We start from the raw sequence: 130,624 nt of genomic DNA, 5'->3' as shown, positions 1-130,624 counted from the left end.
TCGTTTACCTGTTGTAGAAGATGTGTTGCGCACAGTAGTACATCCTAGAACTCCTTATACTATTATTAAATCAATTCCTCTTTGTGATGATTCTGTTCGAAGAAGAATTGATGAAATGGCTAACATATTGAAGAAAGTTTGTGTGCCATTCTCAAAAAACAAAGGTTTGGCTTGTAGCTAGATGAATCTAGGTTACCAGGCAATGAAGCACTGCTCTTAGGGTATAGTCGTTTTATTAAAAACAAGAAAGTAACGCAATAATTACTGTTTACTAAGGAATTGGATACATACACTCGAGGGGTATCTATTATAGTTGTTCCACAATTCTTTAAAGATAATTACATACCTATGATAATAATCATTGCGTGTGCTACATATGGTGCTCCATCATTAACAGGAAAACATAAAGGGTTTCTTTTGTATTTAAAAAAGATAGTAGCTCACATTTTTACTATGGATTGTGTAATTCATCGGTAGCATTTGGTTGCCAAAAACTTGAGTTGTCGTCTTTATAATTCTCTCAGTATTGTTGTTATATTTGGTAAATAAGATCAAGAGCCAATCCCTCAATTGTGGAATATTTCGTCAATTCTGTAGCGATAGTCACGAAGAATTTGGACGTCTTCTTCTGCGTACTGAAGTCAGATAGTTATCCAAAGGAAACTGTTTAAAAAGGTTTTTTTCTCTTTTCAACACAGTCGGCAAATTTTGACATGAGTAACGGGAGAATTAAATGATTAGCACTTTTTACATTCAAAGCGCTGTCGTATTTGTTTATTTTTTGTTTCTCTTAATATATATGATATTGGTAAAAGGTATTATATGCGTTTAAAATAATTTTGCCATTTTTTTCACTGAAACACTTTTCTTTTTTTTCCATTGCAATTTTTTCTACTGCCATTTTTTCCTGACGCCTACGTTCTATATCAGACATTGCGGTTCAAGCCTTTATTGCTTCTTGAACATAGGGGGAAAAAATTAATTATGTAACAATAAAAAAAAAAAAATTATAAAGATAATGAAGCCAGAACGAATTTTCGAAAAAATAAGTTTTTTTATGAGTGAACTAAAAAATTGGCAATAAATTATCATAAATTTCAAAATTCTTAGGAACAATTTGGAAAAAAAATCATGTTTTTACAAGAGTGTAGTGGAAATATAGTAAAATTATTTTATACTTTGAATACAAATATTGCAAGCACATCTATATTAAGACATGCCAACTAAGTATAGAGTAATAACTAGTGTTTGTGCTTATAAAAAATGAAAAGGAACTATGAAAGTTTGCTCAGGAGTTAAAAGTATAAATCTTTGTCGGACTTGGAGTAGTTTTGAGGATCGACATTGGAGTAATTCTAGCTTATATGTCCTTGTTATAAAGGAAGTGGTATTTGTATTTACTTCCTTCCTCATACGCCAGTTTGCAGCTGATCTAATAAAACGTTATGACTCCTAAGCTGCCCTCTTCCCAAACATTCCTTAATTGAAGTAATTACCATATTCAAAATCAAATATGCTTGACAAAACCCCTCTTCCTCTCAATTGTGACGGACTGGCTAATGGGCGTAGACGGTTATTGGAGATACCCAACTGCTTGGAGTGCGTGAATGAGAGTTCATCCAATTTTTTTTTTGTAACTAATTGTTTATGCTTTAATATATCGAAATATGAATTCATTTTGATTACTCATTAAATATTGTTAATTTTATTTTTGATAAAAATTTTTATAAAGTAATAATTGTTTTAAACGAATTTTATGTGCCAAAAATTTACTTATTAATTTTGATGGAGTAAAATACGATATATAGAATAATAGCTAAACTAATTTAGTAATAATACCTGAAATTGAAAAAAATCACCAAACATTTGTTAAAAATTGCCAAATTTACGAGTATTTCCAAGGAAAAACATTTTTACAACGGGGAAAAATTCACATATATGTTTCACAAAAGTTCCGGCCATAAAATTTTATTTTGAACAGATTTGAAACAATCATATAAAATTTAGACTACCAAAAATTCTAGTTCACTTAAGGAAAGTAAATAAATGTTTATTCTGGTCTTCCTTTTTAATTTAGAAATACATTGTGAATGTACATATTTTAGAATCTAATGTTAGAGTCAAAAAATGAAATAATAATCCCTCCAATAAGGTTAAAATCAACGTCATCTTCATCCATGAGGTTTTTGCTTATATTCATTTTTACCCTGAACATTATATGATAAGTACCATGGCTCATACATACATATTCTCGTAAAGCTGCAATTTCCTGTTTATACTTCATTCTTTACAAAACATTAACTTATATTGCCAAAGTGATTGGAAGTGTTGATCATACATAAATACATATAGAAGGCTGGAAGATTAAATCCGTACGGTCTTTGGGTAGTCTTCATATAATTTTTTTAAATCCTATGTAATATACCTACAGATAGAACACATTCCTTCAGCCTTATTTTCTCACAATGAAAAAACTAGGTATATTTGGATCTTCCAGAGATTCAGTTCAGAGAGGAAGAATGGAGATGCGTGTAGTTTGTTAGTTAGTTAAATATTTATTACTGCTTGCCATACATATATAAATAAAATTTTACAAATATAAGGCAACGAACACCACCACACAACGGGGTAATTGTGCTACTACAGCAGATTCTAAAACCTAGTTTAGATTAGAATTTGGTTCAATAATATTTTTTATGTATTTACATTTTATAAATTTTTAAAAAACGAATGTCTTCGTTTTCCTCAATCATTGCTTCATGTCTCTGGGAAGATAGAGCGGGGCACTTTGCAATTCTTCTATACATACATCACACGTTGAGTTTGTGTCCTTCACCTTGCTTAAGTGGGCTAGAAAAGGGCCATACCCAGTGTAGGCTTTTACAATGAGTCTCAATTTTTCTCTTCCGAGCTTGATACACTTCGACTTTGGCTTATTATGCATAGTATGTGTATATTTCATACCATGATCTTTTTTATATCAGTCACACCAATATTGAAAGAAGAAGTCATAAATTACCTTCTTTATGTAGTTTGGGGGCGTCCCAATAGAAAACTGGGGTTGGCTCTTTGTAACCCTCTTCGCAGGATGGTCTGCAAATTCATTTCCTGTAATATCAGAATGTCCTTTACACCATTCTAGATGTATATTTTTCTCCCTCATTGCTATAATGATGGTTTCTTAACATTTTAAAACTTCTTTACTAGTAGTAAGTGGATTAAAGATTGCAGCTTGGGATTCTGATGTGATTTTTACATTGTTCACTGTTTTTTCGTACTTGAGAAAAGCTTCCACGCCTTGTGTTATGGCGGAAGTCTCTGCTTGAAACACAGAAACCTCGTTATTCAATGAAGCCATTGAATGACAAATTGATGAATCACCTTAGGTGATGGCCCATCCAGACCCAGTATTTCCGTCTTCCTCCTTAGACCCGTCCGCGTAGATGATTGTGTCAGGATTCTTAATCTGGTTATTATTTATCCAAATACGATTACTTTTTATGTAGTCACTTGGTTGATCCATTCCGACTTGTATAACTATTTTATCAATATGGAGCCGATGCCCATGACGTCTTGGAAGATTACCTATTCTATCTCAGGTATCACATAAGAAATACTTCGTTCTCCATCTTGATTTCGTTGCCTGTTCCTTCATGTATATGTTCAGAGGATCAATACCCTAAACTGCCTCCATTACTGCAGTTGCGGGCGATTGAAATGTATGAGTCATTCCCAAGAGTGCTTTCCTTTGAATGGTGTTTAATATTTTCCTTGCACATTTCTTTATAGTGATTGCATGTTCCCAGACTAGACACCCATAGGGGACAACAGGTCTGATCCTAGCTTCATACAACCAGATAACCTTGTCTGAGGTAATTCCCCATTTTTGTCCTTTGATTGCCTTGGCCATATTCCATATCCGAGAACACTTGGAGGCATTATTTTTCAAATGCTCTGTCTAGGTGAGTCCGTGATCAAAAGTCACACCTAGGTACTTCATATGTGTGGAATATTCCATCACTTTGCCATCGATTTCTAATTGTGTTAAGTATTTTGATCTAAGTTTATAACCTTTCGAAAAGACTATAGTGCTTGATTTTGATGACTTACAGGTAAGACCATTTTCTTTTCGATAACAGTATTGATTGCCCTGTGCATTGCATTGACAAGGTTGTGGTGATGTTCTCCACTAATTAAAAGAAGGATGTCGTCTGCGTAGCCAAAGACCTTGATTGCTCCTTTTTTAAATTTATTAAGTAAGCTATCCATAATCATATTCCAAACGAACGGCGATAGAATGCCTCCTTGTGGGCTCCCACGGGTTTGATGGACACAAACTTTTTCACCTTTAAGCTTGGCTGTCATCGTACGGATACTTAATACATTTTTATACCAGGATTTGATACACTCTGGAATACTGAGTCTTTCAATTGCTTCATCAGCTGAATGAAATCGTATAAAATCAAATGCACCTGTTCAATCAAAACTGACAACAAGTGTGTATATTTGTTGATAAATATATTTTTCTATGGTATCGGTCACTTGTGAAAGGCCCGTCTCAGTTAATAAGCCCGTTGTATAGGCCTGTTGTGAGTGGAGTGTTGGAATGACTTCTGCAACTTCCCAGTGTAAAATCTGCTAAGTTCTTAAAGCAAAGGCTGTAAACTTTTTTAGCTGGTTTTGGCAGGAAACTTACTTTCATTTCTCTCCAGCATCTTAGTATATAACCAGTGATGAGGATGGCTTTATAAGGTTATGAGATATAGGCGATGATGCTATCTCCAAGTTGTTGCAGTACGACTGGTTTCAGTTTATCAGGTCCCGAGCTTTTGTATGAGCCAAAGGAGTTATAGGATTTCCTGACCTTGTTGATATCCAAGAAGTATATATTAAAATCATTTATTTGCATGGATGTTCAAGAAGACGTACTGAGTCTACATTGTGGGAAATGAGTTTCCATGAGTATTTTTAGTGATTCAGCAGGTGATTACGCGTAGACTTGATCACTTTTAAGAAGACCAATAGAGTTGTACGTCGTTTTTTGAAATCTTATAAGTTGAGGAATATCTTTTGGACCTTCTGCTTTGCTGCAGAAGCTCCTCTATGATTCTCTTTCCTCTTTTCTAAACGATGAACGATAAGTATTCTTTGTGAAAAGAAATTCATCTCTGTGGGAGCTACGATGACGCTTTGGTTTGAGTTTGCTGAGTTTTACATTTGGCTGGCAAGATGTTTTGGTGTACCAGGAAATTGATTTTGCTCTGATAGTTTTTCTTTTTGGACACCCAATCTATAATGCCATGTCGATACCCTTGTTAAGCGATTCAGTGTAATCATCAATAATATTTGGGGTTGAACCCATAACTGGTAATGATGCTGATTCTGTGTGATGCCCCAAGATGTCCCAGTTAGTTTTTCTAAAATTTCTTGATTGCTCCGCGATTGCCATGTATTTGCCGAATCCAAAAACTATATATCTATGATCAAACATTGATGGTCTATGATCTACATGCCACCCTATTATCTCTACCTTGTTGACGGCATATTGATTCACAACTGTGATGTCGATGGTTGAACTGGCTCCTAGGGTGATGAAAGTTGGCTCGTTCCCCTAGTTTATAACAGTCAGGTTGTTTTCATCAATGATGTTTTCCAGAGACTCTCCTCTTGTGTCAGTTTCTCTACTAGTTGATTGTGGGAATTTGAGTCCATAGCTAAGAGCAGTGGCTTTTGTTCTTGTTCACAATATTTAATGAGATGTAACAATGCTTTATTTCCAATGCGTGATAATTAGTTAAGGTAAGCAACAGAGATTTACGTTACTATCCCATCTATTTTCATACATATCGTGTAGAGGTCTCTATATGAAAATTCTGGAACTGACCATGCTTGCAAATGGTTAGCAGTGTGAGGGTCGCTTTGGAAGCTCTTAAGCAGTAGGATTGTATTTTTAGTCAGAAATAAGCCAATTAAACCATCCCTGACTCCTACATATTTGGGCACTTTTAAAGTCCTGTCTAGGTCAGACAGATAACCTTTAGTCTGACAATGGGGCATCAAACTGACTTCGTGTCAATCGACCACTTAAAACCGAGTTCGGAGTTAGGGATATTCTTCCCACACAAGGACAACTCTCAGTGATAAGTTCTGCATCTAAAATTATACGCTTTTATTTCATCCATATTTGGTTTATCTTATTAATACATTCGATTTAACTCATTTTATTATTTTACACAGAAATTAATGGGTCATAATTGAAGCAGACTCTCGGGGAACATTACAGGAATTTTAAGACAAGACATGTTGAAAACCCTTTTATATGAGAACATTGTTGAAATATATCCATTTTAAGTTAGGTATACTACGTTGCCTGTTCATCATATTTACTTTAAACTATTAAGTTATATTATCTATATTGTAAATACGTTCCAAATAATAATATACATTAAAAATATAAGATCTACCCATATAATCGATCTGGTAAATTAAATAATTATTTATGGGAGTATATTAAATAGGAATGTAGATGATTAGAGAATTAGATAAAAGAGACGGTAATGATAATTAAATATCAAGATTCATGAAAATAATAATATTCCCAAAGAAAGAGTCACTAAAGAAATAGTTCAATGCGCCATCTACCATCGGAATACATCAGCTTATCCCCTTTCTTTCTTCAACCCTTTATTTTCTCTCCAATTCGTTGCATTTATGCTACATAAGCATGACACGTGTCTTAAATTGTCCTTAAAAATGAATGGAAGCTACTTTGAGTAAATTGAACACTTTTAAAAATACCATAATTATATCAATCCCACTATAAAAAACGAATTATAATAAAAAAAAATTATATTTTTTACCATAATGTCTGTTTGTGAGTCGCATTTATTGCTTTTCTCTTTGAAATTAATAAAAAATACACACCGAATATTTTACTTGAAAATTTAAATGTTTTTTATCTACAGTCTAAAATTCCGCTGATACTGTTGATGATGCATAGATTAGTCTTCTAATCGTGGATAGCTATAATAAGATATGTGAAAAAGAGCCATGTCTGGTATGTGTGTAAAACCGTTCTTGAAATGACGTTATAAAACATGGTAACCTTCAGAGATAGCACACCAGAAGTATCTTTGAGTAAATACATACAAATAAAAAAACAAATGGATACAGTCAAATCCAGATATAATAAAAATATGCTTATAATCACCGTTTTCGCATTTACTGATTTTTTTATACATAAAATACTTCGAATAGAAGAAACATGAAGTCAAAAATTCGGAAAAAGTCCACTTTTTCTTTCTTTTTTGGTGTTAACTTCATAGGAATTCATAAGAATGAAGAATTCTTGTAAGGATTTTTCCTCTTTTGTATCCACAAATCGTAAGCTGCCGGATTTTTAAACAAATGTATGCTTCTTTAATTTCACAATGTTTTTCAATACCTAGGTATACATATTATGAGTAACTCCCGAAAAACACTTTAGCTAAGAGATAAGCTTAAAAAAGCCGGATCTAATCAAACATTGGTAGACTCGAAACAAAGAGTTTCAAAATTACTTTTTTAATATCTAAAAATTGTGAATTTTTTATATACTTTGGATAAAGTCAACTTTTTATCTAAAAAATAAAAGTTTTCTTTATCCAAATTTGTTTTTATTAAAAAATTATGCATCTGATTTTTTTATTTTAATAATTATCAATTTGTAGATTGATTAATTTCTATGAAATGTATGACAGTACACCATTTGCAAATCACTGGATATGTATATAAAAAGATATTCCATGCGTCTCATCAGGGTACCTAAGCAATTATATCTCATGCGTTATCATGTGTGTTTTGGCCATGAATTACAAACACCATTAGGCGTACGAGGGCCTTATGTAAGTCATGGAAATTTATTTCTCCAGAGAGCGTAGATGTTCACCTATACTTTCCAATGTCTTAGGTACGCCATTCGAAGCCATTGTTATTGACTTTTGTGACATCTAAGGTTACAGGTACCTTGTAATCACAGATAGATTGTCGGGATGGACAGAGATGTTCGATTCATCTGATTCTAAATGAGTCAAGGGATTGTCGTCAAGCTTGATAATTTTTTTCGCAACGTTTGGAGTTCCTGAAGAAACCTCAAGCGAAACGTGCCCGGAATTTGCATTCTATGGAACGGCAAATTTTTTAAGAAAATGGAGGATCACCCACCGCACGTCCTCTACTTATTTTCCACCGTCTAATGGAATATTAGAGGTAGCAATTTATGAAGTCAAAAGAATGCTGCAAGACAACATTGGGTTGAATGGAATATTGAACAATGATGAAGTTCTAACGCTATCTTAACTGTGAGAAATACACCAGATCTTGAAATAAGAATTTATCACGCCAAAATAATTTTTGGTGCACATATGACAGACTGTTTTCCTCGGTTGAACAAGAAAAAACGCATTTAAAAAAAATGCAAAGTTGACCCCATATTGTGATAAGCGTGGAACAAAAGAAAAAAGCAATGAAAACGAGGGAAATAAGGGCTATGAAGACTAAATGGCTGGATCTAAGAGAAGGGAACTCTTGAGAATACATGACCGTGTGATTACCCAGAATCAGCAAGAATAACTAAATTTGTAGGAAATAATATAGTGTAATATTTTTGTTCTAATATTAGTAGTCTACTAATATTATATATTTTTTAGTGTTTCAATTCCACATAATTTTTTTAAACTATCTCAAGTTTAAAATATGGTGTAGAAACAATTATAACTTTTTTTTTTAAATATAACAAAACAAACATAAAAAATAAATCTAACTTTTCACGAAGATGCTCATACTTCACGTAGGTGATGGATTATGATTAGTCATGTTTCACGAACATAACTTGTAAATTGGTACTTGAGCTTTATTAAATTTAATATAAATACAAGATTAGAACATCATATAATCAGGCTTTCTAGATTTTCAATTCTATGTATCGTATGGAAGGCTTAGTCAGACAGATAGATTTTGACAAATCACCCCACCAATCATATTTCATGACGTCACCATTGAAAAGCGTAATGGAAATCAAACATCAGTCGTAGACGCGTAATGGTATAACCTTGTATTTTCATAAACCCTGAGCTTTATGATGTAAAGAAACAAGTACAGCAATAACTCAGCTTGTGTATCTAAAATGCAAGTATTTACTCGCAAATCGTCAGAAGCTATGTTTCTACCCTTTTTCTTTTTTTAGAATATTGAAAGCATGTAAATCCTCAAAAACATAATTTTTTGCATCCACAAAAGGAAGAGAACTGCGTCCTTCGGGCCGATTAAGAATGTGAATTTTATTATTACTAATTTGAGAGGGGAAAACCCATTTTTAAATAACAAAGAGCCCATTAAGTGAATCTGGGAATGAAAGGAATTTGGAATTACAAAATGATCCAACAAACAGTGTGACAACAACGATGATAGCACAGGGAATACCTAGGAGTTTGTCGAAAAATAGAAGAAAAAAAAAATATTATGAACAGGACCAGGGTGAAAGCATGTGATATTTACATTTACAAAAAAAAAATGAGGTTTTTATTGTTTAAAGATATCAGGGAGGGGGGTGAAGAATTATATAACTTTAACTGGGAGCCTTACAGGTTATTTGATTGAGGTTAAATCCTGAAGGAAGTTGTGTTCTGTATTAAAAGAGACTCCATGTGTAGGCTTTGTTCGCATAACTATACATTTTATTATTACTAAGTGTATTTATTATTTAATTAATGACAAGTAATATTTAATTGTAAATTTCTTTGAGCATATTATCATCTTGAAATATGTTGGTTGCTCAAGAGTATTTTTATTCAATGGAAAAGGTCAATGTTTCGTCTTATTATGTATTAACATGAACTTTCGTCAGAGGACACTTTTTTGTGCATTTATAACCGATATTCCACTGAAAACTCATGGGTAATCAATGTTAACAATAGGACTGCTTTTGTATTTAAAAAAACTCGCAATCGTGATTGATGGTTTCAGATGTCTATTCTCTCATTTGATATATAAATTGTTTTTCTCCATCCGTTCCTGACACTTTTTGAAAGGTTCTAGGGTAATATTTATGAATAAATTTCCAGTAATAGTTACACTTGGGAGTTTTGGCAATCTCTCTTTCAATAATAAAACGGTTACCTCGATTCGATTCAAATTTTGTTGAATAACATTATTTTTGACAAAAGTGAACCATTCTGGAACCTGACTGTATCGAAGTGCTTTGCGTAATAGTTAATTCTTTTAGATCACCTAAATCCTTAAAAAAAGAATTTTAGAAGTAATCAGGACAGAGTATTGCTATTTTGTTCAGACCATGAGCTAGACAAGAGACATGCAGCATAATTGGAAAATGATTTCCAGCTCTTTAATGTAATACCCTGCTCCATTGGCAATGAAAATATTCACTATTTCGTCTCTGAAATTGGAGCTAAGAACATTGCTTATACTTATTACAGAAACACTTGTAATCTTTGTATACTTTCCAAATTAATGATATAAGGACGACCCAAAAAATGACAATTTAAAGGACTAACCAAGACTACAGTCATGGATTGCCGTTGAGTCTGGATGTATCCATATTCTCAAATGTTTAATGGATTGTGTATTATACTTCTTTACTTTGAGACTCAGTTGACTTGGTAATGGAAAAGCAAGCGTAAATGACTTTTTCAGTTTTAAGTTGTAATTCAATAAAATATAATGACAGCTAAGCTGCTCTCCTCCCAAACCTTCTTCAATCTGTCAGATTGAGCACGTTAATGTTCTTTGTTTTTTTTTTTACACACCGGCAACTCATTTTTTTTTTAATCTCTACATTCTTGGTTCTTTTAGAGTAGGGATCCTTTACCTTTTTTATTAAATTCCCCACACTTTAGTAAGACAACATTACCCACCACAGCATTGGTCTTTGACAAATTCTATTTAACCCATGCAGTGTTACGCTTTACTTTTTTGTGCCCTTTTAAGGTCTTAATTTTTGTTGACATATATTATATTTTTTACGAATAGTTAGCACATGGAAATAAAATACAACTGAAGAGACTAGTTATGTTTTTTTTTTCCATTTATTTGGTTCAAAAAAATACATACAAAAAATGCACGCATATAGATAATGAGACTTATGCATTTGCTTTGTCTTGATGAGTGTATCCATACTACTTCCTCTTTTGAAATGTCGCAGTACAAACAATTTCAAAGTCAATCAGGCAATATTGCATTTGGTTTTGATCTCAACCATCCTCGAAAACACAGTGACTTTTATCCAAACATGACTTACAATACCTCATATATTGATTGTTTTTGGTATTATAACAGTATGTAAATAGTTGTGATTTAAAATTTTGTGGAAAATTGGACAAAATAGGTTTAAATTTTGAAGCAGTGTTTCAAAATTTTAGACTAATCATTCCCCACAGGTTAAGAATCATTGTTTCAGAGTATTCATATTAGGTACATTTTATTAGTGGACAGATTAGCAACCACCATTTCAGCAGAATGGTATTGTATACAACAATCCTAAGATCAGGGGTGGCCGCAGGGGGTGGGCTGGAGGTACTTTAGCCTTCCCCAAAACCTTAAGGAATTTTTGCTCTTTACAAGAAAATTTAAAATTAAATTATATATTACTTCTTCGAAAAATTGGAGTAATTGTAGATTTTTAAATTATTTTTTCAAAAAAATCATATATGAAACTTAAGGTTTGAAATTTTAAAACAAAAAAAAAAAAAATTGATACTTACTTTTTGAAATTTTCTCGAAAAAAATTAATTTTTTGTAAAATCTCTTTTTTTCTTGAGTAACTACTCCATCTATACACTTTACTATTTATTCTAGAATAACTCTGTATAACATGCAGGGGCGACCGCAGAATTATGTATATAAATATATTATAGATTTTTTTTTTGGGGGGGGCAGCTAGGGTTTGGAACTTTTTCGAAAAAAAATTCAAAATCCACAGTTATTTACATAAAATTACATTTTTGGAAAAAAACTTAAATTATAAAATTTTTAGAGAAAAATTTCAAAAATCTATAGCTTTTCATAGAAAATTAATTTGGGTGTGGGGCTACATCCCCTCCAGGGCCCCCTATAAACACCCCTGACATCTAATAAAAATAGCATCGTCTTTCAGCCATATTGCATTCAAGCTAATTATGCCATCCATGTGAAGAAGGTATACATTAAGGTGCTGCTTATTTTTCATTTTGTTGAAATGTATGGGTAACTGGGTCAAAATCCGTTCATATTGATAAAAAAATATACAATTGGCACAGTTTTAGTAAACTGAAAAATATTTATGGGTGGCTCAACGGCCTCAAAGTTTTGAAAATTGCCAATTCTTTCAAAAAAAGTAACTTATTCTTCAATTATCATGAAAACGGTTTAAGATAAAGCTTTTTATATTGTTGTAATTTTTTAAAAACGACTAAATTTACTATGAGATCTACATATTAATGCTTTATAGGAGTAAAATTTTGTTAAATATGAATAATAATGAAAAATATTTGGAGAAAAAAATTATATTGCATACAACTTTCATCACATATTTTCATTTACTTGAACTGTTAGATTTTTAGAGTGAACAATTAACATAAAAAATAACCTAAAATAATTTATATCATAAAAATAATAGGTTCTACTCTATGAAGCATTATTATACAATTTGCATTTTAACAAATGGTTATCTTTTTTACTAAGTAAAATATCAAATATAGGTAAATCTGTTACTAGGATACCTTAGAATTAAGGTATCCTAGTAACATATTTTTTTTTTTCGAGTACGGAAATATCTATCGATGTTCTTCAACAACTTGTAATAGGAAATGAAGCTGCAGTTCGTCAGTATTTAACAAGACACTGTATTCAAGAAGAATGGCTCTCCTCGATTTGCTTGGTAATTGACAACTTGAAGAGCATCAAGTATTTCAAGGAGTTTCTTATAATCATCTTTACTTGACCCCAATTTTGGAACAACTTTAAAAAAAATCTTTTGGGAGTTTCAGTATCTTAATTTTTTTCGTTAAATTTTGATCTTGTTTTTTATATTTTTCATTCACAATAATATTTCTTTTTTTGTAGACAAAATCACTCGACAATCAATTAGAACCAAACCAACTAGCTCTTCAGATAAATATCATAAATGGTTTGAAAATTTTTGAGATACCGTTTTAGAAATTAGAATATTGATTCTGAAATAATTATTTTTTAGTGCCATCAAATTCAAATAATTAAAGGGAGCATCTGAGGCTGTAGAAACTGTGAAATATCCCGTAATCTTTGTTCTTCTTTGAAAGTTAATTTAAATTGCAACTTAAATCAACAAATTTTTATACAATATATTGTAATACTTTAGACTATCTACGAGCATGGTGTATTAGACTGGGAGACATAAATTTCATTCCACGTTTTGAGTATCACCAAGGAATATTATTGCGAGTTCAATTATCTCTTGGAAGACTCTGTGGAAGATGATCTTTGGTAAAATTAATAATTTCTTATTGTATTAAAAACTGAGCTAATTATTAATTCTGCCATGTAATGTCTACATGCAAAAGGTCATAACTTTTTATCAATCATTTTCTCTAATAAAGCACCAGTTCCAGCTTTTATTCCTTTGTTTGAGCTGGTTGTATACAAACACATAACTTTAATTTTTCTACTACTTCCCAATCTTGAAAGGCTTTAAAAATTTTAGTAGCTTGCGCTTCACCTGTACCAAATTGAACCTTTGGAACACAAAGTAATTTAAAAATTCATTCCTGAAATTATTATTGGAAAACGATCGACCATGTCTTTTCCAAATAGGTTGAACATCATTTTACCATCCCAATGGATTACCAGAGGAATGTTACATCGGAAATTTTTCATAATATTTTTTGATTTTTCTTATCAATATTCAATTCTCTTAGTACGAATTGTACTTTGGTTAAGAGTAAACTCATTAATGTTTTTGCCCATACGTATGACTGATTCTGTTAATAAAAAAACATATTTTAGATTAAACACCTGTGTGTGATCAAGAGCTCATGCAATTTCTGGTGTAATTAAAGTTTGTCGTTTTTTTAAAATAGTTCCATTCCCTTCATATTATTTTCGTTGTATAAATATATTACGATTAGAGTTCCATGGCAAATGGATTTAAATTGTAACCCAAATTACTTCAGATCTGCATATCAGAAATCATGCTTCTTGATGGGTACTTTGATATTTAAGACACCTTTGTAGGTTCAATCAATGGGACTATTTTAGTATCCCAAATTAAGGACCAATACAATTAAAACAAAGAATAATGCATTGCAGAAGGAAAATAGTAAAAATCTAAAAAATTGTATGCTACAAGTTATATTTCTATGAGTTATCTTTTCAACTATTTAACATTGTAATTCATATTATGAATATCTTTCTCTGAAAATAGTATTAATATAGTTTAGATTAAATTACGTCATCTTTAAAATATTAAAAATTATAAAAAAGTCTTATTGTGAAATGCTTTCACGATAAATTTAAAAAAAAATTGTTAATTTTCAAAACTTTGTGGCCGTTGAGCAACCTTTTAATATTTTTCAATTTTGCTTTAACTTTGTCTATTGTATTTTTTTATTTATAGGACTGGATTTTGAACCGGGTTTCCGGCCATTTCAACAAAATGAAAAATAAGAAAAATAAGTGGATTAAATTTGTCATGCAAAGAATGATAAAATAGTAAACATAAAATACAATGTGGATTATTATATGGTAATAAGCATTAGTTTCTAAGATGATTATTTTATAGTATCATAATATAATATTTATAAAGGCTTTGTGGGGGTAGTATTAGACAAATATTACTTGCAGTAATATTACCCCAATCGTTAATACCTAACAACAGTTGCTAATATATACAAACATAACATGATTTAATTTAATTCTAGGATTAGCATTATCCTTTAAACATCATGCTAGGCAGTACAAGAGAAAAACTGACTCCTTGAATTTCATGAAAAAAGCTTCAAATTGGGATATTTCTTTGCTCAAACGCCTTTATAGATCCTCAAAGGAAGATGATTAAAATATGAATTTCTAGCATAAAAGAGGCATTAAAGTATGTAATAGAGAAGGGTCTACCTCTTAGGCAAGAAAGAGATTTTCAGGTGCTTATAGCTGCACTACATCGGTATGTTAAAGCAGCTAAATATAATCTGGTTACTGGTGGTACCATTAGCTACAACAAATGTTCAATTTTGAAAAGAATCAAATGGAAGAAGAGCTCCTGAAGTATTTGTTGGATGCATCAAAACACTTGCATGGTCTTACTAATTATAATCTTCAAAATATGGCCTATGAGGATGTCAAACGAAACAAATATCATTTCCCTAAGTGATAGGATAAGAATTAGAAGGCTAAAACAGTCTGGGCAAACGGATTCATATAACTTCATACTCAACTTTCAATTATAAATCCACAAGCTGCAAGTGTAAGTAGGACTACTTGTTTCAATAAACATAATTTGGACCTTTTTACAACAGCATAGAAGAGGTGTACAAATAATAAAAGTTTGAAGCGAACACTATCTGGAATATGGATAAAACGGCTATCATCGACCACATAAGGTTACAGCTGACAAGTCTTCGAAACAGGTTGGACAAACCACCACAGCAGAACGAGGAATTATGCTTAAATTGATTGGGGCCTTCAGTGATAAAGGTACCTTTATTCCTCCTATGATAATCTTTCCAAGAGTTCATTTCAAGGATTTCATACTAACAAGTGCTCTTGTTGGAATTGTTGGTGCAGCTAAACCTAGTGGATGGATAACCAGACATATTTTTGTCACTTGGTTGTTGCACTTTATAAGCCATACTCGAACATAAATAAAGTCCTGTATTACTATTACTTGACAATCACGATACATATGTTTTTATTGAATCTATTTCACTGGCCAAAAAGGGAACAGTGTCAGTTTTCTACTTCATTGTACCCATAAACTTCAACCACTAGATGTTGCTTTATACTCACATTATCAACAAGTATTTTTTGATGCTTGTAACAGTTGGTAGATGTCTAATCCTAGTAGAACGCGTGGTAACTTAATATGAGACCTTTTAAGATTACCCTCCACATTTGTTTGAATCTTGTTATGTCAACTTCGCTATCTTGTAAATTTTATTTTATTTTACTCGAAACTAAATAGATAATATTTCTACTAAGTATATATTTTACAAGTCCTGTAAGATGATCTACTTCAGACACAGGGTCTGATATTTTAGTGTCACTAAATGATAGTTCTGGTGATGTTGTTGATGTAGAAAGGGAAGATGGTAAGGAGACTGCTGAAAAGAAAAGCGTGAAAACTGGTGACTAGGGTCTAGTTAAGTTTGAAACAGAAATAAGAGTAAACCCCTTTGTATTCTCAATTTTAACAATGAGGGAAGATGAGATGCAGGAATCTTTTTTTAAGAAAAAAGGCCACTACTGCAAATCACTGGAGCAGAAAAACGTAAGCTTTTTGGATGTTTTTAACATTTTGATGAGGCTTCCAAATCCTCAATTTGAAGGAGGTCAATCCAAAGCTGCCACAATTTTGAATTTTGCCAAACTTTGTACGTTAGGAGGTGTATAATATAATACTGTTTGTGTATTATAATATAATTACTAAATAAAAAAATAAACCAGTTTAGTTTCATTTATGTATACTAATATACAGTTTTGTTGGCCATATCACCTTAAGCATGGGGCAATATGGGCCAATTGCAGGGTTAACTAAATTGGCTTTGATTTCAAATATTTTTATTTATTTGAGATAAGTGCTAAAAATGTTTAAATCACAACATTAAAGTGCATCTACTGTAAAAAAAGTCCTTGTTACACGAATATAATAAATTGAAAAATATAGGTGATTTGGAAATATAATATCATACTACACTGATTACCCCCATACTTTGTTACTAATTATTGAATATAAAGTTATTCATAGATAAAATAACATAACAAAAAAGATATTTCAATATTTTTAACAGGACTATTAGCAACCAAATTTTTAGCATTTTAGATGAAGATAATATTGAAAATTTATTAAATGACTGTGATGATCCATTTATAGCTGATGAAGAAGTTACACCAGAAATGAATGCATCATTGACTCCTAAAGCAAAAATTCATTTTTTATACCTAGTTGATATAAAAACACAAAGAACAAAATTCAGAATTGAAATACCATGGAGATGGTAATTTAATCAAAGATACTATTGTATAATCGATCCAAAGTTTTAGGTAGAACAAAGTGTAAATGTATATCTAATGAATATTTTTTTGTCAAATAATGGAACTAGAAGAGTCAATAAAATTATTAATTGATCAGTCTAACCTCTCTGCTAAAAAAATGGACAATATTTTCCAGATAATAATGAAAAAATGAATGCTTTTCGGGGCATCAACATTGTAATGTCAATTCTTAAGCTACAAACTAATGCAGGGTATTGGCGAGTTGAAGATTTTCTCGGGAATAAGGGCATTCAAAGCACCATGACAAAAATGTAGTTTTACTTAGATATTTCCAAATCTTCCCTTTGCTTATAATTATAACGATGATAAGAATGACAAATCATACATTTTAAGATCACTGATGGTCCATCTGAAAAAAAAAATTCAAACTATAATGAAAATAGTCTAGATTGGCATATATTTAACTTGTAAGCGTGATCATCTATAAAGTAGTATATTAAATTGAAGCCCGTTAAATGGGGCTTCAAATTTTGATTTTGTTGCTTCAACAGTACAGGGTTCTCTATCAAATGGATATGTAGCATAGAAAGAAAACATACATAAGAATTTAATAGGTAAAGAAGTTGTTCTCCAAACGACAGTGAGCATAAATGAACCGTTTGACAACTGTTTCCGTAGTCCTTCTTTGATTGAAGAAATGTATTGAATAAAAATTTATGCAATTGGAACGTTTCAATCATTTAAAAACATGTGACTGATAATAAGGAAATAAGCCAAGGTAATAACGAGTTTTTTTAGATAAATACTATTAAATATAGATTAAGGTTTTAAAAAATGTCACAGACTTCAAGATAACAAACCATTTATTTTTTTTTTTTTTTTTTGAAACCTTAATCTATATATAATAATAACTATACATTTCAATGGATATGACTAATTCTATTGATTATATATTTTTGACTGACCTATACTTTCATTCCGATACAAATAAAAATCAATATTTTACTTTATTGTGTTTTGAACTAATTTTTCTCTTATAAGTTAGGTTCATTTTTTTAATTTAGGGTTTTTTCTTAATAAATATATCATTTTGAGTTATTTATTTCAACTTTAAAGTATATTATGGCTAAAGTTAAGACTTCTACTATAGCGTGTACAAAATTTATTATTTAGGTCAACTTATTTCTGTGATGGAATCATCAGCCTTACCAACTGTTGGTCAAGTTTTGAAATATTTTCATCATCCAAAACATCAGGCAAGGGAAGATTGTATATGAAACAAGCTGGTTTCGTTATCGATGAAGTCAAATTGTTTTGGAAAAGGTATAAATTAACAACAATTACAATTGAGCCAAAAACCAACTTATCATGTAACCAAGGAATGGGTAGCAAAAACCACAAAAAAAGGAACACAGAAGATCATCTACAAAATGTTGAAAATTTGTGAAAAAGAAAAATAGCGTCTATGATAATGTAAACAATAATGATAATTGATTAAACCAGGAAGTTCAGTTCAAAATGATTTAGAATTTGTAACCAAAAAGAGCAAGCTTAGAAAAATTTGTCCGATTCACAATTATTGTTTATGGGCCTTATTAGTTTAAACCACCTTTATTTACTGAAGCTTCACATACTGATTTAAAATTTTGCATGCAGTTATTAAACTATCAAAAATTGAATCAGGAAGTTACTATTGTTGAAGCCGATGCATTTGTAAGACACAAATGGTAGTTCACAGAAGAGCTGGTTATGTTAGCTTTATTCAGCGATGAAGATGACAATGGTACCAATAAATCAATGGCTTTCTCTTGAAATTCCAAAAAGGTTTCCATATGGTATACCCAACTTTCCCAAACTGAAAGAAATTGTTGAATTGCCCAATTCGACTGTCGTGAAATTATTTAAAATATTGGGCAAGGAGCATAGCTGTTTAAAAATATCAGTGAAAAAATCGACTGATGACTCTAATTTTAATCCTATTAAAGAAATTATAAGAAATCTCCATGTTACTAGTAACAGTGCCGAAAGAGCAATTAAATTAAAAAATGACTAAACTCCTACTTTTCCCAATAAAAACCAGTTTTTAGGGAAATTTATTGTCAAAAGTAAAGAGTTCCTGTTCAAAGGCCTTACTTTTCCGACAATTAATGTCTTTTCAATACCTTATTTAAGTCAAACATATTAAAATATTGATTAAAACAAACCAAGTAAGAAAAACATTGAAAAAAATACACATATATACAAAAAAAAGTTTCAAAAAAAATGTCCAAAAAATAAATATATAGTTATATTTACATACACACAAAAAAACAGGAAATTACCTTCGAGAAGCAATCAAACTTCACGTGTTTCTCGAGCATATATAAATATTTGTTCCTCTCTATATACTTAAATACATTTTTCTCAAAAAATGTGAGAAAATTGACTGATTATAGGTATTAAATTTCATAGGCTGACTGAATTTTATATGTGTTAATATAAATTTTAGATTTAAATATAGGTGTAGGTAAGCATCACAATAAAAAGACCACAGTTTTCATAACACAATTTTTACATCCTAATATAGATAGATTGACAACAGATCAGTGATTCAAGTATTATCTGCAATTAAACGTTCAAAAAAGAGAAACACTAATGATCCGTTCTAAATCATCGGTATCTTGCCCTATTATAGTACAGCTCTACAACAAAGGCATGCAAAGGTTTCTGACTAATGGATCAAATAACTGCTTGATACCACTTAGATGGTAAATCATCTACACAATTTTATCTAAGAATCTTCTTTGATCTTCTGGATAGAGCATTTGTATGTAGGTACATCCGTTATAACATTTAATATCCAACTAAATTATTGGTTCTTAACTCCAAAGTTATAATTTACAAGAGTTTGATTCAATATTATGATGTGGTTCAAATGGCAACTCCATGTCCAAACCAACAAAAAGACCAAATGTATCTACTACAATTGAAAACTATGGTTGACCTTTATCAAAGTTTGAACACAAAAAAAAATGCAAAAATATAGAAAATCGAACTTCCGGAATTAATATGGCTTGTAATAAGCACATATAAAACATTTATTATATTAAAAAGTGGTAGTACATGGTATTGCTTGGAGTTATTAGGAGTCTGCTAAAAAACAAATTTTGCTTTTAAAATATTCAACATATTCTCCCCAAGAAATCCTCAATGTTACAGTGTCAGATTCTGTAATGGAAATATAATATGTTGGGATGACTGATGAGTACTTTAGATTTTAGAACACTCACTAACAAATAAATGACATTCATTTCAAAACAACAACATTCATAGAGTTAACAACGCCGAATGAATTCTCCCTAATGGTGAATTTAAAGTTTCTGAGTGTGATTTCTCCTCTTCCCTATATCTTACAGATGGAGATGATAAGTGTATATTCTATAGTGCATGACTTTAGTTTTTATAATAAAAGTATACTGACTTGCTAAGTCACATTATTATTGAAACATGTGTCATATAGTCAGAACACATTTTATTTTAAACTTCAATATATCTGGAATAAATAGTTTTTTACTTTATAGAAAAAATAATAAGATAATATATTCGGATCTACTTTTAGTGAAGTTATACTGTATTCTAGTTTTAATTACTCTTGACATTTCCTTGCAAAAGATAAATGATAGAGAACGGATGAATTGGTCTATCTTGAGAGGTTTAATTTTAAACTAAAATGTTTATTTATATTATTATAATGCAATTCCTCTAGGTATCTTATTTAATTATTAATTATAGTAAAAATTTAATAGTTAAGGGTTAGATTTATAAAATTATAAATCTTAAACTACTAGAAAATATATGTATACAATTTCCAGATTTTTTTTTAAGTATGATGATGGAATTAAAGTTTAATCACTCTTTAGGAAAAAAACTAAATTAAATACTCAATAAGCATGAATTATTTACATCTTTATATCGGTATATTCTTTGATTAAAAACAATTACGAATAATTTTAAAATCGAGACAAAAGTAAACAACTGCAAATAAATTATGTCTGGTTTATTATTAATAACAAATAAATATAATATTTTATATGATAAACAAGATAAATATGCATTAAAACTTTTGTATTATTGCCATCACAACTAAAAATAACAATAGAAAAATATATTACAGAATTTGTCTTACACATTTTAATTCTTTCATCTAAAATAAAATATCCTGAATAGATTTACTTAAAATTAATATCTTCAAATATTTACTCTGCAAATCACACACTTCACATTTAAAGCACATTTGTTTCTTTTTTGCGTGATTTAAACACATCTGTTACAGATTCATTTGCTGAGTCTGATATAAAAAAAGTGTTGGATTACAAATTAGTAAAATTAAACAACATAATGCTGAGTGATACCTTGTAATACATTAGACGGTAATGTTGAAGGAGTATCTTCTCCCAAATAATTATTAGGTGTGAAGATACAAATGATGAAGAAAATTTGGATAAATTGACCGATATAGTAGAGGAAGTAAACGTAGGCAAGATATCGTTATGTTGAGGAAAATGAATATTTATTAATTTGTGTTAGGTTAATAAGATTTTAGCGTTCAGTTCCAATAGTACTTCAAAAAAATTCAAAAACATCAAAGTTAATTTTTTTTTACTTTTTTAAATATGATTGAAAGGGATGATAAAGACTAACGCTTGGGATACCTATTTTGTGGTAGTGACATGAGGGGGGGGGGCTGAGGGGGTACCTTTTGAAGGTTCTAATCGAACATGAAAGTTTCTATTACTCTACATTAACTCGAACATATAAACTTAACCAGTTCTGTCCTATGAAAGTGAGTTGTGCCTCTTTCGAGGTGATATGTGGCCCCTCACTTCTGGTTATACTATGAGCAGGGTTGTACCTATAGCAGTATAAGAGATTCTAATTCTTAAACCGTTGGAATCGGATCCAATGCATTTAGAGCCAAGACGCCGCTTCCTTTTTTTGTCAGCCTAAGTACACTCTAATTTAAACTATGAATTAACTGTAAGGATATACTTTTTTTTTCAGTCTCATGGGAAAAATAATTTATTTCATTCGCACAGATAATCACTTCTTGTTGCCTTTCATTAATAACGACCAAAAAAAAAAAATAAAGATATTAAATGTAAGGGCCTATTGAGCAACAGGTTTGTTCTGAAAAAAATGAATAAATCTTGATATTCATGAAGATACAAAGAAGAGCAAAAAATCATGAGGTATTAGAAGATAGTAGTTACAATTGTGTTTGTAAGACCTTCTTTCGCTAATAGTACTAGAATATTTCTCGAACGCTCGTAATATGACTTGCACTCGATAGATTAAATATCAGTGTAGTCGTACATGGTACCTACTCGGACACTTAACAAATTTTGTTCTATTTTTAACCCTTAGTCCCCCGTGCCCCTCCAAAAAAATAATAGCACCATGAGTGACTCACAAGAGTTGTTTTTAAGTGAGGATAACAATAAGGCCACCCCTAGGTCTAGCAATTTGAACAGTCAAGACTTAATGCCCGAGTTTTGTCCCAACTCAAGAACTTCAGATAAAGCTGAGCCAAATATTCCAAATCCGTAGCCCTATGTTAAGGAATATTTTATTTTCAAGTCAGCCAATATTACGTGAAACGTCGGGGAAGGGTATGTGTTGTGTTCTACGAATACCACCAACAGACGGAAGTAACGGACCGGAGTAAAGCCAAGAAGAAGACCTTTTTATTGGGGGTACAATCATACACTAAATATATATTCTATAAGGGATTACACTTAAAAGAATGTACATAGACATAACTATTAAAATATATCAACTCGTAAAACAAAAGATACATTATTATCTATTTAAAACAAATCCCTACGTCATGAGGTAAAAGTATATAAAAGACAATACATAACGGTATGCTAACGATCTGTTTCAATGCATCCTCTGTAACGGTAATGCGGCATTGGTTAAGGCTCTCAACTCTTCCAGGTGTAATCTAAGTCGACATATTCGCAGGCACCATTTTTCGAGCATGACAGCCTTCGAGAAACTTCTTATTCTTAATAGTAAGAAGAGAAAGAATATAAGTGATGTGTACAAGGAATCCCAACCTTCCGTTTTGTCTTTTATGTCCAGTCCAAGCAAGACTCATTGGGTGACACAAATAAGTGCATATAATGTCATTTACTAGGTTTGTGGTAGAGACTGGGTAGGCCTTCCAAGTTGACGAACATCCTAGTTTCGTTGATCTAATCAAAACTTTTCAACCTGGAAAGGAAGCTCCATCTCGCTACAAGATCGTGGAAAAAATGTCGATGAAGTTTACACCCATGAAGACAAAGATTTGCAAGGAAATAGAAGTGGTGGATTATGTCTCCAACACTGCAGATATCTGGTCCAATGTTCACAAATCTTTCATCGGTGTTACAGCCCATACTATTTCACCGAAGCTGGGACGCAAAACTTTGCCATCGCTTGTAGGGTATGGAGGGAGTCAGACTTTGGACAAGGTGACCAAAGTTCTAAAATGTATGCTTCAAGACTTGGGAATCTAATGGAAGACGGTGGGCATGGTAACAGATAATGACAAGAATGTTGGCTAAGCCCTCAATGCCCATGACAGGCAGTCCAAAGTACTAGTTTACTAATTGATATACATAAATTTTAAAAGAAGATAATACTATTCTCCATTGTATCCGAATGCATCCTTTAAGTTTTTATTTTTTTTCATTTTTGAAGTCTATCGATGAGGCATCGGTCGAAGGGAATGAACCACTCAGTTTTCAATTAGAGCATGAAGTAGAGGATGAATATAGATATGTTAATCTCGGGGATACCCTGGAGTCAGGTGATGACGAACTCTCTGGACCTTCCGATGTATTTTAGGTAAGTAGAGTTTTCTCAATGAATTGTCGTTAATAACTTTTTTTGAAAATGTAAATCTGAGTCATAAGTAATATCAGTCAAATAATTGAGAATATTTCTGTTCCAGATGCGCTTCCCATAATTTAAATTTATACTTTTTTCAAAATTTCTTTTTCCATTATACGAGTGTATTATTTTTAAAACCATCCAATGCATGTGTTGGTATTTCCAGAAGGGACGCAACCCCTTCTTTCTTATTTCCGGTTCTCTTTTATATACAGTGTGTGACAGCAAACGCGACCTTTTAGTAGATATGTCACAAGATGTCGATTTAAGGAGGGGGAAAATCTTGCATGAGGCATACAAAGAAGTCTAAAAGTGTTTTGGGGATCCCCATAGAAATACTGGATTTTCATTACTTAGAAATCTATTTAACGTCATTTATGTATAAGGTAGATAAATTATTAATCTTCCACCAAGTCTAATTTTTTTTTTCAACACGTTGCTTCGTTTAATCGCCCCATTCGCTAGAAAATAAGTCATCTCAAGCTAGTATTCAAAATCACAAATAGGGTGTCATGGATCAAATAAAAGGTACATATAATGGATGTTAAAACTTTTATATATCTAGTATCTTGTATCCAATCAATTCATGCAAAGTTCATAAATTTCAACCCGACCTTAGCACCTTCAATCTTTATTACTGCGCAACATGAAAGTACTTTGTCTTATTTTTTAACCTCTTTTTTTTCTATAATAATTATTGATTGTCTGGAGAACGTTGGAAGATATTCATATAGTCGAAATTCATATTATACAATTCAGTTAGGTATTGAAAAGTATTATACAACTTCTGTACAATACTGTACTCTGTAATTCTTGAAAAGTTAACTTCAATTCTCTTGATGTTTAAGAAAGTTGTGTTCTTTTATTGAAATAACATATTTTCTTAGATGACAGATTTTGGTGTAGGTTATAACATAAACAGTACAAAAAAGGCGTGAAATGTCAATGATAAATTGGCCATAACTATAACTTAATATTGAAGTCATAGAAATGATTTTGATATGAAAGGACAAAATTTTTTATCATTATCTATTACGTAAACAGGTTTAAAAGAAAAAAATTGAATGAGATTTTTCTTTTGTAAAATACATACTTTATGCGTAGTATACGAAAAATCGACTTTACCAAAGCAACATAATGTTGAGGGGGCTATATATTATTCAAAAGAACAATAATTACAAAGTTATTTCTCGAAATGGACGCCCTCTGCAGCTACATTGACTTCAGTCTGAGCCTGAAAGCTGCACACACCTTGACGACTCGGACATGGACACCCACTGCCTCTAGGTGAAGGTCTTTAGCCCGTCATAGTTGGGATGGGGACGGCACAGGACCTATTTTCGACATAACTCTAGATACCATAGACGAAAGGATTCATGTCGGGTTGGAAGGGAGGGCAGAAATCGGAAAAATCCTCCTTGAGACATTGCTGCGTTGTCCTGGCCGTGTGCCCCGGGCGGAGTCCTGCTAACACACATAGTTTCCCTCCAGGTAGTTGAACTTCACCCAGGGCAAGACCACCTCCGATTTTCAGACCTTTTGGAAACCAATACAGGGCGATCCTCTTCCCGTCTGAGGCTCTGATTTCAATCAGTTGTAGCTCATTTGAATGCTAATATTCATCTATTATTATGTTAAAAAATCTTGAAACATAGTTGTCAAATGAGGTATCCCTGGTCAAAGCAAAGGTAATGAGAGTCACTCAATATTCATCAGGAAACTCTTTCCGAAGAAATAAGAAAACTGAGACTAGGATATGAATAGATGGATTCTTCTGGGAAAACAAACGTTCCTCATAAATATATGAGAAAGATTCCCAAATATGATGTAGTTTGACTTAATAATCAATCAAATCCCTACCATAATCTGATAAAATCTATGAGTTTTTTTTTTTAAATATTAAAGAGGATTGTTAATCTCAACCCACGTATTTCCATAAAATACGTGAGCTCTCCATGTATATAGTGTTCACTGGATGGATGTAACGATGAGTGATGAAAAACCTCTCTAAAGTCACGCCGAAGAATCATAATTAAATTTGTATTGATCGGAGTAATCAGTAATGAATATGTTTTTCTATGACGTAACGGTGGTTATAGCCTTTTAACGATATGTTTCGAACTTGAGAGTAAATCATACTAATTTTATCATTAAACCGATGAAACTGTTTTAATTTCATCCTTATTTTCTTTTTCATTTAATTTCCTTACGTTTTTCTTTTTTTTTTCTTGAAGAAGAAGAAATCATGAGGAAATATTTAGATTGACAAGAAGAAATCATAATAATAGATTTGAACTTTTTTAAAAAGGAGAGGTTTTGTCAAAACGTCCTAAAAAAAATAGGGAGCTATTGCAAAATTTGCATATGCAAAAACGGAGTGAATGATTATACTAATAAAAAGGAAGAATAAATGCGTACTAAATTATAGCAAGGTTAATAGAAATACAAGGTTATACCATAACGTGTTTACGACTAATGTTTTACTTCCACCACGTTTTTAACAGTGACGTCATAGTGTATAAGTGGTTGCGTGTTTGTTTACATTTTCCATCGTATAAAAAAATAAACATTCTACATTCTTGATTCTAAAATTTGACGAGGTCTTCATTTGAATAAAAGACATTCAAACCTACTGACGATCTTCGATGTCGTAGTGAAACATATGAAGGTAAGTCTCAGTTTCTACAGAGGATCACTTTGCCATAGTGGACTACAGCGAGGAACGAAAAAGATTGTCGGATTTCACTTAAATCCATTAGGAAAATTAAATTGAAGGCTTATTAGTTATTACTAATTCGGTGTTAACTCTTCAGCCTTGTTATCATCAATTCTATCATTCAATCCAAGAACAACATATTCAATCCATATATATTGTAATTACTTATAAGTTATTTGTATTGACCGTCATTTGTTATTATTGCTATAAATTATAATAAGTATTCTTCATCAAATAGAAGATACTAGATGAAGACTCCTCGGTGTATCTTATGTGTGGAGTTCAATCCAACAAAAGATGGTGTTTTTTCATCACTCCTGGTATTAAAGAATAGGTCATTGTGATAAAGGGCAACATAATTACATATACTAGGGATCATGACTTCAGAAGAAATCATAATGTGCATTGTTATGAAATGATTTAATCAAACTTAAGTATCTTAAAACGAATACTTTATTGAAATAGAACTGATGAATCCACAGTCAAACAACTCCCATATTGACTATTTGAGTATTTGACACAAGAAGAAAACTTCACTCCCAATAGCATAACAGTTGTGTTGAAGGAGAACTTTTAGAAAATATCATTTTGTATTTTCAAATTTACTCCATATGCATATCGAATGTCCTTTTTTGATATTGGTCGGAGCTTCATCTCATCAAAGTACAAGACAGCCGAGTTTCCATTTGAATTTTGGTTGGATTTGATTTTTTGAGCGATAATTTTGACAATATTTGATTGCATTACAGGAGCTGTTCTAAAATTTCGGATCCACTGTTTGAGGGTTGTTACACTAGGAACCGGAAGTAGACCAATGGATTGAATGTAACAGTATGCTTTTGTGGAAAAAGACTACACTATCAGCCCTTTTACAAAATCCTCCACGTTCCATTTTCCAAACCTGTTCCCACTGATAATGAGGTTAAATTGAGACTTAGTAAATCTTTTTCCAGTTCTCCGTTTCATCGCTTCCTTAAAATTAGATTCGGATTTTAATAATCTTTTTTCCCATTGAAGTATTTCCACTTTTCTGTGTAAATCTGTATTTTATTTCCTTATCACTTTCCAGTGACTCGAGTTCTAGAGTTAGTTAATCTTTTAAGGTATTAGAAGCCCTACTAATTTTATGTAATCCAGGATACACATGGTTGATTAGATGCGTTAAACTTTTCTAACACAAGTGTTTTTGTTGATTTTACGTTGGTTTGGGATGATTTGTCTAATATCTCCAAATATATTTCATTAGAATCTTCTTCAAAATGGTCCACTATCTTAATTCATTTCGTTTTCCTTAAAGCTTGCTCAAATCCTTCTCCAGGTATGATACCTTTGAAAGGGGTGGCATCTTTTATAAACATTTTCCTCAAAATGATTCTCACAAATTCTATGGTATTTTCCTAAATGATCCTTTCGATGACAAGCACTTTCCCATTTTTTCCTCCTTGAGGGATCTTTAGGAAAATGATGATAAATTATCTCGTTAGGAGAATCACAAATGGCAACTGCACAACTGACAGTTTCATTGCGCGAATACATTATACTTTTTCGGAATGGCGAATAGGTATTATCGTAATATCGTAATAATAATAATCAGTTAGTAATAATAAATATATTTTAAAATGTAAATAAGATATAATATCATACTTCATGGATACCAAAGTTCTCTCTTTCGGCCCATAACGTAGTCCCAGTTCTTAATTTTGGTCTTTTGTGAATTTGTATTTGGTACCTTTCTATTCTCTATGACGTCAAATTGGAAATTCTAGCAAGTCCGATTACATGATGGTCTAACATTGAATGGTAGTATGATTTTCAGTGAATGCACCTTTAGCCAACCCCTAGAAAGCACGTTTTCTAGTCTGTTGTGCAGGTACTCGAGACGTCCATTACTATGAATTAATTAAAAATAAGACATTGTATTTCGCAAGATTTCGAACATACAATCACCCAACCTTTTGTTCATTATTCAACTATAAAAAATACGGCATTGTTTCAAAAACGTTACCGCGTTGACAGATACTCAGATTTTCGTCAAATTTATTCATAAGAATATCATCAAAAAAAAATTCATCAATCTTCAACTTTGAACAGACACAAATACTTCTTTATGATATTTTAAATTTTTTTATTCTCTTGAATATACCTCAACATCAAAAAAGTTATTAAATTCTAAATTTTGTAATATTTCATTTTTGCCTGGATAGACGGTTGTACAAAGTCTAACGAGTAATTTTGATAAAGTTATTATAAACAATACTTTATTAAATAAAAAAATAAACATATAAATCCAAATGAATATTGATAGATATTCTTGCACAAACTAAGTCAAGAACTTATAGTCCCCTCTCCTCTTCTCCAGTTCTTCTAAACTAAATATGAACATTTTATGCAGACATAGAGCAGCACAAGATTGCAGTATATTTCAAAATAAAAACATGTATGAAATAATTTCAAGATATGAAAAATTTTATACCAAAAAATGAAGACATGTTTTATTGATGAGAAAGTACATGAATAAGTAGTTATTGAGATTACATTTGATTTCATAGTTAGCATCTCGAAAGTTACCTTTATGACAAATTACATTCATAAGTAACTTGATAAAATCTTAATAATTAACTAATTTTTAGATCAGCAATTTGACGAGAATGAATCTGAAGAAATTTATATAAGTCAAAGAATACACTTTTTGAGACGAAGATTAAGCTTTGCTTCCTTAAAGTTATAAATCACCCTCATTGACACTAATTCAAGACATAATGAGTGTCAACACAAAGGTCAGCAATTTACATATTATATTTATGAATATCCTTTCAACGTTTTTTTTATTCAACACTCCTAACATTGAAAATAACAAATTTTGGAGGATGTGGTGGATATTGTAGTGGCTTGACGAGGTTTGGAAGACACAGTCTATAACAACAGCGAGTCCAGTACGACCGAGAGAAAGAGGAGTAATGTTGAGGAATAAGGCAAAGATAGATTTAGAAGGAACACGTATATATTATCCTCAGATACATAATATTGACTACTCTGACATCAACAATACTGACAAGGGATTTATAATAAAAAGTAATAAAGTAAGCACCTTAAATATGGTTCTATAATTGAATAATGAAAAATGTGACACTTTTAGAATATAAAAATATAAATATGCTTAAATAAAACAAATCAAACCTAGAAATTAGGGGAGCATAAATAAAATGTCATATTTTTAAGAGTTCAATAAACAGTTTTCATAGTCCAAAATTATAAATTGTTTTATTTTGCATAAATGAAACCTGAAAGTATATTTGATAATAATATATTTGACACTTTGTATCAAAAAACGAGATTTGAGTTGTAAAAATGAATAAAAACATCAAAATAAATGCGCGTAATAAGCGGTCCCAAAAGGCAATATTGATTTATTATCAGTTTGTTTGGGACTAAAATAGTCATATAATGAGGCAAGTTAGAGAAAAGTTGTTAAATTATTGTTGAAAAATATATGTTTTATCTATAATACTTAAAAAAACTAAAATCCTGTAACTTGATTCAAATCGATCATTTTAAAGAAAAAACATTAAAATTTCCTTTTTCTCGATATTTTACAGATTTTTAAATCAAAATGCGTCCAGCGACCATGAAGGACCATTTTTTCGGACGTTTAATGACTATTCTAGAGGGGAAAAATGCAAAATAAAAAATATCAGGCAATACCAAGTTCCCAACATTTGTCATTTCGCTCCAGTCTAATATATATATATATATATATTGCGTTCCTGACGACCACCATGAGTCAAGACTATAGCAGACACAAGCCTTTTGACTATTGTATCACCAATATTTTACTCCTGTTTTAAACAATAAATAATGAATTAATTTATTTGAATTTGAACAGAATTTGATGTGGGGGTTTACACTTGTGCTATTATTATGTTACCTTTTCTCAAAATATAGGCGTAACCCAATAAGTTTTGCCAGCATGCTCATTTGAGGGAATCAATTTTCTCTTAATTGATCAAATAGTGACATGTTTCATTAGAAATTTTTTCGACATAATCTTTCGTACGATTTGCAGCATCAACAAATGTTTGATACAATAAATGAATTTGCTAAAATATAATAACTCTATCTTGATTTGAAAATATAAATCCTTGCTACATTTCTCAGCATCTTGCCTTTTAGTTAATACAAACAGAATAGTAAAAGTAATTGCTCTTCTCGAACTAACCAAATGTTTTCATCGACAGAGGACATATGTCTTAGGATTTGGATATTTTGATATGATCTGAAGATTGATCATATCTAACCAAAATATGTTTCTTAGATGAATTAATTTGATCATTAAATACGTTTTCCAAAGTCTTTGATGTTGATTGTCATACGAAGGTAAAACTATTATGAAATGACAACTTTTTTTACACTATTACCTTTCTACTGGATATCCAAAGTTGAATATAAATAATCTGAAACAAACCCTTTCGAATCATCACTAAAAGTGCTATATTTTATCAAATGGTTAATATTGAACGATTTACATCCAATGGTAAATATGGCTTCTTTTAAAATAAGAATATAGGCTAAATAATTCAAAATTCATTGTATTATAATATGGAAGGGGGTTTCTTACAGCATATCTATTTACATTGTACACCTTTAATCTTAATTAATCTGGATGCCATCTGGGAAATAAATTTATATATACCTACATCAATCCAAAATATACATTTCGAATATTAAAAATATTAGTTATAGTATTTACATGGAAGTTAAATAATATTCAGTAATATTTAATTATTTTTCTATCAAATTTATTTTTATTTATTATCTTACTTCATAAATAGTTTTTCCTCATTATCTGTTTTCCAACTATGTGTATATTTGATATTGACACTCTACATAACAGTAATTTCTATTACTTTAGAAACTTTCACAAAATTTAGGCTTGATACTTTTTTATTCGTGTTGGAAGTCAATACAGTGTTTTTGATCGTTTTAGCATACAAAGTAGTTCGTTAGGCTACAATTTTTTATTCTCTTCAGAATGGAAAATATATATATTATATTCCTATGCATCATTTTAGAAAAGAAACTTTAAAGAAACTTTTGAAATTCAACAAAATAATCTTAAAATTGAAATTTCTGAATCCCTTTATAAATAGAGAAAGTTGCTAAAAATAAAGTAAATTCCCAGTCGCTATAGAGGTAAAAAACACTCTTTGAATATTTACTCATATTACTTTTTCATCAAAATACAACAGGAAAGAGAATTAACAGGTCACCCTAAAAATGGTACACCCTCGTACCCGCGTTAAAACAAAAAATTAGAAGAAGTTTACTTTTTCTATGATGTTTGATCTTAAAACTATCCTTTATTAACTTAAAATATTATATGACTATTGCTTAAAGTATTAAATGACTTTCATGATAACGATGTTTACGAATTTCTTTTTATTGTATTATTATGAAAATTGATTAAACAACGCATTCTTGGTTAGAAAGTAATTTTTGGGGTAGAAGGTTTGTTTTAGCGCCGTTTTTTTAAATAAACGTAGTCACTAGAAATGTTTTATTAAAATTAAATCTGCTCATTTTAATTAATTAACACCCCCCTCCCATACTTTAAATATTTGATTATAAATAAAAGATCTTTAAATATTAACCAATATCAAAATAAAAATTTATTTCCAGTTATTATTGGATATTCAACAGTCATAATTTCTTAAACAATGAAATCTAAACTCTATAAAATCGTTTTGACTATATAATTGTAAGTAAATAACTTAACATGAGAAATCAAATAGAAAAATATTGAATATTTATTGAGGCCCTTATAAGTGTGAGTATTAGAATAGTCTAGTAAAATCATAAATAATTGCAAAAAAATTACATTTTAAAATTGCCCATTATTCAGGCATAAACGTCATAATTCAATTTTTCGTAAGTAATATTGTCATGTTTTATTTAATAATAATTAGCACAAAATACCAAAAACTTTACAGTTCGTACTCTTTCGAACTCTCCTTATTCTAATCAATATTCAGTACGTATCAAGGAGTAGTTCATGAATGAACTTCATACTCATTCATTTGAAAAATCATTTAAAATGATAAAATGAAAGTATCTTCACTTTCTTCATTAATTGTTCCTTAGTCACTAAGTAAACCTTTCCAAAGGTTTGTACTTCTTTACATTAGGATCAAAGTGAAGATGATTAGAGTCACTCAAAACTGATGTGGAAACTCTTTCCGAAGAAATAGGAAAACTGAGACTTGGAAACAAATAGATGGATTCTTCTTGGCAAACGAATGTTCTTCATGAATACATGAGATAAATTCCCAAATATTATGTCGTTTGGTCGAATAATTAATAAAATCACTACCCATGGTCATAATCGGATAAAATCAACGAGTTTTTTTAGAAATATAAAAGAGGATTGTTAATCTCAACCCACGTATTTCCAGAAAATACGTGAGCTCTCCATGTATATAGTGTTCACTGGATGGATGTAACGAAGAGCGATGAGAAGACTCCTTATAGTCACGGCGAAGAATTATATTTAAATTTCCATCAATTGGAGTAATCAGTAATGTATTTATTTTTCTATGACGTAACGATGGTTATAACCTTATAACGATATGGTTCGAGCTTGTGAGTAAAGCACACTTATTCGAACATTAAACCGATGAAACCGTTCTAATTTCATCGGTATCTTCTCTTTTATCTAATTTCCTTATGTTTTTCTTGAAGAAGAATAAAATTCTTGAAATTATTTGAAAAAGAGATGTTTTGTCAAAAGGTCATCAAAATATAGAAGAAGCTATTGCAGTAAACATGGACTCAAGTATGATAATAAGAAGAAGGGATAAATTATGTGTTTTAATTGAGTGTGTAAACACATCAATGAACCTACCTTTAGAAGAAGTTCATGAATATATTATTTTTTTTATAAAAGTATATAAATTAGATTTTTCAAAAAAAAAAGATTGTATAAGTTAAAATCTATAAATATTTATTCATAAAAGGACAATTAATAAAAATTAAAGACTAAATAAGCTGTTGCGGTGTTCTTACCTAAAGATAAATCAATATATTAATATTCAGTCTTGTCACCAATCCAACGGGTAAAAGGAATATAAAAGAGGTGACTTCGAACAAGGTATAGTTTAAAATTAAGTATATTATATGGATGCACTTTAATACACGGACTAAAATACATAAGATCTAAAAAACAGGGAAGTGACCAGACCAATGCGTAAAAAGGGAGTGACCCTGTAAAAATATATAAACTTGAATACATAAAATATTAGAAGGTACACAATGACAACTAATATATAAAAAGGATTCACAAAATACTACAGCTGCAATATATCACCAATATAATTTATATTAATTATTTCAAAAATAGATGCAACCACCAGAAAAATTAATTTTCATTAATAAAACATTATCAGATTGAAGGATAACGACCTTTCTAGATTTGAGCTTGTTTTTTGATGATCTTTTTCTGCCTTCCTGTTGGATGTTTCGTTGAGCAGGGAAACAAAATTTTTGCCCACAACGTTGAAAAGGAATTGTGAAATCTTGCCAAGAATGTTTTCCCATTTGTGACGTTGATCACACACATTATCAACTATTGTAGTTTATAAGCTCTTTCTTGACTCTTTATGGTGGATTTCTTTGATATGAACAAAGTTAGGGTGTAATGATGGTTTAACTCCTAAAAAGTTAAGAGGAATGCAGAAGTATTCTTGCCTTTGGAAACAGTTATAAATATTTTAATAATTGTGTACAGGTCTAAGATGAAATGAAAGTTTCTATTGATATAGTGTAGATGAGTAATTAAAGTCTGGAGCTCACCACCACAAAGAAAATGAGTTAAGAACTTTCTATTGACTGGGTGAATATAACTAATATGGCCACAACGATAAATCCAATTTGATTGAGGTTTTCATAATTAGAATATATTGTTCAAAGGAATTCAGCGTTTAATTTGGCAACTAGTATAAGTAAGCAGTATCCTTTTTCAATCTCTTGATAAGTTAAGGTACTCAATTAAGTACATATGTCAATCCTTGAATTAGTTTTAAATTTTCATTTTAAAGTAATTAGGCTTTTACCCAAGGCTAGAACCTGTTTTTGAGCGCGGGCCAATGACATCCTTACCTTAGTTCCAGTTGCTGATTTAGTTGACGACCACTGTCTGTCTTTGTTCTACGGAATGGGTAATATAATCCCATTTCGTGAAATGAAGGCTCCACAGTCATTCAATATATTTTTGAATTCACCTTGAGATCCACTTTCTGTCTTGGAGCAGTCCTCTCCCATTTGAAATCACTTTCCAGATTAAAAGGCACATTGGAACCAGAAAAACTATGATATATGATACTAGATTTTTTGCAGGTGTCGTCATAACCTTGACGGCAAATAAATTTTGAATTTGAATAAAATTCCTTCTAAATTATATAAAAAAATTTTTTTTGGGCTTTTTTCATTTAAATACAATTTGTTTCTAATCCAGACGAGGAAGAAATTTGCTTTATCCGAGCTGATTAAGAATGTTAACGTATCTAATGAGTGTCTTAATAAGTTGCTCTTTATATTAATAACAGTTTGTCCTGAATTATAATAAATGTATTTAGTGTTATGTTACAGGTACTAAATCCTGATTTTTTTTTGTAAATGTGAGACTATTTTATGACGTACCTTTGATAATAAAAATTGTGTGTATTTGGGCGTGTTAAATAAAAAAACCAAAAATCAACATGGCAACCTTGACAATTTGAAGAATGTTTTGGAAGAAAACAGTTTAACTATCATGCAGTTTCATTAGATCAGCTACAACCTGCTGTATCGAGGAGGGAGGGGGGGAGAATTTCTAATAAAAATAAGGATATCAACATTAATTACGACAATGTCGATCCTCAATTCTACTATGAGTCTAACAAAGACTTATAATGATAACTTCACAAGAGTTCCTCAAGGTTACTTTCCGTATATTATGAGCATATACAATTGTTTTATCAGGTTTGGAATATAATGAAATTAGGAGAAAAGGAAGTTGACTACTTAGGAGTTATATAATAATGACAAAGCTTAGGATAAGAAAATTCATTTTTCAGACTACCAATTCCAAAAAAATAGACTGGCTAAAAAATAAACCCGATTTTCATTAATATATATTACCGTATATTTTTCCAAATTATCAAAGGTGGGCAATTTGCGCTCATCTTATTTTTTCCAATATTTCAATCCTTAGGAATGAATATAGTCAATACCGAATATCGATCCCACTACCTCTAGTCTTCATTATTTATTCCATATTACTACTGTATTTGCTATGTAGAGAAAAATAAAGAAAAAAAATAATTTAATCATAAGAAGCATTGAAGTTGTCTGTTTTATTAGATCAAAAGAAATATATTACTTCATTGTATAAATATATATTTCTAATTAAGTATGATGAATAAGGGGAAATGTTAATTATATTCATTTAGAACTTTTTTTTAAATTTAATATAATTACTAAAAATTAAGTACCATCACACAGAAACTCATATTCTTACACAATTTTTGGCTGCCGGTACAAAGAAGTCGATTTTGTAAATAATATCGATTTGGGTTTCGTAAAATAGTTTCTTTTTATGATTCATTATCTTAGTAATTATAATGACATAGATTTTTAATGAATAGGAAATTGTTATGTTTATTAGATCAGCCAATAGTAGGGTATTCAGAATTACACGGGTTATGATTTTTAATTTAATAGGTTATTTTAGATCTTAACAATAAAAAAATCACATTTGTAGAACTTGTTTATGAGGTACTTTTTAGAAAGAGTCTATTAAGGAAACACACATGAGAGATACAATTAGTGGGGATGGGTATTTCGCAGAGTGCGAGGAGATGGCAGAAAAAGTATTACTTCAACGAGGGCGTCCTGATGTTCACGACCTCACAAAGAAAACAAAAAAAATTGTGAAAAAAGATTTATTTTTTGATATAATCTTCTTTTAGCTCTATCCAATTATAAAAAATAAAAAGAAACCATACTTTGTTTCTGTAAAACTTTGTGAAACACTCAAGTGAAACTTCACCACGACATTATTATTACTCGAGTGTGAGCAAACGCAACACAGGTTTCTCATGCACAAATATTCAACAAATAATATGGGATGTACCGCACTTTTCAAATGTCTACAATGTCTGCTAGCTCAAGTTCTTTCAGTCAACGATCCACCAGTGCCACTTTCTGGATTTTCTTCACCAGAGACTCCCACATTTCCAATCAATCTCATAAAGTCTCACAATGTGTGCTGTACTCACGGATTATCAATTAAAGAAGTTCAAATTTTGGATTTTTTTCCAATAGCTATTCATAAAATATTTTTTGGAAATAAATTAGAAAAATTAAATTTTTGGACATTAATTTGAAAAATTATATTAAATTTCAAGAAATAAATTATCTAGAAAAAAGCAAAAATTCCTTAAGTTTTTTTTTTTTTTTTTTTTTGGGGGCTACAATTCCTCCAGCCCGCTCCCTGCAGACGCCTTTGGTAAATTCTACAACCTAAAAAATGATTTAATAATAAAACAATATGAAAAATATGTATATTTATCAGAGTCTATATTTGTTTAAACTGCATTTTTGTCATGCTGGGTCTTTTATTACTTTCATTTAAAACATTACGGTTCTAAAAAATTTACTATAAAATTGATAATGCGTGAGTAGTGAATATTTTTCGTGACTGGATGCGATTGATTGAAAATGTGGGAGTCTCACACCAATTACATGAGAGCCTTGTTTCCTTTTCTACATTAATTTTGGATTCGAAGACTCATATGGCCAAGGTCCCATTCAATTCCCTGATATACTTCGACGGATTGAAGGTGTTGTTGTTGTAAACAGTTTATATATTAAATAAAAAGCATGAGCTGGGCTTATGAAAGAGTGGTTCTTAATAATATTTAATAAAAAGTCAGGAGATTCTTTTGAATATATTTATAATAAATATTTATGTACATTCAATTGTTTTGTACCTTCTAAATTTTTATTTGTGTCGGATGTTTAATAGTACCAGCAACAGCTGAATTGAATGTACGTTTTTTACAATTGCGTTCACACAACTTGAACTTTCTGTTGATCTTTATTTGTAATTGGAGTATTTCATATCTAAAGCAGCGGACTATACATCATTTTTGTTGTATCACACAACTTCTCATACGAAGATAAGCAAAAAAAGAGAGTCCAAAATCAGTTGAAGGTAAGCCAGTTCTTCCCAACTGTAGAATTATTAATCAGCAATTGTTAAAAAGGGTTCTCAGTTTAACAAGAGTGTATTATAATGAAATCAATCAACGCTTAGACGACTGATAAAGGAAAAATAAGTAGAAAACACTATAACTGGAAAAGCACACTGTTATTTTTGTGTTAGTGAGTAAACACCGTGACATATTTATAAATTTAAAACTTTACATAGCTACCATTAAAGGACTCAAAAGACCCTTTAATAAATATTTAATTATCTTCAAACCCTTTATGCTACCTCAGCAGACGGTGGATTTATTTTTGAACCCACTGTTTTTGCTTAATCAGAAGGGTACATATCAGAAATCTATTTTTTGAAATTTTGTAGCAATTTCAACGATGTACATCAACTATGTTTTAATCAGAACAAACTAAAAAAATTATTTTGGTGGCAAACATTGCTTTAAAATTATCCCAAACATTCTTCAAATTGTCAGAGTTACCAAGTTATTTTTCATTTAACTTTTTTAGCATACTGACGTATCATATTCTTTCTAACTCGGGCAAAAGACGCCCTTGTTTTCTTTAGAAGACATAAAAATGTATATTATGTATTTTGTCGTCATCTATTGATTTTACTGTTTCTTTTAACTACCAACAAATTGTGGGCCCTTTTTTATGTTTGGTGTTTGAGGAAAGGTTGCTAGATAAAATGAAGTAAACCCGGTTGTAACAAGATTTAAAAAATATATATAATAGACTTCATATTCTAATAATAAAATACTTTATAATTCTTTAGGGTTCCAAATTATTTATAATAATTATTATGCTTTACATATTCAATATGGTAATAAGACAATATCCCCTGATGACAAAACCTCTATAGGACATAAAATCTCTCGAGATTAAAAAAGATAATCTACATTCTTTAGTTTATATGTCATAAATAAATTTTATATAAAGTTCCTCAATCAAGCCAAATTTAAATTTTTATGCTTCAGTTTTATTTAGTGGTCCCTTGTTATTATTAATTCATGGTAAGATACAGTTAGTTAAGAAGCGTAAAATTAATTACTAGATAATTAAGCACAAGTTATATCTAATTATTTTTTAGTAATAATTACTACAATTAGAAAATTGTAACCCTCCATTAGTGAACATTCGTTTTATAACGCCCTTAATGAACTGAGTGAAAAAGAACCCCCACAAATTAAACTTATTTTTTAACCAAAAAATAGTTGAACCATTTTAATAAATTATGTAATTTAAATTTTGCATTATTTAAAAACAAAAAAAAAATCTACTTCACATTCTTTCATATAAATTAAAATGCTAAAAATATGGAGTTTCTACAAGATATTATTTTTTATTCTTAAGTAAAAACATTAATTTTTATTTTTGATAACAGTTTTTATTAAATATTTATTACTATATATGATTTTTTAGAAATCAAATTAGTAACCATCACTTTTTTATAAGATTGCGTGTATTAGATAAAATAATTTCTACAATGTAATAACTTCTTAGCTACAGTAGGTATTTTTATGTATAGTTGTCATATTAAAAAAAGAAAAAAAATTAACATGATAACCCGGACAATTTTAGGAACATTTGGAGGAGATCAGCTACATTCTGCTGTGAGAAGGGGGACAAGGAAATGAAGCAAGACATTGGAAAGAATACACCGATGTTGATCCTCAATTCTACTTGGAACCCAATAAGGAATTACAATAATATCTCTGTAAAAATCATAGGGTTACTTCCATATTTTATGAGGACACACGAATGTTCAATTTGGTTTGGAATATCATTGAATCAATTAAGGAAAGGATGTTAAATACTCTGGATTTAAATAATATTTACAACTAAAATTCATTCGTCAGATTAACATTTAAAAAAATTAATAAAATATTAGTTCGATTTACATCACTAATCCAAGTAATGAAATGGAAAAACAAGGAATGCCTTTTAAGCGGAACAATTAATTGAGATAACTAAACCTCGATTTAAAATGGCTAAATGTACGATAAATCCTGAACAATGCATTGTCTAGATAAATAAATTATTGCATATGATCTGATTTAATGTTTCAGGAGCATGTTGGAAAATTTTGGCAATAAAATGTAAATTCTATAGAACAAGAATCATTTTCTATATCTTGGGTAATATAATATTCTAGTTCACCACCAACGTGATTCCCAAACTCTTTGAGTTCGACCCTTAAAATATACAATTAGATAATATGCGACCCTTACACCTCTCATTGAGAGATGAATATAAAATTTAGAGTTCCTTTCAGGCAAATAGAACACTCAAAAGTCATATCACCCCTATAAAGTTTTACACAGAAACAAATAATATAAGTTATTTTGCTAAATTTCTTTAATTCTAGCTATATTAAAAAATATAAGAAAAAATAAGAAATACCATTAAAAAATTATCGAACATATTTTAAAAATAAAATCAGCAGTATACATATTTACTAATTTGAATAATTTCTATACTATCAATTCTCTTTTTTGCGGTAAATAAAATCAAAAATGAAACTCACAAAAAAAAATAACATTACCGATTGTGGATGTGCAAATAGGTTTATAACGAATTAAGGTCTTAGTATGACTTATTTGCACTGTGGATTAAGCAAGGCAAGTCTATTTTTCATTTAATTTTGGACACAGCAACTTGAAGAAGTTAGAGAGGTTAAGCCGAGATCTGTATTTATTTTTTATAAGTTAATATGGAAAAGGTCTTCTTAAATAAACAAGTTGAGCCAAATGATATAAATAAATCTAAAATGCTTTATTCGGCATTGGGTATCAGAAATTCAGAATTAATAAAGTGTTTCGAATCACATGAAAGTTCAATATGAGCATCTTCCATATCAGAGAACAGATGATTAGCTGTGTTGGTAAAAGGTGTATATCCAGTTATCTTTTTGTAGAGCACTATCTTCTAGTGGCAACTTCAGCCCGCTATGTTTCTCTCACAATGAAAATTCCTAAACCAGGATGTGAGTAATGGAATTTCGCAAGTGAAGAAATCCGGTACCTTTCATCAACTTCACAGTTGTATCAAAGTATTTTAAAAAGGGTGTTAAGAAATTTTAACAAATATTTATCATAAGTTTTAATTTGCATGTTTACCGTTGTTTTTTTTAAGATTGATTTTTAGAATATTAGTTGAAATTCTACCCTGGGGCATTAAGTATAAACTATAATCTTTATTTATGTACTCTTAACGCAATTGCTACGGTTTATTTATATATGTATGTTCTATATAATATATCAACCAGATAAAGAATGTTACAAAAAAAAAGTACAAAGTTCTTGCATAGAAGTAAAACTCCTGGCCGAAGATGTGTCATAGCATATTAGAAGGGGTCCCAGGTGCTTAGAAACGCAACAGCAGTAGAGTTTAAACTACCTTGGGGTCCAGCACTTAACCTGTAAAAACTGATGCCCGGTATATGTTTTTCGATATTAAAAGGGTTTCTGATTGCTCAGGAAAGCAGTACTTGAAAAAAATTTGACCTACCTCGGTTCCAAGAGCTTTACTAAATAACCAATACTACCCAAATTTATTCTAGCATATTCTAAAGGGTCCTTCATACTTAGAAACTGCTTTGATGCCCCGTTCTTTAACTGTACAAGCTGAGGGCCGAGGTTATTTTTGGATATTAAAAAGATTGTTTGATGCTTTGAGAACCCACGAATATGAATTTGACCTATATTGGGGCCCAGTCGTTCACCTGAACAACTTGAAGTTCGGGGTGAGTAATAATATATTATGAATGGGTCGTAAATGCTTAGAAAGGCGACAGCCGTGGAGTTTAAACTGATTTGTTGCCTAGCGCTTCACCTCTACAACCTGTGGGTTAAATGGGGGTATTTAATGGCAAGTTTCTTTATCATTCAATAATTTAAAAAAAAATTATAATCGTCTGATTATAATATAAATTGTAAAGAAATAGCACTCGATAATAATATCTTGTAATGAAATTACTCAGAATCATTTTGCTTCTGGTAACGTTGCTTTACGATTATATTACCCACAAATTTTTTGTCTAACTATCAAATTGTACTCAACAATTTTACCACACAACGATTTTGTCTGCAAACTTTTTAACACAATCATGTTACAGTAGACCACTACTGTGTTGTGCTTATATAATGTTCATTAATAAATATAAAATATTATTATGTAAAAAAACACTCAATAATTTACCTATATGACATTTATAGAATATGAATAATATCTTGAGATCATAATATCATTTTAAATTAAATTAAAATATGCAATCATATACATCAATAAATTTAGTATCTTTTTTTGGCCAAATGGTCCATCAGTGAAATGCTCGTTTGGCATATTGTTCTTGGGCAAAATGTAGACTTGGCAAATTGTCCTTTGGCGAAATGTCCGTTCGGCAAATTGTCCCTCGACAAAATGTCATTTGGCATATTGCACTTTGGCAAAAACATTTTCTGCAAAAATTCAACTCACGAAAATAAATATAACTTATAGTATATATTTAGATGATATCAAATTATAAAAGGCTTCTTACAGTTACGCTTGTAGGGGTACTTGTCTATATATGTACATTTTTTACTTTCAATTGCTCTATGTGAATTTTTAAATGAGCCTATTTGAGCCGTCTTTAAGCATTGGATACTTGTGTATGTTTTTGAATACGGTTCTATTTCAGGTTTATCTCACATGGGATAAAGAGGAAAAGGTAAGCAAGCTTGCTATCTCTCTCCTGAAAAATAAAAATATCTCTCTGAATGCTTACCTTTCTAGAAGTATAACTGCAAATTCTTGTACTTTTTTATTCAGAATTAAAAAATCTCAACTTTTTTCTTATTTTGTAAATTTATTTTTTGCAAATTCTTATTCATTAACTGTAATTTATAGGAAATTATTTTCAATTAATTAAATGAATTAGCTTGAAGCACCTTTTTAGTGTTAACGAAATGTAATATTTTACAATAATCAATACTTGCATTAATAATTAAATCTTTTTATTGGAAATTAAACGTAATATTTATACCAACTAAATACATAGGAAACTTTTTAATTTTTATCAAAAGTGAAACACCTGATGCTAGCTCTTATATAATACCTCACATCAAATTAAATATATATTTCAATATTAAATTCATTAAAAATATACTAATATCATTCACTCTGAATAACTTTATTATAAAACATATCCTGGAAAGGGCTCAAAATTTAGCTTTCACTTAAAATGATTGAGTCATTACAATAAAAGAAGTGACTAAATATATCAGTCTATTTTTCAGTATATATATTATATCAGTGAGTAAAATAATTATAAACATTATTCAAGAGCAAATGACATTCATTTTATTTAAGGAAATACTCTACATATTTATGAAATACCTAGTTAATATTTGAACTTTTGAATTAGTGTTAAGTATTTTATTTAAATTAAATACATTTCGAATATGGAATAATGATTTTACATATTGAGAGATTCTAATATCCCAATGCAGTTAAATGATAAAATGTGTCAAAAGTAAAAAGGTATTTTTTTCTTGATGAATAAAAATTATTACATTGTAAGAAAAAATTGTGATGGGAAAATTGTATGAATAAAAAAAAATAATACCCCCAAAAAAAAAAAAAAGAAGCAAATAAAATCCTGCAGTCGTCCTGTCCTTTCAATTTGTCCTTGTATAACTTGGTATAGAGCTTAAGAAAATACATTGCGCGAAAGAAAGGAAATAAACATAAATCCCACTCAGTATACCAAGGAGATATAGGTTGAAATTACTCCGATGCCGATCCTCAATTTTACTTCAAGTCATATAGAAACTAACACTAATAACTCAACAACAAATCATCATTGTTACTCTTCGTATTTAATGTGCACAAATATTAGTTATTACTTTATACTTAGAAGGTCTGTTGCCAAGAAATAAATAGTAATGACAACAACTGTAGAAAATAAAAATTATTCACGAATTACAATGTAAAAAAAATCCCTCCAACTTTCAAAACACGTTTTAATCATCTTTATTAAAAACTGGTGGTCTCTAAAAAAACATACAAAGGGATGTATAGGTTTCCTAATTTTAAAATCCCTCATCAAATAGGAAATAAACCTCCAAACCGGACCCAAAAATCCTTACCTAAATCAATCATACATAAAGTTGAGTAGTTTGTAATGAAAAAAAAAAAACTACCATTAAAAATTAGGAAAGGAAAAATGGTTGTTGCGTGTGTTCTTTCTTTCTTTTTCATTGTTTAATTGGTCATTGTGTTGTTTTTAACAAATATATATGAATTTAAATATAGTTATAATATTTTCCCTCGACAAATGCTTTTTTAAATGTAGAAAATTTTCCTTGTTATAGCAGTAATTCATTTTTCCGTCCATATCATGTAACAACCAGGTGATATTAACAAGGGTCTTAACTGAGGTGTACCATATGCCTAGCTCTCACCCACATAATTACAAAATAATCAACTCTGCCATCCATTTCATTGTCCCATAGGTACAGACAAAAAACGAAAGGAACGTCCACTATTGTCTAAGAAGTTTGAATCCCCTTCCTTTCCATTAAATATATTATTTAAATTGTATAAACTACCCTTTAGTAGAAAAAAATCCTACTAAAACCCAAGATTTCTTAGGAAATATGAAGAAGTAAAAACTTCTCAAATTGGACCTTAAATATCTTTAATGTACTTAAAACCAAAAAAAAAACAATTTATATATATAAAGAGAAAGTAATTTTTTATATTTTTATATCTTAGTTGCATAATGAAGTATTTCTCGAGTGATAATGTATTTCACGTTTAAAAAAATTACAAAAGCCTGACAGGGTTGTGCTTCCCCTTTAAAAAATATTTCTTATATGTATTGCTAAATCCATTTTTGTCTGTGATTTATTTCATGTTAAATAAACCTCGTAAATTAAAGATTCAATAATTTTAATTCCCTCTTTGAAATATATATATATTTGTGAAGGCATATTCAAAATATGTATAAGTAACATTGATTTAGCTGTAAGATTAATGTTCTCAATTAATAAGAAAAATCATAAATCTTCACCTATATTATATTATTTTGTCATACATGATGGAAATAGAAGAAGGGGAAAATAAAATTATGACCTGAAATAATTTATTTTTTCACTCTACCATGAAATGGTTAAAAATTTGATCTTCCCTTTAACAAAAAAAGAAAACTAAAATCCTTAGATGAGAATTAAAGATTAATTAATCATTGAAGTTGTATTATATTTTAAGATGCTAATACATATTTGAATATGTGCAGAATGGACTTGGCACAGGAAACGATTAGTGATTAGGGTGATCATATGTTGATTTCCAAAAAAAATGACAGGTTGAAGGTAAGTTTTAGGCTACTGCAGTAGCAGTCAGCCACTCACATATATTAGGCCTCTGGCTTAGGTTCCTTAGGAGCTAAGAACGATCTTGGATATGTGGCCAAATCAGTATTGGTTTAGGGGCGGGTTAGTCCGCAGGGTCCTAGGCTGAAGGGATGTAACCCCATTCCAAATTAAGGAATTTTTACTATTTGAAATTTCTTTTTTGAAATTTCCTTCCAATTTTTATTTTTTTGTGATAAGTTGTGGAGTTTTGAAACTTTTGAGAATATCAATTGATTTTGAAATATTTTTCAAAAATTTAATTTTTTGTGAATAACTTTAATATTTGAAATATAATTAAAAAATTTTTTTTTGCAAAAAATTTATTATCTTTAAATAGCTATTGGTTTTTAATTTTTTTTTTCCAAAAAAATGTAATAATTTGAATGTTTTTTTAAAAGTTTTATATTTAAAATTTAATTTTGGAATTTTTTTACAAAACATTTAATATTCTAAACTTTTTTCCAAAAACATTTAATATTTAATTTTTTTATGAAAAAATTTAATTTTTCTAAACAGCTGTGGAGTTTTGAAATGTTGTTCAAAAAAGTTTGATTTTTGGAATTTATAATTGAATTTTTTCCGAAAAATATATTTAATTGTGAACAGCTGTAGATTTTTGATAATTATTTTTTTCGTTTATTAATATTTCGAGCAAAAACGAGAATGAATACATTTGTATTCTTTGACAAATTTTTGTACATCTCTATTAGCAAGTATTCTTATCAAACCTTTGGAGGTACCACAAATTTCACCTTAATTATCTAAAATTGATTGTCATTACGAAATAATTAGATATTGTCATAATGTATTTGGACCCTCGAGAAAATCACCTGTGTTGGTGAGCTGACCGACTCAAACATTCTGCTGAGCACTCGACAAATTGCAGAATAAGTTTTTCTACTGAAAAACTAGTCTATAGGATTCTTTTAGAAACGATCTTGGGTAAAAATACAGCTCTTTATTATCTGGATACCACACAAACTCCTCCTGAAATTGTTTGGAAATTACAAACGTATATGAACGTGAAATAATCCACTGACAGTATTGACCTCAACCTGAACGAACTTTTCTTATTTAAGAAGATCATATCTACTCCAAGTAGGTAATTTTGACATGTTGCAGGTGATGAAGAAGGTGAGGAGCTCTTGAACCAAGATGACCGCCACGTCCTAATAGTATCCCAGAGCAACAATGATATATGACTGTACAATTATTTATGTGGTTTTTATAAAAATTAAGTTTTTAGGGTACACAAAAAATTATCTATGACGCAACCAAATACTTATAATTTTTTTAGTATTGGAATGTACAATGTGTATATGTATTACAAAATTCACATAATCAAGTATTATATTTCCTATGTGTTTATACTCGTAATAATAATAATAACATAATTAATCATTATTATTCTGTATAAATAAGCTAATTTATAAGGATAATAATTTAATAATTGAGTGATGTAAAAAAAAAGAAAAGAAACTTTTTAGGAGTAGCCGTTTGATGATAACCAAGATTCAATGTCTTTCTGATTGATTTTGAGCCAGTTGATGTTATTGTGGATTTTTTCAATACCCTGCTCTCTACCCCTTGCTCCAGCCCCTCCCTCGGGATACTTGAGAAAAAAGCTATTAACTTCTTCCAAATCAAGTTGAGTTGTAAATTGGGATATGACATTCTTTACTAACTTTCCAAGAGATCTAGCACTGATGGAAAATCTATCAATTATTTGCGACCAATGATCGCGGATGAAATTCCAGACTAAGGGTTTACCAATTGGGTTTGAGTTGATATAAGTCAGTGTTGTAAAGTAATCCTGCTCTCGAATAACACTCTCATTCTTGGCAAGTTGAAGGAAATTGTTGAGGATCCAAGGATCTCTTGGCCAAGCTAGAAAAAAATAAAAGTCAGAGACTGTTGTTATGTGAATGATAAAGATAAACTAACCTAGTCCATATAAAAGTTTAGATTTTTCTTGTGCATTGATTTCATTTTTATAGCGTTCAAATAAAATGTTCCAAGATTCAAAGCTTCCATCGGAGTACATTCCATATTTGTACACAAGGGATCTAAGATTGGGTGGAATATAAATATTTTTCTCAAGGACCCATCTCTCAAATTGCTTCTGTGCCTCTTTTAAGCAGTCTTTATCACCAAATCGACAAGCAAGTGAAAGTATTTTGATTCTATGAAGTTTCTCAATATGAGAACCCTCATCTAGCCAGCCGAGGCGAACGTAGTGCTCTCGTGTCAAAGACAATACAAACTGGTGAAAAGATAATCAAATTTCCCAAATGAATATTTTTGAAGTATGAAAATACAAATTACCTTTCTATATCCCGGATATGCTCTTGTTTCACGCAAAAGATTTCCAACACTAATTAACGATTCATAGGCAGTAGCCCATGGAACATAATCAAATTCTTTAGGAAGGTATTTCAAAAGTGAAAGGGTGATAGAGTAGTTCAAAAGTCCAGCATTTGCTAAAGCAAATGCATCATTAATTAGATTAGACCTGTCTGTGACTCCAAGGGCATCACTCTTGGTTTCAAGTAGCTTAGCAAATTCTTCCCATTCATTTGTAGGATAATTCACTCTATAATAGCCGTACTGTCCTTCATTAAATTTTAGCCATCTTAGGCTTGATGGTATGGATATTTCAACAAACTCTTCTTCGGGAGTGAGCCAAAGCCTTTGAACTTCTTTATTTTCATTGATCCAAGTTAACGGAATTTCCCATTTGTAGTTGTATGGGGAAGAAGTGGATAAAGACTCGGATTCTGGATTTGATAAAAATCGACTTTGGCTACATCTGTACATATTGTCTTTAATGCGGGACACCTATTATATTTATTGATATAACAAATTACATATAATATGTATTATAATTCAGCTACCGGGTGCGGAATTGAAAAATAGAAACTTTGATTTTGTAATTTTAGAAAGTTTCTCCTTTCAGAAACTAGTAGAGCAAAATTAACCAATCCTTGTCAAATATTAAGACATTGTTGCTATTTCAAATCTTTAATGTAGCCTTCATCGACTATGATAATGTTCACAAAGCGCCACCGGATCTCCGATAGGTGGCAATAATGTTATTGTATCTCTTGGAGTTTATATGCTCATCAACAGAACCCATAAGAGCTTTGCTATTCGGTGCCTTGTCTGACAAGCTTTGGCCTTGATATGGTACTAAAATAAAAAGTTGAGTGGGCTGGCATCTGTCGAGTATGAAAGCCACATTGTTTTCTGTCAGAATGGCATATTGGGCCTCCAAAAAGGACTGTGTAACTTTCGCTGTGTTTGCCGGTGTACCATCTTGTTGAACTACCCAATTCCCATCCAGAAACTTCTCCCGGGTCAAAGGATCAACTTAGTGTCAGTATGTTGACTAATGGCCTTCTGACACTGTAAATAATTTGTCTACTTGCCTTAGTCAAGCATTGGATCTCTGTGGGTGTTTGTTCTGTGCAAAGTGGAGCAGAAATATCGATTATTTTGTCTCCTTGTGAGGCCATTATTTTTCAATTGATTTTGTCATTTTTTAAGGGGGTATCAATACACACAGTTTGTCAGCTGGTGCGAGGAATTATCAGGTTTTTTGATTCCTCTCTTTTATAAATGTTCAAATTTCAAATACGCACCCGGTATGTAGTTCATAGTGAATAGAAATAAATAATCTGATTTTAAAGAAATACTTACAGTAATCAAAGGAAATCCCATCTGTTTAGTCCATGTTCGCATTATTCTTGCAATGGGTAAGTTTTGTGAGGATATTTTCTCCAATTCTGTCCATAAATCCTCGGTTACAGCATTGTCAAATTTATATTTATCCAAGAATCGACTGACTCCAATCCTAAATTCCTCATCCCCCATGAAATTTTCAAGCATTCGAAGTATAGATGACCCTTTATTATAGGATATTTTATCAAAAATTTCTGAAATTTGATCTGGGTGTGCAACATCTTGAATGATTGGATGAGACGTAATTTGACTGTCTAATTCCATAACTGAGTGTAGATCCGACGTAAGAAACTGTTCATGTATGTGCCAATCGGGATGATAGTGATGAATTCCCTTATATTCGATAAAGGATGCAAAACCTTCATTCAGCCACAGATCATCCCACCAAGCTAAAGTTACTAAATTGCCAAACCACTGATGAGCCAATTCATGGCTAATTACAGCAGCAACTCTTTGTTGATTTTTAGAGGAACTCTCTAGATTGTCGTACAAGAGTGCAGTTTCTCTATATGTGATCAAACCCCAGTGTTCCATTGCACCCGACACAAAATCGGGAATGGCAATCATGTCTTGTTTGGGGAGTGGATAAGATATTTGAAAGTAGTCTACGTAGTAGTCACTAACATTAGCCCCAATATCAAGTGCATACTTGATTCTATGCTTTTGATTAGGAGGAGCATATACTCTGAACTTTGTACCATGAAGAGCCGTGTATTTTTCTTTGTACTCAAAGTCACAAACGATGAAACATGCTAAATACGTCACCATGGGGACACTTTTTCGAAACTATGTAAATATGATATTAAAATATAATTTAATCGTCTACAACTGTAGTAATTATCATACATACTTTTACTAAAGTACTTCCGTGTGAGGGGTAATCCTTGACGCTCTCTTCAACTGGCATGTTACTCAATGCTATATAATTATCTGAGGGTCTAATTAATGACACAGTAAAGGTAGATTTGAATGATGGCTCATCAAAGCAAGGAAAGGCTTCTCGTGCACTTGTCGGCTGAAATTTAGACGTTGCAATTGGCACCATTCTTCCATTGCCATTTTGATATGTGCTCTTATAGAATCCAACAAATCCTCTTGTCAAACTTCCATTGAATTCTATGAAATGAAAGACTCAAGTGTAATTATATTAGAGTATAAATCACATTTCCTTACCTAAGTAAAGTGTGTAATTATTTGCCTCCATGATATCCACAGTCTTAAAAACGAAAAACTCATGCTTCTTGTATTCGAATGTAGAAAGGAGACTCACTTCCTGGTTTATGAGATCTGTGTTTTCGTCTTGAAAGGGCGGTTGAAAATTAATATGGCCCGTATACATCTTTACCATTTTGACATCCAGATATTTTAAATGCAGGAGAAAATGATTCATGGACTCCTTGGAACCAATTTGAATCCCCACTCTTCCTACAAAAAAATATGAAATAACGATAGTCAATTGTTTGTATTGAATGTCGCTCAATTCGTTCATCTTTACCAAAGAATAGTCCAGTACTTAAATCTGGATGTAGGTATAAGTCATAATGATAGGGAATCACAGATCGAGGAAGGCGAATATTCTTCTCCCACGATTGAAGATCTTTATCTTGTCCAGGAGACTCTGTTTGATCATTTTCATCCTCCACTGAAGGAATATGAACCGAGGGATGAATTGGATCTGACAAAAATTAATTCCAATTTTTTTAAATAATCCTTTTATCATTAAATTATGAAGACACAGCTTACCTTTATTGTTTTGATGATAGTCCGTTATCGGGGAGAGTGTTACACCTTCATCATTTGGAGATAAAGTAGCCTTTGATGGCGAATGGGATGACTTTGTTTCATCTAAACCATTTGAGGGTGTGACTACAGAAAGTGCTATGATGAGACCAACACATACAACTGTTAAGGTGACTGAAACAATTGATAATAGCCTCACACGTGTTTCAGGTGTCATCATTTATTGCTTGAAACCAACTTTATATGTATTTACATTGTATTTGATAACCAATAGATTTTTTCCTGACTTTGATTATAATTAATCAACATTAACGAACCTGATGAAAAATGAAACGAGCATTTAAGTGACAAGGAATTTTCTATCAATTTTAGTTTTCATAAACAAATGCCGCGAGTTAACACAAAGATAATCTTGCACACAAAAATTAAGAAAATAAGAAATGTTGGATTAATATTTTACATAATATAACTTAACATTTCATTGAAATATATCGGCCAATGATAGACTTTGTATTAAAAAACGTGGTATGCACAGATATACCCAAAAATATTAGTTTTAGTTTAATTTGGACTCAATAGAGTATTCTTAATATAATCTATCAATTTCTAATTAGTTTATAACAACTATTAGTTTTTGCTACTTCAATAACCATTTGGAGTGCGTTTTCAAAAAATTCACCATAATAATTTAAACATAAATTGATGATAATTTGCCTATGAATACAAATGTAATATTACTCAATTTCAAGTGAAAAACCATTCTAGCTTGCTTTTGCGATAAAGAGCTTTTGTTATTGTTAAATTATGTATTAAAGTTGTGTTAATCAAGTAGATTTGTTAAAACACATCAAAGTGTTTTTACAATCTAATATTTCCGGGACAAAATAGGTATAAGTATTTTGGAGCATTCTATAATTTTTCGACTAAAAATATAAAACAAAAATGTCGTTAAGTGCAATTTACAGACACTTATAGGGGCATCAGCAGAATATTTGTCATGAGTAAGGGTTAGACCAAAAAATTTGATTATATTTTTTAATAAAAGGCCATTTTGTTTGGGGTCGAGGCTGAAAATATGGGGGTTACGTCACCTACAACCCAAGATATGCTGACATTACAATTAATGGTTTGATACCAATTTAGTAGGTACCGTTGAAAATGTATCAGTACCCCGGTACCACTATATTACCAGTATACTAAACAACAATACTATGTATATCCAGGGTAGGATATATTTTCTAAATTGTGGAGAGCGTAGAAAACAATCTGACATAAATTCATAAAAATGTATTAACACTGAGAGTAAGTAGAGGTTTCAATATATTTTCATGGTATTTTGATAAAACAACGCCCTGGAAATGAATGGCGTGATTCTTTGGAACGGACGGTAGGCGTAGTATTCCTTTACTCCTTCCAAATCCTTTGAAATCAAGGTTTGAATAATTGTGATTGTCAAAGATTAATTACCGTTTTTTCAAATTTTGTAAAGCTTGAATACAACGGTAAAATTCAAGTAACACACCTATATAACTAAGAAGAAGTAGCACTCCCTTAACTGTTATCCAAGGCGAAAACGTCGCTAGACAAAAGAGTACATGGAAAAAAGGGAGAAGGCGAAAATGTCACAAGGTATAAGTGTTAATAGGCGAAAACTTCACAAGTCAAATAAGTTTCAAGGTGGCCACCCTCAAGGCTAATCCACATGAACCGTGTGTATGAGGGAAAGTAACAATAAAGATTGGCTATGGAGTTATGAATGTAAGTCCATGTTGCATTAGGGGTATAATTAAGGATTGCCATCAGAGAATACCAGCCTATATGTCCTTACGATTTACCAAGTGGGATTTGTTTTCATTTCTATCTTTTCAAGGCTGCATGTTGCTGCTTTAATAAAACGTCATGGTAGCTCAGCTGGGCTACTCCCCAACATTCTTCAAATTGTAAAAATTACTACGTTCAATTTTGTTCTTTTATTTTTAAATACCGGCAGGACATGCATAACAGGTGATCTCTGTCAGCAAAAGTTGCTAACATATAACTTTTTAATTGATTTACACTCACGAGGAGTTCAACAACTTTCACATTCCTAATCATTCTATGGGATACGAATAATAGGTAGGAATAATTAATAAGACCAGTAAAATACTTTTTTATAAAATTTACAGTCACACTAAGACAGTATTCTCATCCCCAACTATGTGGTTGATTCAATTACGTGGTTGGAGATTTGACCCCGGTTTCACTATTAAAAGTGTGAAAAAAATATTTTGGGTATAAAATAAGCTATGATAATTGTATCATAAGTCTTTTTAGGATAAAAATGTTTGTAGATTATGATTTTTTAAGTTTCTATCCTGTATTTTGTGTCGTTTGGCCTAGAAATTTAAACTTGGGACCAATTTTGCCAAAAAAAGACTGTCTTTGTATGAAAAAAAATTCAAAATCCCAATTTTGTTGACCTATAGAATATACAATGTACATTTAAAAGACCATGATTTATATTTAATGATAGATAGTATACCATGGTCTATAGAATGAAACGGTCAGTTTAATTGTTTCTTCCATAACTTTTGTGCAACAACCGTTTAAAGAATAGCTCATACCAAATCCAATAAGAATTGATTCTCATGTAATTCGTGAATGGGCTATTTAATTAATTTTGATTCCTCAAAAAATATTATACATCAGATGAGACACAGTAAATTCCATCTACTTAAATGACCTTTCTTATGGCAAATTAAAAGAATGTTCTTATTACTTTTTTGAGAGACGACAAATGTTATTAAAAAAAAAGTATATTTATTCTCTTAAGTAGAAAATTTAAGGAATTCTCGCTTTATTAATGAACATAGTTTTAAAAAAAATTCTCTATGCTTCGAGGTTAGAGATATCTGAAATACATAACGTTATCGTATCATGGTACATCTATTAAAGTATTATACATAAATAGTTGGTAGTTGTTACATATATAATATTATATGAACTCGGAAAATCCTATCTTTTTTCATCTCCATACAAAGGCATTACTTCTAAATTTACTAACATTGAAAACCTATCAATAATGATAAAAAATGATGTTTTTGACGTTCAATTTATCAGTCCTATCCATAAAATCAAATCATACACTCTACTTAAAAGATTTCCTTTTTCTCAAGTACAGTCAATTTTGTTTCTAACTGGAGAGGGATGAAGATTCATTTCTTTAATTAGTAATAGACGAATAATCGGAATTGGAGAATCGAATATTTTTTCTGGAATCGGGTTGGGCAAAGGAAAAATAATGTTTAATATAAGACTCCAATTCTTCTTTATTAATGGTATGAAAAAATAGCCCCCCCAATCAATAAATAAATAAAGAAATTCCACCTTTTTTCTAAATAATTTAATATATGAATTTGTTTTCTCAAAAATTAAAAATTCGAAATTTAATAAAATTTTTCAAACTTTTCCCCAAAAAATTTAACTTTTTATGAACAGCTGTAGATTTTGGAAATTTTTCTACAAAAAATTAAATATTTGAATTTTTTTTGCTAAACAATTTATAGTTTGTTTAATTTTTTGAAATTTTTTTTCAAAAAAAATTAATATTTGAAATTCTTTCTCAAAATTTTTATTTTTTTGTGAACAACTGGGGATTTTTAATTTTCATTTCAAAACTTTAATTTTTAAAAATTAATAATTTTTTGATTTTTTTTTCCATGAAATTTAATTTTTAAAAAATTTAAAAAAAAATTTTTTTTTTTTCTAAAAAAATTCAGAAATCAACGCCCTCCTAAAATATAGTTCCTGTGGACACCCCTTATAGCAAAATGATATTTTTTACCTATTTTTTAAAATATGAAAGAATCGGAATTGGCCTCAGGATTTTTGATAAAATCGTATCGGATTCAGCATCAGGATTTTTTTTTTTTTTGAATTGTCCCATCACTATCTGTAACGTTAGCAGACATAGTGATGTGTCAGTTCTTATTTATGACTGAATACTACAGTCTCTGTCAGTTCAGTTCAGTCCTAAATTTCAGTCCTAAAAACTAGAAAGTGTGGTCCTTCATAGCGTCACTCAACATTGCTTCACTAACACAAAATGTATATTGTATTATATATTCAGATACCAATTTTTACGTCTCTTCTCCCCAAATCAGTGTTTAAAAAATGGATAGAAAGTTAGTAATTACAAATCACCAGAGGTGGGCACCCACTATTTTTTCGTTAGTCCACTCTAATCTGCTAAATTTCTTGCCTCTTCCACTGCCACTAATTTTGTTGGTTCATGGATCCACTGACACTAATCCACTAACGTTAATCAACTATTTGATTTTTTTAAATTCTAAAGTATGTCAAATGATCTGTGGATTACGAAGGAATCCATCTATGTCGGACGTTCTCAACAAGGAAGGAATTATAATGAATATTCAGGGGGGAGGGGGTCAAAGATGTATATTGTTTTTGATGTATAGTCCCAGAGACTGTTTCCTCACTTGACTACGTGAAAGTGGTGCTTACAGGGCGACATGATCGAAACAACGGCTTTCAAAATGTACATATTTAAAAATTGAGTTTTGGCGAGTCCATTAAGATAAAACTTAAATTTTACTGAAGTTATAAGCTCAAATATTATATTCAAATAACCAATATATCTCCAAAGTAAGTAAGATGTATTTATGGCTTAACGTTCTTACTATTTTGGTATTCCGTAAATCACTAAACCACTAAATTGTTAATCCACTATTTTTTCTTAGTCTAATAATTGGTTGGTTAGCTATTAGCAGAATGTCCACCTCAATAAATGATATCGTTTTAGGGATTTAACGGGATATGATCCATTATTGGATAGTGGTTGTTTCGAAGTTGGAAACATAGAATGAAGTATATTAAAATTAACACCTTAATTATTTATCTAAATTGTAATATACAATTTACAACCAAAAACAACCATTTCCTCAAAAAAATATTTTTTGAGGCACTCCTTTATAATTTGGCCAATAAATAGTTCTGTTGTGAACAAATATATATTAAACATTCTACACAAATTAAAAAGTTAAACTGAAAAAACAAATCAAAGTAGACCTTTTTTTGAAAGCAAATCTTTTAAAAGTAGAATAAGAATAGAGTTTGGTCTTTAGTTTTAGGCATAAATATGCAAAATATGCAAGAAAAATATGTAAAATATATTAGCTTTCAAATAGTACCCTTAATTTTACTTGATTTTTTTATTGGTCAAACACATTTTTTTAAATTGTTATTACCTTTAATTTTCATTTATATAATTATTTCACGTCAAAATATTACTTTAAATAGAAGGTATACAAAAAAAAAACACAATTAAACAAGGCTTTAGGGTAAACCTATTGCGCTTAAAGGTTTTAAAGGTCAGTTTTGTGTTCTACGGCTTAAATATCAATAATAAACGTGGGGTTTAGCCGGCGAGCTTTCTACTACCTGAATTTCGTTTTATAATGTAAAAGATTAATTTATTGTTTGGTTAATCCATCAAAAATAATTAATTATGTAATAAATACAGCTGACAAAAAAATGCATACTAAATTTTATGTAAGTGAGGTAACATCGTATGTGTATATTAAGTTTGTATTGAAGACAGTACTAAAATAATCATTCAACATAAAAATATTGGGTCATCGATGATGTAATATTAGCGCACATTGACTTCAAAAATCTAAGATGATATGAAATGGAGATAAAAAACATAAATTTTGACAAAATTTCTAAACATCATATGCTAGGGTAAAGTGAAAAGTTCTCAGACTGACACAGGGACACATCCCTTTTGATGACTAGTTTCAACGGTTTTGCTCAAATAGTTTGTTTACACAAACTGTTTCAGTAAACCCCTACCGTGTTTTTTTTGTTTTTTTAATGGACAAAATTGAATATTGTGAAGTTATAAAATTCTTCGTTTTGGATGAATTAACATTTGAGGAAATTAATCTGAAGTTGACAAAAATTTAAGGGGACTCTGCACATTTCATGTCAACTGTTAAAAAAGTGTGCAATTGAATTTATACGTGGTCGTAGAATGGAAAATCCGTCTCATCTGGCGGAAAGGTCAATGGCCTTAGCTTAGCATGGCTATAGTGTTTAGGTTTAGCGTGCGTGCTAAAATGATCCTATTAATGGATTATTTTGAAAGAGGGAGAACATTACAGGCCAATATTACTCCAACTTTCTTGGCTAGCTGGATGACAAAATTTGTTAGTTAGGAAAAAAAAAATCATATTTCTCCTGGACAATGCAATTTCACACTACAAGTCGCATGTTTTCTTTGACAGGGCCGCAATTATTCACTTTGTCCTCTTATTTCAACGCTTCTTAAATAAATAACATTTTGTTTATTTATTTTTTTAAATTAAAACCTATGCAACCATTACATTAAAATAGTTGGCACGTAGCTTATAAATTGGAATTATATAAGACATTTATAAATGACCAATTTTGTCATATATTTTTCAATTTTTTTGTTCAAATGATCATATAAGTTATTTTTACTTGAGTGGATTATTTTAAAATATATGTATATGTAATAAGTTACATATTTGTTATACTATTATCCTTGATTTAAAACAGAATATAATCGAAATAAAAAGTTTTATATGTATTTCTCACAGCGCGCAGTTTTTATCTTTATTTCTTTTATGAAATAGTATTATATCTTGAGGGTTTTGATACGACGGGGGATTTTGTTCCCTGGGTGCTTTTGTTCTAGAATTATATATATCCTGCACTTTCTTTAGACGAACCATTGAAATTGCAAATTATATGTGTTGTACCATATCATTATTTTAATATTGGCATCACATACAGGGGAAAAAAATAAACGATGCGGATGTTTATTTTCATTATAAGGATGATAAATTAATGACTCTTTTGTATAGGGTGTGACAACATAACTTCATTTGTTATAATACATTGCAATCAGACAATAGTAGTAATAGCGAAGCGGGCGTGGTTTCATTCTGAATGCAAGATTGTAAAGTTTCTTATAAATAAAACAAATTACTATGACGCGTTGGAGTAGCGAGGAACGTGACTTTGGTGCTGAAAAAAAATATTGTCAAAAATGGTTTGGTTGAATACTTTATGAAACCAATTGCAATTAAGCTCCTGTTTCTTTTTGGGGCGATATATAATAATAAGTTCATGGTTTAAATTTCCAATATAAAAATAAACAATTTTTCAATTCAATTGTATGATTTGATATTTGGAAAATTCATTGAATGCAAATAACTCAACAGATAATACTGCTTGAGACCTAAAATTGGTACCATCAGATTAGGTGTTTTGCAAAAATTTCTAAATTAATGCGGTTTGTTCTAATTGGGTAATTAAAACAGGATTTATTTAGGATATACCAACATTTTTAAGAACTTTGTAGAACTGCAAATAACTAATTATCCAATGATCCACAATTATCTTTTACAATATCCTCCTTTTTAAATGTTGCATCTTTTTGTATAAAATAATTATTCTTTTAAAACCTCTCAATAAAAAGTTATTTCAAAAGAAACAAAAAATAAACGGATATTATAATGGTGTATAGATAAGGGCGACGTCATCTATTGTCTATGATTTTCACAAATGTGTAACAATCCCCTATCTTACAATTATGAACTTAAAATAAATCTTAAGGTTCCATGAAAATATTCAAGGACTTGCGTGAGTAAAGACTTGAGACTCGATTTGGACTTGTCGTATATATAATAACTTTTTTCCACGACTGATAAGTGCAAAAAAAAAGATTGTCACATGAATATAATTTTATATTCTAGAGGAAATCAACTTAATTGATGAAATTGTATAAGAAATTTATATTTAAAAAAAAAAATGAAATATCAAATATGATAATGGATATTGCGTCTAAAAATATGTAGGCACAAAACCCGTGATTTTCGATAAAAACTTAAAAGTATAAACATTTTATATGGTCTTATTATTTTTATTTTTTTTACTTTGTAAAGGATATGTAAAAATATGCATATTTATTGAACAATTTAAAATTAAAGTGGAGTTTTATGAAAACTTTGTCCAATATTTTATTAATTCTCAAACTTTGTGCAAACTGATGTCCATATCATCATCAATTTAACAGATGCTTTCATTGTGTGTAATATAAAATAAATAGTTAAAATTCGTATTTACGATGTCATACATCCATATTTGTACATTTATTCAAATTATCAAAATCTCACTAAATTCACATAAAAAACACATTTCATGTCTTTTATTTTTAATAAGGAGTCCATTATAGGCATATACACGTAATTCTATCAAGTCTAATATTTCCTCAGTATTCACAGCTTGTAACATCTATGAGTATGTAAATCGTGTGTATCTTTTAGCTTCCCCGCTTTTTTGTATGGGAGTAATTTCTACCTATGTCCTTGTATATTTCCTTCTTCTCTTGTCACAACAGCTGATTGTAGCTGATCTTCTACAAAGTCCTTACAGCTAAGTTGCTCCTCTCCAAAATATTTTTCAAATTGGCGGGGGTAATATATTGATTTTTGGATTTTTTAACATACCCAAAATACGCAAAATTTATACCCCCAAAGATGGAAAAATTGTCTAAATCTTCGTGATTGTAAATATATATATATTGGTAACTTTGATAAACAAAGTATCTACTAAAAAAATATCACTAAATACCTAGGCATAGTGCTCCTTAGTTGCTAATACGTTTGAGTTTTCAAAATAGGTATAAATAATTATCAAAATCACTTATCTTTTGCAGTTTAGCCGTATGTGCTTGTTTGATCACGAGGATTTGGACAATTTTCACATCGCTATTCATTACTTTCTATAAGATAGTTAGTGAATTAATGTACATATATATATATCAATAAAATATAACAGAAATAGATACGTTGTTCGATCATTATCATATGATGATAAAGTCCCTAATGACGTTATTCGATAAGTGCAAACGATATTTTCTACAATTATTTCAACATATGTACAATCCAAGTGACTTATTGATAATTACGTTTATCTTTTCTAATATTTAAGTACAATGATAAGACCGTAAGTCTTTGCACCTTGTACTTCTTTTAAAAAAATTGACTTGATTCGTACTTACAAGTATTTTTTTAGGAAAAATAAATTGTATAAATTATACATTATATTTAGGGATGAAAGTATTGTCAATATTTTTTTATTATCTCAAGCTGTTATCCTTCATCTTCAAGGATGTCCACAGGGGTCGGGCTAGAGGGGCTGTAGCAAAAAATAAATTTGTTTCTTAATCACCTAAAAATTATCTTTTGTAGAAAAAAAAATTAAATTAGAAAATAGGGATTTTTTTTGTTAAAATTTTAATCAAAAAATGAAGCCGCCCAAAATAAATTGATGTGGACACCCCTCGTCCAACATGCTTGAGGGTACAACGTCTAAATATAAAGTTTAATTACGAGTGTATGTTCCTTAATACCTCGGAAAAGAACCTTGATAATTTGTTAACGAGCTGTAAGCGTAAGTCCTTTAGGACTGAGAGTATACACATCGGAGTAACTTCTGCCAATCATTTCATGATACAGAGTGGGATTTGTCTAAATTTCCTTTGTCTTACAGCGTTAGTTACACCTTCTGCAGTTTCGCCCTGGGAATTTTTGCACTCCAGAAGTTTTGTCCTGTGAAAGTTTCACCCTCATACATATATTATAGCATAAATGTATCTTCCACATATAATTTAAGGTCACCCTTACTTAAACTTGAAGTCATTTGTAATTAATTATAGAATTTGAGTAATTAATATGAAATAATTGTTGTTTTTCTTCATATAATAAATTCGAACCGTTTGATATACTCTATTTTAAAATATATTAAAATTGAACTAAAGGCAATCATTTCACACTACTGAATGCAAAAATGAATTACAAATGACTTCAATTGGGAGGAGACTAATTTTAAATCTTAAATTAAAAATAAAAGATACATTTATTCTATATTATACAGGGAGCGGAAATCAAATTATCGCCTACTTTAAACTTTGATAACTTGAAGACGACATTATCAAATAAAAAACCGGTTACCAAATAAGAAAACTATTTTCGTCAGCTGACGATACGTAGTTCAATTAACATCATGCGTCATCATATGAGGAGATAAAGAGCTATAAGTGGAACGAGGAGCTTTCGAGGTCCGCCGTAGTCATGGCATTGGTTAATAATCGAGATGAAATCTACAATTCAACGATTGTTTCAACCTTAGGAGTGAATTTACGGACTTTTCAGCGTATCCTTAAGAAGCTACAGGACACCTGGGATGTTGATGCCACCATAAAGAGGGCGCCGACAGGAAGGTCAGGGATACCGACTTTGTCGACAAGGTGAATAAAATGGTTGAGGATGACCCTACCAGGTCCATGAAGGATGGAGACAGGCTCTGGGTGTGATAACAGGACTCAGCACCCTGCCATGTGTCCAAAATCTCCATACAGTGGTTAACCGAGAACTGTTATGACGTCGTAACCAAGGATTTGTGGCCTCCTAACTCTCCCGACCTTAATCCTTTGGAGGCCGTATTAAGACAATTATTGATGCCAACGGTGATTGTATCGAATGAATGGCTACTCTATAACTATAAGCTCGTCATAGTTTTGATTTTCAATAAAAAAGTTAAAAAATGTATATTTTGTGTTGTTTTTTGTAGAAAAATATTTTGGCGATAATTTGATCCCTGCTCCCTATATGTATGAGGGCAAAACTTCCGCTGGGCGAAACTTCTGCAGGGCGAAACTTCACAGGGCCTACAAAACCCTATTACATCGTTTTTAAATCTCCATGATTATCTATTTGAAATAAACAAAGATTCTGTGCGTTCTCCTTTCAGCTGTTTTTAAGAATTGACTTTTGTATTATTTAAAGCAGCTGACACTACGTATTATTAATTCTAAAGGGGTCGGAAGAACTTTGATTTTCATAAAATTTATATAAATCTAGAACTTTCGTTTATATTTCGTGTCATTGATTTTTAGATTGATGAAATGATTAATTCAGTGTATGTACTATATAATAATTATTAACATTTGGCAATAAGAAAAATAATTTTTAAGTTCAAGTTTGCAAAGCAAACGACATGCTTATTAATTTGCACTCTTGTCAGATCTGTTTGTTAGTACTAAATATAAGATATACAGGGTTGATCGTATCTAGTAATACACATTTTATTATTTTCTATCCTGAATGATATTGATGGAAAATCCCAGAGGAGATAAAAAAAAAATCTAATCTCTGAGCAGGTCAAGCTGAGACAGTTGGAAAAGAGCAAAATGGACTCTTAATTTTTTCAAGGCAAACAAAAATTCGGGCAAAGTTTTGTTCTTTTCTGATGGAAAAAAATTATCCGTTGATGCTACTGAAAATAAGCATAGCTATTGCTACATCACAACCGAAGATCCAGACATTCTCTCAATTTCAAGGAGGCATATCTTCAGAACAAAAAATCCAGCCGGAATTTATGGTCTTGGACGTTACAGAGTCCTCCCTTCAATTCTTGTGGAAACGAAGGAGAGGCCCACTTATATTCTTACATTGAACTTCTGTAAAGAAAGTGCTAACTTGGGACAGAGAAAAGTTCGGAGAAAACTTTTTTTCGCTCAAAACAGAGCGGACTTTTGGTACCTCAACATGTGGCCGCCTTCTTCTCCAGACGCGACCCCTCTATATACTCATGAAATCTCTAGCTAGGCGAGTATGGAGGAAAAGGGTCTGTTCTACTATACACAAAAGTGTCCAATCTTTAGAGTCTTCAATCAAGAAGGAGTGGATCAAGCTCGAGTTTGACTACATAGTCAAGGTCTACAAGGGATTTAAGGCTAGTATTGAGGTAAATATTAGAGCTGAGGGCTCACATATTAAATAAAAGTCGTGCTGTGCACTTTTTTCAGATGATTTTGTAAAAATAATGTCCTCACAAAACCTCTTGTTTAAATTTTACTCTGGCAAAATTGAAAAATATAAAATGTATACTACTAGATAAGAACTACCCTAAACATACGGACGTTTTTTTGTAGATATTTGAATAATGATTCCAAGTATATTACTAACACTTTTGATTATGTATGAGTGATTTTTTCTTACTTAATTCTTAAAGGGTTATAGCTTAAATCGTTATCATACTCAAATAACATATATCTATTTTCTGACATAGGCCCATAATATACATTATTTATACATATATCAATACAAATAACTTAATTTATGTATATAAACAAACTTACCGAGTAAAGTAAAGTACTTTGAAAGAGTGCCTTATTGCAGCAAATAGCACTAACAAACTAAACAGTATATACTATAATGTTCCTCAGTTATATTCAAAAATAAATAATTGTTTATCCATTGTTATAATGCTCCAGGGATTCCAATAAGGGATCATAATTTACAAAAAATAACATAGGATATCCATATGATAATTGGTTATCGTTACAAGACATTTAATATGAATAATATAATTCAAATATATGAGGTACTACCAACCACTCGAATTTAAGTAGATAGGAAGAGAGTAATTGTCAAAATTGAGATAATAAGCTTGCATTTAAGGCAATGTGATTTGTTAAGTATATTTAGAGTGGTACCTAGAATTACGAAAAATTTGGTGAGCGAGCACTTCAAAGTTATTAAATTGAAAATTTAAGAGGTTTCGTACGCATTTTTTTGAGAAAACTTGCAGTTCGAATTTCCGGAGGAAAGGAAGTTGCCGTTCTATGCCGCGCAAGTTACTCAATAACATCTTGATCATGTTTTCAGTCAGCAACAAGACGGTCGTGAATCGGATTTATCACTTAAATCTATTTTTCAAGGGATATAGAAAAGGATTTTATATCTTTCATTTTTGCCAGTTATGTACAGGTTTAACAGTGAAAGTTTTTTCATCACTGAAGAAAATGATCCTATTTCCATTATGTTTAAGATCATTTAGGATGCGTTTATAGGGCTGGTTTTACTGTTTGTTTTTAAAATCGTACTTAGTAATGGTCGTTTTTGAAGCCATAGATACTTAACAAAAGCAATTTTACGCTCTTGTCACAATGTAATAGGTAATGGCTAATTTCAGGCTTAGCTCAGTCTTTTTCATTATTAGAATGTCTTCAAAGGTCTCTCAGGCAACTCTTAAGAGTCAATTTGGTTGGTCAACTACTGAGAGATTTGTATTCAATATTATCTTCACCTTCAAGTCGTTCCCTGACTCCTGACCATCTGGTTGCTGATCACGCATATTTTCATGATGTTGTTGTGCCCCGTGCATACTAAACGACGTCTTTTTTCTAATGGCTTCCATTTTCCACTCAAGATATATACTATAAAGGTTGAAATTATTAAGATAAAAAAGTTCATTATTACATTTTTGAGTTATTGCGGTCATTAATAATAATAAAAGAAAAGATTTGGAGTCCTTCCAACTCAATCCTTGACACTCCTTTAATTATGTATATCCCTTCTTTTTTTTAATAAATTTTTCCTCCGACGTCGTACACCTTAATCAATCATTACTCTACTTACATACATTTGCTTAGAATTATATACATCTGTAAGTATACTACATAGTACGTCTTTATCGAGTAATAACGAAGATGAGTGAACTTTTAGAGTTTTATTTAACTAATTGGTCGGTTCTAATATTTGATTATCTCTTTTTATTAATATTAAAAAAATAGATAAACCAGTTTGAGGTCATTTAAAGTAATAGATTCATTGGCCTTCATAAATGAAGTTTTATAAAAAAACACTTTCGGTTTAGGGGAAGATGAAATACAAGGCATTTTGCTTGTTATTAATGAACTTATCATTTACTAGCGGTATTACTAAGCATTTCCCAGAGTAATTAGACATCACGTAAAGGACACATTTTGCTCTATACAAGATCACTCCCTAAGGAGACATCTGTGTTACTCTTTGTTTTAAATGAACACATTCAGACGTAATTTCCCAATGTTAACATCAATTAATGTGTGTTCTCTCCTCAAGAATGAAAGACTAACAATAAGAGTTTGAGAAAAATAAATTAATATGATGGGTTAACTGATAAGTACTTTAGTCCTTAGAGTACTCACTAACAAAAAACAAAACAAATCAGTGCTACGAACAAAATGACTGCAAGATTTAATTCATTTTTACATAGTAGCGTAATATATAACATATATTGTAAATACGGATGAATTGATTGCAGTTGATATCATTGTAAGGAAAAAAAGAGCGCAAGAAAAAGGGAAAATCGATATATATGGCACGCCTGAATTAATATCAGCTGCGTATGATTTGGGGGAAAGGGGGTGGATATTAAAAAGGAAGCCCAAAAATATAATATAAATTTAATTACATGATCAACAGTTACATAATAATTATGTCATTAAAGTTTTGTATAATTTCTTTATCTTTTCCGTCCATTTTACAATTATAAATATCAATTAAAATGCTAAAAAGACTTGTATGAATATCAAACAAAAGAATGACTGTTAAGCGAAGAATTTAATATATTTGGCTAGACCTTGCTTAAAAATTACTAAATATAAAAAGAATGTCACCATCAAAATAAATACAGAATTGCATATTACTAAAAAAGATGCTTTGTAGAAGACGTTTCAATATTTGTGGAGTTTGTAAGGACCGATACTATGGAGAAAAATGTACTAAATTGCATCGAATGTAGGGCTGGGCCAATTTTTAGTACCATAGTAAGGATTGATACAACTCTATCAAAGTAAAACAAGATCCATTTTAATTAATATATTATAAATACTTTCATTTTGATCTATCAATACATCTATCTTTTTACGTATTTACTAGTGTTGGGGTTCGGACTGGAAATCTTATATTTTTTGTTGACCGAATTAGCTTTCCTACAAAATCAGCTCGGTCTGGACCGGTCTCATATACAAATTGGGTCTAGTTGGGTCCCAAAAAATTGGTCTATACCGATTTTTGGATAAATTGTTTATAAGATGACATCATATTTTTTTTCAATTACCATGACGTTATACGAAGTTTAAACAAAGATAGTTCAGATCAATTTTGAGCTCACCGTCTCTTATATGTATAAGGTATTTGTTCTAGAAGTTATTGTGTACTTTTGAGATTTAAAAAAAAAAAAAATGACAGTGGATCTAAAAAAACAACAACATGGTGTATCATAATATATGAAACAGATATGTATTGGTCCATCAATTGAGACCGAATCATAATTGGTCTACAAAGTGTGGCAAAAAAAAAGGAAAAAAAAGGTCCAAAGTCTGAGACCGCAGTCTGGACCGAAAAATGGGTCTTGTAAAAATCACTTAAGACAAAACCGAAAAAAATCGGTGCTGGACCGAGTCTCAACACTAGTATTTACACACAAACATGCTTTGGACAAGTTGCAACTTGTATTAGCTAAAATGTCTTCGTTTTAGAATGAATTCTTTAATTACAACATTGGTAATTAATTCTCTCTACCAATTATTAGTGTATGCTATCATTTGATTTTGACCAATTGAAATTACATGGTCATTATGAATTTTGAAAAATATAGCTGTGCGCATTGGAACTTTATACTCCGTGGTACAGAATACTTATATTTTAGTAATTTGTAATACAACAGTCGAAAATAGGACTAATAATACGTCCATCATCCATGGTTTATTCAATTATTGTATTATTCTTATTCGAAGTACATCATTTTTTAAAAAAATCTCATTTTTCGGTTACAACTTGTACAGTTTACTTATACAAGTTGCCGCTGTTACACAATAAATGTATACAAAGATAGTTGGGGGCCAAGGAAAACATATTTTAAACAGAATAGAAAAGTCAAAAATTACACTATAAATAAATAAACCATCTTAGAGAGTATTAAATATTGCATTATACTCATTACAAGGCCAGTTCTTATATATATTGTTTAACATTGCGTAACTTTTTTTTCAATTGTTCAAGTAACTTGTACAGAACATAAATCCTTTTTATATAAACCATCAAACCCAAAAATTAAAAAGGAATGATAAAAAGGAGCACTTGTTCAATTATTTTACCTGCAACGATTAATGTTCATTTTTAAACAAGTTAATGCTTTTTCACCTCATTACCTTTATTGTAGCACGGAAACTTCCCTTTAAAAAAGAAACAGAAAAAAGGACGGAAATCATCTGATAGTTAGACAAATAAGTCAATAATACCCACTACTATTTTGGGCAGCAAAACGTGGACTGTTAATTTTCACATTATTTTAAAAATGTAAAATGATTATTTTTTGATATTATGGTTCATTCATTCATTGTCCATAAACAAACGATATACAATACATATTTTGTTATCTCGTCATCGTGAGCGAACAAGAAGGTAAAAGGTAGCACATCTCAGATTTTCTAGATCCTGATGCTAAGGGGTGATGATATGGACATTGTGAAGTAGGGATACGAAATTCCTGTCCAGCTTGGAGAAGGAGATAAAGTAGAACCGCACCAAATCGATGAATTACCACCCCTATGACTTTTCCGTTGATACTTGGGGTTGTTTTCATACAAGAGGACCCACATGTCCCCTTCCGACAAGGGTCGTAAAGGAATGAATTATACATTAACCATAATGTTTCAAGTAAGACAGGGGATTCCACAGCTGACAAATTAATAAAATTGGTATTTTGTGTTAGTGAGGTAACATCCTGCTTTCCCGATAGTTTAATGCCACTAAATAATTAAAACTAATAAAATCCATAAGAAATCCTGCAAACTGTTTGAATTCAAAATGTATTATCTAGGTAATGTAAAATTCATCCCTCTATGTATAAATACATTTCAAATAGATTTAAATTAATGTCATTGCATAGATTCAAGAATAGGGAAACATTTTTTAAAAAACCTTCAAAATGAAATTATTTATTCATTAAAAAGTCAAAATGTTTTAATATCTACATATGTGCCGGCATAAAAAAACGTCAAAAGTTATAGAATTTACAGTTAAAATATTTGAAAACATATAGGTACCTTGTACATACACAAAAAAAGAAAAACTTTCATAACAGTGGAAAAAAACAAACAAATCTATTATTCATGAATTCCAAATACATATGTATGTTCAAAGAGACATTGACGTATTAAAACATTTGTTTCGCAGTTGATATGAAAGATTTATTATTTTGTTTTAGAATAACATCAAATTATGCGTTCAAGTTGAAATAGCAATAAAAATGGAGCCCATAGGTTCATGGATTCTGAATTATATAATTATTATATTATTTTTGTACAAGTTGGGGCTCGATATAAGTTGCAATTTGTCTTCCAATTTATCATATTTTTCTAATTAGGTATAACACCAATCATTTTTATTATTATTATTTTTTTTTTCCTTCTATTTATTCTCAACCAAAACAGGCGAACATAATTATTATCAATGGCTATGTAAATAAGCCCATATAAATAATAAAATACACATACGCACATGGAAATTAAATGATAATAAAGGGGTTCTTACATTTCATTCATATTTTCACTGGGAAGCTTCAAAACGGGTATAAAAATTAAGAATAAATTAAGTTATTAAAATGGTTATTTCCTTGATTTTCTTCCTCCTCCGCGTTTCCCCTTTCCTCCCTTGCCCCCTCCCTCTCCCCAAAATAAATTATCCAATTATCAAAAAGAAAAAAAAAAGAATACACAAGAAGTATTAAAAAAAAAATTGAAAACATTTGCAAGAAGTTAACGTAGATTTGCGGGTGCACGCATTTCCTCATCAATCCGTCTTCGTCAGCTTCTGGAGACATATATAAAAGAAAAAAGGAGTCCATTTCTTTCATTGTTACCCTGTAGCCTTCCTTAACCCTTTCTTTGAACATGCCTAGTATCTCTGATAACCCCGGCAAACCACAAAGAGGTAAGAGGGCGTGTCCACTTCGTTTCTACAGAAACTACACTTTCTTTCTTCTCCAGAAAGTGTTTGGAATTCATAATAAATAGAGCCCCTCATTTTACTGATAGCTACAATATCAACTGATACTATCATTTAAATGGAGATGGGAAAATGTAAAGAAAAATAATATTTCTTAGATTTGAAAAGGGAAAACGGGATATGTTAATAAACTCGCTCTGCCTACGCAAACATTTTCGTTTGTAGTAGTAAGTGGAATCGAATGCATCTCTCAAAACACATGGTGTATGTTTATAATTTGTTAGAAATTAACATATAAAAATTTGAGGGAAATTGAAAATGGAAATAGTTAATTTTTTTTAGGTCAAAATATTAATCCTGTGACCTTATGGGTAAAAAGCCATTTTGTTGGCTTATACAATGAAATGCCACTAAAGGATAAAACAATTATCCGTTAAATTGTTTTTAAAGTAGATTGATATCTTCAAATACATACAAAATATATTCAAAATGTGTGCCAAATTTCGAGAAAAGAAAATCAAGATGATGCTGTGAAAAATGTTCTTCTTTTTATTGATTTGTCTTGTAATTACCTGGTCGGTATAATCATTCTTTTTGCCTGCGCAACGAAGTTGAACGGAGGTTATGTTTTTGTCACCAGGATTACGGCAAAAGTTATTATAGGGAAGAAATAATACCTTCAAAAGGAAAAATGACAATAGGCCGAAAATTGTGCTCTACCGAGCGCTCTTTTTAAATGTTGTTGTTTTTTTTTTGTTCTTCTTAAATATATTGTCGACAAATTTCTTACTTCTTTTCGTGTCGTTTGATAAAATCTTTTACATGTTTAAATATAATTTGACAATATTTTCCCTCTATTGATATTATTTTAAGAATATTCTTTAGATAGTAATACATTTTGTGTCTCATAAATCATGTAACAAGTAGTTGATGTTCCCAAAGGTATTTATTCAGTCGTGTAATAAATATCGCTCCCACCCTTCTCCTCACGCTCGACAAGGAAAAACTGTCTCTCGGCGTGTAGAGGCTGTGATTGATTGGGAAAAATGTCATAGGGAAGAAAAAATATAGCTAAATATACTTGACACACATATAACAAATTGGTTCTGAGTCGTCTTTTCTAAATTCCATAAAAAATCACGGTTTTTGTAACTTTGTCATCATGATCCATTTATATAAATTTTAGAATTCTGTGCACGATAATATTTATGAATGATTACTTTTCAAAAGAAAAAAAGTCATAAATAACATAATTGCTATGGCAATTATCCTATAGGAAAGCCATAATTGAATTATGCTTATCACAAGATCTCTAGATTTCTCACTTTAAATGGTTTATCATATTTTTTTTATTGTAACTTGCTCAAAACATATGAAGTATAGTTATTTTTATTTGGCCCTTGTATGTAGTATCACATATTTTTAAACATCTCTATTCTTTGACAAATATATTAATTGTTACTCACGTATATAAATTTGTGGTTGACCACAAAGACACTTCTGACATGTGTGTAACTTTACTTCTCTTTATAGATATAGAACTACAATGATTTCTCTCAATGAAAGGCTATAAACCAAGTGGCAAAATGTGTCTATTAGCTTAAGTAGATTCCTATTGTTCATTCAATATTTTCTTCATCGTAAGATATCGTTTTTTATCATACCAGTACAAATGACTAGATTGTTCCTTTTTGTAAAGAAAAAAAAAGATGACGAGGAGAAAGTTAGATAAATGGCACAACTGAATTATGAACCTTGTTAATATCAACTCCCTGTTTTATGATTTTGGGGAGAGGGAATGAATTACTACTATAAAGAGGGGGACCTTCAACATTTGAAAGTGCATTACTTTAGGGAAAATATCATAATTACATATATATTTATATTGCATTGTTAAAAGAATTTACACGAAAGATATGCGATAATGCATACTTTACAGGGATAATTTAACACCGACGTGGAATGAACTATTCAATAATGAAACTTTCTTTCCTTTTCTAATTTCTAAGCTAAGTTTTTCTATCCAAAAATGTGAACTCTATTAATAACTTATAAATAATGACGCTATTTAATCATTTTCCTTCGTGACGAATAGATTTTTCTTTGTTCCCATTGCAGAAATCCTCTTGTTCATTCCATTAAAAGGTGAATTCTAGAAGATTCCCAAGTTTGGACAAAACGTTGTTGTATGTAAGTCACTATTTTGGACAAATATTGATCACATGGTCTTCGTGCCATCACATAGTTTATAGCTTTGCTCCACTCCCTCCTCAAAATAAAGAAATATATATTCCTTTAAATTGGATCTTCATGACGACAGGCGGAAGAGACATGAGCGTCAACAACAACAAAAAAAAGTCATTTTAATAATTGGGGGTTTCCGACAATTTTACTCTCTTTTACAAATTGATTGTTTGTGTTCGACACAGGAGGTGAGGAAATTCTTTTCTGTTATTGTTAAAAACAAAAATTCCTTAATTTTACATGTATATGTTTATTTAACTTTGTACGGTACACCCAGTTCTCTTAGGTAATTACATCTGTAAATTGGACGTGTACGTATAAATAGTCGTGAAAATTGTGTGATTTTTTTAGCTCATCCATTTTTTTTAAATAGGTTGTCGGAACATTGATTTTTCTTCTACTAAGCTGTTGTCATGATTATTTAGGTCTTGAGTAGTAAACTACGCTTCTTCAGGGGAATATCCTTGATGCTCCAACCCATCACCCCGTCGTTGTAGATGTTCTAAGTCATTTCCACGGTGAATTTCTTCTCGTCAGTCCAAATGATTTAAAAGTGTGTACAAGAATCAGCCTCCTTGCCATTGTGGCCTCGCTGTGAAGCTGCCTCTTTCATAGACGATTCGGCTTCATCCTCAAGTCCTCCCTGACTTCCCTTGTATGGTTTCTCGATACATGCCAGCCTCATGATCCATCTTTTTCATGAAGCGCTTCTTTTTGCAGTTCATATTCGACCTCTTTGCCTTGATTTAACAGGGTGTCTTCATAGACTTCTGGCCTTTATCGATACTACCGATCTCCTTGTACCGTTTGATCGTATAGATGATCGATGACTTGGACACATCAAAGTTCATGATGTCGTAGTTAGGGCTCAAGAAGACGTTTTAGAAAAAAAGTTTGGTTTGCAAAAAAACAAAGATTAAGGTCTCCTAAGTCATATACAACAGACAAATTCAAAAATGTACATCCATCTTAGCGAAATATAAAGCTGAAATTGCTGTCCTAAGACGTATGGGGTAATTTGTATATTAATTCAAAAATCAATGGTGGTCTATGGCATCAATTAGTATTCATTCTACTTGTTAAATATTTTTATAAGAAATTTGATAATTTTACTTAATAAATATGTAAGGGTTGTAGTCGCTTCAGCTTAAATTGTAATCTGTAATGTCAGCTATGTTTATATTGGGCTTATTGGTGGCCTATACAACCTAAAGAATCCAAGAAAGCAAAGGGAAAAACACAGTTAGTGTTTTAAGCAAAAAAGTTAATTAGGTTAACTTTATCCGGGAAAATACCGGGTACTACTACTTGTAGAATATATATTTTTCAAATAAAGAGAAAGTATTTTAATCTAGATCTAAGTGTAAATATAATTGCTTTGTTCATATAATAACCATTGACATACATGGGTAAAGATCAAGGAACTGCCTGTTATATTTGTATGTCAAAATGGGGCTGACAATTAAAAATACTAAAGCCAGAGGTAATAAAAACGCTTTATTCTCGCAGGGCTCTGTTAAAGAATCATCTGAACATTACCTTTAAGATACAAAGTTCATTGAATTGGGTTCACTTCATATCAATTGTAGCTCTCGTCTGTATCTACCTATATATATATATACATATTTTAGAGACATTAATGCTCGGAGCAATACTATTAACCTTTATAGTAATTATAATAATAAATCGTGAGATGAGTATATGTTGTAATTATATGTTAATAATGAATCCCTATTCCCTCAATGTTCTCCAGTATATAATAATAATTAAGGTCTTTAAAGTGTGTGGAGCATATTTTATCTACATAGCATATGTAGGTATAGGTAATATGTGAAAAGGCAACTTTTACAAAATTGCAATCAAAACAATAGAGCCTTACTCTATTGTTTTGTTTCCCCCACATTTATTAGGGATTTACGGTAAGATGGAATAGGCAAACCAACAGAACAATTCTAATTTAATTCAAGTCCTATCAAACAAAAAATTACTGCAAAATCGCCTTTAAAGAAGTAATAAGTGTCAAAAGGCACTTATCACAGGGTTGATGTTATCTAGTAGCATACATTTTTTTTCAATTTTTCAACAGCAAAATTTAAACGATAGGTTTTGTGTTTACATTTAGTCAAGGAATGCATCTGAAAATAGTGCCTGCTACAACTTTTATTCAACATGTGAGCCCTCAGCTATAACAATTGTCTCAATATGAGGGCTAAATCCCTTGCATACTTAACTATGTAGACAGACTCGAGCTTGGTCCATTCATTCTCGACTGAAGCTTCTAGAGACTGGACACTCCTTTGAGGAGTAGCACATGCCTCCAGGCGTACCATATCGAGTAGTCAAAAGGCTTTGTATCTGTAGAGGAGGATGGCCATATGTTGAGGTCCTAAATTCCAGAAAGTGATGTCTCAGTAAGGGCTGTGTCCTTGCGGCACGATGATACGGACCTCTATCTTTAGTGAAAACAAAGTTGTCCTTAAACGTTTCTCTGGTCAAAGGTAGCACTTTCTTGTCCAGAAGTTCGATGCAAGTATCTGCATTGAGCCGATCCTTTCTCTCCACAAAAATGGGAGGCCATAATCCATAACGCTTAGGCCCATGGTTCCGGCTGGATGTTTTTTTCTGAAAAAAATGTCTCAATGAATCTGAGGCATTGTTTATATGTTCATTTGTAATACATCGGATGTTCTGCTTATTCACAGTGCTATCCACGATCAAATCTTTTTCTTCAGAAAACAGCAAAACTTTGGCCAAATTTTGTTGGCCTTGTGAAATTTATGAATCCTTTTTTCTATTTTCCACTGTCTCAGCTTGTTCTGTTCAGAGATAAGATGTCTTGTTGTCCTCCTCCGGGATTTTGCACCAATGTCATTCCGTATTAAAAATAATAAAATGTGCACCACTAGATAAGATCAACCCTTTAGTAATTTCTTAGAATCCCTCAAGGGTTAGAGCTCTTTTTAAAGTGGATGAAGATAGTATGCACTACGACTACCAAGGAGGGCAAAATAATGATTCGGTAACATAAGGTAAATAATCATATTATATACTCGGAAACCTCCTCAATGCTCGATATACAGGGTGTCCACGATAAATTGGAACTACTTTAAACTTCATCCAGATCCATAATGTGGATATTCGTACCTCGGGTACAGGTCCTACCGAATGGCCAAACAACACATCCTCACGGCATCCATGAAGGTCACCAGGCTCACCAAAGTGTAAACGTCTCCTCAATGACCTGAAGAGCCATGAAGGAAGAATCATCTTCTTCTCCGACGAGAAGAACTGGACTGTCGACAGAAGCTACAACGTCCAGAATGACAGGTGGCTTGCAAGAGAGAGAAGAGGTCCCTGCGGTCTTCACCACAAAGTTCCCGGGCTCCATTACGAGGGAGTGGAATGCTGTCGATTCCGCGGAAGTCATCAGGGCATGCAAATCCTTTAGGGGCAGGATGGAGAAGATGGTGGCTGATGAGGGAAGACATGTTGAATAAATTTATTGTTTAATATCATGTCTAACTTTTTCATATTAACAAATACACTCCAAATTCCATTTTTATCAAGCAGGTTGAATTTTAAGATAGTTCCAATTTATCGTGAACACCCTGTATTGTCTTTTTTTAAAGATTAACTACACTATATTGTCAACAAAATAAAATTTAAAAAAATGCTTTGTTTGTGATGGCGTGTTCCTGTTTTTAAACCTCTGTTAGTGATCATCCTTTTTATAACGTAGTTAGTGAACTGGGTAAAAAAAGAAACATGTATTTAATTATATGATCAACAGTTGTTCCAATATTTTGTATCATTTTTTTTTTCATTTTGCTCTTGTATATATCAACTAAAATATTAAAAAAACTTATATGAAAACAAAATATGGATAAGATATCTACATGTTTTTAAATAATCTTAACAATATGAGTTTGGGGTCTTAAAAAGATGTATTATTCTTTCAGTAAAAACATTAAATTAAAGAAAATTGAAAAATAGAAGAATCTAAGAAGCCAAAAATGAAAACAAAAGAACCACTTTTAAGGAGGGTTGTATATAGGTTTAATTTGTAGCTGTAGGTAGTTATTAGTTATATTTTTAAATACTTTTACAAGTTAAAACGAAAATATTTGGAGTAGAAGGTATTTAAAAAGATGAACAACAAATAAAATGGATCAAAATCTATCTATTGTTTATACATTCAAAAGCTTCTGAACATAATATATCCACTCGTAGCCGAGGAATGACAAAACATGCACATCTCACTGCAACGTTACGCTTTACTCTGATGAAATTGACTATTCAGAAGACTAAGTAATGAATTAGTATGGCTAGTGGCTATGTTCTACTCAACATCATAATTTAGACTTTAGAGATATTCGAAAATTGAGATTTTATAGACCGTAGAGCATGTTTGAAATTTATAAGTAAAATTATAAATAAGTTAAATTTCAAGTTTCATAAATTAATAGTAGTAAAACCTATATTACTTATAAACATTAAGAAAACTTTACAAACACTCAAAATAAACCTTAGATTATAAACAAGTTGTGTAACATAATTTATATACATTTTTGTACCCGGAGTCGGTACAAATTCACCGACTTTTGACCCGTTTTCACCTAAAACGGCACCGACTCTAACTCTTAAATAAGGTTTTATCAAAATAAAATTGTATTTAATCAGATTTAAAGTTGCAGGAGCATAATTAAAGGTATTGGCAATAAAATGTAAATTATTAGGAATAAGAAGCTCTTTCATAAATATGAGTATGTAAAGCACGGAAAATTAAGACGAAAAACATGAAAAATACATTCAAAATACAAAATTTCTGGTTTTATTGCCTACAAAGTTGTTTTTTTTAATATTTTTTTCCAACATCTACATAATTTTGTATTATTCTTCGCCTTGAAATATCTAAATAAAAGCAGAAAATATGAAATATAATTTGTATGCTCATGTATCCAGATTCAAAAAAATATTTTAATTATTTCTGTATTTTGATCTGAATGGGAAAAAATCCTTTGTGAGTACAAAAATAGGACGAAAAAAATGATGTTTTTTGAAAGTCTAATACATTCTTCATTTCAGATCCCAATGACCAAAAATATAGTTTGTCGTATAGTGAGGACATAAAACTTATTATTAAAAAAAGATCACATTAAAAAAGTTTATATTTTAAAGTTATTTCCTGATTTGTTTTTGAAAAAATATTTTGACATATTTATTAAGCTATAAATGCAAATTGATAGTCTATAAAATGTTGATTTCTGTACAATACAAAAAAAAAATATGCTAAAGAAGTTATTTTAAGTTTCTTGAGATAAAAAAAAAATCAGGAACACACCATCTCAATACAAAGTCAAAAATTTGTTGGATTATTTATATACCTTAACTTTATATGAAATAGTTTAATACTAGAGTTTGCAAACTTTTCAATCTAAAGGCTACATTACAAAAATTGTAATTTTTAAAAGACCATTTGATGATAAGTTTTATTTTTTAAAGATATGTTAATTAAAATATTTTATGGGTAAAAGACAAAAATAAAATATATCTTCCAAAAACAACCTATTAAATTTACTTAATTTATGTTTAATTGTAAACTTTAATGACTCACAAGCTTTTTGGTGAGTCAAAAAATAATATTTTTATAACATTAACCCCTGAGCAAAAGAAACACCAAAGCGTAAATCCTCTTCAATTAAAACCCATAAAATGTTGCTTTTTTTAAACAACAATTTCTCAAAAACTGAATGATTTCATCCATTACCTAAACATACAACTAGTGATATGCCAGTCTTTATTTATTTGGTCAAGTTCAGTCTTTTGGACCGGTTTTTAAAAACTAACTGTCCTCAGGACTCTCAGTACTAGAGCTGATTAAACAAAAAAGAAATACAGTTGAATGACGTCATCATGTAACAAATTTTATAAGTTTAAGGACTGATATGCGGGATTGAAATGGACCGGATCGACGTTGAACTCCACAGAACTGCAGTTTTCAATCCTAAATAATGATTGTCACAACATTACATTATATTTAAAAGAGGTTAATGCATATTTTATTACCAAGTATATTTATAAATTTCCTCGGTGACAAAAACTATTTCAAAAAATTGCAAAGACCAGGGACAGTTGCACACTTTTTGTTATGGTTAACTTACACGGAATTGTCTAATTTAAGAACAAATTAAAAATAACATTTCTGCTAATGTCTAGAGATTGTCAATATGGGGATTCGGTCTAAATTAGATTATAATTAAATGTTGGGTTCCTGAAAAGCTTCTGTACTCAAATATGACAATCGTTTTTGGGCGTTCGCAGGATATATATATATTTGGAGGGGGGGGACTTGGTTTTTGGAATTTTTGTCCAAAAATTAAAACTTTTTGAAAAAATTTCAAAAATTTATAGCTATTCATAAGAAATTATTTTTTTGGGAAAATTGTTTTAAATTCAAATTGCAATAATTAGTTTTTTTTTGGAAAAAAATCTCTAAAATCTATAGCTATTCCCAGAAAATTAAAGTTGTTGGAAAAAATTTCAAATATTAAGTTTTTGGAAAAAAGTTTCAAAAATCCATAACTATTTACAAAAAAAAATCAAATATTAAATTATTTCCTTTTCTGCATAATTTGACCCAATGCCAAGAAAAATTCTAATAAAGAGCAAAAATTTCTGTTTTTGTGCTGGAGGGGCTACTGGATTATACATATTTTAGGTGGGTGTTTTACTTTTATTATTTGTCTTTTATTTAACTTTTGCTCCGCTTCTCAATTTTGTCGAATGATTCTTTAACAAAATCATTAAAAAAATGTTTCCCCCTTAACTTCTCATTAAATCGAAGTAGATGTCATGTATGAGTTGTAAAGGAATTATTTTACATTAGAAATGAATGTCGGGCTGGAATGTTTGGACCACATGCTTTTTGGTCTTGGCAAATGAGGTTCGGACTGCAGGCTTTCTGTCTTGAACGAAGCCCGAATCTAACTCTACTTAAGTCTGTTACATAAAAAAAAAATTATTTAAAGATTTTATTAAGGACTAATTTTTCCAAAAATTGGATTTGAATACGACTCGTCAAATGTTCCGACTCTTCTCTAAGTTAGGCACAACTAATTTTTTATCTAATATTTCGAAGAAAAGTTGACATAAATTATTGATATTTTTTCACAATAGTATGCATTCGAGTTTATGGCGGCAGCGGCGTCGCTAACCCCCTTTTTTAATATTTAAATATATATAGAACACAGGGTGGCGATTTCCAATTCGGAAACATTAAGGATGATGTGTTTTGAAAAATACATTTTCAAAAATAATCACAACAATTTATAATTTTTCTATCTTACATGACAGGGTCCATATTGGAGTCAATCACTAAATTCAACACCTACAGCTTCAACTACAGTATCCAAAAGGCCATGATAAGGAACTCCTTGTCAATGTGGGGCATTGCCTCAAGAATGGAAGCCCTCAATCTACACGTTTAATGGACTCTCCCTTCAAAACGCCCCACACATAATAGTACAAGGAGTTCAGATTCGGCGAGGTAGAAGACCACATTTCCTTTGCCTTCTTGCATAAGGAAGTCTGGAGTTCGTTTCTTTTTTTTTTTTGCATTCAAAACGATCTTGAGTCTTCCTTGCAGACGTTTCCGACCCATCAGACTCCTTGAAAGTCTTATCAACATCGGAAAAAGTTGATTTAGGCAGCTTCGTAAACTCAATAATCTGATTGGGACATGGATGCACATAATAATGAATGCAGGGCGTTCCTCTTTGGAGGACATCTCAAATATTTTCGATTTTTTCATGTACAGTTTTGTCAGTTGAATCGGATGAGCAGATTTTCATACACATAGATCACAGGATTGCCAAGATATTGAGTCTTAAACTTGTTCCGGATTCAAATTTCCCAACCTGTATATATTGTAAACCTATTTATATAAGAGTATTGATAATTTTTGGGGCTAAGCCCACCCCAATGATGAAAGTAAGAAATAATAAGATGTAATGCAAACTTAGTATTAGGTGTTTTTTAATACTAAAAATGGGCATATTGCTATTGTTCCCTGTTAAAACATTGCCCAGTCTTCCCTAAATAAAATAAGAAAAAAATTCAAAAATCTGATCCAATATGAAAAAAAAAAGTTGTCTATTCATAATCAATTTATGCTATACAGCATCAGATATGAAGTAAAAAGGTAATGATTTGAGTGTAAAAATTAGTGTTCCATAATTAAAATTTAGTAATGAGTTAATCCGATTAAGTTTTACATTATCAGCAATTAACATAAAGTTATATGTACACTATATATTTATTCTTCTTGGGACTAAGTAGTAGATTTACTTTTTCAAATTGATTACACATTCTTGTTTTAATCTACCTGCTTTTATAGAGTTGTAAGTATATTCTCTAGGCATATAATTATTTTTCTATTACAATTGAAGTAAGTAAAATATGAACTACTTCAACAAACCATTACATGGTTTTCTAAAAGTTAATGCATGTGTTCATATAAAAGACTTAGAATCAAGGTTTATATTTATATATAGAAAAAAATGGAGTTACATATGAGGGGAAATCGTCAATTTATTTAGATCCACCTTTTTATTACAAATTTGAATAAGGAGAAAAAAATATTTAAATAACACCCCCCCCCCCTTGATATTTTTAATATATAGCAAAATTTCCTCAGAGGGAAAAGGCACACAATCAGTTGTTAGCCAACTATTCTCAGCCAATTCTCAATCAATGGAGTTATTGGTACTAGGCAAATACATTCCTAGTAAACCCTGTTTTTTCTTTCCAAATAAAGTTCATCCACGGACATATAATTTCAATTTTTTTGAGGGATACAAGGCGGTTTATTGAAATCTAAACACCTTATAAATCAATAATTAATAAAGGTTGAGTGATTTAGATTAATTTAGATTTAGAGATATTAAAGCAAGAAAAGTTAGTTACTAGATAAATAACACTTGCGCTCTATAGCTTACGTACAAGTTGAGAAAATGACACTTGAAAGTGATCGACAAATTTCCATTCATGCCTTCCGAGTTGTTGGGCGTCTCCAGGACCACCTTATATGTCGTCAGCAGGTCCGAAACGTTGTCAAAATAGGCCAAACTGGACCCGGAAGATTTAAAGTCAACACCTTAGTCTAATTCCCTCAAGTCAATGAGGACCCATTTAAGAGATCTCTGAGTTTCACACCAGACTATCCAAAGAGCTATAAAAAAAGTGGGTGCTAAAAGACTTATGGAGTGGATAGGTCACATTTAACATAGAAATGAAAGAACCCCATCTCTTTCGTTGCAAGACTGCATTGAATGATTATTTTGAGTTCTTTTTTGCACTCTTATTTGACAATTTTGCCCCCCTTTACTACCCTATTCCCAACCTTTCGACTACAGCATGTACTGTACGTCATTACAGAAGACTACACCCCCAGCGGGTGCCAAGCCATCCTCCAGCACCTGAAAGCCATAATTGCCGCTAAAGTTCGCTACATTAATTATTTCATTTAATTAGTCAAATGGATTTGCGCTGATGAATTACACTATGTAACAAAATGAAGGTCATGGAATGCCCGTAGGCTGAAACCCACCTACACTATTGTTATTTAAGCCGTCGAACACGAAAATGACCATTAAAACTTTTTAAGCTTTAAAAAAAATCAATTTTTTTGGGTATAGCTACGATTCAGTGCCATATTTCGACATGAAATAACTATATAGATGAAAATCAAAGTAAGTAACAAATTGATACAAACATTTCAGCATTTGAAAAATGACTTATTTATTATTTAATCTTGATTACAATTAATAAAAAATCCATCCAAATACTAAAAAATCTAGTCAAATGAAGGACTTTACATAGAAGCGAATATTTTTTTTTTCCAAGTGTTTTGTATCCTAGCTGAAGTTAAAAAATAGACCTTACTGTGATCCATCTCTACATGATCAATTCGTCCTATTTCTAAAATATAAGTATATTTAACAAGAAACTTGTTGCAAAATTGATTATAGCAATACGCAAAACTGTACAAATTAACCCTTGGAATAAGAATTGCGAAAATTAAATAGGAACAAAACCACAGAATATTGATATATTTCAATGAAACTAGGCTTGATCTATTGGTATGTGGATAAACGTTACACACCGATAAAGGTTTGAGAACCACTGTTCTTTATTAATTATTTATTGCCTCCATGTATTTAATGAAAATGACTGCATCTTTTTGGCATATTTTGTTTCTTGACAAATTATAGCTATTTTTCAAGCCCTTTCTACTGCATGCATCATTTTTTGACCTTCATTTACGTATTTATGCTACGCAGTAAAATCACCTGCAAATAGATAGGACTTGAAAAACAATTTGTTCAAAACTAACTGTGTATTGAGAAAATCATTTGTCTCTTATGCCGACAAAAATAATTTCAATATTCCCTTTTCGCAAGTAAGTATCACTATCAGTTTTGAAGAAAATGAAACTAGTATTTTTGTGCACTTGAGATGTCAAATGACGAATGATCAGTAATTATAAAATAGATAATATTTGTAAGCAATAAATTTAAGAATGATATAAATCAATGGGCGATCAATTAAATTTTACCAAATATAAAATAACTAGTTTTGTTTTGCATTCAATGAAATACTATTACGTATAAAAGGAGAGAGAAAAAAACGTTTCTCTTTTCTTGATGGTTAATTGTCTTAAAGGAAATCCGAGGAGAGATGTCTTTCTTACCTTCTTATCCCTTCCATTCATCATCCGAAAAGAGAAGAGGACACTAACAAACACACAAAATTCACACCGTCCTTCCTTGAGATTGTTTTATGTAATGCTGAGTTTATATTTTTTGACAAGGAAAACGAATGCTATAGATTCAATCTTTATTTGCCCACTCAAGCAAAGGTTTCACAATAATAACCAGGTAGTAGTAATACTTCTATGAAGAAGTAGTAATCTTGGGCATTCTCAAAAAAGAAAAAAAAACGTTTTTCTTAAAAAAGCGTACACGTTCAGTAGAGGATATGCATGCGTGTGGATGGATGGATTCTACTCTACGATGCTACTATGCGTGCATGCTGAAATGCTGGGATGATGTATTAAAAAGTTATATTGAAGAACTATAGGTTGTTCAATATAGTGAAATCTGCTATTTTCTATGTATGTATGTATCTGCGTAAGTACCGCGTGTTGTGTTTCAGTCTGAAAATCATTACCGGTCTGATATAGTGTTAACTAGTAAGGGGGGTCTGCAGAGAGTGGACAGAAAGAGCTGTATCCCCCCCCCCGAAATTTAAGAAATTTATGCTTTACTAGAATTTTTTTTTTTTGAAACAGTTTAACATATTATTTGAAATTTAAGTAAATTTTTCAAATTTTTTGAAAAAAATTCAAATTTAATTTAAATTTCTCTGAAAAACTATTGATTTTGAAATTTTTTTCCTAAAAATTCAATTTTTCAATTTTTTTCTATAAAAAACAAAGCCCCCCAAAAAAAAAACAACAACATATAATCCTGCAGACGCCCCTGGAAAAGGGGTAAGAGGGCCCTCCAATAATTGAAATTTTTATAAAAGACAAATTTTACAAATAGTCTTTTTTTTTTTTAAATTAAAACAAATATGTTTCAGTGATCCCTTCCAGAATTCCTTTAGTTCTATCCCACTTTGGTCTGCACTGATCTCATAGTGAAATTCAGTATACACAACTATCGTTCTTGATCTGGCATCACGGCTTTTTTCAGAGGAAAGAAATGAATTTTTACATTATGGCGTTAGTCCACTAATATAAAACAGTTATTCTATCATAACTCCTTAGTCAAATATTAATGGCTAACTAATGACTAATTTTGCTTTCTGTTTCTTTTCTAAGAAAAGGTTGTGTTATACTATACAGGTAACGACGTGTTCTAGAAAATAATTAATATGTTTATATTTCCAATCACAGTCTTTTTGTTGGTCTGGACGGAAATATCGGTCCAAGTCAGTGAACAAAAAATTACAAGACCGAACAAAAGAAAATCATCTCGAACAATTTATATATTTCTATGTGCATATATTTAGTATTTAAATACATAGTAGAGATTTACCAATCCCACAAACCACGAGGGTTTTTTCTTCTGTGATCTATTACTTTAATGAATCTCCTGAGCGCACGGTAGTGAATGATTTGTTTTTGTCCTTTCTTTGTATGTTTATGAAAATGGTTTTTATGACTCTTCGAAGTTTGTTTTTATCTTCCTTTTTTTGTTTTTACGTAAAGGGAATATTTTAAATACTATTTATTAATAAAAGCTGCCAAGTACTTATACATATATTGATTGGTAGTTACATATTTTTTGTTGTATATGGCTATATAAAATAAAAAACAAGAATTGAGATACTTTCATTTTTTGGGTACATACAGCCCAATATTTCGGAGTTCTTTTTTGGTCAATTATTGACTTTGTATTAAACTTTCTTTGATGAGATAGCCAATAATTTTTACTATAGCTTCATTTTATTTATGAGATAAAATTTGACCCCAATATGACCCCTTTCAAAGAAAGTGATTCAATTTCTCATGAATTCATTGGGACATTGAATTTTTACTTATAATGTATAAGAAATGTGTGGCGTTCTCTAAAGAGTATTAAATGTTATTTGTCGATAGAAATTGAGTATAATTTGTAAGCAATAATTGTAATCTATATTACATACATTTTGAAGAAACATATTTTTACGTGCTACACAGACCACATCCACACCCCAATACCTAAAGAACCTCATTCATCAATGCAATAATATAACTGATTGTGAAGTTAAAATCATCAAAAAGGTTATGGGATTCCCCTTCAAAAATAAATTAGATTTTTTGCCTCCACTACGAAATTTGGAGGCCATGACACAACGTACTAAGAAAAGAAAAAGTTTGTACTTTGAACTTAATTAGAATTATGATACATACAACATGCCGATCAATCGTACCAGATGTATATAAATACGTCAAATGGGGTACAAATATGATTGATTATTATTCATCATACCCTTCATCAGGACGTGATGGAAATAAATATTGTGATGAATGAGTAATTCAAATTAAACAAATTATAATTGATTTTAAGATATACATATGGGATGTACTGAAGATGATCATTGTCACGTGATACATTATTAAAATATTAGTAGATGTATCAATAGACCTTTTCTTTCGTAAAGTGAAAGAGAAATGCCATAAAATGATTGGATAATTATTAGATAATTACGAAGTTATCTCCAACTGTTGGAATATTCTCGATTTAATTATGGTGACCAAGCGTCTTGTTTCTCTTATGCATGTTTTCTTTTTATGTCCTGTACGTAGTGTTGGATTGGTCCTTTTACTTTTTTATTACGTCCATTTCACGAGGAGTGGAGTCTAATATTTTAGGCTATTTAGCTCCAATGGTTGTTAAAAAATAAGTTTGAAGGCTTTGTTATCTAACGAAGTGAAATAATATCTCCCTAGGACTGATTTCATAATGATAGCTAGAATCTACAATGACAGTGGCTACCTCACACTGCCTACTTTAAACATCAAATATCTTATTTATTTGGAAGAGGTTATGTTTAACAGCTGAAATGATTAAGTAACTGAGTTATTTCAGCTCCTGTAGTTACCATTAAAGACCGATAAGGGCCGGTGCTAGGACTATTAAATTTTATAAGAACCGGACTGGTAAGACTCATTTCCTCTTTGTATTTTTAGAGAGATACAGCAATCAATGCAGGATTCTTTAAAAACATTAATCAAATGTCCAGATTTTGTTTCCGAGAAACAGTTGAATTCCGACATTTAAAAAAAAGTAAAATCAAAGTAGATAAAAAATTAAAATAACTAACAATGAAAATCACAATCCAAAATATGTTTTATATAAAAATGAATTATTTTTTTTTAATTAATACATTTTTGTAATATTAACACCACTCTAAAACCAACATTAATTTGGGGACGTGCCCTATTTTTTTTTTTTTTTTTTTTTTTTGAGAAATTAGAATATGGTTAGTCTAGTCTAATCCTTTAAGTGTTTTTACACTACCTTTATAGCTAGTTTTCAATTTATACTTCTTCTTTTTTTTGGAGGAGACGCTATATCTTGGTTTAAAAGGAAATATTAGGTAATAAAAAAAAGGATTATTTCAGCGAGATTAGACTGAGGTTATAGAAGAAAGATAACCAGTTGATATCAATTGAACTGAAAATAATGAGTCCTGAATATATCTAGATGAAAAATTAGATAAGGTCGGAACTACGATGTGACGGGAGTTCGTAAACTTCAGATACTTTTTATTGATATGAATCTATGAGAATGATGACTTCAACCGAGATAAATGAAAGGATTCATGAATTTAACTTTCTCAGAGGATCGATACATTTACTGATACAAGATTCATAGATCTTCAATTGATGGCAATTTATTTGATGGCAAATTGATAAGAAGGCCTGCAAAGTCCGCCACACGAATATTGATACCCTGAAGACCCCCATTAACCAGCAGTGGAGGATCATGAACTCCCAATGTGTGCTAAGGCTTCCGGAGGCGGTTGGAGGTTGTCATTGAGACTGATGGTGACCAAATTCTTAATTAATGTGCATTGTTATAGTAATATATATAATAAAATAAATTTTCTCTGTACAATATCAATCTGATCAATTATGAGTATTTTAATGACTACTTAAAAGCAGGTCTCAGTACTTTTTTTACAAGAATTTAATTCATGTAAAAAAGTGATGAATCAATAAAGGAGAGATAGGGACTTATCTGATCGTCCATTCAAACCCTTATTAGTGATTTAAGTAATCAAACATGGAATTGTGCATCGTCTGGTGAAAGATTTTGTCGGAAAATCTCATTTTTAGTTGGTTAAACTTGAAAGAGTCATCCAAAAGCAATGATCAAGTATGATTCAATTTTGTCAAAGAAAGAGCCAATTTTTTATTCAGGATTTACTTTTTACTCCTTCCAGATTTAACTATTAATTGCTGATCGCCTTTATTATTGATTATGGAGGAGGGACTTCTTATCAAACCACATAATATAGTTTTGAGATTGTCAGTTCCTTCGCAGTTAAACATATTTCTCTTGTATTGGGTAAGAGCATTTCTTGATGAATCTGTTTTTATCTGTAGATGACTTCAGATTAAGTAATTCATGTCTCACCTCTTGTATTTGATCTATGTCTGTGGTAATTTTTGAAAAGTTTATTATCAAGGGTGCCTCATCTTTTTATTTTCATCGTATTTAAAGTTCTCTATTTTTACATTTTGTGTCTGTTTTAAAATCTTCATGTTTAAAATCAAGAGAAAAACAACTTTTTTTAGAGCTATCAAAGGATTTACCATTTATATAAATAAAAATAGTTTTTTCTAAACACTCGCCAAATATTACTAAAATAAATTTATTGTGTTTTTATTAGTTATCTAATTTATTGGTGTAGCTGATTTCCATGTATTAGGAATTTCCAAGTTTGATATAGGAACGTTATGGAAAAAAGTTTTTATTTTGTTATTGTTGAGTTTTCAATCATATGTTGCATCAGTCTGACAACAAGGAACCACACAATTTAAAGGCATAATTTACGTCTAGGAAGAATAATCATTTTCTATCCAAAACATTATTTATTTAAAACTGATTGACGATAAAATAATATATTTGTATAGCTTATTGAATCAAAAAGGAAATAGTTATAATAGAGGAAATGCTTAATTTTAAAAGTAAATATTTAATCCAGATGTTATGTAATCCATGGATAATGTAAGGTATTTTAGAATTTTTGCTTTAGTATTAAAACTTTATTTGATTAATATGATATAAATTGGCTCCATATGACCTCTCAAGTGAAATAAAATAACAGATGTTTTTTTCATTGTGAACATCAATTTTGAATACTTTAAAATCAATAAAAAAAATAGTGACAAAAATGTGTTGCCAAAAAAACTAAAGTTAATCGAAAAATAGAAATATTATCCATCCTTAATTTTGAGAAAAACAATCCTAGCGTGCTTTTTTTTTTGAAAGGCTCCATATAGTAATTTATCTATTATGCTCAATAAGAAATGTTGCCTGATATGTGTTAATGGCAGATAACTAAATAGTGACATAATTGATATAAGAGAATGGATCGAAAGATAACCTGATTAAATGGACTTAAAACCGAGATATAGATATATAACCATTATATCCTGACATTTTGATTGCAAAACAATTTTTATTCCTGTTCGAGATTATATATTATTTCAAATTTAGTGAGGAAAATCTGTTGTATTTTTTAGGTCGTCCATGTTTTTTTGGAATTGTTAATGTGAAGAATGAATTTTCTTTTCTTCAGCATTTGTCATCATCATTTTTTTTTTTTTTCTAGATTCAATTATATTTAAAACCTGATTGAACATTCATGTGTGATCATAAAAGAGGAGGGTAACCTTGAGGATTTGTTTGTGGAGCTATAATTGTAAGTCCTCGTTGTAAGAACTCAGAGTAAATCAGAGTAATTTTTGTCAATGTTTATTTTCCTTCCCTCCTCCTCCTTTGTCACAGCTGATTGTAGCTTATCTAATAAAACATCAGGAAAGCTACGCTTCTATCTCCCAACGGATTTTTCAAATTGTAAGGGTTTCCATGTTGATTTTTCTTTTTTCTTTTTTTTAGCATGCCCAAAATAGACAAAATTTTCATCACTACTGATATCCATTCTCTTTTTGCCATGTCTGATTCTCCCCTTCATATATTTTTTTTGTTTTTGATAAAATACCAAATAACAAACAAGAAGATGATAAACGTTTGAAAAGATAAAAAAAAAAATGTTTATCTAATCAGGCCACTGTAAAAACAAGCATATGGTTGAGTGGCTGATAAAAGTTAATTTTTCGTGGGAATTCAATTTAAGTATGGTAATAAGTTCCTTATCAAAAACTAAAATAGTAAGGGATGAAGGAGATAAAATTTGGGTAAACGTGGGTGTTGAATCATTGCAAAATACAAAACCAGAATAAAAATCTTCTGTTGTAGGATTAGAATATAAGTATGGCATTATTAATTTATTTTCATTTAATATGTATTCAATTTATCATTTTATGTATTATATATAATCAAATGAAGCTTATATTATGAAATCATTGAATGCTAGATTTCTGGGAACTACACATGGATAGAAAACCTAATATATACAATATATATATAAGTAATAAGGGCATTTTACTTTACTTTGACATTTAAAACTCAAATAAATAACTACAATGTTGAACATTGAATAATAATGAGGAAAACCTTCTTTTTCAAAAAATAATATATTAAAAGATTTATTATTAAGTACTTTTTTTCTTCATTTTGTGTTGTATAACCTATGTATATCATTACCGCGTGCGACGTTGAAATTTGAACAATAAATACATTTAACTTTAACAGGATACATTTCTGTAGCCACAAGGAAAAAATATTTGGAGATCAGCTCTAATGCTACATTGTTTCTTCTAATCTCGATGTAGTCTTTTGTAGCGTCTAGGATGGCTTCAAAGAAAGCTAGTTATGTCTGCTTTAAGAATTCTTTGGATGCATTGGCCCAGTATCTTTTTAATGTGAACTTCATGGGCATGATGTTTTCGTGGCTAAGGGTAAATACCCTTGACTATTTATTCAATCCAAAGAGTTGATGTTGAGTGAATACGGGGCTCGTATTTAGCTTGGCCAGAAATTGCTTTTATTACTCAAACATCTTTAAGGAGCTCTGGCAGTTTGAACACGAGCGTCATCTTGTTGCTGGACCACATTATCGTACGGGAAATAAGCCCAAACCCATGGGAGGAAGTGAACCTCCAGATTTTATCTCCTGCATCAAGTAGCACAGAGATTTTCACGCAAGTGTTTCGTTGACACATCATTTTCTTGATAACATAAAAAAGGCAAATTGATAAAATTTCTACGTAGTGTTATGAAATGATTAACGTACCTAACTTTTTTTTATTTCCGTCTCTGAAAAACTCAACAGAACCTCTCAATATGTCAATAACCCAGTGCTTCGATTTCTGCATCTCACCCGCTACATTGAATACTCAAAACGAAAATGAAAGTAATAATCGTGCTACCTTTATTGAACACGTTTCGTTGGGTTACTATTTGACACTACTCAAAACGTGGTATACTTATATAGTATATACATTTTTGGGTTTTTCTATAGGGATGCTGTATTTAATTTTTTCGGTATAAAAGTTTCATATAATTATATACCAGGTGATCCATTGAAATCTGAAGACTTATTGGATAATTAATCAAGGTTGAGTGATCACTTTGACGTGATCAACGAATTTTCATTTGTACTCTCCAAGCATTCGGGCGTCTCAAGGAAAAATAGCTTAGGTAAATCCCCTCAATTCCAGAGGGGACATTCAAAAAATCTTATTGTTTTACACCGGACTGCCCAGAGAGCTATAAAAAAGTGGGCGGAAAGAGCCTTGTGATGGTAGAGAGGCCAATTTCGACACCAGCAATGAAATGAAACCCATTTCCTACGTTGTTAGACTATTTTAAGTTCTTTTGAACCGTTTTGGACATTTTTGGGCCCTTCAGCCCTGATGCCAACTCCCTCGACTACACCTTTTGGGTGTATGTCATGAGGGGAGCCCTATAGAGTACTTCATCAAAACACCAAGGCCCTGAAGCCACTATCAATCAGCACTGGGACAACATGGCAGAGTATTACATCTGCTGTGGTTGCCAGGCCTCTTTCCAACACCTAGAAGGCAGCATTGTCGCTTAAGGCGGCAACATTAATGATTAAGAGACCTCAGACACACATCTCTTTATAGTATTAGTTATGTTGAAATTCTATTGTTTATTAATTTATTATATTTTGTTGAAGTTTAATATTCAAAGTGTTCAGATTTTAATGCACTACTCGGTATAATCCACCAAAACTTAGCTCCTTCAATTTTTTTAAATTTTTTTTCCTTGCAGGTTGGATCTGGTTACAGAATTCTAAAAAGCAAGATTCGTGGTCTCTAAACAAAGTAACCTGTACACTATTAGTAATCAAGAATAAATGAAAAAATGATAATTGAAAAGTATAGCCTAAAATCTGTCATTTCTTCTTCAGGATCCCGCAGAATGACAGTTTCCAGAAAAATGAAAAATCCTAGTATCTCTTCACTTTTTCTCCAAAAAGTGACATAGTAAAAAAATCAGTTGGTAATTTTCCAATTCCTTTAAAAAATAAAATTATCGTATAATAATATTATAAATTGTTTTTAGAGATTAACAAGATTTAAAACGAATTAAAAACAATATACGTTCAAAACACTAACACAAAGAAAAGAAGACGAAAAATATATAGCTGACATGAAAATTGAGTCTAAGTTTTCGTTAGTGATATATGTTCCCATAGGCAAGTCAAATAAAATTGAAAATTTTCACCCATAAATAAATACTTTATACTATATATCGTATGTAAATGATATGACTGAGCAAATTTCCTTACAATTCATTTTATTTATTGGCCATTTTATTAGCGTTGAAAATAATTTTGTATGTCTGTCAACATAGTTATAATATTTGTAAATTTAATGTCAATTAAATATATTTCAATGCATTTTATTAAGAACTGTAGTTGTTCATGATCCATCATTTTATGTTTTGCTAATATACATACTGATGCCAATTATTCAAATTCAATTATCATAAACGGAGGTGTAAATAGGACTTATTTTTATATAGGAACATTTTAAATTCAATGGACAAGATCTACTGTAAATTAAACACCCTAATACAAAAACACCTCAGGAAAAAACCCTCCCCTCCCCCCTCTTTTCAAAGATAAAATACATCGATTGACTAAAGAAAATACAAATCGTATACTTGACTTAGACATTTTGTCACATTTATTTTTTATTTTTTGTAAAAATCACTAAATCATTTTTAATAACTAGTAGCGTATAAAGAAAACAAATGAACTTTGAGCCCTCTTCACAACAGGTTTGATTCATAGCAAATGAAAACGCACACTTAACGTTATAAAGTTTGAAATTACATCATGTGTCATAATCACTCTTCAATAATTTTCCATCAGTATATATTCATTTGAGTTTAGGAAAACTTTATACATAGAAAATACACTCATTTTTTTACCTACTATGAGCGATTTTGTGTTTTTTTATATATATTTGTAGAAAAGTTATTATAAGAAAGAGGTTATTAATCTCAAATAATCGTAAAATAAACGTCTTAAGGAATTAAAATAACTTGATTTTTTTATAACTCTTTTAAGAAAGAAAAAATAAATATCAATTCCTTAAAAAATTCATCACATGATATATATATTTTTTTATTCGATCTTCCATTTCATAAATATTCCATTCTAAAAAATCTCCCTTTCCGTAATAAATTAATACCTAAATGTGTGTCTCTGATGTGCACAAAATAAATACTTTTAGGCAAATCTTCTCCCTTTCTTTATTTTTTTCTGACGTTCTTTGCAACTACTGCTTTTAGAAGTTGATTAGAACTTTTAACGGAACCTTTCATTTTTCAAAATTTTGAAGAGGAGAAGAATAAAAAATTGTGTGCAAACTGAGGAGGAAGTAGCTTCAACTTACTTCAAATGTGAGTTTGGATGTGTACAAATGAGTTTGGAAGTATAATTGAATTATGTATTTGGAAGTATTGCTAAAAAAAAAGGTTAGATCCATATAAAAATACCATATCATAACTTTTGAATCTATCTGACATATTCAAATATAAATATTGCATGATTTTAGTTTTCATTAATGATTGCCTCTTTGCATGGTGGGTCATCTGATTTGTCTTAGAAAGTTGCAAAGAAATTCAAAGGAACATTTCATCATAAGATATACATTACTTAAGTTAATTAAAGTAAATTATGATTAATTATCATGTAGAGTCCGGAGCTGAATCCAACAACGGTAATGAAAACAGTTTGACTCTCACTATCTGTTAGTACTTTAATTGTTGAAATCTCTTTTTATTTTCAGGAATATATTTGCTTGCTCTATAGGAGAGGTGGGAATAAGTCCATATTTAGATTGCAAGTCCACGTTTGTGCTCATAATCCAAGTCCTTTAATATTTTTATCGTACCCTAAAATTATGAGAAGATTTGTTAAAAGTGGTCTTAAATCCAATAAAGACTCGAGTTTTAGCTATCAAATCCAAGTCAATTCATAAGTCTTTTATTGTAAGATCAATTGAGTCACAAATTTTCAAATTATGGACTCATGTACGTGGCGCAATTAGTGAGCTCAAGCCTGCATTTTAGGAGTGAAGATGATATATTGGAGTAATGTTTTATATTCAACATATTTCCTGATATTTGTACTTTTACTTATTGTATTCATTTATTCTAAATAAACATAATAATAATTGAGGTATTAGTTTAATTAATTCTCAATCCACCAAAAGTTATGAAATTGTTAACAGGAAAATTAACCATGACTACTATAGCACCGTCTGAGTAACTACGAGTTGTTATGATTTTTTTAAAAGTTATATCCATTAGTTTTCTATTATAAAATTCGAAAAGGACAAGAATGTTTATTTACTTATTAGTTTGGTTCAAGATAGTCCTTGCCTCTGGAAAATAGATGAATCTTCTGATGAAGATTCAGCTATTAAAACATTTCGTGGAAAAGAAATTTCTGTGATTATATCTAGAAATTTTTTTTATACGTTTTATATAAAAAAAAATCAACTTTCGACGGAGATTACTTATAATCTTAGAATACACATTACATTTCCCATCATCACTAACTATATATTCACAAATCATAATTACGGGGAATTAAAGAAAAAAAAAGTAGTCAGGTTCAAGAATTATGACTTATGATCCAATTTAAAATTACATCGTCTACAAGGTAAAAAAAATAGTTAATCCATCAGATTTACTCAATGTCTTACATGTTACTTATATTTAAGTTATAAAAATACCATGGAAATTGTCATTTTTATTCTTGACACGAATAATTTAATTATTTATACCTTCAATTCAGTACTCCAAACATGTTAGTTGACTTATATAGCTCGATAATGATTTGAGACAAACTAAAGGACTTTCATTTAAGGAGACAGTTGCATATAAGAAATTGAAACCTAACTATATTTATTTAGTTTCTTTATATTCCATTTAAGGGGAGCGTTATTCGATAGTTTCTCTGAGATTATCGCCTCTTTAATAGGCTGCTTCAACTTTGGTACATAATGGGGAATTTAGAGGCTCAATGTTGAAGGAGGATCTCCTTTCTAGCTTAGTTAAATTACGCACATATAGTACGACATACCACATTCTACGATCTTTGTATCGTCTCAAGTATCGTTTCTATAGAGAATCTACGAGATTTGTCACCGAATGATAAATTTAAAATAACCAACTGTAATATAAAGTATCATATTAAGATATAATTTTATTTAAGGACTTGGTAGGTAATTGAATGTCGTTCATAAACATTTGGTTCATTCCTTGGAAAAGTATATCAACTTCATAATTTAAAAAAATCACCTATTGACAAGAGAAGATAGGGCAAGGATACGATATTGCTATTCTCATTAAAGATTAAATTTTTCTTATAAGTATCTGAATATGTGCTCACGTTGATGATTGTTAGATTTATTTCATCGATAGACCTAGATCCAATATTATGAAACAAAAGTGTTTTTTTTCTTTTTGTGTTTCAATCCAGCGAATGAAGGAAGAGGTCAAGGTTATGTATTCAAGACTCATTTTCATCAGATGGAGACGAGGTAATACTTTTATTATTCTTATCAATCTCCTATTTTGATCTTCTTCTGTAAAATTGGATTTTAGTATGCACTGAAACAATAAATATATCGACTGAAACCAATAACTGAACTAGAACAACCCTGTATCCTTAGGTTTTGATTAATAAAACGATATGGTAATTGATGCATAAGTATTTATCCTTCGCCTGCGGTACAAACAAGTTCCTGTAAGATTTTCATTTGTAGATATGGTCAAACTCTTGTGACATGTGAAACATCATTTCTGTATTTATTTAGTATTTCAAATATTTCTTCCAACACCTAACCATTTATAGTCTTACGTAATGTTTGATAACATAAATAAAATTGAATTAAAATTAGACTATATTCATGGTTATAATGGAACAGTCATAGCAGCTAAAATGAAATGAAATTAATTAACTACGTAGATACAAAATTATATGAAAATATAATCAAATTTTACTATTCACCTCATTACAGCAATTCTATTAAAGAAAACAGTTTTCATCTTGGAACTAATTTAACAACATAATCACTGATATTTTTTTAGTGTCGTTCATAAAATTAATAAATAAAAGATTTTTTGTAAAATCTGAAGGTAGCTAGTAGGTAGTTTTTAACGTCTTTAAGAATATGGAATGCCTTGATAGAGGTTTTAGTCTTGACGTTTAAAGCATGATTCCATTTACGATAATACATGACGGTTCTTTCTAACTTTTCAATTATATTTTTATATATAAAACAATGGTTGAAATTACACAAGCCCTTCATAAGAATTGGATAATTCGCAGCCAATCACGACATCATACTAATACATTTGTAGCTTCTTTGTGGTCAGAGATTGCATCCAAATGAGTCAGAAAACATATTTAAGTTTTTAATATATTTTCGACATCTTCCGTATATACGACGTTTATTCACTACGGACTTAATCCAAAAAAATATTTTTTATCAAAAGGAAGTATTTCCTGTTTCTCAATTGCTCTAATTTGGCGACTAAATTCTCAAACTATAGTGATACTTTAATGAATTATGAAATCCTTTCACAGATTTTAATGTCATAGAATAGTATTTGATTATATCCATCAAAGTTGGAAGAACTTTTGGAGATAATCGGAGCTTATCCTATCACTATTAATCTAAAGTAGATTATAATGTATCAATATTTAGCCTAAAATGCATTTAGTTGAAAGATGAACTATAACAAATTATATTCATGAGTGATATAATTACCTTGATCTAATAATTAAGTTTAAGTAATATATTAAGTGCAAATATGTAGAACGTAAAATATTATTCCAATACATTATCTTCACAACTTAAGTGAGGGCTTGAACTCGCTAATTGCCACTCGGACTTGAGTCCATAGTTTGAAAAAAATTTGCAACTCAATTGATCTTACTATGAAAGTCTTAGGAAATGACTTGCATTTTAAACCTAAAACTTGAGCTTTTAATGGATTTAAGACTATTTTTAACAAATTTCTATAAAAATATTGAATAACTTGGACTTGTGAGCAAAGACGTGGACTTGCAATCTGTATATGAACTTATTTCCACCTCAAAAAGGTCAAGCATATATATTCTTGAAAAAAAAAGAAGAAGAGATTTCAATCAATAAAATACTAACAGACAGTGCAAGTCAGACTCTTTTCATTAACGGTCTTACATTTGGCTCCGGGCTATATATAAGCAACGGATATCCTATCAAAAAATACTCCTTGTAGTTTAAAAACTAAAATTATGCAATGTTTAGATTTGAAAATGTCAGATTCAAAAGTTAATAAATGGTGTTTTTATATGGACCGAAGTTTTTTTACCTATACTTCTGAATCCGTCAGCTATACTTCCAGACTCATTTGCACACATACAAACACACATTTGAAGTGAGCTGAAGAAACTTCCTCATGAGTTTGGGCACAATTTTTATTCTTTTATTTTTAACCTCTTTCTTTCTCTTCAAAATTATGAAAATTAAAGGTTACGTTAAAAGTTCCAGGAAATTCTAAAAGCAGTTATTGTTAACAACGCCAGATTTTTTTTTTTTGAGAAGGTTTGCGTTGAAGTATATTCTTTGCACACGTCCGTGAATACATCTTAACAGAGCAATATTATTACTTAAATAACAAGGTTTCGAAGACTGACCGCAAACTGTAATCTTTCCAGAAACTTAAACAAACTCTGGGCAAACAAAAGGATGGTTGCAAGTGCAAAATGGTTGCAATGCAAAATATTTTTTTTTGTCTAAGAGTCCATCTAGTGATAGAAGCGACAAAGACGTTGAAATAATTAAAAAAATAATCACATTTACCTAAATTATGTGCACAAATTTATGCAAACATTAATAAAAAAGAATAAAAGGCAACTGTGAAGCTTTTTAAGATGAGAATAAAACAGTAATTATTCTCAAAAAAACTCCCACCCTTAACACATGGCTATACCTCACTAACTCAAAAAATTACACTGTTGACTTTTTTGTTTAAAAAAACAAACAAAAATGAACAAACTAAAATACCATAGGATAAATGAAAGGTTGTTTTCGACTTCTTATACTAAATTAGTATTAAAACCAAAAAAAAAGTAATTAATTATTATTCATAGGCCCAAAATAGTATAAATGAATTTGAATTCTAAAATTAAAAGGATAGTTTATGGTATCCGAATACCATCCCAGAAAGTTGGGTGGATTATGAAAACAGGATGGCCATACATTTTAGTACTCATTATGGTAGTTTGCCATAGTAATTTGCAGTCTGGAGCAATATCCTTGATATTGCTAGAATAAATGCATCTGAAATTTTTAGTTCCTCAAGAGCAGAAAACCCGGTTCGAAAAAAAATATTATATGGCTTGTTGAACAACTTATATATCAGTGCATGTAGATGAAGAAGGAGAAATCTGACGTTGTGTTAAACAAAATTCTAAAATGACTTTATGTAAATGTATAAATTGTTATCGATAATTTTTATTTAAAATATTAATGAAGGATATATATTGTATATAATATATGTAAAACATTTTATAATATATGAGATAGAGAAAAAAATTCACTAAATGAAAAAAAAAATCAAAAAAAAATCTATATTCATGAAAAAAAAAAACAATGCTGAAAAGTTGAAAACAACTTAACCGTCATCATTATTTGTATTTTATTTTCAATCATCCTAGTGTTAATTTAAAGTTGGCTTCTTTAAGATTATTTGAAGAAAATTTCATACTAATGATCATCAAATGGTGTAGGTACTTAAGTTTAATGTATTTTTTTACTCAAATTTAATACATTATTGCAACTTTTATCAATGTACATCTACATACGATTACATCTTTTAAATGTACGAGTATATATTGTGTGCTTTTTATAATTTTAAAGTGAAAAAGTACATAAAATGGCCGATGCATATATAATGAAGTAAATATATTTTGAAGTAACGGAGGATTACGAGTATGCATGTATCTTTGTACATTGTATGTATATTAAGCATGATATTGGATTTTCTATAAGATAAGAAAATGATATTTAACTTGATTTATTTTATTTTTGCAAAAAAGTTTTAGTGGTAATGAGTCAAAAAAACAAAAGATAAAAATGTTATCTTGATTAAAAAAACAAAACAAATAACTATTATTAAATGACTAAAGCCTTATCAAAACAATGTGTAATTTTGATTTTCCAGTATCTCCCTACTTTGATCACATTTGGAATTTGAAAAGGAATTAAGATATTTTTTTTTTACAGCAGAAAAACAAAAATCGTTAAAGCTTAAAATACTATAGAAAAAAATAGGAATCACTATGACTCACGCACAAAATATAATATTAAGATAATTCATATAACATTGGATACTTATATGTACATAATATTAAACTTCAATGTGTTAAATATCAAGTGACCTGTACAAAAGATGGTGATTTCACATATCGAATCTTTAGAAGGAGCGGAGTTCGGATTTTTAAACTAAGAGAGACCTTTGATTTTTTGCTATGTTAAGGTTGTAAAATATGGGGGGTATTTTGGGCATTACATAAAATATGAGAGACTTGCCCCACTGAATCATCTACATGCTGCTAGTAACATTGCATATCGTGACTACATATCGTGTAGTCGTGAACTACAATTGGAACAAATTTTGACCTCATCTACATCCTGAACAAATGGATTGTGACGATTTTTTTGTTTTATTTATTAGCATAGATGGTAATAGCATATTGATTTTTAATATGATCTCCAGAGGCCTCAATTCTACCACAGAGTAATCATTTTAATTCATAATGAAAAATATTAATCTTGTATAAACGGACCAAGAGTTGCTAATACTAATTTTACAGTCAATTTATGTTTATAACATTAGTAGATCTTTTCAATACACGTAGTTTTGAAGAAAAAAAAGTTTTCATTATCTCGCCTAGCTTTCCATTTTTCTCTGTGTTGCACTTTATTAAGGAATAGCCATTTATTGAAAAATATTCAGAATTAAAATGATCGTAATCATTTTACTTCATAAAAAAAATCTTGTATCAACGAGCGTATCCTTGAATTAAAATTCATATTGTTTGATATTATAAATCCGTATTTGACAATAGTTTCAAATAATTGGTATTGGTGTCAAATAATTTCGAGTAGTCTGTTCGGATTCGGAGTGAAAAAAATTGAGTTGAAGTTGAATAATTTCAAGTAGTTGGATCAAAGTTGGAGTCCAAAAAAAGTCTTATAACCGCACAACTCTGATCACAGCATGTGTATTTCATTTCATTTATTTATTTATTAATAGTTAAAAATCAAAATCGAGTTACAACTCCAATCGAAATAGAATAATTGATAATTTATCAAAAAATCTCACATACCACCGACTACATCTTTTGATAATATAAAGTTTTTATCCTTTCACACCAATCGGATGTTCAGTGTTCCAAACTACTCGCTAACCGAGGAATTAACGAGTAAATAGATGTACATATAGTTTGATCAATACACATTAATGTATTTTTTTCTCCTTAGGGGATCCTTCATTGTATATTTACACATTATATTAAAGATATCAATCAAAAAATAATTTAAAAAAAGTTATTGGGGGCAGAATTAATTATTTATTTTATATATATTATAATATATACATAGATATGTACACAATATGTTATTGATGCAACTAAAAAATAATATTGGAATTATAATGTGAGCACGAAACACGAAATGGAAAGCGTTTTTCCCACTTAATTATTACCACACGTTTAAATCTACCTTCTTACCATCTATATGTAGATCAAAGAAATTAAATTCTTAAAGGAACCCATTAAATTAGAACGTCAAAGGTATGAAATATAGAATACTTTTTATTTATTAAAGCTCTGAGCTTAAGAGACATAGATAAGAAAGTAATTATTAATATATGAATCTATCTACAGTGTGTCTCTGTGAATCTGGAACAAATTATCTCTAGGTCAACTTTATCAAGATTCTCAAAAAGAAGAAATAGTAAAACTCAGTAGACTTTATACAAACAATTAAATATCAAAGTGGACACCCTTACTCTCCACCATTGCCTCCATTCTAGTCCTGAAGACCTTGCATATATCACTTATTCCTCCCACAATTCAGCAACATCTTTCTCCACGGCAGCCTTTACAACATTGTTATGAAAAGTGACACAGACCTTCTCTTCGATGGTAGCCTATATACCATAGTCAAAAGGGTTGCAGTTTGTCGAGGACGGAGGTAATATTGACCAGGGCCATATATTTACAATGTTGTCTTCACACCATTTTTGGCCTTATGGCTTCCAGTCTTCCTCTCAAGGCTTTTGTTTTCAGCCTTCGGCTTGTTAATTTTGTTAACCCTTCGTTTGTGAACTTGAATTTTCTGCACCCCAAGTTTGATCAAATTACGTTAAATTCAGGAATTTTTTTGAATGCTCCTGAAACATTTTTCCGAATAAATACTACTTTTTGTTGTTGTAAAATTGTATTTTCTTTGAGTTATCCACAAATTTTGCAATTTTAAATTAAGCTTTGGTGAATTTAATTATCCTGGTCACTTCTTAATCGTTCTTTTGCTTTATCTATTTCTTCTTTTTCAATTTAAAGTATATGCATTGTTACAAATGTAAAATTAGCTGTTATTCAATATATCAGACTCAATCTCATCAAAGTTAATGAGTACATTTTTAGTACCAAAAGTTTGTTAGAAATAATTAGTAGATCAAAGAAGTTTATATCGAAGATTAAATTATACTATTTAAACTATACTTGCAAAAAAGAAAATCTTGATGCCTTAATCTAATATTGATAAAATTAATTCGCGTAATTTGGAGTATACGTCTACGATGTTGTACAAAATAAATTTCTCTTAATAGTGGGGTAACGTCCGTCTTGAGTTCATTAAGTACGTCAAAGAAAAAAAAGAAAAAAAAAGATGTTCATTAACACAGGGTTCCTGAGACCCTTGGAGCCGGGAAATATCAACCTAACTCATTGGGTGTCAAGAAATCATACATATTTTTTTTTACCCTCCACCTAAGTTTTCCTTGGTCTGATGAAGAAATTTGTTTCACAAGAATTGTTTGTTTTAATTGCTGTACTAGTTGATAATACCTAAACAAACGGTAAATTGTTTAGTAAGTCAATGAAATCGTTCAAAGCTTCATTCACGAATTGTCGGGACACGCTCTAATGTAAAAAAAAAAACAAGCAATTTTTCAACATTTGAACACTTTTACTATTTACTAGTGCTGCATTCCAGTATTACTCCAACTTGAAAATAAAAAGAAGTCAACTTTTCTTGAAACTGAATGACCACACTTCGAAGGTTTCATGTAATGATTCGTCCAATTTCTAGTAGTTTTAAGAATGATACGAAAAACCACTTCTTTCCTATTACTTGAAGAGTTGAGACGAGATTGTGTAAAATTCTCCAAACTCAGACTTAACCAAGCTCAAAAATTGGTATATTTTCCTAACACAAACTCAAAAAGACACAATTTTCATAGATTAGAACTCACCCGAGCTTTTTCTTTAGTCTAATACAATATTTCTACATAAAACATTAACTTTCATCATTAATAGATATTGGTATGTATATACACCTATGCGTCTTCACGTACGATAGATATGGGAATCTGCCTTTAGTGAAAACATCAAGAAATGTAAGAAAATATTTCTATAGAAAGAAATTACTATTAAAACTGTAAGTACTATGGGTAAAGTACGAACCTTTAATACAATATTGATCTTATCTAGTGGTATATAATCTTCTGGATAGAAGCCTCTAGAGATTGGACACTCCTCTGAGGAGTAGCACACGCCCTCTCCTACAGACACGTCTAGATAGAGTAGTCCAAGGGTTTGGCGGCTGGAGAGGAGGATGGCCAAATGTTGGGGTACCAAAAGATAGGGAAATTGTACCATTCAGGAAGGTCTGGGTATTAGCGGCGCAATGATACGGAGTTTTCAACTATTTTCGGGTCCAAAGTATCACCTTCTTATCCATAAGTTCGATGTAGGCATCCAGCTTGAGCCTCTCCCTCCATTAAAAAAAATGGAGATCAAACTCCACAACGCGCAAAACAATGGTTCTGGCTGGATTTTTGTTCTGAAGATATTATCACTGAAGCTCAAACATTGTCTGGATGTTAATTTGTGATGCAGCGCCTGTTATGCTTATTAACAGTGGCATCAATAATGAAAAAATTTTCATCAGAAAAGAGCCAAACTTAAGCCCATTTTTTGTTGCTTTTGAGAAAATTTGGAATCTTTAACATTCCGTTTCAGCTTTCTATGTTCAGAGATTAGGCTCTTATTGTCCTCCTTCGTGATTTTGCACCAATGTAATTCCGGATACAATATAATAAAATGTATACCCCTGGATAAGATTAACCCTTTATACAAAAATATAAAAAGTTTCGCGAATATGTCTCAATGAATAATCTCCAAAAGGTAAATTTATGAGAACGAAAATGTTTACGACAAAATTACCTAGAACTCTATTAACTCCAAGTACCACTCCACGATGTATACCTTTTGTTTATTCAATAAACGACATATGGCATTGTTCCTATGCATTAGGCGTCATTGAACAAACAAACTTTGCATTTTAAATATAGAAAATAACTACCCAAGAAATTATAAGTGTCTCCATTTTTCATAAGCTCATATGCACAAAGTTTCTCGATACATTAACTGTCAGGAATGGAAAAGTAATAATAGTAGGCCGGGAAATAAGAACAGAGAATACTTTAGTCCGTAGGGTGTTGCCTGGATGAGACACTACCACACACGTTCGATGCTACAAATGAGTCTTCAACTCATATTTTATAGTTTGGGCTGGAGTAAAATAAGAGTTAATCTAAAAGTTTCATTTTTATTTACCGTACTAATAAAACTATATACATATATACTAGCTTTGATCTGAATATGATCTGCACGCTCGATGCTTCTTGCAAAATGCCTGCAAGATTTCATTAATATAATTGTAATTTCTTAAATAAAAATATGGATATGATATACATTAGAGAGGACTATATTTAGTGCATCCTATATACATGTTTCATACTATATACAAAACCCTTGAAAAATGATTTTACATTAAAGATACATAAATTCATAGCTACATACATATATACAAACTTGGGCATAATTCATATGGATTTTCTTAATAACACTCCCCCAAAAAAAAAAAATAATAATAATTATGACACTCATATGTTCAGCGCAAAAACCACAAACAAACACTGCTAAAGTTCAACATAACTAAGCTGAAAGGGTTATAAGTAACATACATATAATTGTTTATTTTATTTTCCACAGTTCAAATACATTTTCTACATATATATATATATAATGCGGGAGTACCTATAATTTATTGAGGTACTAAACAGTGATGGACAAACGAGGCAGTTGTGCCTGTAACTGGAATACGGTTGTAGTATGTATATGTATCGAAAATATCTTTTTGACATCACTGATTGGTTGATATGTTAACATTTGGAATTAATCAAAAAAATAAATTGGGAGTTTGTGCTGATAGGCAATTTTTTATATTTTTTCCCCATTCACAGTATGTTAGCCTTCCACAACAGCTGTATTACCTTAAAATTATCTAAGATATGAAGATGACGTAATATCCACAATGTTCAATATATCTATTTCGTATTGATTCGTCCTTACATTACCCCATATTTTAAGACAGGCCATAGAGCCGTACCTTAGAAGAGGAGAGTCTAGTTATCATGTGCACCATCTAAAGAGAAAATATAAACTAATAATGTAGACCCTTAGCTTATATAAATTAAAAATGTAAAACTGAATCAAATGCTAAATCAGTTACATCATTAAATATCTTGTTAGACAAAATAATATTAACAGAAAATTTAGAAATTAAGGAACAATATGCCCCATTTTGAAGCTTTTGCTCACATTACTTGCTACAAACACATTTAAGGCACCTTTAAACCTTATATGTTTCTCTTTTTTCAATAAAAGTGTAGCTTACTATTACACTTTTTTTAACAATTTTACCAAATGCTTCAGGGTGACAGGATGTAATAAATTCATTGGAAAGATTTGTCCAGATTGATGAAGACATTTTATAAATAGGATTGACTCGGACCCATCCAGACTCCCCTAGTATCAGTGTTACTAAAATCAGGGATTCTAGAAAGGCTCATTACTTTAGCCCTGTTAGACCCTTGACATTTATTATCTTTAAGTTACTAATATTCAATTACATGAAAGAGCTTCTTAATTTGGCCTCCTAGACTAAAGTAGGAATTACAATGATAGGATTTTTCTTATATATTCTTTGATTGTAGCTTTCAAATATAAATATGGCTAGGTTTTTCACACAAAGAAATTGAAGACATGCTACAATAGATTAAATAGTTTTCCAAAATAGACTTTTCTTTGAAAATTAAATTTAAAAAAGAGCAATCATTGTAGTTCTTAGTATAATGTTTTTAACCTTGGAGACATAACGACTTGATAATTCTGTGATAGCCTCCAAAGTGAGTTAAAGGCAATTTTTCAGAAACTGACTGGGTAGTGGCATCTGATCCGAATTTTCCTAGGGCTTTGAAAGTGGAGGCAATCATCAGTAAAGTGCAAGTTAAAATATATTCTTGCAAATGTTACAAGGAATCCATACCAACAAATTTGGAAGGTGTAATAATGAAAGAACTCGACGTTTTAGCAAATTTTTCAGACAATGGTGATTAACTCGGACTTAAGGGTACTAATATAGAATTTAAAAAAAGTTAAAAAATCTGTAATTTTTATTGCCGTTTTTCTTATTATTGTTTTTATAACTCATATCAGATATGTGGAAGGAGTGTGTTATGTTCAGTTAGACTGTTTATTTGTCAGAATTGTAATGGCCTTTATTTTTTTGACTAGAGTTTACTTCTACTTATCTATAGAACTGTTGAAATATAACCTACTGATCAGTGAACAACAAGGTTCAAGAAAGATCTCAGAAAAAATAAAAGGTCTCTTTATATTTTGACATTAAACGCATACTGGGAGCAACAGAGCGTATTATGGAAGTGGAGAGGTCTAAGCAAAACCCTATTTGATCACAAAACTATGCCGTTGTAAGATATTTATTATCATATGATCCAATAGAAACAAACACGCAGATTACCGTTGCCGTTTGTCGGGTGAGAAGGGGAGAGGCAAGGTTCACTTTTATTTTTTGAAATTGTCCAGGGTTAACATACTTCTTTGACAATTGTGGATAAAGTTTATATGACATTTGATCCTGATATAGGATAAAAGATTGGAAAGCTTCCGTGTCCATTGTATCTGAAGAAATATTGTATATCTTTACAAAATGTACTGGCATTGTTGTTGCATATCTACTAATTAAGTGATTTCGTAGGCTCTTCATAAGATGTGGGATATCCGCGATGACACACATTGGTTTATTGGACAAAAGGGGATAAGGAAAAGTTTTAATAATACTTCCTTTCTTTATCACTATTCTGAGCTTCCTCTATATCGCCTGATTTGATGGACCCACATCCCTGGTTATTGATCCAACTTTCAAACCAATGATTGAAGGTGAAGTAATAATTTCCTTAATTATGGAAGTAAGTTTCTTCGGATCGAATGAGTTTCCAGTGAAATGGAATGCTAAGACTTGTTTCCAACTAGTTTGAATACCTTTCAATATGAAGCAAAAAACATGAGTTGCGAGGACGTCGTTTTCATGAATGGATTGATATCCTTTATTAATTGTCCAATTCCCATCGTACACAAAGCCAGACTTTATGGCCATTTCATCGAATGCTAAATAACAATGGCGTTCATTAGGAGGGAAACTTTGAATTTTCACCTTAAAATATAAAAAGTCTGTAAAATTATATCTTCAACAATCTAATTACGTCATCAAAATTAACAGGATTGAAGTTCAAACTTTCAAGCTTAAATACATACATTCTTGGTGGAGTTTCCCAACATTCAATTCCATACAATACTTATTCATTAGTCTGATTAATTGTGCACACATGAGTCAAATATTTTGTCACAATTTGGACATAATCTCTCAAAGCTGTTTGATCATTTTTAGTGGCTTCTCCCTCAACTACTGGGTTTCTCAGGATTAAGTTACGATTTTTGCCAATCATGATAAATTTTTCATCTTCTAAGGGCCTCAACCAGAGGCGGTAGCTCAATACTTCCTGTGAAATCACGAATTCGAGAAAAAACATTCTCAAGACGGTCTTGATTTAAATATTTCTTCCACCAAAAAATTTCTTTGATTTTTTTTTTTCTACGCCTATCTCTGTCACATTTTATTTCAGCGGGAGTACTTTTATTTCCTCGAGTATTGTACAATGGGAATGCATCATTTTTTAAATTTTTCCTCCATTTCAATTTTAAGAGTTCCGCTTGGAGATTTCTTTCAAAATCCTCAAGAAGAAAGTGTTGTTCACAAGCCTGTGCATTTTTTATATTGACTTTGTCAAATCTCTTAATCTTAGAAACCCAAAGTTCCTGCTTTGGGAAACAAAAATAGTGGATATCTGATGGATTTGTACAGATTTCTACAGCACAAATACGACTAGTACCTCTCGAAGAAGACATAATTCTTGAAATAATATGATTTAACACTTAACACTCTTCAGTAACACTGAACTTGGTACCGTTGTGACTTTATCAAAAATTGTCTGCTAACTTCAACCAGACTGTGCTGCAAGTTCTTGATCAACACACTTTATATATAGGCACCTAGATTCTTTTAAGCAAGGCTTTAAAAAATATGATTACTTGAATCAGCTGATGTTTCATCTGTCGAATGTCCAGACGACTCTCCTCACTTCATTACCATAATTGTATCACGCAATCTTTCCTACAAAAAGAATCAGAAAAAAGGCTCAAAATCATCTAGTAGTTTGCCTAATAAGTCAATCATACCAACTGCACTATATAGATTTTTTTACATACTTTTCAAGACTATCATTGTCACATTATTTCTCTACAATTTTTAATATGAATTACATTTATTATATTTACTTTATGGTATAGTTGTATGTTTGTTTGTCCGTCACACGGATTAGCAAGTTAATCTTAGTATAACAAATATAAAACGCATACATTCTATATTATAAAATTATAGTAGGTGCTTGTATTAGTGGATTAGTAAGTTTCAGTGCATTAATAGTATGTGCATGATAAAATATATAATACTGATTCATCCTATAAACTATAATATGTAGATCTTTGTACCAGGTATGCGACTATGAAGTGATACTTTAAAAAAAAAAAATTGAACATTTATTGTGTAAAAATTGTAACAAATTTTATTTTCAAAGTATACACCTTCGCTAGCCACACGTTTTCCCCATATTTCATGCAATTCTTGGTTACCTTTCCAAGGAAATTGTTCAGACGAAAAAAGCAAAAAAGTGATCATCGGAAGACGCCAGGTCTGGTGAGTAAGCCACAAGAGGTTCCCAATTGTACGATTCAACAAACTGGCGGGTGGCTATAGAGAGATGCAGTTGTGCGTTGTTATCAAAGAAAATTACCTTATGTTGCCTGGCTTCATATTTCGGGCGTTTTTGACGTATAACATAATTCAAATCAGCCAATTTTTCTTGGTAGCGATCACCATTAACGGGTTGACCGGGCTGTAGAAGTTCATACCACCTTCAAGCTTTTCGGTGGTGGGCACGCTCTTCCTTTCTCACGTCAAAATCACCACATTGACATTTTTCAAACCATCTGAAGCACTATGCCCTGCTTAGAACATGGTCATACTTAGCTTCCACAAGCTTTTGATGGGCTTGAGAAGCGTTTTTCTTCAATTGATAACAGAAAATTAGTGATGTCCACACATCGTAGTTTGTAGGCACAAAATTAGACATTTTCTGGAGCGAAAAAAGTGCGTTGTTGAATGAAACTATACAAATAATGAATGAAATACTGATGACACATTCAATATAAGCATTTAGATTTTGGGGACAGGTTTTTAATGTCTAACTGGCGACGACTAAGGACTAATAGCCGAAAGTATCATTTCATAGGCGTATACCTAGTATGTATGTATATTAAATACGAATTAAAAAATGGAATTTTGAAGAGGATTAGTGAGGTTATCTTAGTTTGTGCAGAATAAAATATATTATACGGTACATCCTAGTCTACTATAATATAATGTTAAAGCTGTGTCCGTATGTTACGCGTATTAGAAAGTGTGTTTAGTATAAAATATATAAAACGTGTACATCCTTGGTAATATGTAGATCTATATTAAATACAAATTAAAAAGGGGAATTAGGAAGAGGATTAGCAAGTTTTTCTTTGTATGTATTCATAAAATAATTTGAAATAAAATCTTTAATAATTTTATATGTATATTTCATAATATTAAAATCCTACATAGTATTTTATTCGATACTTTATTGTAATATTTTATTAAAAGCGTGCCTGTACATTTGTATTTCTATATGATAACCATATAAATTTATTCATAGAAATAATAATATATATATATTAAATGAGACAAGGGATCAACAAGAAATTGCATTCCCGTCCTTTTGCAAACGGAGTATATGCATTCATAACTTCAAAGCCTGCATTGTTGACCAAAACATTCAAATTGTATTGTAATAAGTAGTTAAGTTGACATAATGACATGTTGCGCTTAAAATATTTGAGTGTTCCTCAGTGTATTTTACATTTGATTATATTTTTCTTTTGGGAACTGTTCAGTTTTTATAGAAGTATTGTATGTTTCAGTATAAGATCTGAAATGATTGATGTAAAAATAACTATATTTTTCATTGTTTTGGTCAACTAACTTTCGGCTATATACAATATCCTTTTTTTTTAACGTTATCAAACCCACTTAAACATGTAAATGACTCAAAGTTGGGAGGAATGTATTGAATAGGGTCTATATTTCTGGTTGTTGTTTTTTAGGAGGAAATGTTGTGGAATAAAATAACCATAACAGTGATAATAAAGTACTTTCGAAATTCTTATTAATGTTTCTTATATTCACTTCAAAATACCAGATTTCCACAGGTTCTATATTTTTAATAGTCCTTGCAAGGAGGGTGGGAAGTTATTTAATAGTTCTCGGAATTCATTCGTTGAATGCCCTTTTGTGGTAATACTTCAAGATTTCTTGTCATTGAATATGAAAATATGTCAGAGCACTACATTAAAGAAATTAAAGCCACCATTTTATTTAGTGTTTCATCGAAAAAATTATCCAAATAAAGTCGAGCAGTACATTTTGCTCCGTTAAGTGCAAAATCTCTCCTAGCTTCATAGCTAGCTAATGGTCTAACAATTTGCAGGCAGGATTTGAGGGAATAATTATATCTGCGTCTGCCATATATGCTGTTTTATTGAAAAACCAGGATTTTCTGGCACTATAAAAATTTATTGAAGAGAGATTCACGTTATAAATTGAAAATTGTTACTCCAGTGGTCCAATAATTTATCCTTGTTGTGTTCTAATTAGTTCATTATTTGTGTTACTTTTATTGTTGTTAGGTGATCTAATTCTAAACTAGAATGTTTATTTATGTAATTAGTCATGCAATTCTTCCTAAGAATGTTGTTTTGTTTTAAATCTGTGTGTATGTACATATATCATCAAGAGTATCAATAACAACCTTTAAAAAAAGTTTTTATTTATTAATAAGACCATTTACTTGTATTTTCCATCAACAGGCAAGTTTATATATCTCCATATCTGCTTTACACACCATAGATGCACAATTTCCTCTTCATTTTAATACAATATTTTAATAATAATTAGATCATGATGATGGTAGAGATATCTGCATCATTTACCCATTAAATTCATTTGCATATTATCCTATAATTTATAAAGAATTTGCATCCTTCTTTATTTATGTATTCCATTTTATTTGCCAAAAAAAAAATCACTTTACACAAAACATTAATTTTTTCAGCGAATATGCTCCTTGGATAGTTATCGTAACTAGGGTTGAGATAGAGATGAACTAATCGTCTGGAAATCTATTAGTAGATGAAATAATAGTTCATAAAAAATAGTGAAGAGTGTTAAATCTACTAGAAATTAATGTGTTTTTTATGACATAGGACTTTCAGGCAATTGCCTGAAAATATATTTATTTGTTATTGTCCACAGTAAAAGGATTTCATACAACATATTATGTAATGAAATAGATAAAAACAAAGATTATTACTGACAATTCCAACTAAGATATATAGAAGAAATATTAATAGCTACAAAAATAAATTTAAAAAAGTCCGAAATTAAATATAAATTGGCCAATGACGTCATTTTTTTCGAACTGGTTGACTATTCTTCATCCGATATTAGCAGTGATTAGCAACGAGTTCAATGGATCCATGATCAAAACAATAATGCCTTACCAAAAGAAGATACATCAAGATATTCATTAAGATGGTATGCGGCGATATATCCTATGAGGTTGGTTTACATCTAGTCGGGCTGTTGTCAGTTGAAAAGAGGAGGAAATTTCATGATGTGGTAATGATGTTTAAAGTTATTAATGGACTGACTCATTGTAATATCAAGCCTAAAGTATGTAGTAAGGTTTACAACATTAGTTTGTGTTCCGATTTTTACTTAGTTCAGCCATCGGATAAATACTAACTACCTCCAACATAATTTTTAAATCGAACTATACGGACATGGAACACCCTCCCTGAAGAGGCGAGAAGAACGTCTTCACTTTGGCGTTTTAAGATACTTTTAAAAAATTAGTCACATCTACTTTAATTTCATACCACATGATATCATTTCACTTTATCATATTACTTCATTAGACTTTATCATATTGTTTTATTACACTTTATCATAATCTTTTATTATATTTTATCATGAGTCACCAATATCGGGATTTTTTTAGCCACTATTCGAAACCAACCAAATAAATAAATCAGCAGCTGTTATATTCTTTCACTCTTGAGGAGTGAAAATATTTATAAGGATAAAGTAAACCTTGTTTTTGTGTAAATGCGAAAGACAGAGGATTGCTTAGGGAGTTTTATGTGTATGTCCTCGTTGTACTGGGAGTAGAAGTTAGAATGGACATCACAATATTTCCTCTCTTTGGCTTTGCTAGATACAGAGATGAACTTATGACAAGAATAGTTTGATCAATAATAGTATACATATATTTGATAGCATTTTTAAACTCATACATAAAGGTTTACTATATATTATTCATTTTTTTCAAAATAATCGTTTATATGAGAATACAAACCTTTTATAAAATAAATACATATATAAATAGTATATAAAGCCTATCAAATATAATACCTGCATAAAAATTATTTTTATTTTTAGTGCCTTTGTGTTTTTGTATACAATTGTTCAAATATACCTAATATAATGGTCAATGATGAAACTCCACTTCAAAAGCTTTATACACATTCTTGTTTATTTTTTCTCCCTAGTTTTGAGTAAAAAATACATTTAAAGGTGTAGGAATTTATTTAAAAAAAATGATATTGAATAAATAATCGTCGTTATCATGAATTTAATCTTATAGAAGGTTGAAATATACAGTGTCATGAGTATAAATATTAAGTTTTTTTTTCATTGTAAAGATGTTTTATTAATATTTTGAAGGTATAAAATTGTGAAAACGCTGATACTCGAGAAATAATTAATTTTAAGAATTTCTGTACACTTTTCAAACAAAAAAACTATGTTTCATTTGAATTTGCATTATGATATTTTAGTTGTTTATTTTAAGTCATTTTGTTCAACAATATAACGACCAACTATTTTTATGTGAAACAGTAAAAAATATATGTAATATGAGCAATAAAAAGAAATTCATTATTTTCCCAATAGATGGGTTAAATAATTTGTATCTTGTATAAGTACAATCGGTTAATACTAGAGGGTGTTAAAAATATATGATTTAGTAATAAAAAGCTTGAATTTTGCGATTGTTTGACTGCGTGTCAAACAGGGAAACGAGAAAAAAGAAAATACGCAATTTTTAAAGTTTTTCTTTGACAAAGGCGAAAACTCCCCCCCCCCAGGAGGTCACAAATCTAAATAATATTTGTAGTGAACTATTAAAATTATAACAACCATTTACTCGCAAGTCTGGTTTCGTGTATTCTGTTCTTTTGATGCCAAAGATGCACCACGCTCTGGAAGGCCAATGGTCGAAAAATGTGGATAAAAAATGGAAATCGTCGAGTCTGGTTGTCGTGTGAGGGCTGTGTTGATTGCCAGGGAGATAAGTATTATTTGAAAAAAAAAACCTTTATAAATTATGGATTTCATTATTTCTACAACTTACACATTTTTTCTCATTTTACATCGGAAACTCCATCTGACCAACTAAAGGAAATAACTTTGGTATAATAAATATTGACCAAATGTAATAAAAAGTAATGATACACACTATCCATTTACATTTTTTTATAACAATATTCCAATTATGTATAGAGTTGTAGAAAATATGACCTGCAAGTATGTGAAAAATAAGAAAACCCATAATCAACACTGTAATCATGCCAATTTAAATAATGTTTTAAAGAAAAGGAGCTTATTTATTATGACATTTCATTAGATTAGCTGCAGACAGCTAGTAGGAGAAGTAAGTAAATACAAATCCCCTCACTAGCTAGAAAGGGTATATACAGGAATTACTACAAAGTCAAGTCCTCAGTTGATCTTATCTAGTGGTACACATTTTATTATTTTAAATCCGGAATGACATTGTGCAAAGTCAAGGAGGAGGCCAACAAGATTTCTAAACAGATCCAGCTGACACGTTTGGAAAGAGGAAAAAGTTTCTACATGTTCTCAAGGCAAACAAAATTCGGGCAAAGTTTTGGTTATTTCCAATAAAAACCTTTTCACCATTGATGCCACTGTGCTTCCGTCAAACAGGGATGAACCAAGCTCGAGTTTGACTACATAGTCAAGGTTGCAAGGGATATAGTACTTTTATTGAGCCAACTATGAGAGTTGAGGGCTCACATAAGGAATTAAAGTAGTAGCAAACACTATTTGCAGGTGATTTTGTAAGATAAACGTTCTCACAAATTTGAAAATAATAAAATGTGTACCACTAGATAAGATCAACCCTTCACTAAAAGTCTAACGAGGTATACACTTTTAACTCTGAAACAAATTATTAGTGTTACTCCACGTCTTTCACTCACAAATAATAATTTTAATTTTTGATGTTTTCTCTAAAAGAATGAAAGAACAATCATAATAACTTTGGAAAAATAAAAAAGTATTGGCTTGGCTGCAACGTCAAAAATTCTAGCGCTCGTTTAAGGTGATATTTTATACAACTATATTTATATTTCATATGTAAACTTAAAAATGATAATTAATATAAAGTCTTTAACAGGATTATTAGAATACAGAGTGCAAAAAAAAAAATTCAAAAGAAAAGTCCGTATGATATTTGAAATGTAATGAATTATTTATACCTAGTAAATACAAATAAAGTAATTATAAATTAATCATTATTGTGTGAATGCCGAATATTAACAACAAAGATTGGTTGTGGAGTTATTTAAGTAATTCTATATTGGACTCCGAGTATAATTGAGGGTCTAGATCGGAGTAACTCCTGCATATATCAGTGCTTCATAGCGGCTGGAATTTGTGTTTTTTCCTCCCATCTCATAATAGCTAACAGCTAATCTAATGAAATGTAATCATGGCTAAGCTGCTCTCCTCTGAAAAATAATTAAACTGTCAGGGTGAACAGTTTAATTTTCAGTTTTTTTTTTTTTTTAAACATAACGGCATTTTATATTATTTGAATCTCTGTTCATAGTGTGTATTTTTAAGCTCGTAGTTTTTTGGAGTTGTCAACCCAAAGGGGAAATTTTCTTTCTTCCTAAGCTGTTATCATTATTATTTAATTACCGAGTTCTTAACTTCCTTTCCTAATACATTCAATTATATTCATAAACTAATTGATCATTCGTGTGTTCACAAAAAAAACGTCAAGTCACCTTGAAGTTGTAGAGTTATAATTGTAAGCCCTTCTTTGACTCAGAGTAAAATTGAGGACAAACATTAGAGCTAAACGTTATTCAAATTGACAGGCTTACCATGTTGATCTTTTTTTTTTTTTAACATCCCTAAAATACGTATAACTTTCATCAATTTTCATAGTCTCACAGAGGTACGTACATCACAACAACATCATCATAACCAACCCATTCCTTTAAAAAATAATGGATTATACTCTTCGGGTACAAGTTCATAACATATTGCATGTCCCATGAAGAATGTATGTCCCAAGTATATATATTTTTTTATAATTCAAATTAAACAAAAATTTACAAAAGGTAAACTTTTGTTTTACGTCAAGTAGTAATGGTCTGATTATGAATGCTTTTGAGATGAAAAATACAAAAATGATATTTTAGTGTTTATATTGGTGTGGTACAGATATGCTGGTATATCCAGCATTTACAGAAGCAAAATACAGTGCCCCTAATACGGGGGTCTTAATTCAGGTCAATTCATGGCTTCATTATTCAGGCCCTAACTATCTACATATTTATTTCTTTTTTCAGCATTTGTACTTTTACTTATTTCCTCTATTATTCGTGTATTAAAATCTGTTGAATCTTTGATCTTGATATTTTGAACCTATCTGTTAAATATATCCTTACTGTTATATGGCCCAACAAGAAGAGATAATTATGTAAGTGACAAACTAACTGTCTTTTTGGGTCTTTTTTCTTAATCTTTTCTTAAAATAGTTTAAGAGATGTGATAAGTTTGTCTTAGTACACTTTGATGTAATTTGCCCAAAATCGGGAGGCTGCCAACAGAAATTACTATAAACTAAAGATTCCTTGTTTTTTGCAGAGAAGAAACTCAATTTTATTTAATTGAAATATATTTTTGATACACTGTTGAGTGTACAAAACTAATTCGGTCCTTTAAAAAGTTCTGGTACATATATATTCAGAAATTTTATAAAGGCTTATAATGAACGAACTACTTGATATAGAACAATATTTATAACTATTATTTGAAGGCTACATTTAATGCCATTCAATTATTCATAATGATGTATACCTTTCTTTATAACCTCGAACACACGACCCCGGAAGCATTGGAAGACTCAAGCTACCTCGTGTAAATGGTTGATGACGTCATGTTTATTTCAAAATTGTTAACATTGACACAATAGCGTCATAAAATGCTAAATATGTTGCAAAAATCATAATTGTTGAAATCATAAATAAGAATAAGGTAAAAAAACGGTCCATAGATAGAGACCGAAAAAAACAGTTTGTATATTGAGACCGAAAAAATGTTTACGATTTGAAAACACTATATTTTGGTTTAAGGGTTATTTTCATAGTCTGGAACAAGATATTTGTCCAGATTGATGACAAAAATCGGTCTTACAGCATATCTCAACAATATATATACGTTATTTCGACAACTACCTAACTTCAAAAAATAAAATAGTAGCTTAGAGTTAAAATCAGTAAGAGTTTTGATAGTGATCGTCTCATAAGTTTTTATGAGGCAATGATAACAGAGCTATATTAGAAATAAAAGTAACCTTGCTCTAAAAATAGAATGAATGTTTTTTTGTCGTGTTGAATCAGTGATAGGTATCTTGGTTTTCCCTTTGCTATGTGTTAAACTCTTCATTAAATATATATCTTTTTTTCAAAATATAATGGTTTGTTTTCACCATTTTCAAGTTGTTTTATATTTAAGGAAAATATGAGAGTAGAATCCTTCTTTATCTATACTTTAAAATTAATTGGCAATTCCCTTGCTGAGCTGAAATTTTAATTAGAATCTTAAAAAAGAACGTTACAATTTTACATTACTACCTTACATATACTACAATAATCCTCCGCGTCAGAGAACTATTGCAATTTGATATGCAAAGCGTTTGTAAATTCTAACTGACTCAGACCTTGCTTCTCAATCAAATTTTAATTAACGACGATTTGATGGTTATTATTATCAAAGGGGTATCAAAAATAGAATGTTATTCGCAGTAGTGAACTCTAAAATGAAACAAAAACAATTTTTTCAATCCAATCTATCAATTGTTATAATTAAACAAAGATTTCGTCCCTGTCCGGCCTACGGCCCAGGTAAAGAGCAAACACAATAGGCCATTAGTAAATAAAAAATATATTTTATCCACATGGTGGTGTGAGAATCTGTAGCTTGTTGTATAAAAATATGATCAGAAGAGTTTTGACAGCGCCTTCTATATAAGAAATATAAATACATATAATTTTTTATTAAATAATTTTATCGTTAAGGGAGTTATATTTTTTGGCCACAAGACGGATAAACTCTATTTTGCATTGTTTACAAAGGAATATAATTAACCATCATACATGCCCCATTTCTTGATTTTTTAAACATGTACAGCGTATTCATAGAATATTGCTTTGTATGCTGTTTCATTTGTTCAAGAGAAAAACAAAGTTACTGATATAATAATTTAATCGTAAATAAATAAGTTTTTTAATACATTCAATTAATCCAATCCGTCCTAAAATGTATCACGACGTTACCTCACTAAGACAAAAAAATACGCTTTGTACTTTATTGTCAGCGGTCAATTCCTTTGTCTCACTTGATATTTCATTTCATTGTCTATTTCATAATTTATTCTGTTTGCTAAATAAATGAAGTAATACGTTATATAATTCTTATGATCCGTTTCCAAAAGTACAGGAATAATATTTCTTGTTGATCCTTTGTAGTAAAAATATATGACCTATGTCCTGAAAAGTACCGACTTTGAAAAGACAGCTGTCAAAATTCCATGATAATCTGTCCTTTAGTTTGTGAGTTATTGTTTTAAGTGTGGTGCTACTTTTGTTATTTACAAAATAATGTATCAAAAAAGATGATTTGTTTTTATTTTACACTATTTCTTAATGGAAAATATACTATTAAAGCTAAATAAAGGCTTAAAAGTGTTACATGAACTCCATTCCATAAAGTGAATAGAAACAATAAAATAAAATAGAAATAAGTAATAATAGTTTAATTTTTTTTTTTTGAACGAATGAATGTGTTTTCTTTGTTATGGTCAGGGCTTTACAGCCTATATATTACATAAAATGTCCATCTTATTATTTGTATGAAGCAAATTTGGCTTTATATAAAAATAAAAGTTTATACGTGCGCTAGTAATAAAGTAATACTAAACAATATTAAAAACATTTTTGAATAAAAATAATGTATGTAGGATTTTAATATCATGAAATATAGTTAATAGGTAACATCGTATCAAATATATTCGTATAAGGACATTTCGTATAGAAGCATTTTGTATAAATTTATGAGGAAACGGGACATAGACTTTATGAATTGGAATTTTGTACCCCAAATTTTGGGGGTGGTTTCTGGTACTGCTGAATTTCAGTTACTACTTTAGTTGTTTTTTTTAAAATAAATTAAAAATTAACTACTAAGAGCCCCTTACAGCCCCCCTCCCCAATTGTACTCCTATTGTCGGGGGTTTTTCGGGTACTGCTGGGTCACAAATCGACATGGAACACAGCGTCGATACCTGAAAAAACTATTAAAAGTCCCTTACAACCCCCCCCCCCCTTATCGTTCCCCGAATGTTGGTTGTTTCCGGTTACCGCACCGCGGTGTCCCTAAACGGGATGCAGCCCACCATTGATACTTGAACCAACTACTAAGAGTGCCTTACAACCCCCCTGATCGTATCCCAAACATATAGGAGGAACATAGCAGCAGATTATACTTTTAAGCCAATAAGAACCCGAAAACACTACCAAAAATTCAAGGTAGAATTGGGAGGTTGTAAAGGGCTCTGAATTGTTTTTTCAAGTGTGGGCGGTAAGTTGCATCCCTTTTTGGGATCCCACATACCCGAAAAAATCCCCTACATTCGGAGTACGATTGGGGGTTTTGAGGGACTCTTAGTAGTTACTTAAGTATCGGCAGTACCAGAAACCAACCCCATCATTCGGGGTACAAAATTCATAAATCCTATGCTTCGTTTCTTCATAAATTTATACAAAATGGTTTTATACTAAATTGTTTTTATACGAAATGTCCTTATACGAAGTTACCGTACACCGAAATATGTATATACATATATTAGGTTAAGTAAATAGTTTTGAGCGTTTTTCGCTAGACTTCTCTTGTGAGCTATATCTCACAAATTAATACACTTCATACAAAAATCAGATAGGTTAAGCCTTTTAAAAAAAAATCATTCACATTTATGTGTTTGGTGAAGCCAGTTGTTTGTTAATGTGTTCCACATAAATAAAATTTAATACATTCTTAAGTATCATTACTACTAACGTGTGTGTAGGTGGGCAAAAAAATGTTTGCTCTTTATGAACCCAATTCAGTATTGAATACAACAGCAAAGTGGTTGTTCCAAAGATTCTGTTCTGGTAATATGGACGTCGAAGATAAAACTGGCTTTGGTAGGCCAATCATCACAAATGCCGATATAATAAGGGAAATCGTGGAGTTAGACCGGGATGTGAGCACATATTTTATTGCCCAGGAGTGGAAGATTAGCCAATAAACTGTTTGGAACCATTTCCATAAGTCAGGTCTTAAGACGAAGTAGGGATGTAGGGATACCACGCAAATTGACGCAAAACAACCTTTTGCATCAAATTGATGTTTCCTACTCTTTACTGAAACGCAACGAAATTGATCTATTTTTGAACTTTTTATTTCAGTTATTAGAATATGTAACGATATGAGTTATTTGGAGCGCCCACAGGCTGAAGCACATCATTTATTATTCTTATTTAATTCATAAAACACGAAAATTACCATTAAAACTTTCAAAGCATATAGGTTTGGCCTTATAAGCTTTTTTTTTCAAATCAAGTTTTTAGGGTATAGCCATGATTCAGTGATGTATTTTGACATGAAAGACCTATATAGAAGATAATAGACCTTACATTTTAAATTAAAAAAATTACATTCAAAAAAGGTCGATTTTGATTGATTTTTGGTCAATTTTGTGTAAAGAATAATTCAGGAATTTTCATAAAATAAGGTGGTAAGGTTGTATTGAATATCAATTACGATAATATTCTTTGAAGAAAAAATTAAACTCTTCATGAGTTTTTCAACAATAATATATAATATAATATAAGATATGATTTAAAATTTAGATGTAAGGGGATTAAAACAAGTTTATGGATGCTTTATATCCAAAATAATTTATTACTGATTCAATTTTCCCACCCTTAATAATATTGTAATATATATTTTAACATAACCTAACCAGCTTATTTTATGAAAATTCCTAAATTATTATTAAAACAAAATTGACAAATAATCAATCAAAATCGACCTATTTTTAAATGCAATTTTGTATAAGTTAAAATGTAAGGTCTATTCTAAAACTTCAGCTAGAATATATAGCACATAGAGGAGCAACAAAACATAAATTCGCTTCGGAGTATGGTCCTTCATTTTACTCGATTTTTAGTGGTTATATACATTTTTTATTTATTGTTATCAAGATAAATTAAAAAATAATTTATTTCTCAAATTCTGAATGTTTATATCAATTTGTTATTTACTTTCATTTTCATATATATAGGTCTTTCATGTCAAAATATGGGGCTGAATCATAGCTATACCCTAAAAGCTTGATTTTAAAAAAAAAAGGCTTTAAAGGCCAAACCTACATTCTTTGAAAGTTTTAAAGGTCATTTTCGTGTTCTACGGCTTTACTAACAAAAAAATGTGGGTTTCAGCGTGCACGTAAAAATGTTGTTGCATGGTGTTGTATAAGTAATTCGTTTTAAAAATTGTGGAGAAATACTATGGCAATGATAGTCTGGGAGATGCTAAGAGATAAATAACAGTTGCCTAACCAACATATGATTTGGGGCTTTTTTTCTTATTTCTATTTGGAAGAAAGGTTGTGTTGTATAATAAAGGTAAAAACGAATAAAGTTAAAACATATTTTTCTTTGATTTCTCTTCTTCTTTCTTAGTCCTTTTTTGATTAATAGATCCTTTGTTTTAGTTTTCTTTGAAGAAATGAACGGTTTTGTGATTATCTTTATATCTGTGTATGTATGTTTGATAAAACTATTAATTTTCTACTAAATATTTTTAGTCCACTCTCATTGATTAATGAATTCATTTGTTAAAATAGTGAGCTTACAAGGTCCATTGTTTGTTGATGATATATTTATCTACCCATATCAATATAAATAGAAGATTTCACATTCCAGGATTGCTCTGGGTGCGTCCGGAGTATAAGAGTTATTTCGATTTACATCGACGTCAATTATTTATAGTAGCCTGTATAAACTATTAAATGAGAAAATAGACAGAAATAATTAGATTGTATAAGTAAACGATTTATATTTAAGCTTGCATTCAAAATGAATGCTTTTGTCAATTCTTATGCCATGATGATGTCCAAATAGTTGAACTTGAATGATTATTTCCCGTTTAAGTTACAGTAATTTACTAATATACAAGAACAATGGAAAAGACTAGTGCTAAAAGTACTCAAGTAAATTTTGATAATTTATCTTAAAATAGAAAAAATAAATTGCGGTTATAAGCCGTATGCAAGGCTGAATTGGTAAGTTAAGGTATACTCTCTTATAAAAGATTAGTGAAAAAATCTTTTTCTGATAATATGTTTTTATTTTAGGAATAGTTATAGTTTTGAACAAATTTGGAACTATCCAAATAAATTAAAGTGTCTAAGTTTTTTCAAGTACACTAATAAATTAGCTTTGATTCATTTGGTTTAAGAAAGGGTTAGGAATTAGGAATCATGATTCTAGTTGTAAGGTTGATTGATTAAGGTTTTAATATACAAGCTAACTTTATATGTTTAGATTTACAAGCATATGGTCCAAGCCCAACTTTAGCAAATAAAATTTTTAGCACAACATGAATGCATTTGTTCCAGTTTAGCGTTTAACTACTTCACTGATATAACAAAATTAACGGACAAAATATAGTCATATTTTCAAAGATGTGAAGTAATGAAAATTTGATGAGCTCAAACTTTGATTTTTAAAATTTAATAATTTTATTCAAATCACTTAAATCTATTTATCTTCTACTCAACATTTTAAATTTTTATAGATGCCTACTCCATACCTGTTAAATTAAATTATATCTCATAATTAGGGATCTTTGCAGTAATTCGTTAAATCATATACATTAGTTTTGTAGTACGGCGTTACCTTGCAAAAACATATACTGCCAGCTTATTTTGTTCTCAGCTTTCTATGATTTTACTTCTATTCTTCTAGACAGGTTTCTGATCGTTAATTGGTTGCGTTATAATTATCTCTTTTTAAACTCTGAACAATTTGCCATAATCATTAAAGAATGATTCCATACTTTGGAAGAATTGGAAAACTATCAACTGATTTTGGACCCTTTTTGGTTTGTTTTCGGATAAGATTCCGTGATTCAATAGAGGTAACGACGTGGTAGAGGTTAATATTTTTGACAACACGTCTCATAGGTTATAAATTATTATGACAAAAGAGAAAATACAATTCGAACCGCTGTCTAATATTATTTTTTTCGATTTTGACAATTTTTTCAATTAGAAAAATTTAAATTTGCCCCTACCGGGTGGTCTATATAAATTTGAATACTTTGAATTATAAACTCCGATAAGATATTTCTTATTAAGCAAAAATAGTATTTCAACAAAATTAATATTATAAATAGAGGTGTGTCTGAGCTCTCTTAATCATTAATGTAGCTCCACATAGCGACTGTAATGGCTTCCAGGCGGCAGCAGAAAGCCTGACACCCGCTGTGGATGTAGTTCTCTGTCATGGCGTTCCAGTGCTACCTGACAGTGGCATTGAGAGCTGCAGCCCTTTCCCTCCAAATGTAATCAAAAAGTGTAGTCGAGGGGGTTAGCATCAGGGCTGTAGGGGGGCAAAAGTGTCAAAAAAGAGTTCAAAATAAATCAGAAGCCCCATTCAAAAGTCATTGCAATGGAGAAAATAGATTTATTTCATTGGTTATTGGAAAATTGACCTCTCTACCCTCATTCGGTTCTTGACCTACCTGACGGCGTAGAAGGTGGTCCTTGAGACATTCAACTACTTGGATTGTTCCAATCGAAATTTGTTGATCATGTTCAAGTTTCATTTTCTGGACTTATACGTAAGCTAGAGAGGTCAAGTATGTTTATTTTTGTGACTAATAGGTTATGCTTTAATATATAGAAATTTGTCTTTCTTCGTAGTTTTTGGGCAAAATGTCCCTAAACCTTAAATTCAAAATGCTTTAGTCTTTGATTCGCTTTTTATCTATTTTTGGAGGAAAAGTTGTGAGATACTATAAAGCTAACGATGCATTACATTAACATAAAAATTTCAAATGTGTAATGTTACAAGATACTTCTGCTCCTTTTCCATTAATCAGTGTTCTTAACATTGATTGGTTGAATAAGAATTAGCTCTTGTTAAACAATTTCTAATAATTATAGGCACTGATTAACGTCTGTCATGACTTGTCTGTAGATGATGCATGGTGCTAGTATCATTGGAAAACTCAATAAGAGGTTTCTAAGATAATTTTTGGCAAAGGCTTGACTTGCTTTTAGTGTTTAAAATTTGTGATTCGGTCAGGGTTTTTTGCCAGGGTGAAGGGGACCCTAGTGGCTACCCATGTATATCCAACAGCCGCTCTCGGGATTCTTTAATGTTCTACTTGTCTGTAAATGCACTGTGCTTGTATGGTGGTAAAAAGTAACAGGATTTGACACATTAATTATTACTGAAAAAATAATAAAATGTGAAAAATCCGAGCTAAAAACATAGTTGAAATCACAATAAAAATATGCTAAAGTGTAATTTGAATTTTTCGTTTACTATTTTAGAGTTCTGATTGGACAAAGGGCGACTTAGGGTCAATTCTTTTACATAATTTTTTATTTATTTAACTATAACTCCTGGGTTGGGAATAATTGGCTAGCCACCAACTAATTTTGGTTCTTTATTTATTTTTCTTTTTGAAGGAAAGGTTGCAATATACAACAAAAGTAATGACTTCACCGATATTGACATAATTTTATATGAGACCAACAGAGACTGAACATCTTAATAGCACTGAATTAGTCGGTCCAACATGTATTATAACGATATCAGACCGGAATAGGATTTTTAGACCAAAACACAACACTAATATTTGCAGGGTTGATCTTATCTAGTGGTATAGTTTTTATAATTTTCCATTTTTCAAAAGTAAAATTTATACAAGAAGTTTTGTGAGGACATTTATTTGACGAAATAGTGCTCGCCATACGTGAGCCCTCAGCTCTAATAATTGCTTCAATAAAAGGGATAAATCCCTTGCAGACCTTGACTCGAGCTTGGCCCACTCCTGGTTCGTGTTTGGAAAAGAGGGTGGCCACATGTTGAGGTACCAAAAGTCTGGAAAGTTGCCTCTCAGGAAGTGCTTGTTCTTAGTGGCGCGATGACATGGAACTTCATCTTGAGCAATAAATAAGTTTTCCTCTAACTTTTGGTTACCCAAATCACTTTCTTATACAGAAGTTAAGTTCGATGTAAGCATCTGCATTGATCTGCTCCTTCCTCTTCACAAACATTGGAAGGCACACTCCACAACGCCTAAAACCATGGTTCCGGCGGGATATTTTGTTCTGAAGACGTGTCTCACTGAAGCTGAGATATTGTCTAGATGTTGGATTTTGATGTAGATACCGTTTTACTTATTCAGAGTGGCATTAACGGTGATTTTTTTTTTCATCAAAAAAGAGCAAAACTTTGCCCGAACTTTTGTTTCCCTTGAGAAAATTTAGAATATACTTTGCTCTTTACAGCTGTCTCAGCTTGCTCTGTTTAGACATAAAATGTCTTGTTGTCCGCCTCAGTGATTTTGCAACAATGTTCTTTTAAAATTAAAAATAATGATTGGTGTACCCCTAGATAAGATCAATCCTGTAAGTAGGTAAAACTCATTTTGTCAAAATCTGACGTCATAATTAAATATTGAATCAAGATTTACTGATGTTTCCACCAACAAACATTAATCAAAGCCATTTAAAAGATAACACATGGTCATTGTTTTTGTCAATATGAAATTATATATTTGAGGGAATCTCATCTAACTATAAAAAAATTCAATAATTCTATATTTATTGTACTGCAAATGCTATTATTAAGCATTTGCTTGGAGGAAATTCGCAGCCCTTGGGTATCAATATGAGGATGCATCAAATATCAATATATGTACGTGTATAAAAGCAACATTATTATTTAAAAAAATATATATATATATACTGGGAAGGGATTTACATCATTCCACCAAAAAAGTCTTATGCATTTATTTGATTGTATATTTACTCTTTTTGTTATTAATATTTAGTGCTGCATCGAGTTAAATGTAAAAATAATGTAAGTATATTCAAAATGAACTTTTTAATGTGAAATATTGTAAGGAATATTTGCATTTGTATGACAAGGAAAACAAAGTATTTACTCAATAAGAAAATAATGTATCATAATTTGGTCTTTATACTATTCATTAAGGAAATTAATATAATATTATTTTGCATAAAAGTGAATGACACTTTACTCTAAAGAAAATTAATGTTAGCTAGTTCAATAAAAGGAATATATTATATAATTTTTGTGTTTTTAATATTTATAACAAATTCACTTTCCATTTTGTTGCAGAATTTACTATCAATTGTATACGCTCTTCCATTTGGTTATGTCTCATTTATGTCAAAGAAATATTATAGGCTATAGATACAGTAAATCAATGCAAAATATTTATAATAAGTCAAGGACTACTAGTCATTGAATAAGTACATGATGAAACATTAATGACACGGAAGATTTAAGATTATATTTAAGAAGCGCAACCTCTTATCATACATTTTGTGGAACACGATTTACTTATAATTTTTAATTTGATAATAATAAACGGGGACATTGCTAGCTTGTATCATTTGTAGTCTCTAAAGGATACTTCGAGTACACCACTAGTCAAATTCAGGGCAAGACTTGGTTCCGAAAAACAATGATCGCGAAGATATATATATTGGATAAGAATGGGAGCGATTTTTCTACTTTAAGAAAACACACTGATAATAATTCATTTATTTAAGCGGATACAAAGGTTTTGGGGCATTTAATAATGTAAGTGATATTTTGGACTACTCACCCTTCAATAGCTATACTGAAGCAGACTCTTTCTGTCTAGTTCAACCCGACCAAAAGATCTAAGTCTATAAATGTTTTATGAATATTCCAAATCATTCTATCGAAATTTAATTGCGTATGCAATATTCTAATCCGGATAAAAGTCCCATTTTTATGAAGGGTATAAATAAGTGACTAGGAAAAGACGGAAGATAATGTTATAACAATAAATTAATTATCTAGGTCAGTAAGAAAAATAACTAAATATTGAAACACTGCACCATAGCATTTCCGGTAGTGTTTCGTTACTCTATTTTGGTGACAAATCTTCCGACTAAAGTACGCATTACTGATGAAAAAATTTAATGAGTCGTCAGTCCTCCTATCAAATATTTATTTCTTCTAACTTCATGATTCAAACAGGGAGAACACGCGAAATCTTACTTGATTTAAGATTTTTTGTATTGAGTAATTACGTGTGAGTGTTCCCATGAAAAACAGAGAGTACCACTGAAGATTTCTGGGGAAGTTATTTTCTAGCTTATGAATGAAAAATTCATCTTTTAGCCTATGTCTAATTACTCTAGGCAATGCCAGATATTACCACTAGTTAAATATTCTGTTATTTTCGAACCCATAATTGATAATTTGACCTTTTTACAAAATTAAAATATAACATCACGGTGATATAGCTAGGGGTGGAAGTTTTTTAGAAAAATATGTTGTGATTATGTGAAAAAAAGCCAAAAAATGTGTAGATAAAGGAAAAATATTTGATAAGTTTTTTAAATTTTGTATTTCACATGCTAAATTTTGAATTTGTAAGCTTCGACAAGGAAGGATTTTTCCTTTTCTTTTCATAATCTACTGAATTCATATAAAAAGATAAATCTATGGAGGTTATACAGTTATTTATAGATTATTTTTTGGTTAGCCTCAACATTTCTCGCGGAGAAGCAAGTAAAAACAAAAAAAGATAGTGTTGTCTTTGTTTAGACACTTAATTTTAAAACCCTTAAATACAGGGTGGGAATTTCAAATCTCGAAAATTTAAGGATACTGTATATAACAATTATTTTATCAAAATTAATTCAGCAATTTATAAATTGTTTGCTCTTATATGCCCAGTCCATTGTTAAGCCACATTCGATGTTATATGTCAACGCCTGCAATATATATATATTACGATTACATTGTTATTTCTTAGATAAAAATATGTTTATGATATATGAACAGGGTGTGCAAGCTATTTTCAAAGGCTTTTTTCTCCCCAATCTGTTATCAGATTTAAAAAAAATGAAGGATTGATGGACGCTGATATTTTTAATTAATATAATCTCCTCTAGCTTTAATGACAGCCTTTATGGGAGGCTGAAGGCGTGAGCTATCCTTCAACATGTGGCCCCATGGCAAATCTTGGAGTACCTTCGTGATCCAACTAATAAATTTATCTTTGCTGTTGCAGGGGATTTGGTTGGTTTATCGTTCGATCGTTCCAACCATCTCTAAAATCAATCGAACTCAGTGGTCCGAAAATGGATAAATTGAATTCAAATTAGCTCTTGTTAAGCTGTGAACAAATATTTTTGAAAAACATTTCAAAAAGCCATAGGTATTCACCACAGATCTAAAAAAAAAAGTTCAAAAATCATTGGCTGTTTAGAAAAATTTTCAAAAATTTAGTTTTCATTTTTAATTATTTAGAAAAAATTTAATTTTAATAGTTTATTTTTTTAGAAAAAACTACAATAATCTATAAATTTTCAAAAAAGATAATTTCTTGTTCTGTAGCATAATTTTACAAATGACTTTAAAAAAAAAAAATACCACTACTTTCAAGTAAAATTTTTTCATCCTGGCCCAAAATTTTTTTAATATAAAGCAAATATTCCTTTATTTTTTGTTGGGGGGGGGGTCGAGGCTACATCCCCTCTAGCCAACCTCTGTCTGATGACCCTGTTTAAATTGATAAACATAAGAGACTAATACCAAAACAAACAGAAACAATACTCTTATTATACAGCACACGCTTGTAATATTTGATTAATACTTCTTCATTATCATTCTTTATATGATTTACAAGGATGTATACAAGGTCGTATACACGTTCGTTTTTATATGCACACGCCTTTAATATTTCATTATTACGTCTAAATTGTTATTTCTTAGTTCAAAATATATTGATTATATACATCATGAATCACTATGTACAGTGGACTCGGTGACTTGTTTTCGTATATTTATACAATCAGACAGACAAACAGAGCAAAAATTGGTTTTTTAATATAGATAATATTCGAAATTTTTATTGGTATTTCAAATGTAGGACTTTATTAATATACTTCAACAATTGATTAATGCACAAATCTGGAGTTCCTTCAAAATTATGACATTTATTAGTGAAACAAATCAAGTTTTATTTTTACCCTTTCTTATTGCAATATGATTGCCCAATTAAGAAAAGAATTGCAATAGCTTTGGTATATCAAAATATTATTTTAAACTGTTTTTGAGAGTGTTACGCATTTTATACATTAATTTAGTATACGTTTTTAAAAGAACCCTAATAGAGGAATATATATTTTGATTTGCAAGCTAATCAAATAAAATACAAAACAGTTATGAACATATGTGTCGGGATATTAGTTTACTCTAGATTAACTTTTAATTTTTTTCAGGGTGTAAAAAGGAAATTCGGCGCTTTGGAAGTTGAGGAAGGCCCTGTTGGAGACAAAGGACCATAAGGGAGTGATCACGAGGATTGATACGACTGAGTGTACTAGGATATTTGGCTTTCCTGCTCACACCGACCTGAATTTGATGAGTTATTTTGCATGAAGATAGCTTTAGTCAAAGGTCAACAAAGGTCCTCAAACCACCAAGAAGTCCCTGATCGCCTCTCTTGTTCTGTAATGCAAGAAATTTGATCAGGCACTAATTCCCGGGGAGTACACGCTCAGTTTTTGTTTTTAAAGGAGTTAAAAGAAAAGAATTTGTTAAAAAAACTAATGTGTTAAGCGAAAAAATGAAAAAAACAACAACATTTTTAAAAAAATGATCTAAATTGTCAAAATAACTTATCTCCAACATTTTTTTGTACAGAAAAATATTTAAAAAAGAATGCATTCGATAAAGTATAATGTATAAAAGACCCATAAATAAAATAACAAGAATAGTTTTTTATGTATCGTTTTTCAATTGTTTTTTGCTGCTACTAATATTACTTTAAACTTTGTTATGTTTCCCTCTCAAGCGGCTATGTTACAAGAAAAGTTGATATAATTTTTAATTAAGAGAGTATAAAAATAACAATGAAATAGAAGAAAGTCCTAAAGTTATTACTTTAAGATATAAAGCCATTATAGAAAAATAAAGAGAAAAGGTTTAAAAAAAAAAAAAAATTGCAAATCTTTTAATGAAGTAATAATCTCATGTTTTTATATTTCTTGTATACTTTTTTATGTATAATATATTTAGATCCATTATGAAATAAATTATTCCGTCTGACAAGTTTCTATATATAGTTTTCTAGCCAAATGCAAGTATCTGAAGGATTTTTTTATAGAAAATTATTCAAAAAAATCACCACAATAGTTATAGTATTCCAGCTGTTGAAAATATGACCTGCCAAAAAAAATAGAAAAATGACGTGGTAACTCTTACAATTAGAAAAATGTTTGTGAGAAGATCAAATTAGCTGTCATTTGCGGTTTATCAATTTAACTTCAAACAGCTATTAAGGCGAGGAAATAAATATTTACAAATTTGACTTGGCACTTAGGACATGTCCTGAAAAGTCCCGGGCTTCACACAAAGATATTTTTATATATTTACCTCATTTTCGGTTAATACCAACCTCCAAAATAGCTGTCAATATTCATGACAATTTGTAATTTAGTTTGTGCGTTACCGTGCTAAGTTTTATTATTATTTGCAAAACAATTGATTAAAACAAACTCGCGTTTAATAATTTTACATTGCTTCTTGACGGGGAAAAATACAGTTCAAGATATCCAATAGCGTAAAAAGTCTTATGGAGACTACCTTCTATAAAGAACAACAATTAAACGTTGGTTTGCTGACTTCAAATGTGGTCATAGAGACACCAATGATGCAAAACCCAGTGAACGTCCAATGCGGCGATAACAATAGAAAACATTAAAATAATCTACAAAATCATTTTGAATGATCGGAAAATGAAGTTTTGTGAGTTAATTGACATCATAAGGATATCAAAAGACGTGTTCCCTTAATATTGTATAGACATTTGTCAAAGAGAAAGCTCTGTTCAAAGTAGGTGATGTGTTTTCTTACTCTTGACCAAAGACAAAAACGTACAGATGACTCAGAGAAGTGTTTGGCCATGTTTTCACATAATGAACTTGAATTCTTGCGTGGATATATGGCAATGGATAAAACATGAATGCATTACTCCCCCTCAGAAACATTAACAATGAATATTATATAGGACAAAATTACGGAAAAACGACCACATTTACAGAATAAGAATGTGCTGTTTCACCAGGAAAGCGAACCGTGTCACAAGTCAATCAAAATAATAGCAAAACTACATGAATTGAACTTTAAATTGTTCTGCACCCACCTTGCTCTCCCTATTTGGCTCCCAGCAACTATTCTGGCTGTTTGTAGACGTAAAAAAAAGGATTGCTAATAAGAAATTTTACGTCCGCTAGTTAAACATAAAACGTAAAAAAGAATTACTCTGATGATGATTCTCAATTCTAAATTGAGTTTACCAAAGGATTACGTATATAATTGGAGTTGAAGAAAATATTACCTCCTGGTATGCTAAACGTGGTAACCATAACAATTTGAAAAATTGATTAGATAAGATAAATTTATCTGGCATGACGTTTTATTAGATTACCTACAAGCAACTATGAGAGGGTGAAATGGAAATATATAAAAATCCCACTGTGTATCTTGTGTAGTCATAAACAGAATTTAAACCAATGTCGATCCTCATTCTACTTTGAGTCCCGCGAGGACTTACCGTTATAACCCCCCAATAATTATCAGTGTTAGTATACATCTTTTTTCAGTACGTGCAATATTGATTGTTTTATACTACGATGTGCTCTCTTGGAGAAAAAATAATAACAGCTTTTGAATTTAATTGCTGTCATGTCACATTTGTTTTTTTTAAAGCTTACTGACAATTCATATTTTCTAAAACAAGGGATGAAAATATTATTATAATTGTGGAGTGCGTATAATTCCCACCTTAGAGACTGTACGTTTTTTAAATATCAAACTGATGAGTAAATTTTCTTTTCTTTTGCTGTTGTCATTATTATTTAATTCCGGAGAAGTCTACTTCCCTTTCTACTATATACAACATATTATTGATGTATACGAAACCGGATGGAACATTTGCGTGAGCTCATAAGATAGGGAGAGGCAGCCTAATGATTTGTTGCAGAGTTATTATTGTAAGGCCTTGTTGAACTCAGAATAGAATTTACGTGAGTGTAAATCTTGCTAATGGCCTTTAACTTCTTTCTCTTCCTTCCTCCTTTTCAAAGTTGCTTGTCTAATTAAACTTTATGAGAGCTAAGCTGCTTTCTTCCATTCTTCACGTTTTAAGGGATATTATGTTTATTTTCGGTTTCTTTCTATTTAAACATGCCAAAAATTCTCCTGAATAGCTAAACTGGACGACATCCACATTTGGGTTATGGAAATGTGGCCTTTTAGCTCGCTTGATATGATCCCATTTGTGGGGGCGTCATGGAGAGAGAATTAAATAAACGTGCACATAACAGTACTATCGACTTTTTGAGGGCTTCCGTTCTCGAGGCAGTGACCAACATGGACAAGGAATTGCACATTAAGGGCTATATCAGGTTCAAGGCTAGGTGGGGTTGAAGCTGGAGATGGTTAGTTTGAATGATTGACCTCACTATGGACCCTGTCATGTAACAGTAAAAGTTTTTTAAATTGCTAGATTAATTTTAGAAATAAATTGTAATATACATTTTCCTTTAATTTTCCTGATTTAAAATCTCCACTTTGTATGCTGACATAAAACTATAGTAATCCTTTCTTTCGTATATATTAGAGTTTTCATAGAGCATTCATTTTTTTCT

General features: G+C 30.6%; 2 protein-coding genes and 2 long non-coding RNA genes across 7 annotated transcripts; 1 reads left to right on the top strand and 3 right to left on the bottom strand.

The window, feature by feature from the left end:
* Positions 1 to 3,679: 3,679 nt before the first annotated feature.
* On the bottom strand, positions 3,680 to 4,715 carry LOC139905095 (uncharacterized). The gene is made up of 3 exons (XM_071887496.1): positions 4,697 to 4,715; positions 4,111 to 4,442; positions 3,680 to 3,958 (listed from the first exon to the last, which is right to left on the bottom strand). Exons 1-3 carry the CDS (start codon positions 4,713 to 4,715, stop codon positions 3,680 to 3,682), a joined length of 630 nt encoding a protein of 209 aa, XP_071743597.1.
* Positions 4,716 to 46,766: 42,051 nt separating this feature from the next.
* LOC121116540 (glutamyl aminopeptidase) lies at positions 46,767 to 82,256 on the bottom strand. 3 transcript variants are annotated; one of them, XM_071887599.1, is made up of 10 exons: positions 81,853 to 81,979; positions 63,578 to 64,300; positions 50,992 to 51,305; positions 50,744 to 50,923; positions 50,422 to 50,673; positions 50,099 to 50,364; positions 49,207 to 50,034; positions 47,833 to 48,345; positions 47,452 to 47,770; positions 46,767 to 47,394 (listed from the first exon to the last, which is right to left on the bottom strand). In XM_071887599.1, the coding sequence occupies exons 3-10, from the start codon at positions 51,206 to 51,208 to the stop codon at positions 46,991 to 46,993; spliced, it is 2,979 nt and encodes a 992-aa protein (XP_071743700.1). In that variant the 5' UTR covers positions 51,209 to 51,305; positions 63,578 to 64,300; positions 81,853 to 81,979; the 3' UTR covers positions 46,767 to 46,990. The 3 variants fall into 3 exon arrangements, with proteins under 3 accessions (XP_071743700.1, XP_040566737.1, XP_071743701.1); XM_040710803.2 differs by lacking the exon at positions 63,578 to 64,300 and having other exon boundaries at positions 81,853 to 82,256; XM_071887600.1 differs by lacking the exons at positions 63,578 to 64,300; positions 81,853 to 81,979 and adding an exon at positions 63,221 to 63,309.
* An 8,939-nt stretch (positions 82,257 to 91,195) lies between these two features.
* LOC121116979 (uncharacterized) lies at positions 91,196 to 92,503 on the top strand. Its single transcript, XR_005864008.2, has 2 exons — positions 91,196 to 92,043; positions 92,113 to 92,503. It is a non-coding gene; the product is annotated as an uncharacterized lncRNA (long non-coding RNA).
* A 9,864-nt stretch (positions 92,504 to 102,367) lies between these two features.
* On the bottom strand, positions 102,368 to 107,279 carry LOC139905118 (uncharacterized). Of its 2 annotated transcripts, XR_011779607.1 has the most exons (4): positions 106,889 to 107,279; positions 105,294 to 106,209; positions 104,500 to 105,192; positions 102,368 to 103,101 (listed from the first exon to the last, which is right to left on the bottom strand). It is a non-coding gene; the product is annotated as an uncharacterized lncRNA (long non-coding RNA). The 2 variants fall into 2 exon arrangements; XR_011779606.1 differs by lacking the exon at positions 102,368 to 103,101 and having other exon boundaries at positions 104,211 to 105,192.
* Between the last annotated feature and the right edge of the window lie 23,345 nt (positions 107,280 to 130,624).

The sequence above is a fragment of the Lepeophtheirus salmonis genome, chromosome 4 (assembly GCF_016086655.4).
Source record: "Lepeophtheirus salmonis chromosome 4, UVic_Lsal_1.4, whole genome shotgun sequence".
In the NCBI taxonomy this organism is placed as follows: Eukaryota; Metazoa; Arthropoda; class Copepoda; order Siphonostomatoida; family Caligidae; genus Lepeophtheirus; species Lepeophtheirus salmonis.
Note: the sequence above shows the minus strand (reverse complement) of the source record. Positions and strands in the feature narration are given on the sequence as shown.

Coding starts and splice junctions, on each gene's coding strand:
- LOC139905095 (XM_071887496.1), bottom strand. Junction 3,959..4,110: donor AAAAGAAAATGGTCTTACCT/GTAAGTCATCAA, acceptor GGACTCACCTAG/ACAGAGCATTTGAAAAATAA.
- LOC121116540 (XM_040710803.2), bottom strand. CDS start 51,208: ATGATGACACCTGAAACACGTGTGAGGCTATTATCAATTGTTTCAGTC. Junction 50,674..50,743: donor AAGTACTGGACTATTCTTTG/GTAAAGATGAAC, acceptor ATTTTTTTGTAG/GAAGAGTGGGGATTCAAATT. Junction 50,365..50,421: donor TAATTACACACTTTACTTAG/GTAAGGAAATGT, acceptor TTCATTTCATAG/AATTCAATGGAAGTTTGACA.